This window comes from Schistocerca nitens, chromosome 8 (assembly GCF_023898315.1).
Source record: "Schistocerca nitens isolate TAMUIC-IGC-003100 chromosome 8, iqSchNite1.1, whole genome shotgun sequence".
Taxonomy (NCBI): Eukaryota; Metazoa; Arthropoda; class Insecta; order Orthoptera; family Acrididae; genus Schistocerca; species Schistocerca nitens.
In genome coordinates this window covers 596,539,349-596,683,527 of record NC_064621.1, presented here as the reverse complement: position 1 = coordinate 596,683,527, position 144,179 = coordinate 596,539,349, and the positions used below count along the sequence as shown (strand labels likewise).

The window sequence follows — 144,179 nt, the reverse complement described above, 5'->3', positions numbered from 1 at the left end:
GAGATCTGAATGTTTTCCAGAGTAGGACTTCAACTTTCTCCCCTTGTAGTGTGGAACTGAGCATAGACTATTATTGAGTTACTGTTCTTTGTATCACCTGTGTTAATTTGTCAAACATCTTGTTGACCTGTGAACTATTTTCAGCTGGTGACTGTCTCATGTACTGTGATCGCGAAAGAGACTTAGTTTTCACATATCTTTGACGACTATTTAGTTTGAGGATTTTGCTACCACTCTCATAACGCCCTCAACGTAACTTTACTACATTTGATAAGAGTATTTCCTGACTGTATTTCAACTGAGTATTATAGGACCACTTTCCATTTATTTGAGATATCATTTCTTGAATAAACAACATTCAGCATAATTCTCTGTCGTCTACATCAGTTACAGACGTTAGAATAGGGCACTTTTTGCTAACTTATTAATTTACTTTTATTTTATATTTCTGTGTATTTTATTAATTCGCAATTCTAGCCAATGCATCGACAATCTGAATGCAGGATCACAGCTACAGGTTATTATTTGCATCCAGTTAGCTATGGGACATGAAAGCAGACGTGTGTGGCTCGACGTTAAAGACTACAACGAGCTATTCTTTGTGAACAGAGCCGCGCATAGCCCAATCACCTGTAGTACGAGTAACCACAAGTAGAGACGCATCTGGTTTGCTGTTATGTGCTGCTGTTAGGAACAGCAACTACTCGGCAGTAATCTTTAGGTACCGTCGCAACCCTTGTTTTTGCTTTATTTGCAGAATTATGCAATAACCACAGTAACGTCTATAAGCTTTGTCTCAGTCTTTATCTAGTTAAATATTCCAAATGAGGGCAAAGGCCAGCCGGAGTGGCCGTGCGGTTCTAGGCGCTACAGTCTGGAGCCGAGCGACCGCTACGGTCGCAGGTTCGAATCCTGCCTCGGGCATGGATGTGTGTGGTGTCCTTAGGTTAGTTAGGTTTAATTAGTTCTAAGTTCTAGGCGACTGATGACCTCAGAAGTTAAGTCGCATAGTGCTCAGAGCCATTTGAACCATTTTTTGAGGGCAAAGTAAATCATAGTAACCTGGCATTGAAAGTTTGTGTTTCTTATGTAAAATATTCACCTACCTCTAACCTAACCATAGGAGTCCAAAATTTTTCCAGTGAAAAGTGCATTTCTGGATGGCTTGCAAAAAGAACTGTCTACAGCTACCATTACTCCTTCATTTAAATAAAGAGAAACTCTCAGACATAATTTTATTTAGAGGAACAAGGAATAGGGAAGTGAGAGGATGGCAAATACAGTGACGTGCGTGGACGTTCCCACAGTTCTTACTAAAAATCCTTTAGTTTTCTCATTACCATCCAGTTGCTCCACAAGCCAGTTGTGGCGTTTGGTAGTTTTTGTTTTAAGCTTTACAAGCAAATCTTTACGAAGAATACTTTTACATACCTTTCTGCGGGTGAAATCTACCTTGCCTTCTTTGCAGCGGGGCCCCCGATTTCACCTCACTGCTGTTTTATTTCTAGCCTGAAGTGGTGCATCCAGTCTCCACCAAGTAAAAGTCGACGCAAAAACGTTGTTGGATTATTTTCTCATGATTAATGTTTCATATAAAATCTAATTTTCTCTTCCTTCTTATATGCCTATGATAGCTAGTTCAATTGTATATTTTCACATTGTTAACTTCTGTTGGTGTGATTTTCCAGTTATCTTCACGTGGATCATTTTAAAATAAGTACAATTATCTCAGAACAAAAATAGTCCCGGCTGCTAAAATATTTAATGTCAATGAAGCGTTTCAACCTTTTGGGGCATTATCAGATTGTATAAGTGACCTATCAGTCCTAAAACCACGTATAGTGTAAAATAAACACCAAGGTAACCGGATACATAATCCATCCGCCATGAAACATCTAAACGAAGAAGTGAATCATCTTTCTATCTTCAGCATTATGCCAGTATTATTTTGCAAATAAGGTATTTGTTTGTTTTTCAGAACTGGACTGCATTTTTTTCTGGTAGCTGTTGTCGTATAGCCTGACCTATTCGACGGATACGTACAGAGATATTGATCGTTTATTGTCTGAATATAAATCCCCGTAAATATCCTATTCCACAAAACTGTGGGTTTCTGAATGTATGTTTTGGACAATGTTTTAATACTTCAGTAATTTTGAAATTCAGTGACGAAGTTTTGTTCAACACTTTTACTACACACTCTGCAAAAGTTTTGTAGGTTTCATATACTGTGCTTCTAAAATATGTCTTTTCAAGCGCATTCCTCCTCAGGACATCAAACAGTTTCTTTTACAGCACTGTGTCATACGCCTTCTCGAGATCTATGAACACTAAATGGCTACTCAAATTCTTTTTTAGTCTCTCTGTCATTAGTTGTCTTAAAGTAAAAATGTAGCAAGATATTCCCTTCCGCAATCCACTTTGATCTTTAGGGACTATCAACATAGCCTCTGTTTCTTCTCATAGGAACGGACCATACAACCTTCAGTATGACAAATTCCATTCCTTGGGCACTATTTATCCCTATTTATCCTCTCTAACTTACTTAAACATTCCCATGAAACACTCAATCTAAGCTAATTCTATTAGTATGTTTCCTGGTCCACGAGCTTTCTCAGTTTCTATTTCTTTCACAGATCTTTCAACTTTTGGTGCGGGTATTGGGTTTACATTTCCCGCTAATAATTCACTCTCGGAATTCGGTTCTGTCTCCTTATACTCGTTTCTCTCTTCAATAAGCAGTGATTTAAAATGATTTTCCCTTCCTCAAAAATCAATAACTGTTATATTTGTACTATCTTTTACAGCTCTTCTTAAACTGTTCACCATCTTCCAGGCTTTTGATACCTTTGAATCGTCCCCATACATCTGTTTACCTTCTCACATCTCTTTTCCCACATCTCATTTTTACTATTAATAATTTTTTTTAGCCTCATTGTTTATTTCCATAAATTTTTCTATCCTCCGGATCTCTCGTCTTCATTTCTCCTGAACCCAATCTGACATTCTCTCAGGTTGCTGTTAGCTACTGTTACAAATTCTTGATGTAATATCATTTCGAAAGATTTACCTCTATTTATCCGTTACTGTAGACGCTTGCCACGGTAACTAAGGAAGGAATATGGGTCACAGAAACAGAGTGTTATATCCTTCTTACTATAAGGTTGAAACGTGTCATCCACGAGTTCCGATTTCTAGCAAGTGAGGTTTCTTTGCGTGACCCATTTTGTGGTACATTTTAATGACAATACGACGTAGTGAATAAATGAGTTTATTATTTGTACTACGAACAGACATAGATGGGCGGTTTCATGAACAATGTGCTCAGTGGAGGATGCGAAAATACGAGATGAGGTAATGGTGCGAGAGAACGGGTGGAAGTGAAGGAGAAGAGTCCGTGCGTGGCTAGAGGGTCGCCGGCTGGCGCTGGGTGTGCGGAGGGCTGAGGACGACGGCGACGGGCCGGCCAGCGAAGTAGGGCGTCGCGGTGCCTCTGACGACGGGGCGCCGCGTCGCGGGGGTCGTGGGCGGCTGACGAGGGGGCTGACGAGCCGGCTGACGAGGGCGCTGGCGCTGAGGCCTCCGCGGGACCTGCAACAAACCGACACGCCGGCTGTGACGCTCCTCTCAGGCTCCCATCTAGGGCAGCAGCTTTCTGCTCAATAATTCAAAAACAGTCTTAATCGCATTTATTAACATTATTATACCGCCAACCGGTTTCAACCCGACATAGTGGTCATCTTCTGGGCGTTTACACCATTGGTCGACTGCTGGTGGTGTCACTCCTGTGTACATAGTTTCCTGTCTTTCACAGTTTCCTGCCGATATGTAGACAGGAGTGACACCACCAGCAGTCGACCAATGGTGTAAACGCCCAGAAGATGACCCCTACGTCGGGTTGAAACCGGTTGGCGGTATAATAATGATTGTACATGCGATTAAGACTGTTTTTGAATTATTGATTCATCATACTAATCGCTGCTTCTCTCCACAACCATGTTGTCCAAAAAGCTTTCTGCTGGTCTGAATGCCGATGCTGCGTGCCTGTAGTAAGTTTCTCATACGTTTTCTGCTATTGTAAATAATTCATCTTTACTGTACTGGGACAGAGATGAATGAGCGCATTGCATGAGCAGTGAATAAGATCTTTGACTGTGTTTAGTTTTATCTGTGGTTGACTTGCTAGTCAGTCACTTGTGCAGTGCATGAGCATTCTTGTATGAGGCATAATAGCAAGCAGTTGAATTTTTAGAGAAGGAGATTTGTTATATGTGAATTTGAAAGAAATTATCTGCAGTACTCTAGTGAGATGAAAACTTGTTTGTGAACATTCATCATTGTTTCTGTTGACGGACAAGACTTTTGGAGGAATTTTCCGAGGTAACCAATGCACACGCAAGAATGATATGTTTGTTTGTCAGGACTATTAATTGAAGGAAATCTTTATCCCTTAGGTAAGTAATAACTTTCATAATTACTGTTTATTTTATGTCTTTGATTTTCATTATGTCATCAAGAATGCAATTGGTTGAAATGTTTGTAAATTTTGTAATGAGAGAATTTCGTAATTATTAGAATCTTCTTATGTTGTACAGCCGGCCGATGTGGCCGAGCGGTTCTAAGCGCTTCAGTCTGGAACCGCGTGATCGCTACGGTCGCAGGTTCGAATCCTGCCTTGGGCGTGGATGTGTGTGGTCTCCTTAGGTTATTTAGGTTTAAGTAGTTCTAAGTTCTAAGGGACTGATGACCTCAGATGTTAAGTCCCGTAGTGCTCAGAGCCATTTGAACCATATGATGTGCAGTCCTTTTTGTCATTAATCAGTCTGATTTTTCAATAACGACTGTCTTTAATGTAAAACCCCTCTCCACAATTCATATTAAAGTTCTGAATATTTCGTCGTGTGTGCATTGCACCTTACGCCACACGAAGTCACAGATTGTTTCTGACAAGCAAGAAGAAAGAAATCAGTATTGAGTAGTTTATTTTACTTTAGCGGCTGCATCTGCTGATTTGTGTTTGCTTTCGAGAACGCCGGCCACTTTTATACCAGGGCAGATCTCACCTTGCATTCTCGAGCAAACAGTGTGTAGACGGGATTGTCAGGTGTCGTACTAGAAAGCAGATTAATTATCAGTGAACACTGACGCTAATTTTCGAACATTTATTTTCTCCTGGGTGGAGCAGCAATTTATTTCTGTGAATATTCCAAGTCAAACACTGCACTTCGTATAGCGCTACGCTCATAATGTACTTCGGTATTCAGTTTTAGTTGTACAGTTTTCACTGAGTATACAATTACATTAATTTTCTTTATTTCAGATTTTGCATTTCGTGAACTTTGCAGTTTTATTTCACGACACTGTTCACATGGCAACACAGGGCCAACCAACAGTCAGTTTTGTTCAGCAACTGAATATTTATCTAAACCATACATTAGATGAGGGCAAAGTTTTTGAAAAGAATATATTCAGTTTTCACACAAACAGACAATTTTTTTCATTTTGTTTTTTATTTTTTTTAGAGAAAGCTTACAGCGTATAACCCCCAACTGAAACACAGAAACGTGCCAGCTGTTGCCCTGAGCCGTGAATGATGCAACAGTGCAACACGGTCGTCTGGAGCCTCCGCCCTGCCTTTCCCGAAGGATTGCATCTCTCCGAGGGATGGTGGCCTCTGCTGCGAAGCCTACGGTTGCAGTGCTCAGTGCTGCTGGTGTGGGAAACCCGGTGGTGGTTTGTGTGGCACATGCTGTGGGCCATACACTGTCAGCCCCCCCTCCCATCCATAGTCCCTAATTTTGTTTTGGGGACTTATTACCTGTTAGCAGCTGTGAACGAAAATTGCAACACTACACTGAGGTGAAAAAGAGTTATGGGGTAGTGATACGCACATATACATATGGCAGTAGTATCATGTACACAAGATATGAAAGGGCAGAGCGTCGGTTGACCTGTCATTCGTACTCAGGTGACTCATGTAAAAGGTTTACGACGTGACTGTAACTGCACGACGGGAATTAAGAGCCTCTGAATGCGGAATGGTAGTTGTAGGTAGACACATGGGACATTCCATTTCGTAATTCGTTAGGGAATTCAGTATTCCGAGATCAACAGTGTCGAGAGTGTGTCAATAAAACCTGAAAGCATTACCTCCCACCACGGACAACGAATTTGCTGACGGCCTTCGCTCAACGACTGAGAGCAACGGCGTTCGCAGTGCTAATAGACAAGCAACGTCCTAACAGACAAGCAACACTGCGTGAAATAACCGCAGAAACTGATGTGGAACGTACGACTAACGTGTCGGTAAGGGCAGTATGGCAAAATATGGCTTTAATGGGCTACGGCTGAAGACGACCGACGCTAACAGTACGACATCGCCTGCAGCACCTCTCCTGGGCTCGTGACTATATCGGTTCGACCCTAGACGACTGGAAAACCATGCCTTGGGCAGATTAGTCCCGATTTCAGTTGGTAATAGCTGGTATTAGCGTTCGAGTATGGCGCAGATCCCACAAAGCCATGGACCCAAGTTGTCAGCCAGGCACTGTGAAAGCTGGGGTGGCTCCGTAATGGTGTGGACTGTGTTCACCCGACAATAGACTGGATCCTCTGTTCCAACCGAACCGCTAATTGACTGGAATTTGTTATGTTCGACTACCTGGAGATCATTTGCAGCCATTCACTGACCTCGTGTTACCACGACAAGCCATGAAAGCGGGCCACAGTTGTTCATGGTTAGTTTGAAGGACATTTTGGACAACTGGAGCGAATGATTTAGCCACACAGATCACCCGACCTAAATCCCATGAACCACTGATAGGGCACAATCGGGAGGACAGTCAGCGCACAACATCCTTGCCTGGCAACAGTTTCTCAATTACACGACCTTAGGGGCGGCAGAGTTCAGTATTTCTGCAGGGGTCTTCCAACGTCTTGTTGACTCCATGCTGATCTAGTAGCTGCATTACGCCGGGAAAAGGGTCGTTTGACATGATATTGGAAGCTATCCGATGACCTTTGTCACCCCGGTGTGTATAGGATCATACGTGCATGAATGTGCACTAATGTTTATTTATTTATTTATTTATTTATTTATGCATTTATTTTACCTGGCAAGATTAGGGCCTTCAGGCCCTCTCTTACACCTAACCAGGCATACTCAGATTCAACAAATTTCAGTTTCTACAGAACATTAAGGACATATTACATGTTATACAGTATTAATGTTAAGCAATGAAAGTAATTACAAACTGACAGAAAATGGCGTATATTTTCGGTTGTTTGAAGAATACTTTCTCGATTATACTATTTTGGGCAACGGCCTTGCCGCAGTGGATACACCGGTTCCCGTCAGATCACCGAAATTAAGCGCTGTCGGGCGTGGCCGGCACTTGGATGGGTGACCATCTGGGCCGCCATGAGCTGTTGCCATTCTTTGGGGTGCACTCGTGATGCCAACTGAGGAGCTACTCGACCGAATAGTAGCGGCTCCGGTCAAAGAAAACCATCATAACGACTGGGAGAGCAGTGTGCTGACCACACGCCCTTCCTATCCGCATCCTTTTCTGAGGATGACACGGCGGTCGGATGGTCCCGATAGGCCACTTCTGGCCTGAAGATTTCCATCTTTTATACTATTTTAACCAACCACATTTTACATGTTGCAAGTGGGCACAGAAATTCTGTTTACATATTCTGTTTTTGTTATTATTATGATCTTGTGTCACAGAACTGTCGACAGAGAGTACTTTAAAGTGTGAAAAACTTCTCCTAAAAATCGTTTGTCGGTACACTATGTGATCAAAAGTATCCGGACACTACCAAAACATAAGTTTTTCATATTAGATGCATTGTGCTGCCACCTACTGTCAGGTACTCAATATCAGCGACCTCAGTAATCGTTATACATCGTGAGAAAGCAGAATGTGGCGCTCCGCGGAACTCACGGACTTCGAACGTGGTCAGGTGATTGGATGCCACTTGTGTCACACGTATGTACGCGAGATTTCCACACTCCTAAACATCCCTAGGTCCACTGTTTCCGATGTGATAGTGAAGTAGAAACGTGAAGGGACACGTAGAGCACGAAAGCGTACAGGCCGACCTCGTCTGTTGACTGACAGAGACCGACGACAGTTGAAGAGGGCCGTAATGTGTAATAGGCAGACATCTATCCAGACCATCACACAGGGATTCCAGACTGCATCAGGATCCACTGCAAGTACTATGACAGTTGGGCGGGAGGTGAGAAAACTTGGATTTCATGGTCGAGCGTCTGCTCATAACCCACACATCACACCGGTAAATGCCAAAAGACGCCTCGCTTGGTGTAAGGAGCGTAAACATTTTATTATTGAACAATGGAAAAACATTGTGTGGAGTGACGAATCACGGTACAATATGTGGCTATCCGATGGCAGGGTGTGGGTATGGCGAATGCCCGGTGAACGTCATCTGCCAGCGTGTGTAGTGCCAACAGTAAAATTCGGAGGCGGTGGTGTTATAGTGTGGTCGTGTTTTTTATGGAGGGGGCTTGCACACCTTGTTGTTTTGCGTATCACTATCACTGCACAGGCCTACAATGGTGTTTTAAGCACCTTCTTGCTTTCCACTGTTGAAGAGCAATTCGGGGATGGTGATTGCATCTTTCAACATGATCGAGCACCTGTTCATAAAGCACGGCTTGTGGCGGAGTGGTTACACGACAATAACATCCCTGTAATGGAATGGCCTGCTATAAGTCCTGACCTCAATCCTATAGAACACCTTTGGGATGTTTTGGAAGGCCGACTTCATGCCAGGCTTCACCGACCGACATCGATACCTCTCCTCAGTGCAGCACTCCGTGAAGAATGGGCTGCCATTCCCCAAGAAACCTTCCAGCACCTGATTGAACGTATTCCTGCGAGAGTCTAAGCTGTCATCAAGGCTAGGGGTGGGCCAACACCATGTAGAATTCCAGCTTTACCGATGGAGGGCTCCACGAACTTGTAAGTCATTTTCAGCCAGGTGTCTGGAAATTTTTGATCACATAGTGTATATCTTCACACCAAACGACGTAACCTGGTAAGTGAAACAGTCGGACGACTAGAATACGGAGACCCCTAAAATCTGACAGCCGTTCGTGTGAATTAAGGTTAGTGATAATATAGGTCAGTTAGTGCTCTTTCTGCAGTCCTGTATCACGTTACTTTCATTGATTTTTAGTTCAAGCACAGTGTCTCTTTACATTATATCGACTACCATATTACATCTCATTTCTGTTAAGTTTTATGCGTATATTAGGTTTCCAGTTTCCACCATTAAGTACAGTGCAGATTATATTTTCCCATCTGCTGTGCGGAAACATTTTACTGAAACAGACACATGGTGTGTCGCTAAATTGTATTATATTCAGAGTTTACCATGTACTGCATTTTAGTTTTTAACGTGAGCTATCATACTTCATAATCAACTTCGGAACATTCTGCACAAGTTAATGCTTGCAACAACGGGTAACCGTCAGTTCAGCTTTCTGGTTATATTGCCCTTCCCAGTTAGTGAAACAAGAAGTAAAAGCACTATGCTAGCGTGGTCAGTTTCACTGTACATGCTGTATAATTAGGCAGTGATCCAAAAATTTCGTTCCATTTTGATTATGGTGGCACTTATTGTAAACACTGGTTTTTTATTGCTATTTGAGTGGAACTAACAAGAGTAAACTGTCATAGTTTCAGTGTCTTGAGTAATGGTGATTACGTTGCTTGGATAGCTGTTCAAAAATCGAGGCACGTAGCATTTGTTACTGATTAAATTAGTGAAATATTTTTTTATTAAACGTTACCTTCACGTACTAAATGTAAGCGAAGTAATACATTTAAAAATGTGGTTCCCGGGTTCGATTCCCGGCGGGGTCAGGAATTTTCTCTGCCTCGTGATGGCTGGGTGTTGTGTGCTGTCCTTAGGTTAGTTAGGTTTAAGTAGTTCTAAGTTCTAGGGGACTTATGACCACAGCAGTTGAGTCCCATAGTGCTCAGAGCCATTTGAACCATTTAAAAATGTGAGTGTATACTACTGAATAGGGATCCCGTATTTTATCAGCTATATGGGCCTTGCCTAACCTTAAACTGTCCCTTAGGAAATCTGTAACATGAATACCCATATTCCATAATTCAACTTATGGTCTGTGGTGGTGATTACTTTGTGTACCACTCTCTCTCCAGCCCTATTCCATACACAACTGGTGCACGACTGTTGAGCTAAATCGTCTCTGTTTCTAACTTCACGACCTTTTCGCGAGACATGTACAGGAGGAAACAAGATGCTGTTTCATTCTTCTAGGAACATAAACTCTCGGAATTTTGACAGCGAAAAATACCGTGATGCATGTATGCTCTCGAAATTCTAACAGTAACATAATGACTACGAGACAATCACGAAGCTTACTGATCCTCTTTGGATCTATAGAAATTCTATCAGGTAGGACAAACTGAGAAGCAATAGTCAAATACACTACTCAAAAGAATTATGGAAACATTGGTTTGGGGGGTCTGCCATACTCCACTCAGCAATAATTGAGGACTTTTTATGTTATCAGAAAATATCCTTATTTTTTACATATTAAGTAGTCCGCCCCCGGAAGATAAGTGGTCAGCGCGACAGAATATCAATTCTAAGGGCCCTAGTTCGATTCCTGGCTGGATCGGAGATTTTCTCCGCTCAGGGGCTGGGTGTTGTGTTGTCCTAATCATCATCATTTCATCCCCATCGACGCGCAAGTCACCGAAGTGGCGTCAAATCGAAAGACTTGCACCCGGCGAACGGTCTATCCGACGGGAGGCCCGAGTCACACGACATTTTTACAAATTAAGTACACAACAAAACATTATTACATTCTCGATACTTGCATTCGGGAGGACGACGGTTCGATCCCGCGTCCGGCCATCTTGATTTAGGTTTTCCATGATTTCCCTAAACCGCTTCACGCAAATGCCGGGATGGTTTCTCGTGGTCGTGCGGTAGCGTTCTCGCTTCCCACGCCCGGGTTCCCGGGTTCGATTCCCGGCGGGGTCAGGGATTTTCTCTGCCTCGTGATGGCTGGGTGTTGTGTGCTGTCCTTAGGTTAGTTAGGTTTAATTAGTTCTAAGTTCTAGGGGACTGATGACCATGGATGTTAAGTCCCATAGTGCTCAGAGCCATTTGAACCATTTGAACCGGGATGGTTCCTCTGGCAGGGCATGGCCGACTTCCTTCCCCATCCATCCCTAATCCAATGAGACTGATGACCTCGCTGTTTGGTCTCTTCTCCCAAATCACTCCATTCTCGACAGCTGCGTAAAACAACTTAAATGTCCGACAGGTGTCGAAAACAAAGTGAAAGCAATCATTCATTCCGTCATCCTGGGTGCTTTTCATTGGACTTTGCGAGCTTCAACAACGTGTATGCCCTCAATGAGCGTTTATCGCTGAGTGACACCTACGTGGCATACTCCGTATAAGTCTGCGGAAGTCACCCTGTGGTATCCATGAGAGTTCTTGTAGAGTCTGTATTGCAGCAGGACGACCACGAACAAGTCTGTCAAGCATGTCCCACATGTGCACCTTGGTAGGTCGAGACTCACCGCCGGTCATTCCACTATTTCAGTCTCTTATGTTATGCAATACATCCATGCTGACGCCCACCACATCGTCCTGGTTGGTATTACAAGGAGTTCAGTAACATCAACGCTGCAGACACCACATGGTCTAACCGGATCTGTTCCATGTATTGCCTGGAGATAAGGCGATCATGGACAACGACAAGGTCCATATTGTTGTCAACACTGAAGGTTCCAAACGGTTCAAATGGCTCTGAGCACTTTGGGACTTAACATCTGAGGTCATCAGTCCCCTAGAACTTAGAACTACTTAAACCTAACTAACGTAAGGACATCACACACATCCATGCCCGAGGCAGGATTCGAACCTGCGACAGTAGCGGTCGTGCGGTTCCAGACTAGAGCGCGTAGAACCGCTCGGCCACCCCGGCCGGCACTGAAGGTTCCCCACAGCATCACAGAACCTTGGAATTCTGCTGATTTCCTGAAAAACACCTGACAGGGAGCGCTCACAACGAGTCTCCGCACACTAAGACGCTCATCACCTGGCATCGGAGGTATCTGGATTCGACTGTGAATAACACGTTTCGCCAGTGACGAGGTTGCCAGTTGACAAAGGAACAGCAGAACTGAAAGCGAGATACAAGATGTGTCAACCGGGGTACTCGGAACATAACATCTGGGCCATATAGTCCTTACTCGTAACCTTGCAGTGCTCTGGCGCCGCAACGCAACGATGGCCGGATATCGGTCTTCACGTGGGGTTGTAATGCGTCAGCGACCTTGTCCAGCTCACCTTTTGCAATGACCTGTGTCTTTCTAACGTATCCACAAACTATGGATGAACATGGAGAGGCATTGGCGTCTGCACCAACATGACCGGAAGTCTATACTTTTTGGATCAAACATGCCGCCCTTGCAACTTGCGCTGCATTAATATTTCTCATTGCACGTGTTCGGTTGATTACAACGTCCACAAATGCCAACTGCCAACTGTGTGCCTCACTAGAAAACACTGGGATACTGATAATCACTTCCTTGTGAAGGGTCGCCTGACACTGTAATGCATAACATAGGCAGTAAGTGGAGAAAGATTTTCTTACCTACATTGAAATCGAAGATCTCAACCCACCAATAAGACCACATGTACCGCCTGTATCAAAATAGATTTAACATAATGGACGTTGATATATTTGTTTCCCGAATTCTTCTCAAGGATGTATTAGTTAAACGAGCGCCTTTTAAGCTATCCCCTTCGTGGATGGACAGTACTTCCTAAGGTTTCTTCCAGTGAAGCCTCAGCCTGGCATCTACCTTCCGTACGATTAGTCTGGTGTGGCCGTTCAACTATCAAGCACTCTGTCCTCATACTCCTAAACATTTAGTGGATGTGACGTTTACAGTGTTAATTCGGAAATCGTTTAATGAAACAATAACGGGTCTTTCCACCTATTTATGCGTGACACTTTACTTTTATTTATGCTGAAGCTCATCTGCTACTCCCTGTACCAAGCGTCGATCCACTGAAGATTTCCCTTTGTTTCGCTACTATTTTCTAGCATTGCGAATTCTCTAGCTACAGTATGATCTGCGAACAGCCTCCTGCAGCTTCCGGCGTTATCTAATACGTCATTAAACCGTTAATTTATCGTTAATACACTGAGGCACCAAAGAAACTGGTATAGGCATGCGTATTCAAATACAGAGATATGTAAACAGACAGAATACTGCGCTGTTGTCGGCAACGTCTATGTAAGACAACAAGTGTCTGGCGCACCTGTTAGACCAGTTACTGCTGCTACAGTAGCAGGTTATCAAGAGTTAAGTGAGTTTGAACGTGGTGTTATACTCGGCTCACAAGCAATGGGACACAACATCTCCGAGGTAGCGGTGAAGTGGGGATTTTCCCATACGACCATTTCACGAATATACCGTGAATATCAGGAATCCGGTAAAACATCAAATCTCCGACATCACTGCGGCTGGAAAAAGATCCTGAAGAACGGGACCAAGGACGACTGAAGAGAATCGTTCAACGTAACGAAACGTCATCGATTTGGGCTTTTGGAGCCGAAGGTCTATTGATGTACTCTTGAGGACTGCAAGACACAAGGCTTTACGCCTCGCCTGGGCCCGTCAACACCGACATTGGACTGTTGATGACTGGAAACATGTTGCCTGGTCGAACGATTCTCATTTCAAGTTGTATCGAGTGGATGGACGTGTACGGGTATGGAGACAACCTCATGAACCCATCGACTCTGCATGTCCGCAGGGGACTGTTCAAGATGAGGGAGGCTTTGTAATGGTGGGGGCGTGTGCAGTTGGAATGATATGGGACCCCTGATACGTCTAGATACGACTTGGTCAGGTGACACTTACGTAAGCATCCTGTCTGATCACCTGCATCCATTCATGTACATTGTGCATTCCAACGGACTTGGGCAATTCCAGCAGGACAATACGACACCCCATACGTCCAGAATTGCTACAGAGTGGCTCCAGGAACACTATTCTGACTTTAAAAACTTCCGCTGGCCACCAAACTCCCCAGACATGAACATTATTGAGCATATTTTGACTAAAGTTCAGTCTTGATCACGTCATGTATTTTTTAATGATACAGGTAACCGGTTTCGGTTCTTTCTACAAAACCATCATCAGACCTGTGGATAAATTTTAAGAAATACTAGATACCAATCTTTAAATAAGATTAAAGTGTCTAATAATGTCAAAATTTAACAAGATAAAATAAAATAAATTATACCTATGGCTCCTTAGGATGGTAGGCGGAGCTCTCCTCGCTGCTACGCAGTCAACTGATGGTTATGAGTGCTGAGCATGAGCTTAAATATGCAGAGGCTCCGCCTACTTCCTGTCACACTACTTCACAACTGCCAATCAGCGTTCATAATATGACGCCATCGTCAAAGTATAAAAGTAGGAAATACACTAATAACATAAAATTGATTCATTTAAATGTCTGATTAACAGATAGTTAGTATGTCTACAGCTTATTTATATTTTGGATAAAAACAGTGAACTACGATTTGTAACAGTTGTGCCCTCTATGGGCAACCTTAATACTATTACAGTGCCACTTACATCAAAGATGTGAAAGTCCTTGGCGTTGTGGTATATATCGATTATACCGAGTCGCCTACATCACAATTGCATCTTTGTTGGATGCTGCAGAATCGTCTTATTTTAACTGTAGTTTTTATAGCAATATTCTTTATAGCAGTAGGGTAGCAGCCAAGAGTACGTTCCACATTATGTATATCTGAATAACTGATAAGACTACTGATTACAATTTTTTTTTTGTTGTGCGGCATATTTTACTACATTGCTTTTGCCATGGGTATAACTAGTCTTATATTTTTAAAAAACAAAAGAGTAGATGCTTTTATTATAAAATTTCGTCAAAAAGGTCGTAATAATATTTTTCGCGAAAATCTAATTGTTCATTGAGAAGCATTGATGATTTGGTTTTCAAATGAGCATATATCTCGATTTCTTCTAGGATATTCATAAGCAAGCCTTTATTTGCATAATGAAGAACTTGTAAATTCTGTTGTACTGTCCCCTCAGCATGATTATTGAATGCTATATGATGACCAAATACGGACTTTGTTCGTGAGGTACCCGATGTATGTTCTTTGTACCTTACTGCAAAATTTCGACCTGTTTGGCCGATATATATTTTCTCACAGTCTCTACATTGGATCTTGTACACTCCTGATCTGGTAGATTTTCCATTATCTTTACTTACGGTATGTCTTAATTTTTGTTGTAAAGTATTGTCAGTTGTAAATGCTATTGTTATTCCAGAATTTTTTAATAAATTAGTAATTCTATCTGATATGTTTCCCATATATGTCATCTTCATATATTTTGGATTACCTATTAGTGGAGTACTTTGTGATTGTTGTACTTTATTAAAAATGATATCTACCTGTCGTGTGTCGAAAGAGTTGGTTTTTGCAATTTGTTTTAAGATGGCCATTTCCTTTTTGATCTCATTAGCTTCTAGCGGTAATTTTAGTATTCGGTGTATCATAGACTTAAAAAATGCTTTTTTGTACTTGTCAGGATGACATGATGTGGCATTAATAATAACATCAGTGGTTGTAGGTTTCCTGTATATGGTGAATAAATGTTTCCCATTGTTATTAGTTATAGTGAGATCTAGGTAGTTAATAGATTTTCGATTTTCATGCTCAACTGTAAATTGTAACTTCGGATGTATAGAGTTTAATTTTATAGCAAGTTTCTCAATTTCATCTTTTGAACCATTATAAAGCAATAATGTATCGTCTACATATCGCTTGTAATATATGATTTTATTTGCGATATCAGGGTTATTTTTCAGGAATTGCATCTCAATGTGGTTCACGAAAATGTCTGCAACTGTCCCAGCTAAAGAATTTCCCATTGCTAAGCCATCTTTCTGACAATAGATTTTAGTATTAAAAGAGAAATAATTGTAATCTAAAGTGCATTCAAGCAGTTCTATAAATTCGATTATTTCGTCTTTAGTCATATTTTTGTATTGTATTAAGTTATCCCTAATTATATTAATCGTCTCATTAATGGGTATATTTGTATATAAATTTTTAATATCTAATGAGGCGAAACTTGCATTAGTTGGAATGTCTATATTGTGGATTTGTTGTGCTAGTTCATAACTGTTTTTGATACTGATATTGCTGTCATATGTATAGAATGCTTTCAAAATTTTATTAAGTTTCATGTTTAGTTTATATGAAGGACTACCTTTGTAGTTGACAATAGGTCGTATAGATTTCTCTTTTTTATGCAGTTTAATTTAGGTATTTGGGGAATCATATTTTTCATCATATTCTTTTCTTCAGGGGTCAAGAGGTGATTATTTTCATCGACTAATTTCTTGATCTTTAACTGGAACTTTGGAGTGGGGTCTTTAGTTACTTCAACGATCCCATATTCATTAAAACAATCTCATTTTTTAATGAAAATGGGATCGTTGAAGTAACTAAAGACCCCACTCCAAAGTTCCAGTTAAAGATCAAGAAATTAGTCGATGAAAATAAACACCTCTTGACCCCTGAAGAAAAGAATGTGATGAAAAATATGAATCCCCAAATACCTAAATTAAACTGCATAAAAAAGAGAAATCTATACGACCTATTGTCAACTACAAAAGTAGTCCTTCATATAAACTAAACATGAAACTTAATAAAATTTTGAAAGCATTCTATACATATGACAGCAATTTCAGTATCAAAAACAGTTATGAACTAGCACAACAAATCCACAATATAGACATTCCAACTAATGCAAGTTTCGCCTCATTAGATATTAAAAATTTATATACAAATATACCCATTAATGAGACGATTAATATAATTAGGGATAACTTAATACAATACAAAAATATGACTAAAGACGAAATAATCGAATTTATAGAACTGCTTGAATGCACTTTAGATTACAATTATTTCTGTTTTAATACTAAAATCTATTGTCAGAAAGATGGCTTAGCAATGGGAAATTCTTTAGCTGGGACAGTTGCAGACATTTTCGTGAACCACATTGAGACGCAATTCCTGAAAAATAACCCTGATATCGCAAATAAAATCATATATTACAAGCGATATGTAGACGATACATTATTGCTTTATAATGGTTCAAAAGATGAAATTGAGAAACTTGCTATAAAATTAAACTCTATACATCCGAAGTTACAATTTACAGTTGAGCATGAAAATCGAAAATCTGTTAACTACCTAGATCTCACTATAACTAATAACAATGGGAAACATTTATTCACCATATACAGGAAACCTACAACCACTGATGTTATTATTAATGCCACATCATGTCATCCTGACAAGTATAAAAAAGCATTTTTTAAGTCTATGATACACCGAATACTAAAATTACCGCTAGAAGCTAATGAGATCAAAAAGGAAATGGCCATCTTAAAACAAATTGCAAAAACCAACTCTTTCGACACACGACAGGTAGATATCATTTTTAATAAAGTACAACAATCACATAGTACTCCACTAATAGGTAATCCAAAATATATGAAGATGACATATATGGGAAACATATCAGATAGAATTACTAATTTATTAAAAAATTCTGGAATAACAATAGCATTTACAACTGACAATACTTTACAACAAAAATTAAGACATACCGTAAGTAAAGATAATGGAAAATCTACCAGATCAGGAGTGTACAAGATCCAATGTAGAGACTGTGAGAAAATATATATCGGCCAAACAGGTCGAAATTTTGCAGTAAGGTACAAAGAACATACATCGGGTACCTCACGAACAAAGTCCGTATTTGGTCATCATATAGCATTCAATAATCATGCTGAGGGGACAGTACAACAGAATTTACAAGTTCTTCATTATGCAAATAAAGGCTTACTTATGAATATCCTAGAAGAAATCGAGATATATGCTCATTTGAAAACCAAATCATCAATGCTGCTCAATGAACAATTAGATTTTCGCGAAAAATATTATTACGACCTTTTTGACGAAATTTTATAATAAAAGCACCTACTCTTTTGTTTTTTAAAAATATAAGACTAGTTATACCCATGGCAAAAGCAATGTAGTAAAATATGCCGCACAACAAAAAAAAATTGTAATCAGTAGTCTCATCAGTTATTCAGATATACATAATGTGGAACGTACTCTTGGCTGCTACCCTACTGCTATAAAGAATATTGCTATAAAAACTACAGTTAAAATAAGACGATTCTGCAGCATCCAACAAAGATGCAATTGTAATGTAGGCGACTCGGTATAATCGATATATACCACAACGCCAAGGACTTTCACATCTTTGATGTAAGTGGCACTGTAATAGTATTAAGGTTGCCCATAGAGGGCACAACTGTTACAAATCGCAGTTCACTGTTTTTATCCAAAATATAAATAAGCTGTAGACATACTAACTATCTGTTAATCAGACATTTAAATGAATCAATTTTATGTTATTAGTGTATTTCCTACTTTTATACTTTGACGATGGCGTCATATTATGAACGCTGATTGGCAGTTGTGAAGTAGTGTGACAGGAAGTAGGCGGAGCCTCTGCATATTTAAGCTCATGCTCAGCACTCATAACCATCAGTTGACTGCGCAGCAGCGAGGAGAGCTCCGCCTACCATCCTAAGGAGCCATAGGTATAATTTATTTTATTTTATCTTGTTAAATTTTGACATTATTAGACACTTTAATCTTATTTAAAGATTGGTATCTAGTATTTCTTAAAATTTATCCACAAGTCTGATGAAGGTTTTGTAGAAAGAACCGAAACCGGTTACCTGTATCATTAAAAAATACATGACGTGATCAAGACTGAACTTTAGTCAAAATATAACAATTAATTGATCACTGCTTTCCAAAAATGTCTACCAAATATTATTGAGCATATCTGGGATGCCTTCGAACGTGCAGTTCAGAAGAGATATCCACCCACTTGAACTCTTACAGACTTAGGGACAGCCCTGCAGAATTAATGGTGTCAGTTCCCTCCAGCATACTTCAGACATTAATCGAGTCCATACCACGTCATGTTGCGGTACTGCTGCGTGCTCACAGAGGCCCTACACGATATTGGGCGGGTGTGCCACTTTCTTTGGCTCTTCGGCGTATAATGCTCACTAATCCTTCTTTAGAGAAATACTTAGGTTTCCAAATTTTGTACACGACAGTAATACGTAAACAGTTTCCTCTCATATGTCGTTATAGAAGCATCACTGCGTTATGTCCGACGAATCCACAACATGTCGGAAGGCAAAATTAATTTCAATAAAGGCTTTTAATTTTTACAATGCTAATATTATTCTACGATTGCTCTCTGTACTGCTCTGTCCTACAGAGTCTGTTGAATGTGGAATTCGAACTTTTCACTGAAGTGAAACTGCAATGCTTGAACTTAAATGAATACGTTATAGCGCACAGGAAGCCTTTTAATAGACGTTTTATATTCTTCTTTTTATGATATCAGAAACAGCGGATGGTTCGCGAGAGGCAGACAGGAATTTCACGTGCCGCACGAGGCAACTGAGATGACGCATTCGTCGCCAGAGAGGCTTCACAACAAGCCGCTGCCCAGTGCTGCAGCCACCGAATCTTCTAACTGTGTGGACAGTCGATTCAATCCTTAGGCCTCTTTCACATTCAGCACTCTCTGATAGAACTAACTTCGTAAGCGAAAAAATCTAAGGAACTTGCAGTAGAAATAAAGCCAGCTAAACGCTTTGCTCGAATAAGTTCAAGATGTTCAAATGTGTGTGAATTCCTAAGAGACCAAAGTGCTGAGGTCAATGGCCCCTAGACTTACACACTACTTAAACTAACTTATGCTAAGAACAACACACACAGCCATGCCCGAGGGAGAAGCCGAACCTCCGGCGGGAGGGGCTGCGCAGTCCGTGACATGGCGCCTCAAACCGCGGGGCCACTCAGCGCGGCTTCGATTAAGCACTATGGCTGGTGTAATTGGCCCTTCCGACACTCGCAACTTCGAACTCTGACCCATCACTGAACTACCGAATTTCATTTATGACTGGTCTCTTCGAATTAGCCAATAGAAGCTCTTTTGACGGCTTGGAGCTACACGATAAAATCCGAACTTACAAGATTAGCTCTCGTAAACGAGCAAATAATTTCGTGAAAATTACGAGGGCTGTTCAATAAGTATGCAACACCTTTTTTTCCTCAGCCCATTTCGGTTGAAAAGGTGCGGAATTTGTTGTGCGACGTCGTGCAATATTTCCGATTCATCTCCTATAGTTCCATGGCGGCGCTAAAAGTAGCCTTCAAAATGACGTCTGTAACAGAGGTGCTTTCCAAGCAGAGAGCTGCCATTGCGTTTCTTTTGGCGGGAAACCAGAGCCTCGCAGATATTCATAGTCTCTTACAGAAAAGAGCACAGGTAGTCCCAGTTTTCAAGAAGGATCGTCGAACAGATGCGCAAAACTATAGGCCTATATCTCTGACATCGATCTGTTGTAGAATTTTAGAACATGTTTTATGCTCGCGTATCATGTCATTTCTGGAAACCTAGAATCTACTCTGCAGGAATCAACATGGATTCCGGAAACAACGATCGTGTGAGACCCAACTCGCTTTATTTGTTCATGAGACCCAGAAAATATTAGATACAGGCTCTCAGGTAGATGCCATTTTCCTTGACTTCCGGAAGGCGTTCGATACAGTTCCGCGCTGTCGCCTGATAAGCAAAGTAAGAGCCTACGTAATATCAGACCAGCTGTGTGGCCGGATAGAAGAGTTTTTAGCAAACAGAACACAGCATGTTGTTCTCAGTGGATAGGCGTCTACAGACGTTAAAGTAACCTCTGGGATACCACTGGGGAGTGTTATGGGACCATTGCTTTTCACAATATATATAAATGACCTAGTAGATAGTGTCGGAAGTTCCATGCGGCTTTTCGCGGATGATGCTGTAGTATACAGAGAAGTTGCAGCATTAGAAAATTGTAGCGAAATGCAGGAAGATCTGCAGCGGATAGGCACTTGGTGCAGGGAGTGGCAACTGACCCTTAACATAGACAAATGTAATGTATTGCGAATACATAGAAAGAAGGATTCTTTATTGTATGATTATATGATAGCGGAACAAACACTGGTAGCAGTTACTTCTGTAAAATATCTGGGAGTATGCGTACGGAACGATTTGAAGTGGAATGATCATATAAAATTAATTGTTGGTAAGGCGGGTGCCGGGTTGAGATTCATTGGGAGAGTCCTTAGAAAATTTAGTCCATCAACAAAGGAGGTGGCTTACAAAACACCCGTTCGACCTATACTTGAGTATTGCTCATCAGTGTGGGATCGGTACCAGGTCGGGTTGACAGAGGAGATAGAGAAGATCCAAAGAAGAGCGGCGCGTTTCGTCACGGGGTTATTTGGTAACCGTGACAGCGTTACGGAGATGTTTAGCAAACTCAAGTGGCAGACTATGCAAGAGAGGCGCTCTGCATCGCGGTGTAGCTTGCTGTCCAGGTTTCGAGAGGGTGCGTTTCTGGATGGGGTATCGAATATATTGCTTCCCCCTACTTATAGCTCCCGAGGAGATCACGAATGTAAAATTAGAGAGATTCGAGCGCGCACGGAGGCTTTCCGGCAGTCGTTCTTCCCGCGAACCATACGCGACTGGAACAGGAAAGGGAGGTAATGACAGTGGCAGGTAAAGTGCGCTCCGCCACACATCGTTGGGTGGGTTGTGGAGTATAAATGTAGACGTAGATGTAAATATAGACTTTCTACGCAGATCTGGCAGTGAACAAAAGCACGGAGAGTCGTTGGGCGAGCCTCTGTCATCGTCGCAACAAGGCCGCACGGACCTGTCGGCCGGCCACAAACAGCTGTGACTCCTGGAATGCTGGAACGTGCAGACGCTCACATTGCTACACGACTGCATATCTCTGTCGGCAGTGCTCACACACTCGCCCGCCAGTTGGGGTACTCAGAGATGTATGCCCGCTGGGTTCCTGGCGACCTAACTGAAGACCATACAGGGCAACGAAGAACCACCTGTGCGGAACTGCTCGCGCGTTACCAGGGTGATGGTCGTAAATCGTCACAGGCACCGAAGTCGAGCAGTACAGTAGCACCATGGAGCATTTGGGCTCCCCCAGTAGCCGGCTGGAGTGGCCGAGCGGTTCTAGGCGCTACAGTCTGGAACCGCGCAGGTTCGAATCCTGCCTCGGGCATGGATGTGTGTCATGTCCTTTGGTTAGTTAGGTTTCAGTAGTTCTAAGTTCTAGGGGACTGATGAACACAGCACTTAAGTCCCGTAGTGCTCAGAGCCATTTGAACCTCTCCCAGTAGGGTGGTGTAAGGCAGTCGCACTGAACGGAGATTATGTTGGGAAGTAGAGTTCTGTAGCCAAAAGAGTGGGTAATAATATGGTGGATTGGAATGCTGAATAAACCAACTTGCTCTCAGAACAAAATGCATTGCGTTACTTTTGAACGCCCTTCTTACTCTCTGTGAAGATTTCCTGGAGAGGAAAGGGCGCTGCATTCATATAATGCAATTTGTCATATGGCTAGAAATTTCGCAAGTTTCTGGAAGACAACGAGAATGACTTTAAATTACACTCCTCGAAATGGAAAAAAGAACACATTGACACCGGTGTGTCAGACCCACCATACTTGCTCCGGACACTGCGAGAGGCCTGTACAAGCAATGATCACACGCACGGCACAGCGGACACACCAGGAACCGCGGTGTTGGCCGTCGAATGGCGCTAGCTGCGCAGCATTTGTGCACCGCCGCCGTCAGTGTCAGCCAGTTTGCCGTGGCATACGGAGCTCCATCGCAGTCTTTAACACTGGTAGCATGCAGCGACAGCGTGGACGTGAACCGTATGTGCAGTTGACGGACTTTGAGCGAGGGCGTATAGTGGGCATGCGGGAGGCCGGGTGGACGTACCGCCGAATTGCTCAACACGTGGGGCGTGAGGTCTCCACAGTACATCGATGTTGTCGCCAGTGGTCGGCGGAAGGTGCACGTGCCCGTCGACCTGGGACCGGACCGCAGCGACGCACGGATGCACGCCAAGACCGTAGGATGCTACGCAGTGCCGTAGGGGACCGCACCGCCACTTCCCAGCAAATTAGGGACACTGTTGCTCCTGGGGTATCGGCGAGGACCATTCGCAACCGTCTCCATGAAGCTGCGCTACGGTCCCGCACACCGTTAGGCCGTCTTCCGCTCACGCCCCAACATCGTGCAGCCCGCCTCCAGTGGTGTCGCGACAGGCGTGAATGGAGGGACGAATGGAGACGTGTCGTCTTCAGCGATGAGAGTCGCTTCTGCCTTGGTGCCAATGATGGTCGTATGCGTGTTTGGCGCCGTGCAGGTGAGCGCCACAATCAGGACCGCATACGACCGAGGCACACAGGGCCAACACCCGGCATCATGGTGTGGGGAGCGATCTCCTACACTGGCCGTACACCACTGGTGATCGTCGAGGGGACACTGAATAGTGCACGGTACATCCAAACCGTCATCGAACCCATCGTTCTACCATTCCTAGACCGGCAAGGGAACTTGCTGTTCCAACAGGACAATGCACGTCCGCATGTATCCCGTGCCACCCAACGTGCTCTAGAAGGTGTAAGTCAACTACCCTGTCCAGCAAGATCTCCGGATCTGTCCCCCATTGAGCATGTTTGGGACTGGATGAAGCGTCGTCTCACACGGTCTGCACGTCCAGCACGAACCTGGTCCAACTGAGGCGCCAGGTGGAAATGGCATGGCAAGCCGTTCCACAGGACTACATCCAGCATCTCTACGATCGTCTCCATGGGAGAATAGCAGCCTGCATTGCTGCGAAAGGTGGATATACACTGTACTAGTGCCGACATTGTGCATGCTCTGTTGCCTGTGTCTATGTGCCTGTGGTTCTGTCAGTGTGATCATGTGATGTATCTGACCCCAGGAATGTGTCAATAAAGTTTCCCCTTCCTGGGACAATGAATTCACGGTGTTCTTATTTCAATTTCCAGGAGTGTACTTCTTAGAACTGTACATTTGCTATGTTTAGTCAAAGTATCTCTCTATGGAACCACAAAGATCGATATGTTCGCTAAGTGAATCCACTCCTGTCTAGAAGGCATGCACGTGTGTGGGTGTGTATCGCAAACGGCGATTAGGAGCAGGTAGTTACAATATCTAATTTAGCTCAGTGTAGAAATCTTACTAGATTTTCAACGTATCAGTGTGTGGTCCCGAAAGCACTTTTAACAGCAGCAGTATTACACCTTGCTTCACTAAAAATGTTGAGTGCAACATAGACAATGTATCAAATAGTGCAGTTGAAGACGTACGTTCATGGCTTGCAGGAAGTAAATTGATGCTAAATCACAGCGAGACTCAGTTTCTAACAAGCAATTCAACGAAAACTGATTTATGATTAAACAGAATGAGCATATGATTAGTGAGTCTGAACAATACGTATTCCTAGGTGATCATATACATGGTAGATTGTCATGGAATGCCCATGTACAGGATATTGTTCAAAAACTGACTGCTGATTTACTTATCATTAGAACAATATCTGCAACACGAAAATTAGTCTACTTTGCTTTTTAATTTACTTTACTTTTCTTTCGCTTGAGACAGATAACATTATATTCTGGGGTAATTATTCTCAGACTATTTTTGGACCAGAAACAGCCAGTTACAGCAATATTTGGTGTGTTCGCTATCCTCTTGTCGATCACTTGTTCACGAGTCTTGAAATTCGTACATTGGCCTCTCAATAAATATTTTCTTTGATATAGTTTGTTGTTAACAATATTGGCTTATTCCCAACAATAGTCGCTCTCACTCAGTAATACTAAACTGAAATCTAATGAGCATTTGGATCGCATCTCCTTGACTCTTGTGCAGTATTCTGCTGCATCCGTTTACAATAAGCTGTCGCAAAATTCAAGTCTAAACTGAAAAATTTTCTCATGGGTCACCTGTTCCATTCTGTCGGTAAATTCAAACTAAGCAAATTCTAAAATTATATTATTGATTACGCTAATCAGCAGCTTGTCGTCTACACAGAAACGGTATAAATTTTATTCGTTATTACCTTCTCTACTGTTAATCTCATGTACTGAGAGTCGCTCCATGATTATGAAGATGTGCTCCTGAATTAGGTCCTACGGAGCTAGACGTGTTAAATGTTGTTGTTGTTGTGGTCTTCAGTCCTGAGACTGGTTTGATGCAGCTCTCCATGATACTCTATCCTGTGTAAGCTTCTTCATCTCCCAGTACCTACTGTAACCTACATCCTTCTGAATCTGCTTAGTGTATTCATCTCTTGGTCTCCCTCTACGATTTTTACCCTCCACGCTGCCCTCCAATACTAAATTGGTGATCCCTTGATGCCTTAGAATATGTCCTACCAACCGACCCCTTCTTCTAGTCAAATTGTGCCACAAACTCCTCTTCTCCCCAATTCTATTCAGTACCTCCTCATTAGTTATGTGATCTACCCATCTAATCTTCAGCATTCTAATGTAGCGCCACATTTCGAAAGCTTCTATTCTCTTTTTGTCCAAGCTATTTGTCGTCCATGTTTCACTTCCATACATGGCTACACTCCATACATATACTTTCAGAAACGACTTCCTGACGCTTAAATCTATAATCTGTGTTAACGAATTTCTCTTCTTCAGAAACGCTTTCCTTCCCATTGCCAGCCTACATTTTATATCCTCTCTACTTCGACCATCATCTGTTATTTTGCTCCCCATATAGCAAAACTCCTTTACTACTTTAAGCGTCTCATTTCCTAATCTAATTCCCTCAGCATCACCCGACTTAACTCGACTACATTCCATTATCCTCGTTTTGCTTTTGTGATGCTGATCTTATATCCTCCTTTCAAGACACTGTCCATTCCGTTCAACTGCTCTTCCAAGGTCTTTGCTGTCTCTGACAGAATTACAATGTCATCGGCGAACCTCAAAATTTTTATTTCTTCTCCATGGATTTTAATACCTACTCCGAATTTTTCTTTTGTTTCCTTTACTGCTTGCTCAAATACAGATCGAATAACATCGGGGAGAGGCTACAACCCTGTCTCACTCCCTTCCCAACCACTGTTTCCCTTTCATATCCCTCGACTCTTATAACTGCCATCCGGTTTCTGTACAAATTGTAAATAGCCTTTCGCTCCCTGTATTTTACCCCTGCCACCTTCAGAATTTGAAAGAGAGTATTCCAGTCAACATTGTCAAAAGCTTTCTCTAAGTCTACAAATGCTAGAAACGTAGGTTTGCCTTTTCTTAATCTATTTTCTGAGATAAGTCGTAGGGGCAATATTGCCTCACGTGTTATAACATTTCTACGGAATCCAAATTGATCTTCCCCGAGGTCGGCTTCTACCAGTTTTTCCATTCGTCTGTAAAGAATTCGTGTTAGTATTTTGCAGCCGTGGCTTATTAAACTGATAGTTCGGTAAGTTTCACATCTGTGAACACCTGCTTTCTTTGGGTTTGAAATAAAATTAAAAAAAAATTAAAATAAAAAAGAAATAAAATAAAAACAAATAAAACCTGGGAAGATATGCTGAAGGCAGACTAAGTCGAGGAGGCGCTTTGGAGTAGCTCACGTTTGCGCAGTTGCCGCTTTTTCTTCCCAGAATTTTCCACGTAACAATCATTCGCGCTCTGGGAGGTCAGGATTTTTACAAAAACGCGCTTACTAAGGAGGGGGGCGCGCCTCAGATAGTCTTCCGCCTTAGGACACGCGGAGTCAGACGTGGGACGTGACAGAGCAGCAGGCGACGGTTGGTGGTGACGTCACACATGGGAGGAAGCACACCCAAAGCTCTGATTACGCTCAAGGACGCTGCTGGGCGCACGCGAGGCCGTCTTCTGTTTGTCACTGTTTGTACACAATACGACAGCCAGCACAATCTGCTGCACCCAACGAATCGCCCATCAGTCACGCTTTGCGCCCACATGGGCTTGAAACCGTTGTCGACGTTTCCTCTATATGTTGAAACGTCTCTGTGAAGTCGTTTCATAAGACGCTTGTCGAATTCGGTACAACTTATTCACTTTACTATCTGATTTTAGTTCAATTCATGAAATCTTCCAGAAAGACTGAGCACTCAAGTAAGGCCTGTTGAATATTATATGTGTGTTTTGATGTTGGGTTTCGGTTTTGTTTTGTGGGAAACGCTGAGTTGGTCATCGTCTGCTGGGAGCAGACGATGTTGCTTCTCGTTCAAAGGAGAGCACAAGATGACCAACTAAGGTTTCCAATACCTGAACAGAGAGGTTTACCCATTTTAGTCGAAGGCTGTTTTTGTGTGTGAGGTTGGTGACGGAGGGCTATCCCTCTGGTAGCTTCCGCTGCACGGGGAGCTAGGTAACCTCGAAAGAGAAAGCGGCGCTCTTCGGTGAACGCTTGGTGAGTACGGATCGTAGATCTTAAAGGGAGTTTCAGGTGATAGGAAGCAGGTTGAGTTAGGACTTCGTTATGTTTAACTGTTGAAATACTTAAGAACTTCAGCTTAACTGAAGCGTGTGAAGCCAGTTACTTTTCCGAATGTGCCATAATTATTTTGCTTTAAACAGGCGATTTTTGGGTGTTTGAGTTAAAAGTGTGGAAGCTACTTTGTTCATTTTGAACAACGATTAGGTAGAATTTCAAACGCTACATCTGATTAGGAAAAGCTGTTTAGGATCACTTCAACCGTACGTGAGTGTAATACTATGTCGAAGCTAGTATGATTTTTAATGATTTTTAATCTTATATTTTGTGGAAGTTCCTTTTGCCTTTGTGTGTCGATTTTGTACCACGTGTTTGGTAATCAATGACCCTTCTGGTCCACCACGGCACCGCAAAAGGCCTTATTTTAACAGTTTGCTTGTTTAATGAGCTATAATTTCTGCAAGAATATCTGTTCTTTCGTGCGCTTTCTACAAAGCAGCACAACAGCTTGATTCCGAATCCACCACGTGCTCTAGTTCGGCCGTTTGCAAGCAGCAGATGCAGTTAGTATGTTAAATAATTATGGCACAACCTCGTGCATTGGTTAAACCTCTGTCCAGAATAGTACATGCGTAGAATCGTAATGCGAATCTCACTGAGATAGTTTTGTGGTATGAATGCAAAGGAGATGATAGTATCATTGTCTCCCACCCCCGTTTCCTGCGTTTCTTCTTGCTGTAGATAAATTGTGCTCTGTTACATTCTCACGTAATTCTTACTTAAATATTTCTGGTCAGGCATCAGTTATGTGTAGTTAGGATGTGTAACCAGATACTTAGATACAATAAATAATCTATATAAGATAAATTCTTTGGTGTCGATCTTACCCCCTTACTCCGATTTCCAATCCTGAATGAATCAAGTTGCTTCATGCATGACATGGAGTGCTATTTATCTGGCTACTTAAAGAAATTTTCATACTTGTAATTAAATTATTAAAGTAATTAAACTAATAATTTTCCAGCTCCGTTTTTCTCTAAATGTTTAGGAAGGGCTTGGGCTGGTGGCGACACTGAATTTCTGAATTTTTATCATTATTTGTGTGAGAGAAGCAACTAGAAATGAGAGATAATGTATATGGCTCGATGAGAAACGTCCTAAAGATAGTAATACGTTACAACGTGCACTAATATTTCTGGAATTACAGTCAGAAACGGATGGAGTGGACGATTGTGTAGGCCTGAGTGCCAGCAAGTGACCTAGACTGCACATAACTCCAGTACAAGTAGTTGCTGCCGGATCATCTCCTGTGAAACCAGAAACGTCCTATTGGAAGCTCCGTGAGGTTATTCTGAGATAATGCTGTGGCATTTAGAGAATTAGCAACGCTCAAGAAATGTAGCGATATGCAGGAAGACCTGTAGAGGATTGGTGCTTTATGCAGGGATTGATAGTTCAAGCTCAACATAAACAAATGTAACGTACTGTGCATAAATAAGGGAAAAATGTGTCATTGTTTGACTGCAGAATTTAAGAACAATCACTGGGATTCACGCTACTTAAATATGTAGGAATAGGAAAGATAGCTATCAGACTGTGATTCACTGGTAGAGTCTTCAGGGAGCGTATATAATTCAGTGGCAATCGTCGACCTAAATTTAAATAAATGACCTTGTAATCAAATACAGGTTGAAAAGTATTTAAACCGACAAACTCTGGGAGGTTGTAGGGGACATCAAAACAAATATTTTTCCATAATGTCATTTTTTCCTGTGAGGAGTATTTAAACCGGTAGAGGAAGATTTCTCTGGCAGCAAATTAATTAAACCAACAAACACTTTTCCATTTTTTTATGATTAAGAGACAAAACATTAACACAACCAAATTTCAGTTACATTAGATTTTCAAAAATGCCTCCATTGACACGTAAACAAAGGTTACACGGTCGGATCATGTTCTGTCTGACACGGGCAAAAACCCCAGGAGTATCCTGAATTGTTCCTGCTGCTGCTACTATCTCGGCAACCAGATCCTCTTCTGATGCAACAGGAGTTGCGTAAACAAGGTTGTGTATCTCTCCCCACACAAAAAAGTCCAGAAGGGACATATCGAGTGATCGAGCAGGCCATGGTACAGGACCACCTCTGCAAATCCAAGTTTCTGGGAACCGTCGGTCCAGGAATCGACGCACACGACGACTGAAATGTGCCGGCACATCGTCATGTTGGAACCACATGCGTTGTCTTGTAGGGAGCGGGACGTCTTCCAGCAATTCTGGCAATGCTCTGGCGAGAAAATTGTAATAGTGCCTGCCATTTAATGGCCTAGGTAGCAGATACGGCCCAATTAAACAGTCCCCAACAACGCCGACCCACACATTAACGAAGAACCGCACTTGATGAGCGCTAGTAACTGTGGCATGGGCGTTATCCTGACTCCAAACACGCGAATTGTGCATGTTGAAGACTCCATCACGACCGAACGTTGCTTCATCGGTAAACAACACAGAGGATGGAAATGTAGGATGCATTTCACACTGTTCCAGGTACCACTGCGAAAACTGTGCTCTGGGTGGATAACCAACTGGTTCCAGGTTGTGGACACGCTGTAAGTGAAATGGAAGTAACAATTGGTCTCGAAGGTCTGTTCTTACATTCGTCTGATTTTTCCACATGATGGCGACATACCATCTGACTTTCGGAAAAGCATCATCCACACAATTCCGAAGACGGCAAGAGCTGACAAGTGCGATAATTATCGCACAATCAGCTGAACAGCTCATGCATCGAAGCTGCTTACAAGAATAATATACAGAAGAATGGAAAAGAAAATTGAGAATGCGCTAGGTGACGATCAGTTTGGCTTTAGGAAAAGTAGTAATGGAAGCAAGGCTAAAGAAAAATCAAGACACTTTCACAGGATTTGTCGACCTGGAAAAAGCGTTCGACAATATAAAATGGCGCAAGGGCGCAAGCTGTTCGAGATTCTGAAAAAAGTAGGGGTAAGCTATAGGGAGAGACGCGTCATATACAATATGTACAACAACCAAGAGGGAATAATAAGAGTGGGCGATCAAGAACGAAGTGCTCGTATTAAGAAGGGTGTAAGACAAGGCTGTAGTCTTTCGCCCCTACTCTTGAATCTGTACATCGAGGAAGCAATGATGGAAATAAAAGAAAGGTTCAGGGGTGGAATTAAAATACAAGGTGAAAGGATATCAATGATACGATTCGCTGATGACATTGCTATCCTGAGTGAAAGTGAAGAAGAATTAAATGATCTGCTGAACGGAATCAACAGTCTAATGAGTACACAGTATGGTTTGAGAGTAAATCGGAGAAAGACGAAGGCAATGAGAAGTAGTAGAAATGAGAACAGCGAGAAACTTAACATCAGGATTGATGGTCACAAAGTCAATGAAGTTAAGGAATTCTGCTACCTAGGCAGTAAAATAACCAATGACGGACGGAGCAAGGAGGACATCAAAAGCAGACTCGCTATGGCAAAAAAGGCATTTCTGGCCAAGAGAAGTCTACTAATATCAAATACCGGCCTTAATTTGAGGAAGAAATTTCTGAGGATGTACGTCTGGAGTACAGCATTGTATGGTAGTGAAACATGGACTGTGGGAAAACCGGAACAGAAGAGAATCGAAGCATTTGAGATGTGGTGCTATAGACGAATGTTGAAAATTAGGTGGACTGATAAGGTAAGGAATGAGGAGGTTCTACGCAAAACCGGAGAGGAAAGGAATATGTGGAAAACACTGATAAGGAGAAGGGACAGGATGATAGGACATCTGCTAAGACATGAGGGAATGACTTCCATGGTACTAGAGGGAGCTGTAGAGGGCAAAAACTGTAGAGAAAGACAGAGACTGGAATACGTCAAGCAAATAATCGAGGACGTAGGTTGCAAGTGCTACTCTGAGATGAAGAGGTTAGCACAGGAAAGGAATTCGTGGCGGGCCGCATCAAACCAGTCAGTAGACTGATGAAAAAAAAAAAAAAAAAAAAAAACGCGCAGTTGCACGTGTGGTGATTGAAGGATCCCGCTCCACATGCTGCAAGACAGCTTCCTCAAATTGCAGCATTCTTACCGTGCGACGGCGTCTCTGTCCAGGTAATCTCCTAAATGACCCGGTCTCGCGCAGACGTTGGTACACAGCAACAAAGGGTCGTATGATGCGGGATACGGCGATTAGGATATTTTGTTGATAAACCCGCTGTGCAGCTCGTCCGTTGTGGTGCGCTACGTAGTACGCACCAACCATATCAGTGTACTCCTTCCAGGTGTATCGCTCCATTAGTGAACAGAGACAATGCACAGCAGACAATGGACAGCAGCTGCCTACACAAGTGAAGAGCGTAATACGCCATGTAACTGTGGTGTCACCGCTAGACACCACACTTGCTAGGTGGTAACTTAAATCGGCCGCGGTCCTGTAGTACATGTCGGACCCGCGTGTCGCCACTGTGTAATCGCAAACGTAGCGCCACCACAGGGCAGGTCACAAGACACGGACGTGACCTCGCCCCAGTTGTACGGACGACATAGCTTGCGACAAGACGTATCACGTCTTCCTCTCATTTGCCGAGAGACAGATTAAATAGCCTTCAGCTAGTCCATCGCTACTACCTAGCAAGGCGCCCTTAGTATCAGTGCTAATTGCTTACTACTACTATGCAAGAGATGTATTTCAACAAGAACAAGACTACATTAAAGTTAAGTATATTAAAATCTCTCTTCTTTTCTTTATAGTTTTCATCCAGTCTCCTGTTTCAGAATTTACGCCCGTCTGCGTTAGTTTCGCGTGCACCTAGCCACTCATTGTGTCGAGACCTTAGGGAATCGACACAACAGTAACAACTGAAGAGCGTAATACGGCCTCCACCGGTTTAAATAATCCTCATAGGAAAAAATGAAATTAGGGAAAAATATTTGTTTTGATGTCCCCTACAACCTCCCAGAGTTTGTCGGTTTAAATACATTTCACCCTGTATAATAATACTGTACCAACAGATGTTGTTTTGATATTGTTTTATTGGGCAACCAGTGTTGACGTTCGAATCACATTATCTTACGATTGTCGTGTGAATGACACCAAGTACCACTCGTGCATGTATACTGAGGTGACAAAAGACAAGGTATAGCGATATGTAGATATACAGATGGCGGTTGTATCGCGTACACTAGATATAAAAGGACAGAGCATTGGCGGAGCTGTCGTTTTTACTCAGATGATTCATGTGAAGAAGTTTCCGACTGTATTATTGCCGCACGACGGGAACTATCAAACTTTGAACGCGGAATGGTAGTTGGAGCTAGACGCATCGGACATCCCATTTCGAAAATCGTTAGCAAATTCAATATTCTGTGTGAAGAGCGTGCTGAGGATGCCACATTTCGAGCATTATCTCTCACCACAGACAACACAGAGGCCGACGGCTTTCACTTAACGATCGAGACCAGTGACGTGTGCATGGAAATAAGCGTCAAACGAAAAAACTACAAACAACGAAACTTTTATAAGCTTGAAGGGGAAAACCAGATGGCGCTATGGTTGGCACTCTAGATGGCGCTGCCATAGGTCAAACGGATATCAACTGCGTTTTTTAAAATAGGAACCCCCATTTTTATTACATATTGATGTAGTATGTAAAGAAATATGAATTTTAGTTGGACCACTTTTCTCGCTTTGTGATAGATGGCGCTGTAATAGTCACAAACATATGGCTCACAATTTTAGACGAACAGTTGGTAACAGGTAGGTTTTTCAAATTAAAATACAGAACGTAGGTACGTTTGAACATTTTATTTCGGTTGTTCCAATGTGATACATGTACCTTTGTGAACTTATCATTTCTGAGAACGCATGCTGTTACAGCGTGACTACCTGTAAATACCGCATTAATGCAATAAATGGTCAAAATAATGCCCGTCAACCTCAATGCATTTGGCGATACGTGTAACGACATTCCTCTCGACAGCGAGTAGTTCGCCTTCCGTAATGTTCGCACATGCATTGACGATGAGCTGACGCATGTTGTCAGGCGTTGTCGGTGGATCACGATAGCAAATATCCTTCAACTTTCCCCACAGAAAGAAATCCGGGGAAGTCAGATCCGGTGAACGTGCGGGCCATGGTATGGTGCTTCGAAGACATGAAATATGCTGTTCAATACCGCTTCAACCGCAAGCGAGCTATGTTCCAGACATCCATCATGTTGGAAGTACGTCGCCATTCTGTCATGCAGTGAAACATCTTGTAGTAACATCGGCAGAACATTACGTAGGAAATCGGCATACATTGCACCATTTAGATTGCCATCAATAAAATGGGGGCCAATTATCCTTCCTCCCATAATGCCGCACCATACATTAACCCGCTAAGGTCGCTGACGTTCCACTTGTCGCAGCCATCGTGGATTTTCAGTTACCCAATAGTGCATATTATGCCGGTTTACGTTACCGCTGTTGGTGAATGACGCTTCGTCGCTAAATAGAACGCGAACAAAAAATCTGTCATCGTCCCGTAATTTCTATTGTGCCCAGTGGCAGATCTGTACACGACGTTCAAAGTCGTCGCAATGAAATTCCTGGTGCATAGAAATATGGTACGGGTGCAATCGATGTTGATGTAGCATTCTCAACATCGACATTTTTGAGATTCCCGATTCTCGCGCAATTTTTCTGCTACTGGTGTGCGGATTAGCCGCGACAGGAGCTAAAACACCTACTTGGCCATCATCATTTGTTGCAGGTCGTGGTTGACGTTTCACATGTGGCTGAACACTTGCTGTTTCCTTAAATAATGTAACTATCCGGCGAACGGTCCGGACACTTGGATGATGTCGTCCGGGATACCGAGCAGCATACATAGCACACGCCCGTTCGGCATTTTGATCACAATAGCCATACATCAACACCATATCGACCTTTTCCGCAATTGGTAAACGGTCCATTTTATGACGGGTAATGTATCACGAAGCAAATACCGTCCGCACTGGCGGAATGTTACGTTATACCACGTACTTATACGTTTGTGACTATTACAATGCCATCTATCACAAAGCGAAAAAAGTGGTCTAACTAAAACATTCATATTTCTTTACGTACTACACGAATATGTAATAAAAACTGGGGGTTCCTATTTAAAAAAACGCAGTTGATATCCGTTTGACCTATGGCAGCGCGATGTAGCAGGCCAACCATAGCGCCATCTGGTTTCCCCCTTCAAGCTAGACAAGTTTCGTGTTTTGTAGTTTTTTCGTTTGACGCTTATTTCGTGAGATATTTGGCCCAGTCACGATGGACCACCCAAATAGATGTTACCGACCGCAGCGTCGTATTCTGCCTGTTTACATATTACTGTTATTTCAATACGCATGCGTATAACAGTTTCTTTGCCCCTTCAGAGTTAATAAAATATGTTTTATTAAAGTTCTTTAATCAGTATTTAAAACAAATAAAAAATTCATTTTTACATTATTTTACCCGACTACGGGGTAAACCTCGTGTGAGGCGGAGGGGGACCCAGACAATCCCACCAAGGGGGAACGGGTCCAAATTAAAAAAAAAAGGAAAACCCACGCTGTATATCTAGCTACCTCCTGTAAGACCAGGAGGCAAAAAAAAAAAAAAAGGAAGGCTCGGTACGGTTGGGTGTGCCTGAGCCCGGTGGCGGCAGCGGCGCCCCGTCACAAGGACGGTCGGCCACGTGCGACCCGCCGGCCCTGAGGCGACTCGAGGCGAGACGCCAGTCAGCACGGCGCGCCGCTGCGGGCCGCTATCGCCGGACAAGCTGCTGCGTGCCTCGCCTCGCTATCTCTGGCCTGGCGGCCGCCGTCGCTCGTTATGAACCACACTAAATCGTACTTTAGAGCGAGAAACAACCACGTCGCCACTATGCCACTATCACTGCACTCCTTTCCTGTTGCGTTCGTTAATACCGGGTGCTCCAAAAACATACAGAGAATTCAGCTGTTTATTATAGACAAACCAGGTATGATAGAAACACATTGCACGTGACACTGGATAGAGGAAGATCCAAAGTTTCGACACAGCTGTGTGTAGCAACATGGCGACTACACCACGACAGAAATATTTTTTTTTTTTTTTTTTTTGCATTTTGCATGAAGTCAATCCATTGTTCGAGTGCAACGCCGTCGATTCAGCAAGAAGCCGCCGTTCACAAGTACACTACTGGCCATTAAATTTGCTACACCACGAATGTGACGTGCTACAAACGCGAAACTTAATCGACAGGAAGAAGATGCTGTGATGTGCAAATAATTAGCTTTTCAGAGCATTCACACAAGGTTGGCGCCGGTGGCGACACCTACAACGTGCTGACATCAGGAAAGTTTCCAATCGACTTCTCGTACACAAACAGCAGTTGACCGGAGTTGCCTGGAGAAACGTTGTTATCATGCCTCATGTAACGAGGAGAAATGCCTACCATCACGTTTCCAACTTTGATAAAGGTCGGATTGCGCGCGGGATTAGCCGAGCGGTCTCGGCGCTGCACTCATGTACTGTGCGTCTGGTCCCGGCGGAGGTTCGAGTCCTCCCTCGGGCATGTGTGTGTGTGTGTGTGTGTGTGTGTGTGTGTGTTCGTACTTTAGATTAAGGAGTGTGTAAGCTTAGGGACTGATGACCTTACCAGTTAAGTCCCATAAGATTTCACACACATTCGAACATTTTTTTGAAATGTCGGATTGTAGCCTATCGCGACATTCCTGCTCGCGTTGGTCGAGATCCAATGACTGTTAGCAGAATATGCAATCGGTGGATTCAGGAGGGTAACACGGAACGCCGTGCTGGATCCTAACCGCCTCGTATCACTAGCAATCGAGATGACAGGCATCTTATCCGCATGGCTGTAACGGATCATGCAGCCACGTCTCGATCCCTGAGCCAACAGATGTGGACGTTTGCAAGACAACAACCATCTGCACGAACAGTTCGACGACGTTTGCAACAGCATGCACTATCACCTCGGAGACCGTGGCTGCGGTTACCCTTGACGCTGCATCACAGGCAGGAGTGCCTGCCATGGTGTACTCAACGACGAACCTGGGTGCACGAATGGCAAAACGTCATGTTTTCGGATGAATCCACGTTCTGTTTACAGCATCATGTTTCTAGCATCCGTGTTTGGCGACATCGCGGTGAATGCACATTGGAAGCGTGTATTCGTCATCGCCATACTGGCGTATCACCCGGCGTGATGGTATGGGGTGCCATTGGTTACACGTCTCGGTCACCTCTTGTTCGCATTGACGGCACTTGAACAGTGGACGTTACATTTCAGATGTGTTACGACCCGTGGCCCTACCCTTCGATCGATCCCTGCGAAACTCTACATTTCAGCAGGATAAGGCACGACCGGATGTTGCAGGTGCTGTATGGTCCTTTCTGGATACAGAAAATGTTCGACTGCAGTCCTGGCCAGCACATTCTCCAGATCTCTCACCAATTGAAAACGTCTGGTCAATAGTGGCCGAGCAACTGGCTCGTCACAATACGCCAGTTACTACTCTTGATGAACTGTGGTATCGTGTTGAAGTTGCATGGGCAGCTGTACCTGTACACGCCATCCAAGCTCTGTTTGACCCAGTGCCCTTGCGTATCAAAGCCGTTATTACGGCCAGGGGTGGTTGTTCTGGGTACTGATTTCTCAGGAAGTATGCACCCAAATTGCGTGAAAATGTAATCACATGTCAGTGCTAGTATAATATATTTGTCCAATGAATACCCGTTTATCATCTGCATTTCTTCTTGGCGTAGCAATTTTAATGGCCAGTAGTGTAGATTTAATGACTGGCATACAAGATTCTTCAATGTTGGTTGCATATGGAAAGGGAAATGCGCTGGTCGGCCACGCACGTCTGATGAAAATGTCGACTGTGTCCGAGACGGGTTCACTTTTTTTGAACAACTCATATTTTCTGACGAATCGATGTTTCATCTGTCGGGTAAAATAAACCGACATAATGTAAAAGTATGGGAGTCACAAAACACTTGCGTCATCATCGAAGATGAAAGAGAGTCGCTGAAACTGAATGTGTTTTGTCCCTTTTCTCTTCACAAAATTACGGATCTTCCTTTTTTGCAGAGGACACTTTGACAGGAATTTCATACCTGAACATACGGCAAAACTGGCTGTTTCCCCAACTTCACGAATATTCCAATGATTTCATGTTTCTGCATGACAGCGTCCCGCCTCAATTTTACTGTGAGGTGTGGCGATATCTTAAAAACACCATCCCACAACGTCGGAGTTGAAAAGGTGGACAAAAAGATCTCGTTCACTGCCTGAGGCCTCCTAGGTCAGCAGACCTCACACCTAGCGAATTTTTGTTTCTATGAGGATACACGAAAGACAGTCTTTGTCCCACCTATGACAGCTACTCTTCAAGAGCTGAGAAATCTAACTGTTGAAGCTGTCGATTCAATAAACAGGGACCTGTTGACTCCCTTGTGGAGCAACGCATGGCACTGTTCATTGTATGGTATAGTGCCCGTGCGAAAATAAAACTTTGAACCTTCCTCTATCCTGTGAACCACGCATTGTTTTTCTGTCTCTCGTTGCTTGTCTGTAATAAAAAAAATCTGTCCTATCTATTTCAAGCACGCTGCATAGTGCAGGAAGAAACCTCCGTATGGGCTCGAACATTAACTTCAGTCTTTTCGCGAGGTATACGTAGGAAGGACGAACGTCTTGGTTGACTCTTGTTGTAATGCAACACCTCATAATTTGACCAGTAAACCACACCATGGTGCTCGGCGTCTCTGTTTTAGTGTCTGCCACTGGAGTTGGTTGACCGTAAGTGTAACGCTGTCGCACTTATTATACGATCCCGTGACGGAGCGCGTTGCTCTTCTTTGGATCTCCTCTGTTTCCTCTATTAGTCCTGCCTGAACAACTGTCTCAGAGTGAAGAGCAAAACTCAAATATCGATCGAACGAGGGTTTTGTAACCTATCCCCTTCCTGGGTGTACTACATTTACTACAGGAAGCCTTTATACATATTTTTCTCTCTCTTATTTTGTTTTATTCATTACATTTAGAATAAAGTCAATAAATTCAAATATTTCAGGAATGTAATTATTTCAACGTATCTTCATAAAACTGTATTTTTGCTGCAAGAGTGCCAGTTTTCGACTGTCGACACAACAATCGCGTGGTTGTGCGGTGAGAAGGACCGCTAATTGTTGACTTGTGGCGTGGCTCCTGTGTTTGTTTCGTGCATACAGAGAAGGATAAAACATTTAAATTAATTCGTGACACGTATCACGTGAACTGAAAAAACACTCTGATTAATATTGGGCAAACAGTGCCCTCTGCTCTATGGATGGATGAACGAAGATAGTTTTCGCGTGTCTATTGGATGCAAATAGGTGGTTTGTTGGTGAAACTATGCGGCATCAAGTTTACACATTTCGATGACTGAATAAACTTCGAACTGCGTCGTGTCGTCCGTGAACTGAAACTGTTTCGTGGGAGCCACGGATTTAGGGCACTATATAGAAGAAAATACTCCGTAAATACGTTAGTGCCTCGTGTTTCGGACTCTCCACGCTCTGCAACTGCAATCCCACGACCTCAAGCTCACGAAATGTGCGAAAGTACAAGAACTTATGATTACCCCCAACAGATGAATTACGGATCTGGAGACATTATTTTCAAAGCAGAATCTCCAAATCGTGCTTCATCGTCACCTTAATATCACAAGGTGAGGCGTAGACGACGCGGAAACTTTAGATAAAACTGAGAAATCATATCAATCTCTCAGTTTCAAAAGTAATGCAGTATCTCTTTTCTCTTAAAAACAAAATGTGTTAGTTGTAATAACGTTATTTGCTGATTTAGGGCAGCATTTTTACAGTCAACAGTAGTAACATGTATACAACATATGTTTGCTCCATATCCCTCCCCACAAGTTTAATGCTGTTTAGTAAAATACGCGGACTGATCAGCAAAGACTAAGTGATTTTTTTTCCTGTATCTACCTTGAGAATTTCCTGTCCGTACCACGAATATCTGAAAAGAGCTGGGTTTTATGTATGCCAATCCTGAGTACTATTCCGGCTGACAGACAGACAGAGACAGACGGACAAAAAGTCTCCACGAAAACAGCACTAACCGTTTTGACAGATTTCTAAATAAATCGATTTTTTATTGGTGTATTATATACACTAAATGTCACTGAACCGTTACTTATTTTGCTGATGAAAGACAACATTGTATTCACCATCCTTTGAACCGTAAGATTACGTAGCTTTCCGGTCTGTCGTTTTTTATGATTACTATGAGGATTCTTGACTGTGAACTTCAGCTTAGCGTCATTCCACAAACGATTAACTTCTTGCTCGCAAGTGTTGATACAAATTCATGGGGAACACAGTAACATCCGTTGCAGAATAACACGACTGACTCACCGATTGAAACTCACTCGTCACTCATCTCGACCGGCGCGGTACGGAACTCCCCTCTGAAATCTGACACTTCTGCGCCACTTGTTTGAAACTGGGAAATTCGGACATGCATTCGTGTAAAGCGCTCAATTCGGTTTGGAGAGGCCACAAAGACTGGTGAGCACTTTAATTTGGTCTATGCTCGGGATTAATTTTATAAAACAAAATGTTATCCGTTATAATAACATAAATTCTCTGGATTAAAAAGTTGACATGAGATATACACTCCTGGAAATTGAAATAAGAACACCGTGAATTCATTGTCCCAGGAAGGGGAAACTTTATTGACACATTCCTGGGGTCAGATACATCACATGATCACACTGACAGAACCACAGGCACATAGACACAGGCAACAGAGCATGCACAATGTCGGCACTAGTACAGTGTATATCCACCTTTCGCAGCAATGCAGGCTGCTATTCTCCCATGGAGACGATCGTAGAGATGCTGGATGTAGTCCTGTGGAACGGCTTGCCATGCCATTTCCACCTGGCGCCTCAGTTGGACCAGCGTTCGTGCTGGACGTGCAGACCGCGTGAGACGACGCTTCATCCAGTCCCAAACATGCTCAATGGGGGACAGATCCGGAGATCTTGCTGGCCAGGGTAGTTGACTTACACCTTCTAGAGCACGTTGGGTGGCACGGGATACATGCGGACGTGCATTGTCCTGTTGGAACAGCAAGTTCCCTTGCCAGTCTAGGAATGGTAGAACGATGGGTTCGATGACGGTTTGGATGTACCGTGCACTATTCAGTGTCCCCTCGACGATCACCAGTGGTGTACGGCCAGTGTAGGAGATCGCTCCCCACACCATGATGCCGGGTGTTGGCCCTGTGTGCCTCGGTCGTATGCAGTCCTGATTGTGGCGCTCACCTGCACGGCGCCAAACACGCATACGACCATCATTGGCACCAAGGCAGAAGCGACTCTCATCGCTGAAGACGACACGTCTCCATTCGTCCCTCCATTCACGCCTGTCGCGACACCACTGGAGGCGGGCTGCACGATGTTGGGGCGTGAGCGGAAGACGGCCTAACGGTGTGCGGGACCGTAGCCCAGCTTCATGGAGACGGTTGCGAATGGTCCTCCCCGATACCCCAGGAGCAACAGTGTCCCTAATTTGCTGGGAAGTGGCGGTGCGGTCCCCTACGGCACTGCGTAGGATCCTACGGTCTTGGCGTGCATCCGTGCGTCGCTGCGGTCCGGTCCCAGGTCGACGGGCACGTGCACCTTCCGCCGACCACTGGCGACAACATCGATGTACTGTGGAGATCTCACGCCCCACGTGTTGAGCAATTCGGCGGTACGTCCACCCGGCCTCCCGCATGCCCACTATACGCCCTCGCTCAAAGTCCGTCAACTGCACATACGGTTCACGTCCACGCTGTCGCGGTATGCTACCAGTGTTAAAGACTGCGATGGAGCTCCGTATGCCACGGCAAACTGGCTGACACTGACGGCCGCGGTGCACAAATGCTGCGCAGCTAGCGCCATTCGACGGCCAACACCGCGGTTCCTGGTGTGTCCGCTGTGCCGTGCGTGTGATCATTGCGTGTACAGCCCTCTCGCAGTGTCCGGAGCAAGTATGGTGGGTCTGACACACCGGTGTCAATGTGTTCTTTTTTCCATTTCCAGGAGTGTACATTGCCCCCTCCTCTCCCCCTTTAAATGGATATTTTTTCGGACCCTCTCCCAATTTTAATCTCACGTAATTAATCGACGTCCCCTAAGACGATTGTGACTGTTTTGTCTGCAACAAAAAAAAACAGGTGAAAGGAACGTACATTCCGAGCAATTTCTATCATGTACACTCTCTGAGTAAAAGTATCCGGACATCTGTTAGCGGACGTCCTGCAGGGGTCCATTGCGTTCAGGTCTGGACTGCGGCCCTGCCAGTCCATTTCATGAGTGTTACTATCTACGAGTCACTGCCTCGCAGATGGTGCTTTCTCACATTGTGCATTGTCAAGGCCGGCCGGTGTGGCCGAGCGGTTCTAGGCGCTACAGTCTGGAACCGCGCGATCGCTACAGTCGCAGGTTCTAATCCTGCCTCCGACATGGATGTGTGTGATGTCCTTAGGTTAGTTAGGTTTAAGTAGTTCTAAGTTCTAGGGGATTGATGACCTCAGATGTTAAGTCCCATAGTGCTCAGAGCCATTTGAACCATTATTTTTGCATTGTCACGCTGATACAATTGTTGTCTCCAAACTATTCCTCTACTGCACGCAATACACAATGCTGCAAAATGTGTTCATATCCTTCCACATTTGGCTCTTTCTTAAGTGCTATAAGAGAATCACACAGCCCAACCTCGAAAAACACTCCCGTGCCGTAACACCATCTGAACCCTACTTCACTGTTGGCACTACACATACTGCCAGGTAAGGTTCTCGAGGCGTTCGCCGAACCCAAACCCCTCCATTGGATTTCCACAGGGTATAGCGTGATTCATCCTTCCATATCACTCGTTCCCAGTCGTCCACTGTCCAGTGGCATAACAGGAATCGCAACCGCCCTTTGCACCCTGTCCCTCACTAAGTGAGATGTCCCTGGCGTTCGTTTAGCTGTTGTTGTTCCTTCGCGCAACCGCTTCACAATCGCATCACCGACAGTCGACTTTGGCAGCTGTAGAATGGTTGAAATGTCTCCGATATGTTTCTTACTCAAGTCACATCCAGTGACTAGCATTAGAAGTCACTGAGTTCTGCTCACCGAACCATACTGTTCTGCCGCTTCTGTGCTGACAACGCAATACTCCCTGCCTTCTTTAAACCTACTGGTCCGCGCCTTGTCACTTCTTGTGGTAAATTATGCATTACACAGTGGTATCCCGACCCTTTTAATCATAGGGTAGTTGATGTACGAGATGGTTACAATTAAAATTTCGCTTCTTCAGCCATTGTAGGTGCAAAACTATTTACTGAGTGGGTACTCACCCTTATAGGAATGACGTATGCTGCAGTATTTGCGCTGTTGGTAGTGTTAGCGTCATGGCGTGCCGTTTGGTGCTGCTGTCGGTACGGCGCGTAGCGTTGGAACGTAAGCATCAGCGTGCGTTACAGTTGCAGGCACGAGGTGAACGGGGCTATTCTCGCAAAGCTGTTTTAACAAAACAACAATAATAGCGCTGTTGCTCTTCGCGGATGTGGGCGGATTGAAGGAATACGGTGGGGGTCGTCTTTGTGCGCTGGGGTTCAAGAACAACATTCGGAAGTTCGAATTACCTGTCAATTTGGGAATTACCCCTGGGAGAGGCCGACGCCCAATTACACCACGAATAGTACAAGAACTTACTGTTGCCATGACTGAGAATGCTAGACGTAATGTGCGACCTTCAAGCTGGGCACGAGCTGTATGACGACAACCGAACATTGCATGCTGTGGCGAAATAAATAAAAAAAGTTAAATTTATTTGATTTTTTGAAAAGATAAAAAGTTATGGATATGGCACTTTAAAATTTTTGAAAGGCTTTTTTACGGACTTTAGTGACCGGCTTGAATGCGGACAAATTCAGTGCTGCGCGAAATTTTTGCCTGTAATATAATTTACAGTTCTGATTAATAATAATTTTGAATTCTAAGTCATTGTTGATTTATTCAGAGTTCTCATCTTAGACTTGGAATTAGTCCTCCTGCCACAATATTAATTCATTAGTCGCCATCGATGTTCTTCTCTTTGTTGACCGTGTGTATCTTCCGAGTCGGCATCGGTTCACTTCACGAAGACGGTGGAAACCAAGGAATACAATGCTACGTCGCTTTAAATAATTCTCGTAAAACTTAGATACTTCTCACTATTTTTTATTCACAAAACAATAAGACTTGCTCTGATCGTCGCACAAACCATAAATACTAACAAGATGACTGCACACACCAAAAATTACGTCTGTCCCCTACAAGGTAACAATCGAAAGTGTATCTTAACTCCTTCTTGGAGTATGAAACAAAAGAGAATCCAATATGAACATTACAGAGATTATATTCTACATCCCTCTCAATGTAATCTTTGGCGCAGCCTTTAAGGTATTGGTCCGCAGCTCGTGGTCGTGCGGTAGCGTTCTCGCTGCCCATGCGCGGGTTCCAGGGTTCGATTCCCGGCGGGGTCAGGGATTTTCTCTGCCTCGTGATGATTGGGTGTTATGTGATGTCCTTAGGTTAGTTAGATTTAAGTAGTTCCAAGTTCTAGGGGACTGATGACCATAGATGTTAAGTCCCATAGTGCTCAGAGCCATTTGAACCATTTGAACCTTTAAGGTATTATATGTCTCTGCGTCGGAATGTGTCACTACAATGCCCAACGTTAGAAAAATGAAATGGTATCTGCAGTGCAGTTCCATGCCGTCGTGCATGCAGGTGATTGTCACACTGAGCAACGTTTGTCACCTAAAATGTAAACATGGCACGCAGTTAACAAATGACATCCTCTCGTGTGGAAATTAAGATATGTTTCCTGCAATGATTTATTCCTAATTTCTCTTCCACGTGTCCTTATAAATGTTTCCTTACAGTTTCATTGTCCTACCATCATTCGTTTTTGATTGGGGCCCTCACAAGTAGCGGAAATTTAATTATAACCACCCTGTTTTTAGACCAACTGTGTACTAATCAATTTAAACCAAATTTAGTTAGCTAGAAACTTTCAAAGTTTTAAGGGCGGATACATTAAAAACTAAAGTCCCGTGCCGCTTTTTGTGTCTATATGTGAAGGCTAAACTCACGAACAACTGTAGGCACACTGCGGAACAGAATTAAAGGACCACTTTTTCGAAACCGCATAATTGCCCCCCCTCCCCCCACAAGTTTGAAGTTTCACTTACAGGTGTCCACAGCCTTCTTCTACAATAGTGCGACGTCAATCTCGCGACGCTTCAAACAGCTGTGTGTCGACACGTACGAAAATATGGCCAATGCTCAGAAGTTCGTGTCAGCTGTAAGGTGGGTTAGTAGTGTCACATTGGCACCAAACTGCACCATAATTCCGCACAACTTCACCGTAGTCGTGTCACACAATAAGAAGGTCGTCACAACCCCACTTACCCGCATTTAACTTATGCTTTTGTCGTCTCTGCGACATCTAGAGTTGAAATCACGCTGTTTTTTCATAGTTGACCGAGGACAACATTTCACGGCACATCACCGCACAGAATCTACGCGAAAAGGCCTCAGGGATGGCATAAAGGGCACCAATAAAACCGCCCCTTTCCCTGGAGCGTTGATTCCCGTACATATCGTGTTCGGAAACCACAATTCGCATTGCAATACGCAACAGATAAGTGTTGTTGACATCCTTTGGCACTGTTGACACCCTCGGACGTTTCAACACTTTTCTAAGAGCATTGTGCTGCTGCATCCCCACTGAACGTTATCGCACTCCTTTAAAGTGCAGCGCGACCGCAATTTTTGCTTTGGTCAGTAGGGACCATTCAATACCGTTCGATGACATTTGGACGTGATCCGAAGCAGTAAAGGGTACTTTTGCTTTATCAACCCACCTGTGATGTGATCACGCTGGCCGAGCGGTTCTGGGCGTTACAGTCTGGAACCGCGCGACCGCTACGGTCGCAGGTTCGAATCCTGCCTCGGGCATGGATGTGTGTGTTGTCCTTAGGTTAGTTAGGTTTAAGTACTTCTAAGTTCTAGGGGACTTATGACCTCAGCGGTTGAGTCCCATAGTGATCACGCGGGAGTGCAACATTAACATGTGTGAATAAAACGCCAAAGGGTCCCTCCAAGACCCCTTCCCCCCAGTTCGGCAACGCCCTCAGTGCCACCCATACGACTTTATTGAGCACGTGACGAATGTACCTGTCAGGATCTTAGACACCATATCAGTCTGGCGGCCGCTTTAGCTCCTCAGTGCTCAATGAAGTTAAGTGGGTGGCACCGAGGATGTTGCCGAATTGTTGGGGGGGGGGGGGGGGGGGGAGGGAGGCAGGCAGTCCCAGAGGGAGGCTTTGCCGTTTTACTCTCGCACATGTTAACGTTGCACTCCCGCGTGTTGACGCCACAAGAGGGCAGAAAACAAAAGAGTTGAAAAAGCATACATAACCTTAACTGCTTCGGATGACATTCAGATTCCGTCGAATGGTTTTGGACCGTCCCTAATGGTTCAAATGGCTCTGAGCACTATGGGACTTAACTTCTGAGGTCATCAGTCTCCTATAACTTGGAACTACTTACACCTAACAAACCTAAGGACATCATTCACATCCATGTCCGAGGCAGGATTCGAACCTGCTACCGTAGCGGTCGCGCGGTTCCAGACTGTAGCGCCTAGAACCGCTCGGCCACCCCGGCCGGCCTTCCCTAATGGATCTAAGCTGTACACGAGAGCAAAAATTACGGTCGTGCTCCAATCCAAAGGGAAACAATCACGTTCAATGGAATGCAGTCCTACAATGTCTTTAGAAAAGAGCTGAAACGTCCGAGGATGTCAACAGTGTCAAAAGATGTCAAGAACACCTTTCTGTTGCTCATTGCTCTGCGAATTGTCGTCTTCGACCGCGAAACGTGTTGAAATCAAAGCCCCAGGAGAAAGCTGTGGCTACACTGACGTGCTTTATGCCACCCCTGAGGCCTTTTCGCATAGATTCAGAGTTGCTGTGTATGTTTTCCTCGGCCACCCATATGAAAACCGCATGGTTTAAAAACTGGGTGTCGCGGCTGTGACCTCCTTCGCGGAGACGTCAAAAGAAGACGTGAGATACGGGCAAGAGTGGTAGTGACGACCTTCAAATCTTATAATGCGTCCACGATGACGTTGTGCAGAGTTGTGAAATATGGTGCCACAACATCACTAACCCACCTTACAACTCACATGAACTTTTGAGCTGCGGCCGTTTTTCGCATGTGTTGACACCTTGCTGTTTGATGAGTCGCCGAGTTAGCGGGTGACGTCACAGGGCGCCATGCTTTTGTAGTTGTATAGAAGAAGGTTGCAGGTCGTTTGGAGCCAAATTTCAAACATACGCGTCGCAATGGGAGAACATTACTGGGTTTCGAAAAGGTAATGCTTTAATTTTGTTGGGCTGCGTATTTTGATATGGTTTTCACCATTAGATAGGCTCATTCACAAGTTCGTGCCGTGCGCTGCTTAAATCGTTTAAGTTATCCTAGAACAATCGACCGACCCCGGTTTCGTATGGCTAGTATTAAGTTTTCTACGGCCGAACGATCTGTCTGGCGTAGTGATAATCGATTATATACAAAAACCTACCTCCTGAATTATTCTATCTGTTAGTGAAAACCGTATGAAAATCGCTATAGTAGTTCCTTAGAATAGTCTCCGCACACTGACAGAATTATAATTCATTATTAACGTTATTTTTGTTTCTTGTGAAGAAAGAAGATGCTGTCAGAATATTGAAACAAAAGGAAGTATAAATTAATAACTGGTCTTGTTAATTTATCGATGGTTATAAATACGAATTGTGAAAATTTAAGAGTAATTTGGGATCTCGGCTGTCGCCTGGATGAAATGAGTGTGTTCCAGGCCGTAAATGACTCTTCAGCTTAAAATTTAATCTCCGTGAAACATTTTATGGAAATACTGTTTCGGATGAACTCGGAGATCACCACCATTGTAAAACACGAGTTCGTGATCCACGGACCACTAAAGCAAGAGCAGCAACCACAAAACTCACTGTTCAACACAGAAAAAGTGAGTGGTATCGTATTAAGCTGCCTCAAGTGCCTTATCAGTTCAACGCGCTTCTTATCGCGAAGAAGAAAGGGAGATTCATGTTACGTTCATTCAAATCTGTGCTGTATCCATTAATAATTTTATCAAGACATCAGCTGGACTGGTACTCATGTTACAAACTTTCAGGGATTGCGTAGAAGGATAAATGTATCATTTTAAGTTGAAGGAGCCTGGTCCGGAATCGACCGGGTCGAAAATTATAAGCGAAAAACGTTCTGGTAGTCCTTACAGTGGAATACACGTACCGATACTGTTCTTGCTCAGATTGTAGGGTAGACAACTATCAGGTGTTGTAATATAGATCAAAACAAGAAAAAAAATATGTAGTAAACATGGGCTCTAAAATGTATATACCTTAGTAGCTACGAGCACTTGTTCATCTTCGATAACGTGAAACACATCTCTTCTACTGCGTGTTCTGTGATTTACGTATTTTGGGAGGGGGTAATATGAACCAAAACAAGAAAAAATTGTCCACTAAATATGGGCTCTAACATGCATACCTTAAGAGCTATGGGCATTTGTTCAGTAGAAGAGATGTGTTTCAAATTAGCGAAGACGAACAAGTGCTCATAGGTCTTGAGGTATCCATTTTGGAGGCAGTGTTTAATGAATATTTTTCTCTTGTTTTGGTCCGTACCACCATCTCTGAAAGTTGCCTACCGTGCACCCTTACCAACAACGGTAGTGGTACATATACTCCACTGTCAGAGGTATCAAAACGATTTTCGGTTACAACTTTCGAGTAGGTCGTTTTCGGGGTTCCTCGGCTCAGAGGGATGAATTTACTCTTCTCCGTCGTCCATGAAAGTTTATAACATCATCATGTAATCACCCTGTATAAGAACTTTCAAGTACAATGATTCTGGAGAACTGAATTGCGCCATCTTGTCTAACCATCCGTAAAAATTCAAATGGCAATTTCTGATCAGAGAAGCATAGTAAATTATAACGTAGTAAGTTTTAATAAGTAGAATATAACTGTCATTATTTTTCTAGGAGTTCGGAGCATACGTACGAACACACACAAACACACACACATTTACACACATACACACACATACACACACACACGTACATACATACATGCACTTTGTCAGATACACTGGGCAACTTTGACCCAGAAATTTAAAATAGTTCTGATTGCCTCCTTTCCGGTAAACATTTTCTGGAGGTTTCCCTTGGTTGTAAGGCAAATGCCGGAACTGGTAATCCATTGCATTTTGTTCACAATTGGAAATCGGCGTGGTAACTTTCTTAAAACAAGCGCGAATGGAATGTACCTCAAACAGCCAGCCTTACTCATCCACAAAAATATTCATGCATGGCCTCTACTATAGTTAAGCGAAAAGCAAATCCCGTGAGACCATAAATAATAAAATAGGTATAATGAATGTTACTGTACTATAAAGCAATCGTTTACGAACAGAATGAGAATAAGCATTTCGTGCACAACGAAAGTTTAAGGAATATATTGAACCATTGTTGCTTATTGTAATATCACAATAAATGTCAAATTTACGTGCAGTCGTGCTAAGGAAACAAACACACACACACACACTCACACACACACACACACCCCTTGGTGCTGTTTCATTAGAGGTAACCCACGTGCACATGCAACGAGCCAGACACAGAATTTCAGCTGCTGTTTTCAAATTGCTAGTCCGATAAGAAGCTGTAATTTAAATTTAGATAAGCAATATTAATTTAAAATAACAAGCTGAACAGGATTCACTAAGTGAACTGTAAAAATATGTTTTACTTATTGTGCTCCACAAATTACATGGACTTAAAGAATGACATCTTATAAATACCACCACAATTGCTATTAAAATAATAGTTTATCAGGCAATCGGTTCCTCTCCTGTGCCAACCTCTTCACATCAGAGTAGCATTTAAACCGGCTTCTGCCACTTTTGAGTTCATCAGCATACCTTATCTTGGTGAGATGAGGACATCATGAAACGTAAACCACAGACCAATCGTGCAGAAATCTGCTCCGTATTCTAAAGCGTTCGGTATTTGTTGCATGCCGAAATTCCGAACACGTTAGAGCGCTAGTCTCTCTGAATGAGGCCACTTCGGCTGCATAGATGTCGTGGGTAAAAAGTAGATGGTCTCTTTAAGGTGACCATGTTAAGTGTGTGTAGAATGTAGTGTTGTGTTGAGGGAGCATTTATTAAGTGGGTGGATCACCAACAATGGTGTTACAATTCTTCACTGGACGACACACACACGAGTTTTAGGATATAATCAAAGGTACGTAACGCAAGACCGGGTGATTTGAAACTTCACGCTGCCATATTTCAACCGCTTTACCAGCGTAACACCATAGACGAAACTTTCTTTCAACGGTAGCACTTCAATCGACTACCTCCAGGCTAGGCACTCCTCATTGCATTTGAGTACGTTATCTCTTAGGCCATGGATGCGGGTTGAAATTCAATATTTATTTTCTTTGCCTGGAGAGTTCTGTTTAATTTATGAGAATATATTGCTCAAAACAGTTTCGCTGTACCCTCATGCCCAGCACAGATTTCTTTTTATTGAATGTTCTTTGCCGTCAGATTTTCGAAATAATGATCCTAAAGTGTTTCTCTGTGGCATGCAATTTCTGCTCCAGACCACATTACATTCTGACCTGAAATGTTACAAAAAGAAATAAGCAAAAAGCTTTTAGCATCATCAAGCAATCACTTGCTTGGTGCGAGGAAAAAAGCAGTTGGCGCCAGGAAACAGAATCATCCACAAGCTTTAAAGCGTGTTATTTAGCGCACGCTCTGCGAGTACTGCGGCCCCTGTCGCACTACGACCACCCGCGATTTTGTGCTGTGCCGTTCTACACGTCAAGAAGAAACAAGGAAGCGACGGAGCGTTACAAATCCGGTGACACAGCCAGTCTAGAGTTGTGTTCCAAGGCAGCAGCGCGCCGCTACCTCTGTCAGTATGGTGGCCCAGCCAGTAATGTGATGTGAGATGAAAAATACTGACGCTTGTGGAGTCACCCTATCGCTGAAGAATGCGACCCTGCTGTTCTATAGTTACTCAGTGATCTGTTTGACGATCGTCCTTTGAGGAGCCAAAACATTATGACCGCCACGCCTTTAATAGCGTGCTGGTCAACGTTTGGAAGCAGTTCAGCAACGGGTCTGCGCACCGTGGATTCGACAGGTCGTTGGTAAGTCACCAGAGGCATGTCGCACCAGATGCCTACGCACAGGTCACGCAATTTCCGTAATTTACGGGCCTGTGGTGTCTTGACGCAGTGCTGGCGCCCAGTGGCATCCCAGATGTACTACATCAGGTTCAGATCAGGCGTATTTGTGGCCACGACATCAAAGTGACGTGACTATCGAGCTCCTCAACTGACTGCAGCTCGAGTCTGGACTTTCGGAATGGACTGTCATCGTTCTGGAAGATACGTTTGCCCTCGCGGAAGACATCGAGCATCGAGCAGCCAGTTGTTGTCATGGTGCCTTCCCTTACTATCGCAGGTCCCATGGAAAACCAAGTGAATTTCCCCTATAGCAATAATAATGCCTCCAGAGGCTTGCGTACTTGGCGCGATGATTCGAGGAGACGTCCGCCACGATGATGGCGTATCTGGACACAATCGTTGACCTAGTGTAACAAGAATCGCGAGTCATTCGACGAGGTGACTCGTCTCCATTGATCCATGGTCCAATTTCGTTGATCCAGTTTCCACTGCAATGGTAGCTGGCGATGCCGTTAGGTAAACATGGGTTCATATTGGAGGAGTGGGGGCCATCTACATCGGGGTCCCATTTTCACCAGTGTGAGCTGAACAGATTGATTACTGAAGTCACATGAGGGGGGGGGGGCAAAAATACAGCTTTTAATATCAAGTTGTTGGAAGTTCAGAGTCAGAGGGATGGCTTGGGACGCTGTCTATCAGTACAGCTGCAAGGGATGGTAGGGTTTTGGACTGCGAATATTTTTTTAAAAGCAGGAATAAATGCATCGAAAACTATTCTTTAAAGAAATTATGATTCATCCAAGCCCTTTTCTTACCTGTATAATAAGCAGTGAGTTCTGACAAGTTTATGTTTTTCAAAGCTCTTTGTTTCTTAGATTTGCCGATTACAAACATAAATTTATGGCCACCACTTGCTTTGTTACATGCTGCAGTGGCTGAACTGTCCTTTGCTAGTGTCGTGCCACTGGCTGTTTCATTCTTTAAGGAAAGATTTTTTGTGGGAGCATTTTATAGTTTAACCCAGTCTCGTCAATTTTGTACTCGTATAACAGAGCAGCTACCAGTTTATTTTCTGACTCTTTTTTTCCAAATTTTTCAGCAGTCTTCCTAGCTGCATCATTATCAGCAGAAAGTTTTTCACCTGAAGCAGGAACTTTCCTAACGCCATGACGATTTTTCCAGTGGTGAAGCCAACATTCACCTGCTCGTAATTCGTGACAGGAGTAAAACTGACCGACAGCGCTGGTACGCTGTTAGGCGCGGGGCGCACACGGGTCGTCGGACGCCTAATCGGACATTTCCAAGAGTCGGTTAATCGGCGGTCGGATGGTTCAAGTTCTACTGTATTTTATTTATTGAGTGAAACTGTCGAACCTCGGTATCCCGTAAACAACATCGTGTTGTCGGATACAGCACTTGCAACTCCGAGCGCTATTTTTTTTTCCAACCTCCGATCAGTCGCGAAATGGAAACCACAGTGAAAAATTTTAAAAAAAAATATTTTATTTGCAACAGTTAGCTACATCTTGCAACTATTTCTCTACATAGTCACCTCTCCGACTTGGACATTGTGGTAGCGTGGTACCAACTTTCAAGTATCCTCGTCGTAGACTTTCGAGAATTCCGTACGCTGAACTGCAGCTCGTTGTCTGTATGTAAATACTGTTCTCATAGCCAGCTGTTCATATGGATAAAGAGATGAAGGTAAGAGGGAGTCAAGTCTGGGTTGCATGGTGGATAATCACAAACTACCCATCGAAAACGCTGCACCATCATCTTCGTTGCCCCTGCAGTGTGCAGCCGAGAATTTTCGCGAAGAAGGAAATGCGTGACAGTTGCGTTACGAGTCCCAAGCTCCCAGCAGGCACCTCAAACTTGCGGGAGACACCGTTTTCTAAGCATTTTTAAGTTCTCTTTGTGCGCTCGGAACTAAAAAGTGCGATGTGACGCGATAAACATGCAAGTTTTTACCACTTTTACCACTTGACCACCACGCCCAACCTGATAACGGTGTACAATACACTCTCTGCTACGCACCGTACAGTGGGTAGTGACCGAGCAAAGTGGCGCAGTGGTTAGCACACTGGACGCGCATTCGGTAGGACGACACTTCAAACCCGCTTCCGGCCATCCTGATTTAGGTTTTTCGTGATTTCCCAAAATCGCTTCAGGCAAATGCCGGGATGATTCCTTTGACAAGACACGGCCGACTTCCTTCCCTAGTCGGATGGGACCGATGACCTTGCTGTTAGTTCCCTTCCCCCAAATCAACCGACCAACCAACAGTGAGTAATGGAATATAGGTGTACGTGAATATCCAATAACAAGCTAGCATTAGTGAAAAGGGTGAGAAGCTGTGAGCAATTGTCTGTCGCGCGACAGCAGCAGCAGGTGGTGGTGCAGTGCATGCTGTTAGGCTGTGCAGGACCTTGCCCCCAGCGGCACGGCACGGCCGTCTGCCACCGCCAAGCGCCCGCCCCCGCCGCCTCCGCCGCCCCCGCCGCCCCCGCCGCCTCAGCCGCCTCAGCCGCCTCCGGCGCCGCCAGCGTAGCCGCGCCCTGACCTTGCGCACCACGTTCTCCAGCTGCTCGCCACCGCCGCCTCTGGAACACGTGCACTCCACTTCACCACTAGGCGGCGCAGGCTTCGCCGGCTGCCACGTACCGCACCACGCCTCCGGCCTGCGCACACGTCACACACTTAGGAACAGGCGTGTCCACAACGGGGGACATCTGGTACTGCAACCCACCCGTGGCCTCAGGCCCAACACTAGCTGAGTCTGACGAAATGGCGAATTAAAACAGCTGAGGCTTTGTTAAAGTAATCATTTGTATGTATAAAACGATCTCAGATTTCTTGTTGCGTCAAATCTAGTAAAAGCTCAAGGTTTCGACGATTACCACTACCTCCTGTACACGGCAGATATGCCCCAAACCCCCCCCCCTCCCCTCCGGTACACCTCTTGCGATATGCCGATGACACCGCATTCCTCGCCCTCGCTCCTACCCTCCAACGGTCACAACGCCTTCTCCAGAATCACCTTGACCTTTTTGCCGCATGGTGTAACCAGTGGCTCCTGAAAATCAATCCTTCCGAGACCCAGGCAATCATCGTAGGTCGTACCACTCGCTCCTTCCGGCTCCTGGATATCTCCCTTACCGTCTGCGCCCGTCCTGTCCGCCTCATCCCCACCCTCACCTACCTTGGCCTCACCTTTGACCGTCCCCTCACCTGGATCCCTCATCTCCACTCCATCCAATCCAAAGCCCACAACCACCTCCAACTCCTCAAACTCCTCTCTGGCCGGACATTGGGGTTGCACCCCTCAACCATCCCCCACACCTACAAATCCTTAATCCGTCCCATCCTCTGTTATGCCAGTCCCGCATGGATATCGCCCCCCCCCCCCAAATTCTATAAGCCCCTCCAGATCCTTGAGCGTCATGCACTCCGCCTCGCCTTCCGTATACACCTCTCGTCCCCCACGCGGATCCTCTATGACCTCGTTCCTTTCCCCCATCTGCTCCTATTCCTCGAACATATCCGCATACTCTACACCTCCCGCCGCCTTGATCCCCCTCATCCCCTGGTTGCTCCTCTCCTCTCCCATCCCCACCCCCTGCTACGGCTTCACTGTTGTGTCCCCCCTACCCTCCATCTCCACACCCTTCATTTCCTTTCCCAAGGTGGCTTCCATCAACTCCCCCTCCCGGATGATGCCTTCTCTCCCTCTATTTATCCCTCCTATCAACTCTGATCCTCACCCCCCTCCTTTCCTCCATCCTTTTCTTGGGCTCCCTCTCCCCCCCTTTCCATCCTATTTTTTCCCCACCTACCCTCTCTCTGCCTCCCTTCTCACCCCCGAGTCCTTTTGCATTTCCCTCTTCTGCCTTTTCCCATTCCCTCTCGCGTCTGCCCTGCCCCTCTCCCCCTTATGAGTCCTCTCCCTCCTTTGGTTCCCCCCTTTCGTTTTTCCTCTCCTCCATTCTTGTTTTCCCCCTCATCTGTCCAGGTCCACCTCCCACCCCCCCCCCCATCTGCCCTAGGCTATGGTGTGTCCTCTTTGTGCCGATATTTTAAAGCAATGTTTACTGTTAGTGTTCAGTGTTGTGTGTCTTTTCCGAAGTGTTGCGAACGGCCATCATACTGTCACTGGGTGTGATTTTATATCTCTTGCGAACAGAAACCAGACTGTCGCCATATCTTTTAATTGTCTGTCTACTATGTTACCTGTCTGCATCCTGTGTACTTTAAATCGCTTTGCCAACCCTTTGCTTTATGTTTTAATTTTCCCCAATTTTCCGCCGATTTTCAATTTAAGCCCCCGTTTTATCGCCTGCTTTTATTATTTCTTAACTTCTCCTTACTTTTTAAAAAGTCTGCAGGCTGCAGAGCAGCGTAATAAGCTGCTGCCAGCCCTCCCCCCTTCGGGGGGAATCGAAATACAATAAAGAAGAAAAAAAACGATTACCACCAACGGCTTCGACAGAAGCAATTCTCAAGCCGTTTGTTTTGACGCGCGCAGGTTTTACATACAGCGCTGGTCCGGACACGCCTCAGCCTCTGCTATTGTCGGGATGTATCGACCATGAAGTAAACCGCGGCTGCCAGAAGCATTCTGAGATGGAGGAAGCTTAAAAGCTGCAAATTGTTTCACGACCGCCACATACCCAAAATCAGCAATAATAAGGCTACATAATAGGCACGTTAGTTAGAGACGGTGTAAGATGTAGATGTACCTTTATCTATAAAATTAATAACTTCAAAACGCCTTAAGCGATCGTAGCAAAATGTCCACTGATAGTGTTTGAACAGGATCATCGAAATTCAGTAGCATTTTCTTTTATTAAAACTGTACAGTCTGAGTAATGAGTCGGATCATAATTCTGACGATTAGAAAAACTCATTTAAAAACGGAACAGTTCGAAAGACAATAAGAACAGCGTTAGTACGAGACAATAATTCCGAATAGCTGTAGATGTATAATTCTTAATTGTGGCCAAGCTGGATAAGTTTGTGAACCGTAACTGTGTGGAACAATTATTTGTTTTTTTTTTTTTCTAATACCAGTCACACTTTCTTTTAATGAACAAAACTTTCTCAAAACGCGTTGCAGAATGTTAAATTAAATATGATATACATGAATATGACCGGTAGCGAAAAAATACAAATAATAAATGTATAATTCTTTGTTAGTGAATGCAGACTAAAGTTAATTTTGACCAGTTCATCATTGTTGTTGTTGTGGTCTTCAGTCAAAAGACTGGTTAGATGCAGCTTTCCACGCTACTCTATCCTGTGCAAGCCTCTTCATCTCAGAATAACTACTGCAACCTACATCCTTCTGAATCTGCTTAGTATATTCATCTCTTGGTCTCCCTCTACGACTTTTACCTTACACACTGCCCTCCAATACTAAACTGGTCATCCCTTGATGCCTCAGCGTGTGTCCTAGCAACCAATCCCTTCTTCTAGTCAAGTTGTGCCACAAATTCCTCTTCTCCCCAATTCTATTCAGTACCTCCTCATTAGTTACATGATCTACCCATCTAATCTTCAGCATTCTTCTGTAGCACCACATTTCGAAAGCTTCTATTCTCTTCTTGTCTACACTGTTTATCGTCCATGTTTCACTTCACACATGGCTACACTCCATACCAATACCTTCACAAAAGACTTCCTGACACTTAAGTCTGTACTCGATGTTAACAAATTTCTCTTCTTCAGAAGCACCTTCCTTGCCATAGCCAGTCTACATTTTACATCCTCTCTACTTCGACCATCATCACTTATATTGCTCCCCAAATACCAAAACTCATTTACTACTTTAAGTGTCTCATATCGGAATCTAATTCCCTGAGCATCACCTGATGTAATTCGACTACATTCCATTATCCTCATTTCGTTTTTGTTGATGTTGATCTGACATCGTCCTTTCAAGACACTGTCCACTCCGTTCAACTTCTATTCCAGGTCCTTTGCTGTCTCTGACAGAATTACAATTTCATCGGCAAAACTCCAAGTTTTTATTTCTTCTCCATGGATTTTAATTCCTACCCCAAATTTTTTTTGTTTCCTTTACTGCTCGCTCAATATACAGATTGAATACCATCGGGGAGAGGCTACAACCCTGTCTCACTCCTTTCCCAACCACTGCTTCCCTTTCATGCCCCTCGGCTCTGATAACTGGCATCTGGTTACTGCACAAATTGTAAATAGCCTTTCGCTCCCTGTATTTTACCCCTGCCACCTTCAGAATTTGAAGGAGAGTATTCCAGTCAACTGTGTCAAATGCTTTTCCTATGTCTACAAATGCTAGAAACGTAGGTTTGCCTTTCCTTAATCTTTCTTCTAAGATAAGTCGTAAGGTCAGTATTGCCTCACGTGTTCCAACATTTCTATGGAATCCAAACTGATATTCCCCGAGAGCAGCTTCTACCAGTTTTTCCATTCGTCTGTAAAGAATTCGTGGTAGTATTTTGCAAACGGGACTTATTAAACTGATAGCTCGGTAATTTTCACACCTGTCAACACCTGCTTTCTTTGGGATTGTAATTATTATATTCTTCTTGCAGTCTGAAGGTATTTTGCCTGTCTCATGCATCTTGCTTACCAGATGGAAGAGCTTTGTCGTGGCTGGCTCTCCAAAGGCTATCAGTAGTTCTAATCGAATGTTGTCTACTCCCGGAGCCTTTTTTCATCTTCATCTACGTCCTCTTCCATTTCCATAATACTGCTCTCAAGTACATCGCCCTTGTATAGACCCTCTATATACTCCTTCCATCTTTCTGCTTTCCCTTCTTTGCTTAAGACTGGTTTCCCATCTGAGCTCTTGATATTCATACAGGTGTTTCTATTTTCTCCAAGGGTCTCTTCAATTTTCCTGCAGGCAGTGATATATGATTGTCAGTCTTACATTTGTCCTCTAGCTATCCCTGCTTAGCTATTTTGCACTTTCTGTCGATCTCATTTTTAAGACGTATGTATTCCCCTTCACCTGCTTCATTTACTGCATTTTTATATTTTCTCCTTTCATCAGTTAAATTCAATACCTCTTCTGTTACCGAGGGATTTCTACTAGCCTTCGTCTTTTTACCTACTTGATCCTCTGCTGCTTTCACTATTTCATCTCTCAAAGCTAACCATTCTTCTTCTACTGTATTTCTTTCCCCCATTCTTGTCAACCGTTCATTAATGCTCTCTCTGAAACTCTCTACATCCTCTAGTTCTTTCAGTTTATCCAGGTCCCATCTCCTTAAATTACTACCTTTTTGCAGTTTCTTCAGTTTTAGTCTACAGTTCAAAACCAGCAAATTGTGGCCAGAGTCCACATCTACCGCTGGAAATGTCTTACAATTTAAAACCTGGTTCCTAAATGCCTGTCTTACCATTATGTAATCTGTCTGAAACCTTCTGGTGTCTCCAGGCGTCTTCCATGTATACAATCTTCTTTCATGATTCTTAAACCAAGTGTTAGCAGTGTTTAGGTTATGCTCTGTGAAAAATTATACCGGCGGCTTCCTCTTTCATTCTTTACCCCTATGCCATATTCACCTACTAATTTGCATCTCTTCCTTTTCCTACAGTCGAATTCCAGTGACCCATGACTATTAAATTATCGTCTCCCTTACCTTTTTTTATCGCAGCATACGTTTCTTCAACTTCTTTATTAAGAGGAGACGGATACTGGCAGAAGTAAAGCTGGGAGTACCGGCCATGATTCGTGCTTCGGTAGCTCAGATGGTAGAGCACTTGCCCGCGAAAGGCAAAGGTCCCGAGTTCGAGTCTCGGTCGGGCACACAGTTTTAGTCTGCCAGGAAGTTTCATATCAGCGCACACTCCGCTGCAGAGTGAAAATCTCATTCTGGAAACTTCTTTATTATCTGTCGAGCTAGTGGGCATATAAACTTGTACTACTGTGGTAGGCGTGGGCTTCGTGTCTATCTTGGCTACAATAATGCGTTCACTATGTTGTTCGTAGTAGCTTATGCATCATTATGATATAACAATAAATCACAAATAAAATACCCAGCGTAAACCAATCTCACTACCTAAATGATGGTGAAATTTTAGTCCTGTTTGATGTTTAACACTTGTGATAGCGATAAATTTAATATACACTACTGGCCATTAAAATTGCCACACCACGAAGATGACGTGCTACAGACGCGAAATTTAACCGATAGGGAGAAGATGCTGTGATATGCAAATGATTAGCTTTTCAGAGCATTCACACAATGTTGGCGCCGGTGGCGACACCTACAACGTGCAGCCATGAGGAAAGTTTCCAACCGATTTCTGATACACAAACAGCAGTTCACCGGCGTTGCCTGGTGAAACGTCGTTGTGACGCCTCGTGTAAGGAGAAGAAATGCGTACCATCACGTTTCCGACTTAGATAAAGGTCGGGTTGTAGCGTATCGCGATTTCGGTTTATCGTATCGTGACATTGCTGCTCGCGTTGGTCAAGATCCAATGACTGTTAGCAGAATATGGAATCGGTGGGTTCAGGAAGGTAATATGGAACCCCGTGCTGGATCCCAACGGCCTCGTATCACTAGCAATCGAGATGACAGGCATCTTATTCGCATGGCTGTAACGGATCGTGCAGCCACGTCTCGAACCTTGAGTGAACAGATGGGGACGTTTGCAAGACAACAACCATCTGCACGAACAGTTCGACGACGTTTGCAGCAGCATGGACTATCAGCTCGGAGACCATGGCTTCGGTTACCCTTGACGCTGCATCAGAGACAGGAGCGCCTGCGATGGTGTACTCAACGACGAACCTGTGTGCACGAATGGCAAAACATCATTTTTTCGGATGAATCCAGGTTCTGTTTACAGCATCATGATGTTCGCATCCGTGTTTGGCGACATCGCGGTGAACGCACATTGGAAGCGTGTATTCGTCATCGCTATACTGGCGTATCACCCGGCGTGATGGTATGGGGTGCCATTCGTTACACGTCCCCGTCACCTCTTGTTCGCATTGACGCCACTTTGAACAATGGACGTTACATTTCAGATGTGTTACGACCCATGGCTCTACCGTTCATTCGATCCACGCGAAACCCTACATTTCAGCAGGATAATGCACGACCGCATGTTGCAGGTCCTGTACGGGCCTTTCTGGATACAGAAAATGTTCGACTGCTGCCCTGGCCCACACATTCTCCAGATCTCTCACCAATTGAAAACGTCTGGTCAATGGTGGCCGAGCAACTGGCTCGTCACAATACGCCAGTCACTACTCTTGATGGACTGTGGTATCGTGTTGAAGCCCCATGGGCAGCTGTACCTGTAAACGCTCTCCAAGATCTTTTTGACTCAATGCCCAGGCGTATCAAGGCCGTTATTACGTCCAGAGGTGGTTGTTCTGGGTACTGATTTCTCAGGATCTACGCACCCAAATTGCGTGAAAATGTAATCACATGTAAGTTCTAGTATAATATATTTGTCCAATGAATACTCGTTTATCATCTGCATTTCTTCTTGGTGTAGCAATTTTAATGGCCAGTAGTATAGTTTATACTCGTTGAAAAGTCCGAGATGATGGACAAGAGACGTTTTGCTAGATTTGTCTATACAAAACAATGAAATTAACGTATCACATCTACATCTACATCTACATCTACATACATACTCCGCAATCCACCAAACGGTGCATGGCGGAGGGTATCTCGTACCACAACTAGCATCTTCTCTCCCTGTTCCACTCCCAAACAGAACGAGGGATAAATGACTGCCTATATGCCTCTGTACGATCCCTAATCTCTCTTATCTTATCTTTGTGGTCTTTCCGCGAAATGTAAGTTGTCGGCAGTAAAATTGTACTGTAGTCAGCCTCAACTGCTGGTTCTCTAAATTTCCTCAGTAGCGATTCACGAAAAGAACGACACCTTTCCTCTAGAGACTCCCACCCGAGTTCCTGAAGCATTTCCGTAACACTCGCGTGATGATCAGTCCTACCAGTGACAAATCTAGCAGCCCGCCTCTGAACTGCTTCCATGTCCTCCCTCAATCCGACCTGATAGGGATCCCAAACGCTCGAGCAGTGCTCAAGAATAGGTCGTATTAGTGTTTTATAAGCGGTCTCCTTTACAGATGAACCACATCTTCCCAAAATTCTACCAATGAACCGAAGACGACTATCCGCTTTCCCCACAACTGCCATTATATGCTTGTCCCACTTCATATCGCTCTGCAATGTTACGCCTAAATATTTAATCGACGTGACTGTGTCAAGCGCTACACTACTAATGGAGTATTCAAACACTACAGGATTCTTTTTCCTATTCATCTGCATTAATTTACATTTATCTATATTTAGAGTTAGCTGCCATTGTTTGCACCAATCACAAATCCTGTCCAAGTCATCTTGTATCCTCCTACAGTCACTCAACGACGACACCTTCCCGTACACCACGGCATCATCAGCAAACAGCCGCACATTGCTATCCACCCTATCCAAAAGATCATTTATGTAGCCAGAACACAACAGCGGACCTACCACACTTCCCTGGGGCACTCCAGATGATTTCCTCACCTCAGATGAACACTCACCATCGAGGACAACGTACTGGGTTCAAAGTCAGATGTATCAGAGCGAAAGCGCAAGTTACGAGATGGGTTTAGATGTTTAGAGTTAGCAATTAATCTGTGCTAAAAATGCGCCGGAGGTTCGAGTCCTCCCTCGGGCTTGGGTGTGTGTGGTGTTTTTAGCATAAGTTTGTTTAAGTAGCGTGTAAGTCTAGGGGCCGATGACCTCAGCAGTTCGGTCCGTTAGGAATTCACAGACATAGACACATTTGTCAAGAGAATTTAACATCTTGAACTAACGCTATGAAAAACTAAAGTGGAACCTTCACCTACTAACATCAAAAGAAAGTCGACAACGGACTGAAACTGCTAACTCACAGAACATGGGGATTAAATCTAACAACCATCTTCCATACATATAAAACCTTTATCCGTACCGCCCCAGCTATTCGAATATAATAAGGACTTTCGTTCCTCTCAGGTTTCATCGCTCCTTCAAAATCCTTGAGGGACATGCACTTCTCCTCGCTTTCTGTGCCCGACTACATTCTTCTAGCTGTATCTTCATCAATTCAAAGTTCCCACACCTGGAACACCCCACCTCACCTACTTCTCTCGCAAGTTTGAGTCCCGAGACCGTAAGATCTCCCGCGTCGTCAAGATCACTGACCTGCTGCTGTATCTTTATCAACACGTCACACCTTCTCTCAATCTGCATGTCCTTTCCATGGGTAATTTCAGTCACCTTCCTCTACTATCTCTAAAATTTTTCCTTCCTTCAAACCATATCATACCCAATCTATCTCGTCCAAAATGAAAGCTCCAACCCACCATTCCCTTTTCCAGCTGTCATCCTACTCATTCCGTAATACCTACATCCTAACTATCAGCTCCTATACACAGCCATCGCACAACCTTTTCCAGCCAGCTGCGCGGAGTGGCCGCGTGGTCTCAGGCGCCATGTCAGAGATTGCGCGGCCCCTCCCGCCGGAGTTTCGAGTCCTCTCTCGGGAATTGATGTGTGTGTTGCTCTTAGCATAAGTTAGTTTAAGTAGTGTGTGAGTCTAGGAACTGATGATCTTAGTCCCTTAGGAATTCACACACATTTGAACATTTTCCCATACAACTTCCTTTCCAATACTTCCCACATTCCATTCCCTAATCACTTTTATCAGAGTCCCCCCATCATGTAATCCTCATAATAAAGACAGTGTACATATATAACCACAATCTTATTAAAACATAATCATATATTTTAACTTCTTTAATTATTGTGTATTACCATCTTGCTGAGGTTGAAAGCTCATTTTGACTACTCGGAGTTCGCGAACTAAATTTGGTTGTTGAACTGTGTATCGACTCGTGCTACACCTTGTGTTTAGATTGCATTGGTTTTCCTTTTCTTCCCCTGACATGTTTGTTTGATATGTTGTCTGTCATTAAGTGGCTGCTTGGTTGTCTTTTCCCTCTGCTATCGAGATCTGCGTTTTTTCTTCCGGGAAACTGCTATGGAGGAAGTGAGATCTTTGACCGGTTGTAACCTCGTGTGGTGGCGCGGAAGTAGGGGCGTTGCGCGCAGAGAGCGTGGTGGAGACGGGAGGGCAGTGTGGCTCTCCAGCGCGAAGCAGGCGTGGTCGGTTGTACCGAGTCGCCACGTGATGTATGTCGGTTGTGTGTAACGAGCGGGTCGAGTTGACGGAAGAGCTCCCCGCGTGTTGGTTGTATACAGAATCGCCCCACGAGTAGTTGCTGTTCGTTTCGCCTTGGTGGGACGTTAACAAGCTTCTTCAGATCCTCCGTTTCAACACTGGAGTTTTAAAGGAGACACCAAACATGAAGGAGCGCTCACTACTTGACAACGGTGCAGAGAAGACGTGAACTGCGGTGACAGCGCGTGTTGTCGCGTGACCGTGGCGTGTTCGGTACGCTGGCGACGCGTGCGGGGTCGGATGTGTGGATCCTTGCCATCGGAGGTCGTGTACTGCCTGTTCGAGCATAATTGCACGTTAAGTTCGTGGAAGGTTTAATCATTAAGTAATAATTTTGTGTAACCAGCGTCTCTTCTGCCTTGTGACCTCCAGCGGCCGGGTTTCCTTTCCCTGTCACTGGTGTAATTGAAGACAGTGATCTTTCCTCCTCCTCTCGTTACTGTCCGATGAGAGTGTAGTTTTGGCAGTTTAATTGTTTCGCTATTCTGTCGTGGGTTATCAGTAAATGCATGCTTCTTGTTGGTTGATCATGTGGTCGCTCATTCAGGACTGTTTGGTGTAATGTTTCCTTGCACGAGGTTAACTCTAATTCTGTCAGCAAGTTAAGCCATCTTATAACAAGTTTTCGCTGGCTAAAAGTCGGTGCAGTGACCAGCCTGAAGGTGGCAATTGTGTTTACGGGCGTATTTAAATTGGTCAGTATTCTAAAATGGCTCTGAGCACTATGGGACTCAACTGCTGAGGTCATTAGTCCCCTAGAACTTAGAACTAGTTAAACCTAACTAACCTAAGGACATCACAAACATCCATGCCCGTGGCAGGATTCGAACCTGCGACCGTAGCGGTCCTGCGGGTCCAGACTGCAGCGCCTTTAACCGCACGGCCACTTCGGCCGGCCGGTCAGTATTCTGTCTAGCCTGAGCATCCCTCAGTGGGTGATTTGTGGCCGCCTTACACGGGTCCGTCATATCTGTTATGTTCTAATGATATTCCAGAACACTTTTGTTTAAATATTTTTAAATTCCTCCAAGTTTGTAAATTCCTTTTATTGCCATTAATCGTGTGTTTGCTGATACCTGTTTAGTTTTTAATGGCGGTGTTGGTAGCTTCACTACCTCACCGTACCTTATTAACAAAGTTCTGTATTTACTTTAGTAGCCTGTTTACTAATGTTCTTTAAATTTTTTTAAATTGTTGTATTGCTTAAAATTACTTTGATTGGCGTTAGCGGCGTGTTCCAAAAGGTAGTTTATTGCCGTACTGCTAGCTTCTGTGTGTCTTTTTTTTTTAAATTGTTGTATTGCTATAAATTAATTGATTGCCGTTAGCGGCGTGTTTAAAAGGCTGTTTATTGCCGTACTGCTAGTTTCTGTAAGATATGAATAAAACATTTGTGAAAATCTCAACTCGACAGTAAACTACTAGAAATTTGGCCCCGTTTCCCAACTTGTGGTGTGGCTTGTAGTAACCGTAACCACTGTGTGTGTGTCATCTGTCTTCTGTAAAACACAACGTATTTCTTTTTTCTATTTATCCTACCACACTGAAGCGCCAAAGAAACTGGTATACGCATGCGTATTCAAATACAGAGATATGTAAACGGGCAGAACACGGCGGTGCCGTCGGCAACGCCAATGTAAGACAATAAGTGTCTGAACGCAGTTGTTGATCGGTTACTACTGCTACAATGGCAGGTTATCAAGATTTAAGTGAGTCTGAACGTGGTGTTATAGTCGGCGCACGAGGTAGCGACGAAGTGGGGGTTTTCTCGTATGACCATTTGACGAGTGTACCGTGAATATTAGGACTCGGGTAAAACATCAAATCTCCGACATCATTGCGGGCGGAAAAAAATCCTGCAAGAACCGGACCAACGACAACTGAATAGGATCGTTTAACGTGATAAAAGTGCAACCCTTCAGCAAATTGCTTGCAGATGTCAATTGTGGGCCATCAACAAGTGTCAGCGTGCGAACCATTCAACGAAACATCATCGATATGGGCTTTCGGAGACGGAGGTCCACTGGACTCGCATTCGGGAGGACGACGGTTCAATCCCGCGTCCGGCCATCCTGATTTAGGTTTTCCGTGATTTCACTAAATCGCTCAAGGCAAATGCCGGCATCGGTCCTTTGAAAGGGCACGGCCGACATCCTTACCTAATGCGATGAGACCGATGACCTCGCAGTTTGGTCTCTTCCCCCACTCGTGTACCCTTGATGACTGCACGACACACAGCTTTACGCCTCGCCTGGGCCCGTCAACACCGACATTGGACTGTTGATGCCTGGAAACATGTTGCCTGGTCGGACGAGTCTCGTTTCAAATTGTATCGAGCGGATGAACGTGTACGGGTGTGGGAACAACCTCGTGAATCGATGGAGCCTGCATGTCAACAGGGGACTGTTGAGGCTGGTGAAGGCTCTAATTGTGTGGGGCGTGTGCCGCAAGGCGCCTGATACGTCTAGGTACGACGCTGACAGGTGACACGCACGGGACGCTGGCGACTCGGCCGCAAGGCAGTGGTTACGCACCCGTGCAGGAGCTGCAGGCTGAACAACTCGTCGTCGTCGTCGTCGTCGACGACGCAGGCGCCGCCGTCGCCGCCACCGTCGCTGTGTACCGGCGGCGGCTGCACCACGTCGTCGAACTTGCAGTAGCGCAGCAGCGTGCTGAGCGAGCAGCCCAGGCGGCAGCAGTCGTCGGCCACGCCGCCGTGCCGCGCCACACCGCCGGGGGCGCCTGTCCACCACAGCCGCACTGTCACCCTTGTTTTGATTTTTTTCCCAAATACACTCCAAGAGAAAAAAAGACACACCAAGAAAGAATTATCCGAATGGGACGGAAATCAGTAGACGTAATGTACATGTTCAGACAAAAAAATGGTTACAATTTCACAATAGGGAGAAAGAGCTTCACAAATTGAGCAAGTCAATAACATCGTGGTCCACCCCTGGCCCTTAAGCTAGCAGCATGAACACAAATAGCACACTACTGGCCATTAAAATTGCTACACCACGAAGATAACGTGCTACAGACGCGAAATGTAACTGACAGGAAGAAGATGCTGTGATGTGCAAATGATTAGTTTTCCAGAGCATTCACACAAGGTTGGCGCCGGTGGCGACACTTACAACGTGCTGACATGAGCAAAGTTTCCAACCGATTTCTCATACACAAACAGCAGTTGACTGGCGTTGCGCGTTGAAACGCTGTTGTGACGCCTCGTGTAAGGAGGAGAAATGCGTACCATCACGTTTCCGACTTTGATAAAGATCAGATTGTAGCCTATCGCGATTTCGGTTTATCGTATCGCGACATTGCTGCTCCCGTTGGTCGACATCCAATGACTGCTGGCAGAATATGGAATCGGTGGGTTCAGGAGGGTAATGCGGAACGCCGTGCTGGATCCCAACGGCCTCGTATCACTAGCAGTCGAGATGACAGGCATCTTCGCATGGCTGCAACGGATCGTGCAGCCACGTCTCGATCCCTGAGTCAACAGATGGGGACGTTTGCAAGACAACAACCATCTGCACGAACAGTTCGACGACGTTTGTAGCAGCATGGACTAGCAGCTCGGAGGCCGTGGCTGCGGTTACCCTTGACGCTGCATCACAAACAGGAGCGCCTGCGATGGTGTACTCGACTACGAACCTGGGTGCACGGATGGGAAAACGTAATTTTTTCGGATGAATGCTGGTTCTGTTTACAGCATCGTGATGGTCGCATCCTTGTTTGGCGACATGGCGGTGAACGCACATTGGAAACGTGTATTCGTCACCGCCATACTGGCGTATCACCCGGCGTGGTGGTATGGGGTGCCATTGGTTACACGTCTCGGTCACCTCTTGTTCGCATTAACGGCGCTTTGAACAGTGGACGCTACATTTCAGATGTGTTGCGACCCGTGGCTCTACCCTTCATTCGATCCCTGCTTAACCCTACATTTCAGCAGGATAATGCACGACCGCATGTTGCAGGTCCTGTACGGACCTTTCTGGATACAGAAAATGTTCGACTGCTGCCCTGGCCAGCACATTCTCCAGATCTCTCACCAATTAAAAACGTCTGGTCAATGGTGGCCGAGCAACTGGCTCGTCACAATACGCCAGTCACTACTCTTGATGAACTGTGGTATCGTGTTGAAGCTGAATGGCCGGCTGTACCTGTACGCGCCATCCAAGCTCTGTTTGACCCAGTGCCCTTGCGTATCAAGGCCGTTATTACGGCCAGAGGTGGTTGTTCTGGGTACTGATTTCTCAGGAAGTATGCACCCAAATTGCGTGAAAATGTAATCACATGTCAGTGCTAGTATAATATATTTATCCAATGAATACCCGTTTATCATCTGCATTTTCTCTTGGTGTAGCAATTTTAATGGCCATGTGCAGGCGGGCATTACCGTGCTGAAAAATAAATCCTCCTGGTTGTCAGGACACACGGTGGGCGATGATCATGTGACAAAATTATGGTGACGTACAACCTCTTTACGGTGAGGATGATATCATGGGGACCCCTGATAACTCTGGGTACGGATGTCGATGTGGACGAATTGGTAAGGATATTATCTAGAAAGAATGTGAGATGTCTGTGTGGAAAGGAACTGATGGTGGAATGTTGATGTCTGGAGATGAGTGGAGTTACAATCTGGGCAAGTAAAATCTGGGTTAGAAACTTCATTTGCAGTGGGTTGAGTAGATTGCAGTTGGAAGGAAGGCTACATGTCATGCTGAATTTATTGTCTGGCAGGGGAAGGCGACTGAAATGACGCTGGGAAAAGACGTCGATTGCTTGGAGTTGGAGGGAAGCTAATGCGGCTTGATGAGGGAAGCTAATGTGACTTGATAAGGCACAGCTGTAGACCATATTGCACTCCTATCACACTGTTTTCAGTTATTAATATTTGACAGTGAAATGGACAGATTAAAGTAAGGTTGATAAACGGTCGAAATCGTAGCGGGCTTCGTTATGAGAGTAGGTGGCGGTTAGACTGAAGTGGAATACAGTCTGCGCAACTGGGGAGATTTAGCGAGACAGCAGTTCGAAAGAAGGACTGTGGTAGAAAGTATGACTATATCTTCAGCTGTGGGAAGTAGGACGGAGGAGTTGGGCGGGGTGGATTAGGGATGATTTGGCCTTATACTTGAGGGGGTATGTGGGATGGCGTTCATTGCGTGTGTTAAAAGGCTGGAGGACTTTGCAGCCAGGACAGTTGTTGTGAAGGTGATGAGATTTGCAGTTGAATAGGTGGGTGGTTTATTATGTTTATTTGTGCGGCTATCATTGTACCACAGATAGCAGAGGCAACGGGTGGCTTGGGATTGGGCTTAAATGGTTCGACTCCCTTGTGATTAAGTAGCAGAGGTGCTGGTCACGAACACTGGGGTAGAACATCTTATAAAGCTATGTATATATCAATGGCATCAAGGATGAGGTTTCAGCAATTTTACCTTTTGGTGATCTGAATTCGCTTCGCAGATAATTTGCTCAGCTATTGAAGGCAAACTTTAGGTGTGCTGCACGTGCGCTGTACGTATTTTGCTAAAACCAACAGCTAGACCTTATTTCTGTAGGGCTCGTCCTATACTGGTCGCAGCGCCAGACTTTTTCAAGAAGGGGTTCCATCTCTTGCAAGACTCCAGTATCTTCATCTATGGGATCACGCTCATCTTTTTCTAGAGAAAATTTCAAATAATACCCAGTCCCTCGCAGACTCGATGCCACGGTGTGAGAAACACACAGCAAAACTCGCTAGTGGTCAATATTTTTCTAAGATGGATCTGTCCAAAGCGTACTTTTATTTACATATTTACATTTAGATGTCCACCACAAGAAGTTAATGGCAGTCAACACATCATTTGGTCTCTATCGCTGTATTTATTAGACTGTCACTCGGCGTTGGAAGTGATCTGACGATTTTTCAGCTATACATAAAACTGTTCTCGTATATACCCTGCTGTGGGACTGATGACCTTGTAGTTTAGTCCCTTTATCCCTCAAACCAACCACCCAACCAATATACCCTGCTGTGCAGAGAGTACTTAGATGTTAAAATAGGTAGCGGCACCTCTAGAAACATAATTCGTTATCCTCGCCATTTATTTCAAACCCTATCAGTCAGTGACTTCCCCTGCAATCATCAAAAGTGTGAGTTCATTAAACCACATATCGAATACTTTGGTCACACGGTTAGCAAAAGAGGTCTTCATCCTTCCAATAAACATGTCAGAGCCGTTACCCAGCTACCACAGCCTAAAACGTTTAAGTCCCTTTTGAAGTAGAGTACTACCCACAATTCATCATAAAAGGCTCACACACATATTCAGAGTGGCGCACGAGAAACCGGACCTGACTACTAGATTGCTCACTGTCGCCCGCCAGTTGTCGTCATCTCAGTGGAAATGAAGCCATGAGCGGAAGAACGGGCCAATCCTCAAATGAAAAAGCTTAGAAATAAATGTTGCCAACTGTTGTTGGGCACGGGAACTTCAAAATTGACGTTGGTCTCAATCCCAAAATATCCTAATGCGATATTTAGAATATCATTTGAGGGATAGCCCGTTTTTCGGCGCATGTCTTCAAATAAACATTTGCACTAGTTTGTTAGTTATTCCCTTATTATCTAATTATTATTTATCTGTCTGTGTTGTGTCTGCTCGTGGCGGGCAACAATTCGTGGGTATTGGGCGACCTGTTTGTACTCGGGACTGGTTTTTCGTGCACCGAACTGTATTCCACCCACGAACGACCGACGAAAGAAGCGTAGAAGATTTGCTTGTGACGCAGTTCTTGTATTTCCACTTTTAATCCTTCAAGATCTCGCACTTGTTTGTCAAGGTGAATTCGCAACGCAACTAATAACGATTAAGAATTCTTATGACCTGACATAGAGGTTAGACAGAAAAGGGATTTGTTTCCACAAGACGGAAGAAATCTTGATACATGTTGTTGTTGTTGTGGTCTTCAGTTCTGAGACTGGTTTGATGCAGCTCTCCGTGCTACTCTATCCTGTGCAAGCTTCTTCATCTCCCAGTACCTACTGCAACCTACATCCTTCTGAATCTGCTTAGTGTATTCATCTCTTGGTCTCCCTCTACGATTTTTACCCTCCACGCTGCCCTCCAATGCTAAATTTGTGATCCCTTGATGCCTCAAAACATGTCCTACCAACCGATCCCTTCTTCTAGTCAAGTTGTGCCACAAACTTCTCTTCTCCCCAATCCTATTCAATACCTGCTCATTAGTTACGTGATCTACCCACCTTATCTTCAGCATTCTTCTGTAGCACCACATTTCGAAAGCTTCTATTCTCTTCTTGTCCAAACTGGTTATCGTCAATGTTTCACTTCCATACATGGCTACACTCCATACAAATACTTTCAGAAACGACTTCCTGACACTTAAATCTATACTCGATGGTAACAAATTTCTCTTCTTCAGAAACGATTTCCTTGCCATTGCCAGTCTACATTTTATATCCTCTCTACTTCGACCATCATCAGTTATTTTACTCCCTAAATAGCAAAACTCCTTTACTACTTTAAGTGTCTCATTTCCTAATCTAATCCCCTAAGCATCACCCGATTTAATTTGACAACATTCCATTATCCTCGTTTTGCTTTTGTTGATGTTCATGTTATATCCTCCTTTCAAGACACTGTCCATTCCGTTCAACTGCTCTTCCAAGTCCTTTGCTGTCCCTGACAGAATTACAATGTCATCGGCGAACCTCAAAGTTTTTAATTCTTCTCCATGAATTTTAATACCTACTCCGAATTTTTCTTTTGTTTCCTTCACTGCTTGATCAATATACAGATTGAATAACATCGGGGAGAGATTACAACCCTGTCTCACTCCTTTCCCAACCACTGCTTCCCTTTCATGCCCTTCGACTCTTATAACTGCCATCTGGTTTCTGTACAAATTGTAAATAGCCTTTCGCTCCCTGTATTTTACCCCTGCCACCTTCAGAATTTGAAAGAGAGTATTCCAGTTAACGTTGTCAAAAGCTTTCTCTAAGTCTACAAATGCTAGAAACGTAGGTTTGCCTTTTCTTAATCTTTCTTCTAAGATAAGTCGTAAGGTTAGTATTGCCTCACGTGTTCCAACATTTCTACGGAATCCAAACTGATCTTCCCCGAGGTCCGCTTCTACCAGTTTTTCCATTCGTCTGTAAAGAATTCGCGTTAGTATTTTGCAGCTGTGACTTATTAAACTGATAGTTCGGTAATTTTCACATCTGTCAACACCCGCTTTCTTTGGTATTGGAATTATTATATTCTTCTTGAAGTCTGTGGGTATTTCGCCTGTCTCATACATCTTGCTCACCAGATGGTAGAGTTTTGTCATGACTGGCTCTCCCAAGGCCATCAGTAGTTCTAATGGAATGTTGTCTACTCCCGGGGCCTTGTTTCGACTCAGGTCTTTCAGTGCTCTGTCAAACTCTTCACGCAGTATCTTATCTCCCATTTCATCTTCATCTACATCCTCTTCCATTTCCATAATATTGTCCTCAAGTACATCGCCCTTGTATAAACCCACTATATACTCCTTCCACCTTTCTGCCTTCCCTTCTTTGCTTAGAACTAGGTTGCCATCTGAGCTCTTGATATTCATACAAGTGGTTCTCTTCTCTCCAAAGGTCTCTTTAATTTTCCTGTAGGCAGTATCTATCTTACCCCTAGTGAGACAAGCCTCTACATCCTTACATTTGTCCTCTAGCCATCCCTATTTAGCCATTTTCCACTTTCTGTCGATCTGATTTTTGAGACGTTTGTATTCCCTTTTGCCTGCTTCATTTACTGCATTTTTATATTTTCTCCTTTCATCAATTAAATTCAATATTTCTTCTGTTACCCAAGGATTTCTATTAGCCCTCGTCTTTTTACCTACTTGATCCTCTGCTGCCTTCACTACTTCATCCCTCATAGCTACCCATTCTTCTTCTACTGTATTTCTTTCCCCCATTCCTGTCAGTTGTTCCCTTATGATCTCCTGAAACTCTCTACAACCTCTGGTTCTTGCAGTTTCTTCAGTTTCAATCTGCAGTTCATAACCAATAGATTGTGGTCAGAATCCACATATGCCCCTGGAAATGTCTTACAATTAAAAACCTGGTTCCTAAATCTCTGTCTTACCATTATATAATCTATCTGATACCTATTAGTATCTCCAGGATTCTTCCAGGTATACAACCTTCTTTTATGATTCTTGAACCAAGTGTTAGCTATGATCATACAGTAAAGCTGCAGGTCCTCGGGAAAAATTACGGCTGTAGTTTCCCCTTGCTTTCAGCCGTTCGCAGTACCAGCACAGCAAGGCCGTTTTGGTTAATGTTACAAGGCCAGATCAGTCAGTCATCCAGACTGTTGCCCCTGCAACTACTGAAAAGGCTGCTGCCGCTCTTCAGGAACCACATGTTTGTCTGGCCTCTCAACAGATACCCCTCCGTTGTGGTTGCACATACGGTACGGCCATCTGTATCGCTGAGGCACGCAAGCCTCCCCACCAACGCAAGGTCCTTGATACATGAAGAACGCAAAACTTTTCTTTTCCATTTTTCCAGACTTGGATGATTTTTTTGCTCCGAACATTGACATTTTTAAACGTCGTCCAAAGTTTCCAGTCGTTCGAGAAAGCAAACATATTGCACAGGTAGCAATGAACCAGCCAGACTTACCAAGGACATTTGTTGTGTAAATGTCTGACAGTAAATGCAGACATGGAAGCCGTAGTTGCTGCGTGCGGGCCTCCGCAGCAGGCGCGAGGTTGACGTGTACGGCGAGAAACGTGTGAACGCAAACACCGTGCAACAATCGTCGGATGGGTCCAGGCCGGAGGGCATTCCCTGGCTGATCCCGTCATTCTTGAAGGCACAGTGGTTCAATACAAGTATGGATCTACCCTTGGGGGCCAGCCGGAGTGGCCGAGCGGTTCTAGCCGCTACGGTCTGGAACCGCGCGACCGCTACGGTCGCAGGTTCGAATCCTGCCTCGGGCATGGATGTGTGTGCTGTCCTTAGGCTAGTTAGGTTGAAGTACCGGGTGATCAAAAAGTCAGTAAAAAATTTGAAAACTTAATAAACCACAGAATAATGTAGATAGATAGGTAAAAATTGACACACATGCTTGGAATGACATGGGCTTTTATTAGAACAAAAAAAAAAAGTATTGCTAGACGCGTGAAAGATCTCTTGCGCGCGTCTTTTGGTTATGATCGTGTGCTCAGTCGCCACTTTCGTCATGCTTGGCCTCCCAGGTCCCCTGACTCAGTCCGTGCGATTATTGGCTTTGGGGTTACCTGAAGTCGCAATTGTATCGTGATCGACCAACATCTCTAGGGATGCTGAAAGACAACATCCGGCACCAATGCCTCACCATAACTCCGGACATGCTTCATAGTGCTGTTCACAACACTATTCCCCGACTACAGCTATTGTTGAGGAATGATGGAGGAGATATTGAGCATATCCTGTAAAGAACATCATCTTTGCTTTGTCTTACTTTGTTATGCTAATTATTGCTATTATGATCAGATGAAGCGCCATCTGTCGGACATTTTTTGAACGTTTGTATTTTTTTGGTTCTAATAAAACCCCATGCCATTCCAAGCATGTGTGTCAATTTGTACCTCTCTATCTACATTATTCCGCAATTTATTCAGTTTTCAAATTTATACTGACTTTTTGATCACCCAGTACTTCTACGTTCTAGGAGACTGATGACCTTAGAAGTCCCATAGTGCTCAGAGCCATTTGAACCATTACCATTGGGGAATATGTCCACCCCTACTGGCAGTTCGTTTTTCCTCGGAACTATGGCATCTGCTAGCAGGAGAGTGCAGCGTGTCACACAGCTCGCAGTGTACGTGCGTGGTTCGAAGAGTGCAAGCAGGAGTTGATCGTACTTTCTGGCCACTAAGCTCCTCGGATTTAAACTCAATCGAAAATCTGAGGGACCACCTCGATCAGGCTGTTCGCACCATGGAGCATCGACTGAGAAACCTGGCGCATCTGGCCACGACACTGAAGTCGGCATGGCTCTACATCTCTGTCGGTGCTTTTCAGAACTTCAGTGAGTCTCTTCAGGAACGTCTCGCAGCGGCGAGCGCTGCGAAAGTTGGTTATTCAGGCTTTCGGCAGGCGGCGGCATTAAAGTCATCTGGCAGTGTGTCAGTGCCTTTCGTGAACCTCACGTTTCGTAATTAGCCATCTCTCTAATTAAATATAAAATCCAATAGACACTTATTACTCAAAATTAATTAATCCTGTACAGATCTACCGCTTAAGGAATTTCCTTTACTTACGATACATTATAATCTCACAGCTTCTCCTTTGATTATGAATTAATTATTGAACACTACGCCAGCGATGCAGTTTCTTGACACTGTTTATCTGTTTCGCTCCGTTATAAAATAACTATTTATTTCTTATTTACTTTCTTTACTCAAGTGTTTCGATATGAAACATTTCTTTAGATAGTAATCATCTGTAAGGATAATGTTTCTTTCTTTAGTTATAGGGCCGGCCAGAGTGGCCGAGCGGTTCTAGGCGCTACAGTCTGGAACTGCGCGATCGCTACGGTCGCAAGTTCGAATCCTGCCTCGGGCATGGACGTGTGTGATGTCCTTAGGTTAGTTACGTTTAGGTAATTCTAAGTTCTAGGGGACAGATGACCTCAGAAGTTAAGTCCCATAGTGCTCAGAGCAATTTAAACCATTTTTAGTCATTCTACAGTGGTAAACCAATAACATCTTTGTATTAAAATTTCTTTTACGAACTTATAATAATTTCGTCTCTTTAAATTAATTTCATTGTTATTTTCCTTTTGGAACTCAAGTTATTTTAAGAGAATAGTTTTGATAATTTTCAAATAATATTCGGGAACTCTCCTTTTTAATTGACGTTTCGAAAGTTTGTCTTGAGTTTCCCTAATACATCAAAAATCGACGGCTGTGGACGTGTGGCAGCAATAGTCTGTCTCCCAGTACAGGGATTTAAGATTCATAAAGATTTATAAAAGCATAAAAATCTACGTGCCACCACCACTTTGGCTCTGGAGTAATACAGCTTAAACAAAAATTGTCTCTTCAGGTTTTGGCGAAACGCGTCCCCCCTATCGTTTCCTGATTTTATGGACGCTCACCACTAAAAACATTAAAGTAATGATAACACTGTGACGCGCCTGCGTAAGTGGTTCCAGTGGGTAACGACCTAACGTTACGGTAAAGATCTTGAGAGGTTACCGATGATCCACACTGTACGACCAACACGTAGTTTCGTTCCGAAATTTCCTAGTGCCTGTTTAACAAAAACATTGTAAATTGAGTTACTATAGCTCAATGCAACCACGCATTTATTCTCTACAACAATGGCGCTACGCACTGTCCTCTTAGTGTACAGAAATCCTCCAAATAACACAGCCAACAGTAGATTCTCTCAGAGTACGCTAACCACAGATACAAAATTTCAGCAGTACTCAGTTACCTCTGTGTTTGCTAAACAGGAAGACTAGCTAGAAAGTAAGGAACAATCTAGATCAGCATTTGACCTTAAATACAATAATGTACCAATAAATGTTTGGCTCTGAGCACTATGGGACTCAACTGCTGTGGTCATAAGTCCCCTAGAACTTAGAACTACTTAAACCTAACTAACCTAAGGACATCACACAACACCCAGCCATCACGAGGCAGAGAAAATCCCTGACCCCGCCGGGAATCGAACCCGGGAACCCGCGCGTGGGAAGCGAGAACGCTACCGCACGACCACGAGATGCGGGCAATAAATGTTTGATATCAGTGAAATCCTCACTACAAAATATTTCTGTTATCCAACAAACTAATTAAATCCATTTTTTACCATTACGTAGTCAGATCTTCCCAACTAGCCATCCAATTATTCTCAGTGGGCATCACTGGACAGTATTTCAATGTTGGGGACTCGCAAAGTTAAACCGATCAACTATATCGAGCCAGTATTAAGTACTGAGACTATACCACCACGGCAAGTTCCACCACTGCGCTGCGAATATCCGTACTATACTTTATTGTAACCATCATCACGTCGCCTATGCTGAGAACGCCCCAGTGTGAACGACAACTCTCCGCAATGAACTTTATTTTCCCGCTCGACTCCTCCATGATAAATGACCCTAAGACTCAGTTTAAACCATTTTGAATCACACAAATAAACGTACCGCTACGCCATTACTTTTAACAATTAAGTCATTATTTCAGATGGCTGTCTATGGATGCCACTGTTGTTGGATCTTTGCCGCTCGAGCTGCTGCTGCCGTCTACCGCCGATGTGAGAAAGATTTTTGCCGCCCGAATAATGAATACAGTTCATCGCTTCTTCACAGGTACTCTACAACATTTTTGAGCAAATAATGTAAGTAACACAAGAATTAACAATGAATATTCAACCCATATCATCGTAAATTCAGCTCCTGCACCAGCAAGTTAAGACGACAAAACTCCCGTGACGATAAATAAGATAGAACATTTTCCTTTGACAAGTCACGCTATAGCGACAGAACACGAATGGTCTCAGTTAGTACTGTCACCTTTATCGGTGCAGCCAGCGTAGTCAGCTATAGTTAGAAGCCAACAATGTGTTAGCGGGTCTACCTAGTCGTAACTAAATGCAGGTGTAACAACGGAGTTAGAGATCACAGAAATGTTACCAGTAACTGAATCTGAAACAGTGCAGCTTATCGCTGTGTTGAACGAAGATACTCTGCGCATACAGTATTGAAAGCTATGGTTGGTGGCGGCCGGAAACAAGCGAATATTGATCTGAAGTAATAATAATAGTAGTAATAATTTCGTATGGCTCAATGACCGAATGCAAGTCGTTCGGTTGTATGATACTACTTCCGTACAAAATCTTTTGACTTTTACAGCTTCTCTCTTCAGCCATCGCGTCGTAACTCGTCTTAGAGCAAACAATTAATAGTTCAACTTTAGCTTCCGTGGTCTTAACTGAACGTTCGCTCTAATGACGAACTGCGAGTTGCAGTATATTTTTAGGTAGGAACTGTTTTAAGATACATTTTTTTAGTATGTACATATTTTTCTGCCACACTGCGATCAGCTTTGTATTAGCGTACCACTTTCTCTTCTTGTATTACTTGATAGATATAAAAATGTCCTGTAACATAGGTCAAAACTAGTAGTCCAGATACAAGTAAAAGGTAGCTAGAAGGTGCCTGTGTTTCTTCACTTCATCTTTCAATTTATGTTCAAAATAGTCGAACCAAATTTCTTTTGAACGCTGCTGACTTGTAATTGTTTCTTAACACCTTATTTCAGCACCGCTTTCCATGCCTGACAAGGTAATTTTGGTTTCTGTCCTTACTCCTGGAGAGAATATTTGATGAACGACTGAATACACCCCCTTACAGCTAAGATTGTAGAAGTAACAACTTAAATTTAATTTTGTTCACTGCCAGGTCTACCTAGATATTACGCAAGCACCTACGAATATCTGTGATGCTCTGGTTTTCCACTGAAAGATACTCAATGACAGCTCTCTCCTTTGGACCCACCTCCATTACAGACTCCATTCTCATGGGTACGCACAGCGCCGCCACCTATCGGAACTTCATGAAACTATGGGAGATGTAATGGGAATATTCCATGATGTCCCACAAACAATTCCACATATTTACAACCGAAACTGGACGAGAAAAATAGTGTATTGCATTACTTATTGATGGCAGTATCTCACCCATGGCAAATAAATGGCCACTTTTACAACTAGGCACTGGTGTGTCACAGGGCCCTGTAGTTAATACTGAGCACAGTCTTCTGACTTCTTGCAAGATGGATTCGGTGAGGAAAATACCTGAACTGATACTTTTTTTCCTGCTGAGCTCAGGGAAAGCCAAGCTGTTGAGCTTTGTCCACTATGCTTTTTCGCCACTGGGTGAAAGTGAGTTGCATTCACGTGACGCCAAGCCCCGGAGGTATGAGGGACTTTTTCCAGCAACTTGATAGAAAGGAGGTTACTGAGCACTCTTAGAAATACTGTTGAGAATAGGTGCTGAGGAGCCATTTTTCTGAAAGCTAAACTTGGAAAGACACCACATTGGTGGGCTAGAAAAATCAGTCATCAGTCCCCTAGAACTTAGAACTGCTTAAACTTAACTAACCCAAGGACATCACACACATCCATGCCCGAGGCAGGATTCGAACCTGCGACCGTAGCGGTCTCGCGGTTCCAGACTGAAGCGCCTAGAGCCGCTCGGCCAAACCGGCCGGCAAAAATCAGTTACTGAGGTTTGTAGACTCTCGTACATACTACTCCAGCCCGATATGTTGGTATTCCACCAGTTCGTCTCGATGAAGGGAGTGGACACGTGTAACAACACGACACATGATGTTCATGTTCTACGTGGGCCAAGTCGGTAGTTTGGCCCAAATATGATAGAGATGTTATTAATGCAGCGGAACGTTGTCTCCATGCGGGCATACAGGCCCGTCGAGTAAGGTGGCGTAAGGCCGTCGCATTGAACGGAGGTTATGTTGACAAGTAGGGTTCCGTAGCCTAGAAGAATCGTGAATAGCATGTTGCATTGGGATCCTGAATAGAACCACCCTGCTTTCTGGAACAAAAGTGTTGTTTTACTACTTGGGCGCCCCTTGTAGGAAAGGCGATTAACAAGTAACGAAATGTTTTAGGGAATACCGAATTGGTACTTCGAGTTCCGCTGAATTCTTGTTACTCACAAGGGAACCTCCCCATCGCACCCCCCTCAGATTTAGTTATAAGTTGGCACAGTGGATAGGCCTTGAAAAACTGAACACAGATCAATCGAGAAAACAGGAAGACGTTGTGTGGAATTATGAAAAAAATAAGCAAAATATAAAAACTGAGTAGTCCATGAGCAAGATAGGCAACATCAAGGATGGTGTGAGCTTAGGACCGCCGTGGTCCCCAGGTTAGCGTGAGCAGCTGCTGGAGGAGAGGTCCTTGGTTCAAGGCTTCCCTCGAGTGAAAACTTTTATTTTTTATACAGCCTATACAGGACAGAAGGATCAGGCATTGTACAATTTTAGTGTGGGAGTAGACGTGATTACCATTCCTCCAGGTTGTACACCTCTTGTGCAACCGTTAGATGTGTGTGGTTTTCGGCAAGTGAAATACTTTCTGAAAAGATACTACGATTTTGCGAAGCTGCACAGGTACACAGAACAGTATTGTTTACGTGATCGTGTGTCAATTATCAAAGTTCAGGCACTCACACATAATCAACTTCGCTCTCCAATATTCCAGGTCATGTTCAGATTTGCTTGGCCATACGCTTATGCAGGATTTGACGGTCTACACACGGAAAAATTTGAAAACGTTAAAAACATATGTTTTGACAGAGCACAGGGAAAACTGTGCGACTGTGAAACTGTTGCATTCATTTGTTGCAGTTTATGTGACAAACTCTTATGTTTTCATCATTTTTTTGGAAGTGGTTATCACATCCACAAGAAAACCTAAATCGGGCAAAGTAGTAGAATCTTTTTACCCATTCGCCAAGTGTACAAGTTAGGTGGGTCGACAACATATTCCTGTCATGTGGCGCACATGCCGTCACCAGTGTCGTATAGAATATATCAGACGTGTTTTCCTGTGGAGGAATCGGTTGACCTATGACCTTGCGATCAGATGTTTTCGGTTACCATTGGAGAGGCACGTCCTTTCGTCTACTAATCGCACGGTTTTGCGGTGCGGTCGCAAAACATAGACACTAAACTTATTACAGTGAACAGAGACGTCAATGAACGAACGGACATATCATAACTTTGCGAAAATAAAGAAAGTAAACTCTTCACTCGAGGGAAGACTTGAACCAAGGACCTCGCGATCGGCAGCTGCTCACGCTAACCACGGGACCACGGCGCTTCTAACCTCAGAGTGTCCTTGATGTTGCCTATCTTGCGCATGGACTACTCAGTTTGTATATTTTGCTTATTTATTTCATAGTTCCACACAATTCTTCCTGTTTTCTCGATTGATCTGTGTTCAGTTTTTCAAGGCCTATCCACTGTGCCAACTTACAACTAAATCTGAGGGGGGTGCGTTGGGGAGGTTCCCTTGTCAGTAATCAATAAAAGCGACTTGTAACAGTCTAATTGCAATTTCCATCGCCTGAGCTACTCCCGTCAGCCACAGCGTCGCTATGTCTCGGTGGTGTGTACTCACGCTGGTGCGGCGGGGGCGGGTCGTTGAAGCCGCCGCGGTCCCTGCAGAGCAGGCTCAGCGTCTCGGCCAGCTCTCGGCCGCAGACGCGCAGCCTCTGCTCGGCCGCCGCCCGGGGGCAGAGGAGGGCACTGGCGCAGGCCACGCACAACACGGCCAGCAGCGTGCGCATGCGGAGTCGTCAGCTGCAGCAGGGCGGGCGAGGGCTCCGGGGTCCTGAGCTTACTGAAAATTGCAAAAAAAAGGTCAGTATTGCTTCATAGCAGAATGTGCTGAGTAATTCAGACACTGTTGAAAACAGGAAAAAAATTTGGTGACTAGGCATAAATCTCGATGTAAGTCCCACAAGATTCAATTTTGGGTCTACTCATACGTGTGAATGCCCTTCCATTTAACATTCATCAAGCGGAACTGGTACATTTATTATCCCATACGGAATAAATTCCATTACAGAGGAAGCAACGGAAAACGTTGCTAATGGCATTTTACAAGAAATTATTACACTGAAGTGACAGAAGTCATGGGATAACTCCTAATATCTTGTCGGGCCTTCTTTTTCCCCGCGTAGTGCAGCAACTCGACACGGCACTGACCAACAAGTCATTCGAAGTCCCCTCCAGAAATATTGAGCCATGCTGCCTCTATATACACTACTGGCCATTAAAATTGCTACACCAAGAAGAAATGCAGATGATAAACAGGTATTCATTGGACAAATATACTACAACTGACATGTGATTACATTTTCACGCTATTTGGGTGCATAGATCCTGAGAAATCAGTACCCAGAACAACCACCTCTGGCCATAATAATGGCCTTGATACGCCTGGGCATTGAGTCAAACAGAGCTTGGATGGCGTGTACAGGTACAGCTGCCCCTGGGGCTTCAACACGATACCACAATTCATCAAGAGTAGTGACTGGCGTATTGTGACGAGCCAGTTGCTCGGCCACCATTGACCAGGCGTTTTCAGTTGGTGAGAGATCTGGAGAATGTGCTGGCCAGGGCAGCATTCGAACATTTTCTGTATCCAGAAAGGCCCGTACAGGACCTGCAACATGCGGTCGTGCATTATCCTGCTGAAATGTAGGGTTTCGCAGGGATCGAATGAATGGTATAGCCACGGGTCGTAACACATCTGAAATGTAACATCCTCTGTTCAAGATGCCGTCAATGCGAACAAGAGGTGACCGAGACGTGTAACCAATGGCACCCCATACCATCACGCCGGGTGATACGCCGGTATGGCGATGACGAATACACGCTTCCAATGTGCGTTCACCGCGATTTCGCCAAACACGGATACGACCATCATGATACTGTAAACAGAAACTGGATTCATCCGAAAAAATGACGTTTTGCCATTCGTGCATCCAGGTTCGTCGTTGAGTACACCATCGCAGGCGCTCCTGTCTCTGATGCAGCGTCAAGGGTAACCGCTGCCACGGTCTCCCAGTTGATAGTGCATGCTGCTGCAAACGTCGTCGAGCTGTTCTTGCAGATGGTTGTCTTGCAAACGTCCCCATCTGTTGACTCAGGGATCGAGACGCGGCTGCACGATCTGTTACAGCCATGCGGATAAGATGCCTGTCATCTCGACTGCTAGTGATAGGAGGCCGTTGGGATCCAGCACGGCGTTCCGTATTACCCTCCTGAACCCACCGATTCCATATTCTGCTAACAGTCATTGGATCTCGACCACCGCGAGCAGCAGTGTCGCGATACGATAAACCGAAATCGCGATAGGCTACAATCTGACCTTTATCAAAGTCGGAAACGTGATGGTACGCATTTCTCCTCCTTACACGAGGCATCACAACAACGTTTCACCAGGCAACGCCGGTCAACTGCTGTTTGTGTATGAGAAATCGGTTGGAAACTTCCCTCATGTCAGCACGTTGTAGGTGTCGCCACCGGCGCCATCCTTGTGTGAATGCTCTGAAAAGCTAATCATTTGCATATCACAGCATTTTCTTCCTGTCGGTTAAATTTCGCGTCTGTAGTACGTCATCTTCGTGGTGTAGGAATTTTAATGGCCAGTAGTGTACTTTTGCTCTTCGTATAACTGGTGTTACTGGAACAACTGAATCAACTTCCTAATATATTTTGCAATTTTCCAATCAACAGTGTCTTATAGAGTAATTATCTGCAGTAAATCATCACCTAGGAAGAAAGTACTGATTGCACCAACGCGAGCGGTGAGAATAATACACGGTGTTCAGCTATGGTTACTGTTCAGTGAGTTAGGCATTTTAATTGCACCATCACAATACGTATCTTCGCTAATGAAATTCGTCATAAATAGACCATCACAATTTGAGAAGAATGGTGATGTCCATACCCACAACACTAGAGGAATTAATTATGTTTATTACCCATTACTGAAACTGTCAGTGGCTTAGAAATGAGTTCACTAGCCATTAAATTTTTTTTGATCATTTGCCCAATAGCGTAAAATGTCTGACAGGTAGCAAGACAAGTATTAAATCAAACCAAAAATTATTTCTCCTGCACTATTCTTAGTCAATGGATGAATTTTTACTTAAAAAACTGGTAGTATGGAAAAAAGGAAACAGACAAGTTTTTAAGTGTAGTTGCATGAGTAGTACCAAAAATAACATGTTCCATAAGGTTAACACGAGTTACGTATTCATATCGTGTAAACTGACTCGTTCCAAATCATTTCGATGAAGGAATTTTGCAAATGATGTAGGAAACATGTAAATAACTAATTAATTGGTCACAGTAGCGATTCAGTATAGAAGATTACCGGTTTCTGCCGTTGTTGGCCATCAGATTCGGTACAAAAAAAGAAATTGCGCAATAATGACAAATACACTGCCTGAGAAGAAATTAAGCACCCAGAAGGGGAGGAGCAAACTAAATGCAACTAAACGGTTTCAGAGGGTTTGTGGTACTATTGCAGGGATTTTAAAAATCGAGTCAGATTTACAAAGAACTTGGTCTTATGAGCTCATCTGTCAGTACGAGGTTGCATCCCCTCTGTCAAGGATAGATGCACTGATACAATTAGTAAGAATGTCCAGAAATCGTTATATGCTTTCCGGGGGCAAGTTTGTGTACGAGTGTTGCAACTGGTCCTTGACGTTCTGGATAGTGGCAGTGGGACAGTGTTGACGTCTGAGTTGGCCTCACACATCTTCTGTTGGGGACAGATGGGAGTACCTCGGCATCAAGCACGCACTTTAAAGGGACACATGTCATTTTCGGACGAGCATTACACTGTTGAAAAATGGCACCACGTGTCGCATGAGACGTAACACAAGAGGACGCAGGATGCCGCTGACGAACCACTGTGCCGTCAGAGCGCTGCCTGTCGCTACTAACCGTGACCTGCAGTCATGCCCGATGGCTCCCCACACCCTGATGCCAGGAGTAACGCCGCTGGGCCTCTCCAAGTCACTGGAAGAAGGGGGCCTCTACAGGCCGCCGCCATATTCGCAGACGGTGGCCATCCGGGGTACTGCAAAACCGTGGTTCATCGCTGAACACAATGCGACTCCGTTTATCAGAAGTCCATTTTCCGGTCGCGACACAACACCAAACTCAGCTGTTACTTTTGTGGTGCCAGCATCTGCGTACGTTCCCTTGTCTGGCTGCCGCTAATAAGGAAGACGGAAAGAAGATTGGGGTTTAACGTCCCGTCGACATAGAAGCCAGTTGAGGCGGAGCTATCAGTGGAATGTGGTGCAGGACGACATAGAATATTGCAGGGAGTCCATTACTCGGTCTCTTGTGGCAGCGCGTGTGAACAGGCTACGATCCACAGGGATCCTTCCTTGTGGTGCTCGGCACGGTTGACTAGAACCTTGACGAGTATGCGATGCACAACAACGGACCACCACCACATCCAACTGCCCCACAAATCAGGACAGTGCACAATTCGACCATCCAGTCAAACGGATCCCTACCGTGAGCCCCCTTTCAAATTTTGTCATGTGCCGATAATGCTATCTCACGTGACTACTCGGAATCTCCGTAAGGTTCACAGTGACCACTCGACATCTGATGCTGTTCACGCCCTCTACATACCTTACCATACCTGGTACAACACCAAACACTACCAAAGCTGATGCACGCTACTGGTCATTCTACATGTAACAGAGAAGTGCAACTCTCATCGTTTACGTAGCCGCCGTTTATGTATACGCGTACAGAGCTACACTGCATCCGACCGACTCTTCTGGGTACTTCATTTTCTTTGTCTTAGGAACCCCTGTCCGAGAACGTATCGTTTCTGTTCTAAGACACTTTCAGTTCACTTTTGCTTGAGGAACAGAATCAGGCGTGACGCAGTACAATTATTAGGTAACAATTTGAAAGGAAACATAACGAAAAATCAATTCATCGCTTAAGCATATTTTTGTGCATTAACACTTAGGCATTACATGCTTACATTATTTTAAACAAAATGGAACCCGGCATACTGTATTGAAACGTCCCCTTTGAACAATTTACATAAGACTGTGCTTAACCTGACACAAAATATTTTTAGCACAACGCAATCTGACTTTCAAAAATCCCTACAAAAGAATGGCCCTGACTAACATTAACCTATACCTTTCACAAATCACTTACCTCACCAAAAATCTTCGTTACTCGAACTACTGCAAAACAGCGAGCGCCACTACTGCCAGCTAAATAAAAGATTCAAACTACGGAAGGCACTAACTACTGATAGGCATAGTTAGGAAATGAAAGATTTTAGTAGAGAACAAACAATGTATTTACCTTAATAGTGTTGAAAAATCATAATATACATAACAGATCATGACATCCAGTCTTACAAATTTCCAAACTCCGCCATCTCTCTCCCCACATCCACCACTGCTGGCGGCTCACCTCCAACTGCGCAACGCTACGCGCTGTTCGCATCCAGCTGCCCAACACTACAATGGCAGACAACAATGCAAACTGGCCACAGACTGCACACAGCACAGCCAGTGATTTTCATACAGAGCGCTACGTAACGTTGCCAATAAGAAACATAAACAGCCTACTTACAGTATGTACAGAAGAGTAATGATACATTCCAAAGGGCGGCTCGATGTGGCGACCACCAACGTTATTGCAGGCATTTTACCTACAAAGCAAGTTCTGGTGAAGCCTCTTCATGCCACCTGATGCCTCTTTAGTTTCTAGTGCAGCGGCCAGATCTCGTGCCAGCAGATCTTTCTCTGCCTCTACAGTAGTTCTTTCTTTCTTTCTTTCGCTTACGCCATAGTCTCGCAGCGATCGCAGGGTCGGCGTGGTTACAACGGATTTGGCAGTGTTAGTGTTAGGGATGGCCGGATGCCCTTCCTGCTGCCACCCTGTAACCCCCAGGAAGGAATCAGCGCACCCCAACTGTCTGCGACTAGTGTAAATCGTGAAATAGTGTGGACGTGTTTCAAATGTCTGCGACGCGTGTAACTGAGGCGGACCGTTGGGACCAGCCCGGTATTCACCTAGCAGGATGTGGAAAACCGCCTAAAAACCACATCCAGGCTGGCCGGCACACCGGCCCTCGTCGTTAATCCGCCGGGCGTATTCGATCCGGGGCTGGCGCGCCTACCCGAGTCCAGGAAGCAGCGCGTTAGCGCGCTCGACTACCCCGGCGGGTCTCTGTCTCTACAGCAGTCTAGTAAATTAAACTTTGCATGCGATCCCACAAGACGTAGCCCACGTCATCCTGTCTACGCTATTGCATACCAGGACAAGCAACTCTGTGAGACTTTTCTCCTTCCCACGGCAGTCGTGAGCGCTTTACACATTTGAACTGAAACCGTCAACGTTTCCGGGCACGGGTTCTTGTCCAAAATATTATGTACTCAATTCCCTCTACAAGCCCTACATGTTTGTAACGAGAATTTCCTAGCACCTCACGATCCCCCTCCCCATTTTCCAGCTACATTCCAACATGATGCTTATTAAGATGTTGAAGATATTCACTCTGGTACTTTAATGTTCAGACAGCCATGCACAGCAACAAAGCTGACTCGTTATATACGCAGGCAGTATGCAGCTTTTAGTCGCCACAGAACTAGGAGGGTGATGTGCCGATCCCATCGCCAAAGCCAGCTTTTACCCACGGGAAAGATCCCCGATACGGTATTCAATTTGATACTAGGCAGAGGGGAGCTGCCGACGTCCTGGAAGGACTGGAACGAAGAAAAATCCCCGCTCTTACTCGGGAGTGAATCCGAGCCCCCAAGGCCGGAATCTAGCGCTCTGTCCGCTATATCACCAACACTACTTGTAAAAAGCTAGCAATAACAAAAACAAGTTTTATGTAAAAGAGAAATGTGTTCACATTTAGTAAAAGTTTTGAATTTAGGAAGTCTTTTCTGAAAGCATTTATTTGAAGCGTAGCCTTACACAGAAGTAAAACGTGGACAATAAATGGTACAGACAAGGAGAGATAATTACGCCAAGGTAACTAGTAATTTTCATAAAAAGCCTACTTAAGATTCAGTTTCTTTTTAGAAAACTTATTTATGGCTCAATCTTCCAAAGTCATTTTGTCAAATTCGGTAACCTTGTTTCAAGTGACATAATAGGTCAGTGAAAGTAAGGAATGAAAAGAGCTACTCTAAATCCATCCAGCGGGTGGCCACAGGTATGTTCGAACGATGCGTTTGTCTGGTAGAAATTCGTGGTACTTGATTTCAGTTTCCAAAAAAGTCACATGTATTTTTTTATTTCTATGAAAATCTTAGTAAATTCATCTACTAATTTTATCTTTACTTGGGAAAACTCTCCATAGGTAGTTAAGGGGAGTTAGAACGGAAGTTGTTTTTCAAATCTTCCGATTTTTATCTCATTATAACATTTGCAAGTTTCTAAATAAAATGATGTATACACTCCTGGAAATTGAAATAAGAACACCGTGAATTCATTGTCCCAGGAAGGGGAAACTTTATTGATACATTCCTGGGGTCAGATACATCACATGATCACACTGACAGAACCACAGGCACATAGACACAGGCAACAGAGCATGCACAATGTCGGCACTAGTACAGTGTATATCCACCTTTCGCAGCAATGCAGGCTGCTATTCTCCCATGGAGACGATCGTAGAGATGCTGGATGTAGTCCTGTGAAACGGCTTGCCATGCCATTTCCACCTGGCGCCTCAGTTGGACCAGCGTTCGTGCTGGACGTGCAGACCGCGTGAGACGACGCTCCATCCAGTCCCAAACATGCTCAATGGGGGACAGATCCGGAGATCTTGCTGGCCAGGGTAGTTAACTTACACCTTCTAGAGCACGTTGGGTGGCACGGGATACATGCGGACGTGCATTGTCCTGTTGGAACAGCAAGTTCCCTTGCCGGTCTAGGAATGGTAGAACGATGGGTTCGATGACGGTTTGGATGTACCGTGCACTATTCAGTGTCCCCTCGACGATCACCAGTGGTGTACGGCCAGTGTAGGAGATCGCTCCCCACACCATGATGCCGGGTGTTGGCCCTGTGTGCCTCGGTCGTATGCAGTCCTGATTGTGGCGCTCACCTGCACGGCGCCAAACACGCATACGACCATCATTGGCACCAAGGCAGAAGCGACTCTCATCGCTGAAGACGACACGTCTCCATTCGTCCCTCCATTCACGCCTGTCGCGATACCACTGGAGGCGGGCTGCACGATGTTGGGGCGTGAGCGGAAGACGGCCTAACGGTGTGCGGGACCGTAGCCCAGCTTCATGGAGACGGTTGCGAATGGTCCTCGCCGATACCCCAGGAGCAACAGTGTCCCTAATTTGCTGGGAAGTGGCGGTGCGGTCCCCTACGGCACTGCGTAGGATCCTACGGTCTTGGCGTGCATCCGTGCGTCGCTGCGGTCCGGTCCCAGGTCGACGGGCACGTGCACCTTCCGCCGACCACTGGCGACAACATCGATGTACTGTGGAGACCTCACGCCCCACGTGTTGAGCAATTCGGCGGTACGTCCACCCGGCCTCCCGCATGCCCACTATATGCCCTCGCTCAAAGTCCGTCAACTGCACATACGGTTCACGTCCACGCTGTCGCGGCATGCTACCAGTGTTAAAGACTGCGATGGAGCTCCGTATGCCACGGCAAACTGGCTGACACTGACGGCGGCGGTGCACAAATGCTGCGCAGCTAGCGCCATTCGACGGCCAACACCGCGGTTCCTGGTGTGTCCACTGTGCCGTGCGTGTGATCATTGCTTGTACAGCCCTCTCGCAGTGTCCGGAGCAAGTATGGTGGGTGTGACACACCGGTGTCAATGTGTTCTTTTTTCCATTTCCAGGAGTGTATATCACTTATAAACTCACAGGGGAAACATTTTATTTTATTTTTGAAAATATAATCTACACTAATTGAACCATGAACCATGAACCATGAACCATGAACCATGGACCTTGCCGTTGGTGGGGAGGCTTGCGTGCCTCAGCGATACAGATAGCCGTACCGTAGGTGCAACCACAATGGAGGAACATCTGTTGAGAGGCCAGACAAACGTGTGGTTCCTGAAGAGGGGCAGCAGCCTTTTCAGTAGTTGCAAAAGAAACAGTCTGGATGATTGACTGATCTAGCCTTGTAACACTAACCAAAACGGCCTTGCTGTGCTGGCGCTGCGAACGTCTGAAAGCAAGGGGAAACTACGGCAGTAATTTTTCCCGAGGGCATGGAGCTTTACTGTATGGTTAAATGATGATGGCGTCCTCTTGGGTAAAATATTCCGAAGTTAAAATAGTCCCCCATTCGGATCTCCGGGCGGGGACTACTCAAGAGGATGTCGTTCTCAGGAGAAAGAAAACTGGCGTTCTACGGATCGGAGCGTGGAATGTCAGATCCCTTAATCGGGCAGGTAGGTTAGAAAATTTAAAAAGGGAAATGGATAGGTTAAAGTTAGATATAGTGGGAATTAGTGAAGTTCGGTGGAAGGGGGAACAAGACTTCTGGTCAGGTGACTACAGGGTTATAAACACAAAATCAAATAGGGGTAATGCAGGAGTAGGTTTAAAAATGAATAGGAAAATAGGAATGCGGGTAAGATACTACAAACAGCATAGTGAACGCATTATTGTGGCCAAGATAGACACGAAGCCCACGCCTACTACAGTAGTACTAGTTTATATGCCAACTAGCTCTGCAGATGACGAAGAAATTGAACAAATGTATGATGAAATAAAAGAAATTATTCATATTGTGAAGGGAGACGAAAATTTAGTAGTCATGGGTGACTGGAATTCGGCAGTAGGAAAAGGGAGAGAAGAAACATAGTAGGTGAATAAGGATTGGGAGTAAGAAATGAAAGAGGAAGCTGCCTGGTAGAATTTTGCACAGAGCACAACTTAATTATAGCTAACACTTGGTTCAAGAATCATAAAAGAAGGTTGTATACATGGATGAAGCCTGGAGATACTGACAGGTTTCAGATACATTATATAATGGTAAGACAGAGATTTAGGCACCAGGTTTTAAACTGTAAGACATTTCCAGGGGCAGATGTGGATTCTGACCACAATATATTGGTTATGACATGTAGATTAAAAATGAAGAAACTGCAAAAAGGTGGGAATTTAAGGAGATGGGACCTGTATAAACTGACTAAACCAGAGATTGTACAGAGTTTGAGGGAGAGCATAAGGGAACAATTGACAGGAATGGGGGAAAGAAATACAGTAGAAGAAGAATGGGTAACTTTGAGCGATGAAGTAGTGAAGGCAGCAGAGGATCAAGTAGGTAAAAAGACGAGGGCTGGTAGAAACCCTTGGGTAACAGAAGAAATATTGAATTTAATTGATGAAAGGAGAAAATATAAAAATGCAGTAAATGAAGCAGACAAAAAGGAATACAAACGTCTCAAAAATGAGATCGACATGAAGTGCAAAATGGCTAAGCAGGGATGGCTAGAGGATAAATGTAAGGATGTAGAGGCTTATCTCACTAGGGGTAAGATAGATACAGCCTACAGGAAAATTGAAGAGACCTTCAGACAAAAGAGAACCACTTGCATGAATATCAAAAGCGCAGATGGAAACCCAGTTCTAAGCAAAGAAGGGAAAGCAGAAAGGTGGAAGGAGTATATAGAGGGTTTATACAAGGGCGACGTACTTGTGGACAATATTATGGAAATGAAAGAGTATGTAGATGAAGACGAAATGGGAGATACAATACTGCGTGAAGAGTTTGACAGAGCACTGAAAGACCTGAGTAGTAACATGGCCCCGGGAGTAGACACCATTCCATTAGAACTACTGACAGCCTTGGGAGTGCCAGTCCTGACAAAACTCTACCATCTGGTGAGCAAGATGTATGAGACAGGCGAAATACCCTCAGACTTCAAGAAGAATATAAAAATTCCAATCCCAAAGAAAGCAGGTGTTGACAGATGTGAAAATTACCGAACTATCAGTTTAATAAGTCACGGCTGCCAAATACTAACGCGGATTCTTTACAGAAGAATGGAAAAACTGGTAGAAGCCGACCTCGGGGAAGATCAGTTTGGATTCCATAGAAATGTTGGAACACGTGAGGCAATACTGACCCTACGACATATCTTAGAAGCTAGATTAAGGAAAGGCAAACGTACGTTTTTAGCATTTGTAGACTTAGAGAAAGTTTTCGACAATGTTGACTGGAAGACTCTCTTTCAAATTCTGAAGGTAGCAGGGGTAAAAATCAGGGAGCGAAAGGCTATTTACAATTTGTACAGGAACCAGATGGCAGTTATAAGAGTCGAGGGACATGAAAGGGAAGCAGTGGTTGGGAAGGGAGTGAGACAGGGTTGTACTCTCTCCCCGATGTTATTCAATCTGTATATTGAGCAAGCAGTGAAGGAAACAAAAGAAAAATTCGGAGTAGGTATTAAAATCCATGGAGAAGAAATAAAAACTTTGAGGTTCGCCGATGACATTGTAATTCTGTCAGAGACAGCAAAGGACTTGGAAGAGCAGTCGAATGGAATGGATAGTGTCTTGAAAGGAGGGTATAAGATGAACATCAACAAAAGCAAAACGAGGATAATGGAATGTAGTCGAATTAAGTCGGGTGATGCCCAGGGGAATCAGATTAGGACACTTAAAGTAGTAAAAGAGTTTTGCTATTTGGAGAGAAAAATAACTGATGATGATCGAAGTAGAGAGGATATAAAGTGTAGACTGGCAATGGCAAGGAAAGCGTTTCTGAAGAAGAGAAATTTGTTAACATCGAGGATAGATTTAAGCGTCAGGAAGTCGTTTCTGAAAGTATTTGTATGGAGTGTAGCCATGTATGGAAGTGAAACATGGACGATAACTAGTTTGGACAAGAAGAGAATAGAAGCTTTCGAAATGTGGTGCTACAGAAGAATGCTGAAGATTAGATGGGTAGATCACATAACTAATGAGGAGGTATTGAATAGGATTGGGGAGAAGAGAAGTTTGTGGCACAACTTGACTAGAAGAAGGGATCGGTTGGTAGGACATGTTCTGAGGCATCAAGGGATCACCAATTTACTATTGGAGGGCACCGTGGAGGGTAAAAATTGTAGAGGGAGACCAATAGATGAATACACTAAGCACATTCAGAAGGATGTAGGTTGCAGTAGGTACTGGGAGATGAAGAAGCTCGCACAGGATAGAGTAGCATGGAGAGCTGCATCAAACCAGTCTCAGGACTGAAGACCACAACAACAACAACAACTTCAATATTTAATAAAATCGGTAATTTTTTATGTACTAGGTTCAGGATTGCTGTGTTATAAAGGTTAAATTACGTGTTTGTATTGGTAGCACTGTCAAAAGTGGCGAATAAATTGGCAAATCTCTCAAAAAGTGAAGTATGGCGCCAAAACCTTTTTAAGAAACGTGGGTTTCATGGTTATAGATTTTCGAATAAAGGGAAACATTATGTTCCACACGTGGCGTGTGAAGTTACAGACAATGAAATACAGGCAAACTCGTTAGTATCTAGAGAAACACCTATTAGTGCTTCGAAGATTAAAATAAAACGTTGTGATACAAAGTTTTCTCAAAACGAAAGTGATGTAAATGGTAGGTTAGGTTATATTCTGATAGATTTACATATCCTAACAAGGGTGTTAGGTGAATGTGCGTGTTGTGAAATATGTGGAGGGCCAGTTAGTTTATATGAAGACAGTGAGGTATCAAATGGACTAACCAGGAAACTTATTATTAATTGTGCCAGTTGTAAATATATTCATTCATTTTGGAGTTCTTATTAGTCTCAAGATAATTATTTTGATGTAAGACTTAGTTTTATGGATTGAGAGCTATTGGCAAAGGACACACTGCAGCAGAAATAATGTGTGCCATGATGAATCTGCCATGCCCACCGTGTAAAATCGATAAGTATGCAGGATTAATTGGAGCTGCTGTGGAATCTGCTGCATGTGAGTCAATGAAGGGGTGCTGCAAACGAAGCGGTTGAAATAAATGATGGTATGACTGACATACCAGTAGCTTTTGATGGAACTTGCAGAAGTGCAGCTACAGTTCTAAGAATTCTGTTGCTACGGTGACCAGTGTAGATATTGAAAAAGTAATAGATTTTCAGATTTTAACCAAACATTGTTAGTAAGTGTAAATGAGGGAATGAAGAAGGGCATATCTGTGACAGAAATTATGAAGGGACAAGAGGTGTTATGGAGGCTTCTGCAGCTATTGAAATGTTTAGTCGATCTGTGAACGACAGGGGAGTGTGTTACACTAAGTTCTCAGGTGATAGAGACTCAGAAACATAACAGTGTAGTAGCCGCTCAGCCTTATGGTGAGAAGATGATCACAAAACTGGAATGTGCTGGTCATGTCCAGAAGAGGATGGACACCAGGTTGAGGAAGTTGAAGCGAAGTTTGAGAGACAAGAAACTTTCAGATGGTAAAACCATAAGAGGCAGGTTGACAGACAAAATTATTGATGAACTACAGCAATATTATGGGATGGCCATTAGGAATAATAGTGAGGATTTGTTGAAAATGAAGTAGGCAGTATGGGCTGCCTTCTCCCACAGACTGACAACTGATGAAAAACCAGTGCACCACCTTTGTCCTCCTGTACCTGATTCATGGTGCAATTACCGCAATGCCCAGTACTCAAACAGTTCATACAGCCATAAACATTGCATCCCAGCAGCAGTCATGAATATCATAAAACCTATTTACAGAGACCTGACAAATCCTGAATTACTGAAGTGTCTGCATGGCCAGACTCAAAATTCTATTTACAGAGACCTGCCAAATCCTGAATTACTGAAGAGGTGTCTGTATGGTCAGACTAAAAATCCCAGTGAGTCGTTCAATAATCTTATGTGGACTCGCTTGCCAAAAAATGTTTTTCTTGGAATGAAGACACTAAAGTGGGGGTCAGTCATGTTGTTATGGCTTTTAATGGTGGCAACATTGGTAAGCTGAAAGTGCTACAGCATATGGGAATTAAGCCTGGAGTAAACTGCATCAGAGACCTTGAACAAATGGACAAGGTTCGCATTGCTAAAGAAGAGTATGCAGCACAGTTGGCCAATAAAGAGTCCAGAAAGAAGAAAAGAAAGAAAAATCTTGGAAAACGATCAAGAGGATCAGGGAGTAATAATGTACATATGCTGAGCCTACTGAAGTAAAAGAAGAACATAATGTTATGTATAATTAAAATTATTTAGGGTAACATACAAAAAAGTACACAAAATTTTAACAGTGTGATTAAACAATTGTATTTGCGGAAGCAGTGCCTGAAATGCAGTTATTGTAGTTCAGTAGACTCAGAACGTACAGTTTAATGTCCCGTAAAAGTTTCATGTCAATGGCTACAGTGGTTCCTGGAATACAGGGAAGCCAAGTCACTAAATTTAACATCGTCAGGATAGGGGCTTCCAACTCCCCTAAGTCATTCTCCTAAAGATCATTTACCTAATTATGTGTTACCTGTCATCTTACTAGAAAGAGAAAAAACAGTTAAAAAGTTGAATAATCCATACATACAGCCATAATATTGCAGAGAGTTTTAGATGGCAAAGTATTTGTGTATGTCGTGTGCAATACTTTTTTACAGGTAGTGCAACCAATATCTCAAGAAATGTTCATATTGGCAGACTGGTTATTGTTTACATAATGCACACATACACGTACACATACAGGCATTTTCGGCTGACATCAGGTCCATGATGATACTTCTGCCACTGTGTTTTCTCATCTGCTTGTCTGAAAAACTGAACCACCGTTCTTCTACATGCGAACGAAAGGTTGAGGTTAGGAAAATGAAAGATGGTTATAATGTTATTGATCAGAGATCTTGAGCATAGATTTTACTGTAAGATAAACTATATTCTGACTTTATACTGTAGGTTGACAGAAGTGTTCAGTATTATTTTAATCTTTTACAGATCCCTACAACTTTGCGTTCTCTAAATAATCCTTATCTGTGTAGTATAAATAATTTTAGATGTTTACTGCAACAGACTTTTTAATTCCGTGGGTTTCAATTGTCTCTTTAATTTCCTTGGCCAATTTATCCTATAGTTATATGCACTGGTTGAAAATAGTGTTTCTTATTTTTTATCACGTTTCATCGGGAAATGTAAGTTACACCTGGCTTTTATTGCATGAAAATGTACGCTACTTTGTGTTTACAAAATAATGATGTGTAACTTAACGTGCATAAGAAATTGGTAGTTGAACTCAAATGGCGCAGTTAGAATCGCCAGCTGTTTCAACAGATCATTACAGAAACTCCAGTTTCTATTTTTGATTATTATTCTTATGCACCTGTTCTGTATCTTTCAAACTGTGTCCATTTTCCGTGTATTGGAACCCCAAAAATGGATCCAAAGCTAGGGGCTGAATACACATAGCGTCAAGGCACAGTGTATCACAGACAGATTACAGGACTCTTGCTGCTTGTATTCTCCCTGCAAGTATGCCTTATCTTTGTGTGTTCATTCCACTTCACATGACAGTCGATTCCATAATTGTATGTTTTATGTTTGTTATACAGTCTATGGAATTACCATCTGAATTTAATGATACAGAATTAATTTCCTTCTTTCATTTCTTATATCTTGGAGTACAGAGCTGAAACCGAAATCCAAAGACCATGATTTACTCATATCTGGTCGCATACATAAAGAGACATAACGATGAGTGCTATAGTTGATGTTGCAGCATCAAACTGGCACGACTGTAAGCGTGAATCTATATTCGCTACACGATAAATAAAAAAGAGTACTTTGAGCTTCCTTTATGTTTACAAAATGATACATATTTATAATTTTCACATCATCTTGTTTCAGCTAAAGACAGAATGCATGCAACTTTCATTTTTCCGAGCGTGCTCTCCTTAGACAATTTGATCACTGATTTCCGGAACATAAGTGAGGTCATTAACCACTAGGTTTAATGAAAGCGGCTGATTTTCGAGAGTTATGGCACAAGTCAATTAAAAGAAGGGATATTTTGACAATTCATACTTTACAGCATCAAGGAATAATTTAAAATGGTAATGGAGGAAAGTGTATTGGGTAAAGATATTGCAGAGAGACCAAGGCTTGAATACAGTAAGGAAGTTCAAATAGATGCAGAATGCAGTAGCATGACTTGAACGAAGTAGAATTGCTTGGAGAGCTGAATCACACTAGTTTTACGGCAGAGGATTACAACAAGAACAATACATATCTGGAAACTGCAGCAAAACCAACGGTGGTAAAGGTGAAATTTCATAGTTGACGTTTCAGTTGCATAAGTGAATATATGATCCTTTTCCAGACATGGACAGCTTTATAATGTTACGATATATCATAGCATCTTTGACACTCATGTACTTGTAAACACTTTGTATCTATCAAAACATGTGATGCATGTTAGAAATGTATTCTGTGACAAATCTGAAGTGCTCGGTGATACAAATTTACATGCGCAATGATAATAATGTGGTGAAAATGTATGCTGCGACAAATATAAAGTGCTCAATGATACAAATTTCTGTTGCAACGATAAGAATGTGGTGAAAACTACGAACATCATTTCTTAGACGAAAACTATGAAAACAAATACTCCAGGCTGACATTTCACGTAAGTCACATCCCAATGCAAATCTGTAACGCAACCATCTGTGTGGCGCGCTTATAGTTATGTATTATTTATATTTTAGGACAAGTAATCAATAAAAACGCACCACGTGTTCTAATGAAAGCATGAAAGGCGTCTGACGATGAATTGTAATCATTCGAAACCGGTAATGGTACCCTTTGAATAAAGGACCTTAACATAAATGTGTGGCTGGTTGCTGTCTCAACACATCAACATTTGTTTTCAAATAACAGCCACGGTCTCCAACCGTACCATCATATGACAAAATTTCATAGTGGAACGGTATTTCAACAACTAAACAAAAGAATGCGGGAAGGATTTTTGAAAACAATAGCTGCACCAACACTAATACGTATGCAAGGTTCAGTTATAGGTCGCAAAAGCACCGATAACAGAGCCGCAATCGAATTAATCTTACAGTGGTGAAGTGATGTACATGGTCAGACATATTGGTCAACGAATAAAATTCTAGGCAAAAAATTAAATTCTCAAAAGAAGAAACTCGAGTATGTTAATTACAGAAATGAGAAGTGACACATTTATACTCAGATTTGCAAGTATAACAAGTAGGACAGAAAACCTTGGCCAGAGCAAGCAAGTGATGAATGCCACAGAAGAAAATTGTGAGGACTGTATGGAAGATATGTGTAAACGACCTTCCGCCTGATATACAGTAAGCAGAAATAGTTCTTCTTGAGGATGACACTAGTATTGTAATCAATCCAAGCAAAAATACAGCAACAGAAGAAATAGTAAACAATATTCTTAGAAGAGCCATTGACTGCTCTCTCTGTAAATGGTCTCACGCACAGTTTAACAAAGACACATCAGCTCTGCCTATATAGAGTTAATACACTAGTGATCAGTGTAACACATTTTGAGGAAATAACTTCAGAAATTTTTGGTGTCCATTTGATGAACATTTAAACTGGAGAAAGCACATTTTGGAACTCCTAAAACAACTTACTATAGCCACACGTGCACTTAGAATCTTTGCAAATCTTCATAGAGATAATCAGTAAGTCGACATACTTTTGCGTTTTTTGATTCGATAGTGTCATATGAAACAATGTTCTTGCGTAACTCATATTTAAGAAATAAAGCCTTCATTGCTCAGAAATGTGCGGTAAGAATAGTATGTGGTGCTCACCTACGATCATCTGCCTTATGGTTAAGGAGTTGACCATTTTGGTCACTACTTCTCAGAATATTCATTCCCTCATGAAGTTCGTCACAAGTAATCTACTGCAGTCCAAAAGGAACAATGATGTACATAATTACAAAGATAAAATGACATTCATTACTTCACTTTAAGTTTGTCTTTACCTCAGAAATGGGTGCACAGTGTTACAAATAAAATGTTTGATCACTTATCCAGTGATATAAAAATCTGAAAGACAGCAAAGTAAAATTTGACAACGAACTGAATGAGTATCTGCTTGATTACTTATCCGATTCCGTAGAAGAATTTCTGTTGTTGTAATGTGTAAAAGGTGGTGAGTAGGAATTACCAACCCATATCTGGATGTTAAAAAAACTTATAAATGTTCAGCATGGAGCTCTATTTTCAAATTAGTTTGTGATGTGAATGTAGAATGACTCATTGACATCATCACCACTTATCGTATAAATGATCCATGGAAGATGAAACTAACTGCTACTATACATTCGTGACAAAAATCGTGACACGTCAGGATAGATATTTTTGTGGTTACTTTTCTATAATAATTTCCAAAAAAATGTGAGAAATGTGACATTGTCGCTAATGTTACCTGCTTCGCCGTTAACACAAAACAGTGATAGAGAAGCATAGTGCTGCAGAGAAGACCGAAAGTTAGCTCTGGGCCTGCCGAGAGCTTCTTGACCAACATAATACTGTTACACTGGTCTTCAATCTTCATTCAAATTGCATACGCCATACATGAACATATTAGGGCCACCAAATCTGTGAAGGACGTCTACCGTTACGGTCTTCATAAATTATTCTCTAAAAGATACGTGTGGAGGAAGCAAGTGGATTCGCTGTGTCTAGAGTCAAGGCTTTCACTTCAGCGCCACACCGCGGCTGCTAAGGAAAATATGATCGTACGGATTATCCATCCAGATTCTTGACAGGCAGCACGTAGCTGCAGGAAGTGTCACCTGCAGACACAAAGGTATGTTGTAGTGTACTACAAAATACCAAGACAAAGTTTTGAGGCCCGTTTTCCACAAAAGAAACATGCAAAATATGTCATAACGTACGTTCGGGGATGCTTCATTTTTTTAGTTAAGAATAGAGGATGGACTGGAATTTCTAGGGGATGTCTGGTACATAAGTATGTTCACAGGCAGTCTTACAACAATGTTAGGAACTCTGTTCCATACCTTCTACAGAATATGCTTTCTGACAACAAGAAGTATCTTGCGGTTGATGAGTTCTTCACGTGCCTACGCTAACAAGTAGGTGGGTAGGGAGGGCCCATGGCATTGCCTGAAAATTTGTCGGTCATCTGTAGGGATACTTAAAAATAGTTTGTGCAGTATACGTTCTAAATGCAGGGAAGCTTGGCTAGGTACCATGGAAGCCTGTAAAAACGGTTCAACCTCACTTGTGGATGTATGAAAGATTAATCATCCTATGAGATCATACGAGTGTAGAAACAAGAGAACATTTTTAATATTGTTTTCATGAATCGAGGATGTTATGAACAGTTCCTGTAGCAGATATCTTAAGTGCCACCGTACAGTATTCTTCCAATAATTAATACAAAACTGAACCTTTACGAATATTTAGTTGCATGACATGTTGCTTCTTCTGCTTTGCCAGAATGTGTCCACTACCACAGCCTGTTAATGAATCAACTGACAGTTTTAACTGAAATCTTATAGTTTTTGACAGATGATGTTGTTATCTATGAGTACGTGTTACGCGAAAACAGATTTCGGGAAAATATGAACCTCGTACTAAGACTGGCAGTTATTAATGTAAATAAATGTAAAGATTTGGTTTTTGAGAAACACGAAACTGTATCAGGTAGCAAATACACACTTAGGCAGGTTAAAACCGGCGGAAGTAAATGTGTGAGGGTGAATCGTGAGTTGTGCTTGGATAAGTCAATCTGTAGGGAGAAATAATGTGTCGGAAAGTTTCAAATCAGTACACTTTCCGATGTAGAGTGACAATTAGTTCTGGAAACAATCCCCAAGCTGTCTCTAAGCCGTGTCTTCTGTCTTTCAGGAGTGCCGGTCACGCAAGGTATAGGAGAACTTGTCTGAAGTTTGGAAGGTAGAAGAGGAGAGGTGCTGGCGGAAGTAAATCCGTGAGGGCGGGTCGTGTTATAGAGTCCTGGTCTGGTATACAGTTTTAATTTGCCAGAGAATTTCTAATCAACGCACTCTCCATTTTAGAGTGAAAATTCATACTGAATACACGACGAAACAGGCACAATATTATTTGCAATAATGACATGTAAGCACGCGAGAGCGAGAAGCGTGGAGTGGAAGTGAAACGATCACACAGTCACATATGTAGGTAAAGCAAATGGCAGATTACGATTTATTGGTACCGCAGTTCGTAAGAGATTAAATAGAAACACAGGAGAAACAGAAGCAACAATTTAGCAAATACGAAGACGTACAGTGCTTTTGGACCCTCGTTATGTCTGGCAGGAGGATCAAGGTGTAAGGTGGTTATGTCATTTGGTTTTTGTATGTCATCGACGTGCACGTCAGAGACAGAGCAAGTTACGTTACTGTTAAACAATCTTTGGTCTTTTCCTGGCACAGTCTTTGCCTCTGCGCTGTCTGATACATTCTTAGTTAAATGTGGTAGGTGATAGATGTATTTAATAGTGCTGTGTGGACTTGGAGAATGGACAGCAATGCTGAATATATGATGTATAAAATGAAAGCTGAAAGGAATATAGATTTTGAATAATGTGCTTGTTTTTGTAGAGATGAAGCTTGAGATAAGATTGCAGCACAGCGCACCTAATTTATCGGAATGATTATTGTCAGATAGCTAACTTGCTCAGAGCTGAGAGAGAGAGAGCAGCCCGCTTCCCTGAGTCATGCATTAACACACTAACTGATTTTTATAGAAATTCTCTGTTAACGTTGTACCCTCTTTGAATAATTGTTGACTTTGTTAAGTACAGTACTGTTCAGACGCATGTTATGTGTGAGGATCACGGAAAGTTTTACTTTTTTTTAATATATACTCTATTCTAAAATTATTGCCTTGGAACATCATTGCAAAGGAATAGTTACTCTCCCCACCCCACGGTTTATCATCACGCATTCCCACATGCAACAATCTGAATATGTATTTAGAAACAGAAATCTAGCTTACCCACTGTCTGCCCGCTGTTTTCTGATGTGATTTCTCGAAATCTGCAACACTGTTATGAAGACGCGAGGTAAGTGTAAATCTTGATGAGGGCCACATAATTGTTTTACATCCGTTGCGCATTTAATTTAAAGACAAGCTGCATTCACATCAGTTACAGTTCAGTTCAAAATAGGTTCTGTTTAATCAAAGGGTGTAAAAAATGGTTCAAATGGCTCTGAACACTATGGGACTTAACATCTGAGGTCATCACTCCCCTAGAACTTAGAACTACTTAAACCTAACTAACCTAAGGACATCACACACATCCGTGCCCGAGGAAGGATTCGAACCTGCGACCGTAGCGGGCGCGCAGTTCCGGACTGTAGCGCCTAGAACCGCTCGGCCACTCCGGCCGGCAAAGGGTGTCACACGAGTCTAAGTTGGATAACTATTTATGAATACATAGTTTTTGGTAAAACGTATATTTTGTAGAGTGGGAGATAATGATGGGTTAAATTCCATACAGAAAAAGATATAGTGGTGATGTTACAAAGGGAATTAAGCATGACCTGGCAGACAGCTGAGAAAAAAAATGGTCTAATATCTCGCAGAAATCTGTTTAGAGAATTGCACGGGCGTGTTTTCTGACCAAGATCTACAGATACTGTTGAGCCAGACGTTGCCTCTGTGTAGATAAACTTACAGTATTACCAGCTAGCGCAATGAACACACTATTCTTCATAAAGCCCGCCAGTGACTGGAAGTGTCAGAAAGCTTAATTTGTGGTTCGGCAGAAAGTATCAATCACTTTGGTGACTTGGAGATAACAGTTGCAAACATGAAAAGAAGTCGGTGGTAAACCTGAGCTCGTGAATGGTAATGGTGACGCTCGTAAGGAGCCGTGTTATAACTCACCTGCACAATCGACGGACGCGTGAAGCTCGCTGCCACAGGGTGTGTACTAGGCTGCAGTCGGCGCTCCTCTAGCGGCGCGCGCCTTCCCCTAGCCGGCCGCCATTCACCCTGCTCTTCACCTTACTCACCCCCACCCCTCCCTCTCTCTTCTGCTCTCCTCGCCAACATTCTAAAGACCACTACCACGAGTCGATGACACCCACAGTACGTCGCCGCAACAATGCACACTCCTCCACCCGAGTGCAGAACGTCTCACCTTTTGAAATAACACTTGTTCTTCTACATCATCAGATATGAACACACATTGTCAACGTTTCTTCATTGACTAGACATGTGATTGAGGAAAGTGAACTAAATATGCATGTTAGGCCGCTATAAGCCCTTGACTAAACTGCTGCTCGGTCATAAATTTGCATCCCGCGAAACGTTTCTAGCAGATGAAGTCGAACCCTCTTGTGATCTAGTGAATAAATAGAAACAAATGTGGAAAAAATACGTTCAAATGCTTTGTGAAATGAATCTTCTAAAAGTAAGAAATAAAATAGATTAGAGAAACATTTGCGCGCCTTTGAATGATGCTTGAAATGATATACAGCAAGTCATGTGCCGATTAAGAATTTGAAGTTCAACGTTTAGCTTCCTCCTCCTCCGTAGGCAAATGGTCAACGCGACAGCCCCTCATACGGGAGACCTGGGTTCGCATTCCCGGTCCTACCAGGGATTTTTCCTCGGTGGGAGGTGCACTCAGCCTCGTGATGTCAACTCAGCAGCTGGTCTGCTTGATACCCCCTTCGCTCACTTCCCTCTCTTCTTTTGGGTATGAAATTTCGGACAAAACTTTTGCCTCAAATCACTAATTAAGTTTTCCTTAATCACTCACAATACTTTCAAGCAATTAAGTTCTTTTTTGCAAAACTAAGCCTCACGCTGGTCAATTTGATAACCCATTTGTCCATTACCAACTGTTCGTTTGGCTATGACACTTCACCCAAAAATGCATTTTGTTATCTCTAGGGAGTCTCGTTTTGCCGGCCCGAGTGGCCGAGAGGTTCTAGGCGCTTCAGTCTGGAACCGTGCGACCGATACGGTCGCAGGTTCGACTCCTGCCTCGGGCATGGATGTGTGTGATGTCCTTAGGTTAGTTAGGTTTAAGTATTTCTAAGTTCTAGGGGACTGATGACCTCAGATGTTAAGTCCCATAGTGCTCAGAGCCATTTGAAACATTTTTAGTCTCGTTTTCGCTTCGCTCAAACATTTGACCAAAATGAGATTTTCACTCTGCAGCGGAGTGTGGGCTGATATGAAACTTCCTGGCAGATTAAAACTGTGTGCCCGACCGAGACTTGAACTCGGGACCTTTGCCTTTCGCGGGCAAGTGCTCTACCATCTGAGCTACCGAAGCACGGCTCACGCCCGGCCCTCACAGCTTTACTTCTGCCAGTATCTCGTCTCCTACCTTCCAAACTTTACAGAAGCTCTCCTGCGAACCTTGCAGAACTAGCACTCCTGAAAGAAATGATACTGCGGAGACATGGCTTAGCCACAGCCTGGGGGATGCTTCCCGCTGCAGAGTGAAAATCTCATTCTGGAAACATCCCCCAGGCTGTGGCTAAGCCATGTCTCCGCAGTATCCTTTCTTTCAGGAGTGCTAGTTCTGCAAGGTTCGCAGGAGAGCTTCTGTAAAGTTTGGAAGGTAGGAGACGAGATACTGGCAGAAGTAAAGCTGTGAGGGCTGGGCGTGAGTCGTGATTCGGTAGCTCAGATGGTAGAGCACTTGCCCGCGAAAGGCAAAGGTCCCGAGTTCGAGTCTCGGTCGGGCACACAGTTTTAATCTGCCAGGAAGTTTCATTTGACCAAAACATGCGAATAGATGATCAGACCAGCTTTGTGACTGAATTAAGGACTTCCTAGCAAGCAGAACTCGCCAAGTCGTTCTTGCCCTGAGGGAAAAAGTTCTTCAAATGTGACAATAATTTCCACGTACGTTAAGGGTGTGCTAAGAGCGCTGCTGATCGCAACAAATAAAAATCACCGAGACCTCCCATTCTTTGTCCTTTATCACTTTCGTTGTTTTCTTGTCGTGTTTGTGGACTGTACATGCAGCTACTGTAAGTTATGTAATGTAACCAATTGTGTATCATGACCTGACATTGCATTTTCCACATGGTAGATATGTTTAACATAGATCTGTTGTATGAATACTCTATCTCTTAGTGTACTACTATCTTGAGCTACTCGAATGGGTACATATATAACTGATATATGTAGCTAACAACATCTCTAGATCACCAAAAAAAAAAAAAAAAAATGGTTCAAATGGCTCTGAGCGCTATGGGACTCAACAGCTGTGGTCATCAGTCCCCTAGAACTTAGAACTACTTAAACCTAACTAACCTAAGGACATCACACAACACCCAGTCATCACGAGGCAGAGAAAATCCCTGACCCCGCCGGGAATCGAACCCGGGAACCCGAGCGTGGGAAGCGAGAACGCTACCGCACGACCACGAGCTGCGGACTCTAGATCACATGTCTTGTTAGATTCCTTTAAGAATGTTCTCATTAACCATCGCCAAAAATCAATTATTCCTTGTTTCTAACAGACAGACGGCACAACAAGGCATCAAGATTTTTCATCAACCTTACTCAGTTATCCCAATGGTTTGTGTACTGTAACGCTCACAAATGTTACATTGTCCGATTTCCTTCCGTGCTTCTCTATTCTGCTTTTACTTATTATATATTTTTGAATTTACATTTACGTTTAGGGTTTCGTACCTCAGTGAATAAAAACGATACCCTCGCAATAAAACTTTGTTGTCCGTCTCTCTGTTTCTTTAGACGCCTTTTTCTCAGGGACAAGTAGAGTAGAGGTATCAAGCTGAACTCTATGACAAAGCAGAGGACCCGTACGGAACTTTCTCACTTTTATAGTTTTAAATGATGACAATATTTGGACCAAATGTAGCCATTGGCATAAGGGTAGTTGTGGGAATGAAGAGAAAACATCTTTAAAATGAATCGAACGACGTGAAATAATAATCATGAATTTATGATACATTCTCGTATATGCAACTTTCAATTCCTTATACTATATTATTACTTTTAATGAGCGAAATTAGTTCTTGGACCTCACCTGGATGCTCCTGCAGTTCATTAATAACATGTTATTATTTTCTCTTTCTGGTCTGCAAGAACGAAAGTTCTCTTAGATTAACATGACATATATCTACGATTACGGGGGGTAATTCATCATAGACAGTTTTTTTTTTTTTTTTTTTTACGACGTTTATGTCACACGTACTTGCTACGCGGGTAGCCGCATCCTTCGTGTATTGCACGCCTGAGTTACTAACGGGGACCGACAGCTCTACACCCGATTAGCATCCGTGATGGACGCAGAACCGCCTGAGCTTCTGGTTTAGGCATTCCAATCGTCTCCAAACCACTACACCGCAATCGATTCAAGATAAAATGCTGCAAATAGTGAGGCGTGCTATCACAACGTGTGGGACCCTAGCTGTCTTCATCAATTCAGCTGTGAGTTGCTTTATATGTGTATCAGATAGTTGTATACTTAAAATTTAGTTGTAGTCATTAACTAGCGGGAGAACATGCGAGAAATGAGACAAAATCTTAGTTGTCGGATAATTAGGTAAGGAACATCTCTTGAAAACCCACTGCAAAGGCCAGTTTAGGGCATAATCTACCGCTATCCTCCAGCCTCTTACGTATCAGCCTCGTAGAGCCACTGAAGTTAAGCTCATCGGACAAAAAATTAGCCACCACTAGAGAAATCATTCAATGCCGTGTAATTCGACGCCTGGACTCGATAACCGTCTGGATTCGGTTATGAAGTGCGTCCACTAGGTTGTGCAGGCATGCAATTGTTGGCCTTTTACCCGCTGTTCCGACATGTCCCACAGATGTCAGGCGATTTTGCAGGCCAATCAAGTCGTAATAGGGTGGGCAATGTTCAGGAAATTAGTCACATATTCTTCCAGCGCGATGAAGTTGGCTGCTGTCATTTTTATGTGCCTATGTGAGCAATGGCCTCTTCTGAGGTGACGAACTCTAGACGTTGATTGCGTGCACTCTCAGACGCAGTGTTCTCTCGGTAACTGGTTGTAGTGAACCTTAATTCTCTGCCTGTCTGGCCCCATGAAGGATGCACTCCGCGGGAAGCAGCACTTGGAGGATGGGGGGGAGGGGAGCGGGGGTGAGGGGGGGGGTATTGGTGCAGTAAGACGTTGGTTCCGACGACGACCGGTAAGGCGGCGTAGGACTGTCGTATTGAACGGAGATCTTATTGAAAAATAGGGTTCTGTAGCCAAAAGAGTGGGGAATAAATGTGTTGCATTACTTACTGAACTACCCTCCTGAAATTTGTGCGGACTGGTTCAGATACACATTTTTTCTATGCCAGTAAATGAAGTAAACATAGGACTTTCCGTTCGCTCTAATCTGTACGTTCAGAAAAGGCCACTCATCTCCCGATCGCTCCCTTTTTGTGTCAAATGGCTCGACGAACACCTCACTTACTTGGGAGCAACCAGATCACCTGACTATTCTACTCAGCATAGCTGGGCCACCATCTCGCGAAACGTGCGCGCTTCAGACCTAGTTACGTGCAGTCTCCTTGAGTTGTGGACGGCCTCTGATAGGATATAGATCACGATGACCTCCCACTGTTTTGGGTGGCTCATGGAATTCAAGCTTTACCTTGTCACTGCGTTCGCCGAGGTGAAGGGAATGATTCACAATATTCGGTAGGTGTGTCCGCTTCGACTGCTCGTTAGTGTATGTTGGCATGGAAGCAGCTGCAAGGGGCTGTGAAATTGCCAGCATCGTTTCAATTCTACGCAGTGTATGACACTTGTGCATTAGCCCCAGTCAACAAGAGAGGAGGCCAGCAGATAAAACATCATTCAATATGAAACGTGAAATGAAGTTTGGAGTCTCAGTGAGTAATGGAGGAGTGAAGAGAGGTTAATTTCCGTTCCTTTGTGCTTTTATGAGGACTGCTTTGACAGGTAGAATGCTTTCACGGTAGGAGGCGTACAGGGTGGGTGTAGAATGAGCTGCGTGGGACGTTCGCCACGTGGTGTAAGGCGAGCTGGCTTCTGGTTACCTGCAGGCGCCACATAATACGTGATGGCCCGTGGCAGGCGCCGCCACACACAGCACGACATGGGCCTTTCCCTACTCTGCCGCGCTCTGAACACTAGCCTCCCACTGTCACCCATCTTTTTTTCTCGACCATTCCACGACGAAACAGTAAAAACAGCAGTATTATTATCATAATATTAGAACCCTTCGCCTCCAACTCCTTAACAGCGCTCTCAGGATGAATCCTATCCAGTAAAAAATATGAAATTTGGTACAGAGATGAGTGAAACATTTTCTGGAGGTTCAAACAGCGTAACAACCTTGAGAGGGGTGCGGGTCACGGTGGGAAACTCGCCCCTCCCCATTTGAAGCGCCGGCCGGAGTGGCCGAGCGGTTCTAGGCGCTACAGTCTGGAACCGCGCGACCGCTACGGTCGCAGGTTCGGATCCTGCCTCGGGCATGGATGTGTGTGGTCCTTAGGTGAGTTAGGTTTAAGTAGTTCTAACAAGGGAACCTTCCCATCGCACCCTCCTCAGATTTAGTCATAAGTTGGCACAATGGATAGGCCTTGAAACACTGAACACAGATCAATCAAGAGAAAAGGAAGAAGTTGTATGGAACTATGAAAAAAATAAGCAAAATATACAAACTGAGTAGTCCACGTGCAAGATAGGCAACATAAAGGACAGTGTGAGCTCACGAGCGCCGTAGTCCCCTGGTTAGCGTAAGCAGCTGCGGAACGAGAGGTCCTTGCTTCAAGTCTTCCCTCGAGTGAAAAGTTTAATTTTTTATTTTCAGACAATTATCAAAGTTCAGGCACTCACACGTAATCAACTTCGCTCTCCAAAATTCCAGGGCATGTTCATATTTGCTTGGACATATGCAGGATTTGACGGTCTACTCACGGAAAAATTTGAAAACGTTAAAAACATATGTTTTGACAGAGCACAGGGAAAACTGTGCGACTGTGAAACTGTTGCATTCATTTGTTGCAGTTTATGTGACAAACTCTTATGTTTTCATCACTTTTTTGGGAGTGATTATCACATCCACAAGAAAACCCAAATCGGGCAAGGTAGAAGAATGTTTTTACACATTCGCCAAGTGTACAAGTTAGGTGGGTCGACAACATATTCCTGTCATGTGACGCACATGCCGTCACCAGTGTCGTATAGAATATATCAGACGTGTTTTCCTGTGGAGGAATCGGTTGACCTATGACCTTGCGATCAAATGTTTTCGGTTCCCAATGGAGAGGCACGTCCTTTCGTCTACTAATCGCACGGTTTTGCGGTGCGGTTGCAAAACGTAAACACTAAACTTATTACAGTGAACAGAGACGTCAATGAACGAACGGACAGATCATAACTTTGCGAAAATAAAGAAAGTAAACTTTTCACTCGACGGAATACCTGAACCAAGGACCTCTTGTTCTGCAGCTGCTCGCGCTGACCACGGTACCACGGCGCTCCTAACCTCAGAGCCTCCTTGATGTTGCCTATCTTGCGCATGGACTACTCTGTTTGTATATTTTGCTTATTTTTTTCATAGTTCCACACAATTTCTTCCTGTTTTCTCGATTGATCTGTGTTCAGTTTTTCAAGGCCTATCCACTGTGCCAACTTATAACTAAATCTGAGGGGGGGGGGGTGCGATGGGGAGGTTCCCTTGTAAGTTCTAGGGGACTGATGACCACAGCCGTTAAGTCCCATAGTGCTCAGAGCCATTTGAGCCATTTCTGAACCCATTTCAAGCCTCAGAAGGAAGAGGGGCTGGGTGGCGGTGCCAGATACAGTTTCCCCTCCTCCATCCCCCCCCCCCCCCAAAAAAAAATACCCACTTAGAGATGTACATGAGCGAGAGTCAGAGTCAGAAAAAAAAAACTACGTTGCACGTCAGAAAATATACGATTAGTACTTGGATCGATACAAACATTTGCTTATGACTGAACCAAACTATCGTATCCTTAAACCTTCATCTGTCAGACAATGTTAAATGTACAATGTTAAATACCTTATAATTAATGCCTTATAATTCCAGCTACACTCTGTTTTGTCCTAAAATCCGCCTCTGTCCCTTCGCCATTTTCCAGTCCACGCCTCTTATCTTTCCACAACGTAAAGTGCTAATGGGGAACAAGTTCCTTCATAGTACAAAACCGATCCCGGATACCATTTTCGTGTAAACATCTGAACAGTGTCTGAGTGATACTGACGGTGCCGACAGGCCGGTGTAGAGGAACTACAAAACGGCCGCCTAGCGCGCCGGAGGTTGACGGCGGGGAGGCAAGCTTAATGAAAAAATCCTCGTTGTGTCGTAAGGCTTACTCTTTTATTCTCCGCTATCCTCCATTCTAAGGCCACACACATTCGCAGATGGGCTGGTGGTGCAAAAGCAGTGTCTTCGCGCTGCCTCGTAGGCATGAACCACGTGCGGCCCATTCAACAGTGACGCACGGTGGCCATCGAAACCCGGACAGTCCCTACTGAAAACTTGCCTCAGATCAACAATGACATAGTCGAGGCTCACTGATCTAATCTTCCTTAAGTTCTATCAAGACAAGACTGGAAAAATTGATCTTACGGATACCATGAAAGAAAATGTTTCCCGCACTGTCTGAAGAGAAACTACTTTCGGATATTGTTTGTAACATTTATTGGAGTCGAAAAAAGTAAACAAAGTAAATGCTTTCTTATTATTGAAAGAAACCAGGTTCTTCTTTTTTCACTAAGATGCAATGTACAGTGTTTGTAAAATAATAATAATAGTAATAATAATAATAATAACAATAGTAATAATAAGAGGACTGTCTATGGCCGACTATATTGCAATCTACAGTAAACTGGAAGTCTTGAAACAAAGTAGAACTAATGTCTTGCCGGCTATTGCTGTCATCTTCAAAATTAAAAGAACTAAATTGCTTTCAGCCGGCCGGGGTGGCCGAGCGGTTCTAGGCGCTACACTCTGGAACCGCGCGACCGCTATGGTCGCAGGTTCGAATCCTGCCTCGGGCATGGATGTGTGTGGTGTCCTTGGGTTAGTTAGGTTTAAGTAGTTCTAAGTTCTAGGGGACTGACGACCACAGATGTTAAGTCCCATAGTGCTCAGAGCCATTTGAACCATTAGCCAGCCATTTGAACCATTTTTTAAATTGCTTTCAGAAAGCAGGACCTATAAAATTAGGCCCATATTTACGACTTAATATTGATGAATTGCTTGTGTTTGTGAAATACCTTAACGCTGACTAGATACACGCATTTCCACACTATACGAAAGATGTATATCTAATTCGCATTACACGAAATGAGTGAATAGATTCACTCGCTGCCCCCACTCCTTCCCTCCACACACACACACACACACACACACACACACACACACACACAATTAAAATAATTGTGACACCAATGGGCGCTTCGTATACAATATCATAACATTTTCACGGAAAATTTAACTTCATTTTGGCAAACAAAGTGACAAACTCAAAATTGTATTTATTTTTCGTCTGTCGAAATGGCGTGTTCATTTATAATCTCCACGCACTGGACAGAGAAAATGAAATAGTAATAATGTTCGATTATTAACTTTGAAATTACGAGTGTGGAAAGAAAACATAAGCTGAAGATAAGTCACCCCCAATAAAGAACTTACTGGTGGCTGCAGACGAAAATCTTCGAAGTCGAGATGGAGCGTACACTTGAGGTGCGCGGTGATTGGCCTAGCGTCGCCTTCGTCCTGTTGAGCTGTTGACCGATGTCTGGTAGGGCTGCTGGTACACCACGAGGTGAGGCGATGGCCGCCGAGGGGCACAACTGACGGCGTCTGCGGTTCAAATCCCGGCTTCGTCACGTGTACGTTACATCTGCACGCCCGTGCTCTTCTGCCACAGAAAAAAATGCGAGTCAGATAGTTCACACTTTTTGCAACGGCTGAGCAACAACCTTACAGTATATTCTATCGTTTTTGTTAGCATGAGTATTGCTGTTGGAGCAGAGGAGACAGGAGTGACGCCGGCCGGTGTGGCCGAGCGGTTCTAGGCGCTTCAGTTTGGGACTGCGCGACCGCTGCGGTCGCAGGTTCGAATCCTGCCTCGGGCATGGATGTGTGTGGTACCCTTAGGTTTGTTAGGTTTAAGTAGTTCTAAGTTCTAAGGGACTGGTGACCTCCGATGTTAAGTCCCATAGTGCTCAGAGCCATTTGAACAAAAGTGACACAGCTTATTTATTTGTAAGGTTCCATGGGACCATGGCAGCCAAAGCTGACGAATCAGTAGCTACGTAGGTCACAGAATACTGATTAGAAAATTTATAAAGACGAGAACTAAAGATCTAATAAAATACTAAAAAACTGTGCGAGTGTTTAACAATAAATAACACATTACACATAAATGTTCTTAAATACTGTGTGGAACAGTCTACAGAATAGAAGGAATGTACCACAAGGAGAACTTTGGATATGAATACTTGGGATTTATCGTTCAATTTTTTCAGGTCTGCTGGAAGTGTATTGAAAATGAAGTGCGCTGAGCACTGCACAGCTTTCTGTACTAAGCTTAAGGAAATGTTATCCAAGAGTGTTTCGTTTTACACTCTTGTGTTAATGGAATGAATTTTGCAGTTTCTTCTGACTGAGCCGCCGGGTGGGATTAGCCGAGCGGTCTAAGGCGCTGTAGTCATGGACTGTGCGGCTGGTCCCGGCAGAGGTTCGAGTCCTCCCTCAGCCATGGTTGTGTGTGTTTGCACTTAGGATAATTTAGGTTAAGCAGTGTGTAAGCTTAGGGACTGATGACTTTAGCAGTTAAGTCCGACAAGATTTCTCTCTCTCTCTCTCTCTCTCTCTCTCTCTCTCTCACACACACACACACACACACTGACTGAGCCAGTATTGTCAACAACAAATTCCATGTCGCAATATACGTACAGGGATGGCAGAATTAGAATTCCCACACACTTGAAGAACGATCTGCACAAAGTTAGCAAACTGAAGCCGCTGATCAATCACACCGCTCGTCTCTGGACTAAGGGTATACCTGGTAAGTACAAAGAGCTGCCATAAAATATAACAGTATACGATTTAATAGAGTGAAAATAATCAAAGTTTCAGTGTCAGCGTTATTCTTAAGAGAGATTGGAGATCATTCTTATACCGAAGATGGCAGCATTCGGTTTCTCTACGAGTAGGCCCCACTTCTGGATACTTCAAAGAAAGCGTTCAATGTAGCCTCAGTCCTAAGAATTACAATGGTCTACTTCACTGACTGACCACCTCAGGACAGTAAAATTTCGCTCTTACACGATTTCCGTATCAGAAACTGTATGTATTTCGTTTTGTTCCAGTTAAGCAGTAATCTGTCTCTGGAAGTCAGGTGCTAATGTTACCAGCTACTCTCTTACCTACATCATTTATAGCACGTTCCACGTCTTTCACAATAGCTTTTGTGTTGTCTGCAAAGGGACCTATTCTATCACTGATATACACTGATGTAAGAAAATCGCAAGACCAAAAATAAGTTGTGCGACATAAACGTAAATTTGTAGGCATGTTTCTACTCCTGAAAGACGACGTCTGTTCAAATTTCGCGCCAGTCGCGTAGCGCCAGTACGAAGATGCAAATCAGGTTTGATTTAAATACATACTGTAACGGTCGTGATCATTAGTTAGCTTTGAGATTGAACGTCCTGAGTTGATGTTAGTCAAGAATGCCTTTAAGCCTACAAAGACGCCATTATCGGTACTTCGTTGACTTTGAACTAGGTCGTGTAATGGGGCTACGAGAAGCTGGATGTTCCTTCCGCGCTATTGCAGAAAGACTTGGCAGGAATGTAGCTAGTGTATATGACTGCGGGCAGTAGTGGTCATGGGAATGTGTGGTCGCAAGAAGACCGGCCACGTGGCACTGCGGACTGGAAAGACCAACGTGTTCGGCGTATGGCTCTGGCGCATCGTACTGCATGTGCAGCAGCAATCTGAGCAGCAGTTGGCACCACAGTGGCACAACGAACTGTTACTAATCGGTTAGTGCGAGGACAGCACCTAGCCCGCCTCGGTGCCAGTGGTTAGAAGGAGACCAGTTGGAGGCCTACGTCCAACCTGCCTGCATGCTGGACACAGTGGACCTACACCTGGAGTTACTGCCTGGGATTCGATTTCGGATGACAGCAGGAGCACTGCAGTGGTTATCCCACGCACCCTGACTGCAAACCTGTACGTCAGCCCGCTGATTCCACCTGCTGAGCTGCCATTCATAACCAGCATTCCTGGGGGTATTTTCTAACAGAATAACGCTCGTCCACAACTCAACATGCCCTACAGAGGTCCAGGTGTTGCTTTAGCCCGCCCGCTCAAAAGATCTGTCTCCAGTCGAACACATGTGGGACATCATCGGACGACAACTCCAGCGTGCATGAGCAGCATTAAGCGGCCCTTTACTGACCGACCAAGTGCAAAATGCACGGAACTCCGTCTCGCAAACTGACGTTCGGAGTCCATACAAAACAATGCATGCCCGTCTGCATACTTGAATTCAACATTCAGTGATTTACACTGGTTACTAATGTACCAGCACGTGACATTTACAATGGCTTATTTCGCGCTTACGTCAATCTGAGGTCTTGCAATTTTATTCCTTCAAATATGTTATCTAGACAAATTTCATTACTGTAAATTAATTATTTTTTGATGTTGCGGTTTTTTTTCCGTCAGTGTATATCAAGAACGGCAAAGGATACCGAACAGAACCCGTAGCACCCGCACTTTACATGACTCCTGCCAGACTTAAATCTAAATAGAATGATATTAATATCTTCAGCTGCTAACGGGCATTGATATATATCAACGAGAACAGGTGAAAATTTTGTGCCCCGACCGGGCCTCGAACCCGGGATCTCCTGCTTATATGGCAGACGCTCTATCCATCTCAGCCATCGAGGGCACAGAGGCTTACGCGACTGCAGGGAGTATCTCGCGCACGCCTCCCGCGAGACCCACATTCTCACCTTGTATGTCCACACACTACATTCGTAGTGTCCCACCCCAACACACTCATTACTCTTGGAAGACATCCTTACCAAGTCCCGTCAGAGCTCGGGGAATATGTGTGCATCTGCACAGAAGAAGAAGGTCATGGCCGGTATTTCCAGAACTATATACTTATATGGATGTCCGGAAGAACAGACACCATATACATATAAGTATATAGTTCTGGCCATACCGGCGATGACTTTCTTCTTCTCTGCGGATGCACACATATTGCCCGAATTCTGACGGGACTTGGTAAGAATGTCTTCCATGAGTAATGACTGTGTTGGGATGGAACACTACGAATGTAGTGTGTGGACATGTCAGGTACTTTCCAGATATAAAATGAACCAGTGTTGAATGCGCCCATAATCCCATAATGTTTCAACTTATGCAGAGGTATTACATGGTCCACACAATCGAGTCCTGTTAAATCGAAGAAAATATCTTTTGTCCGCAACCTATCATTCAGCCATGCCTGTGCTTTACACACAAAGTAATAAATTTAATTTTCTGGGACTACTCTCCTGAAGTAATCGGTGCAAGTACAATTTAAAGACTACTGAAATCGCTAAAATTCAACAAAGCACGACGTCTCAACTGAATGCCGGCGAGTTTGTGTACGGAATTTGCTTCTATTGTTACAGTAAATCTCAGGTAGCTATTCTCAGCGATTGACAGAAACTATGGGTCAAATAGAAAGAGAGCAGAATTATCATCCAGAATAACGCTGTCTATAACTTACTTCTAGAGCGTAATTTGGGATTCCGCGCAATTACATAATTACAAAAAAGGGCATTCTTCACGCAGCCAACAAAATTAAAAAATTCACAATCTCCGAAGACCCAACCAACAGAGATATCCAAATACATTTTATGTTTCTAAACCTTTCAGAACGATTCGTTTCATAAACCTAAACAATTCTTTGCATAGAGAATACATTCACACATGATATTTAAACAGGTTAGTGACTAAACCGAGGGCATGAAAGGCGTATTTCTCTAAATTGAGATCTACACATAAGTAATTTTGTGTGCGCTCCAAGGAAATAAGATTCTTTTCATGTTATATATAATTAAATTAGTGGATAATTTTTAGTCTCAATACAATCGTAAGTAACGTGATCGTCAACGATACAATTTCATTCGATAAATATGTAGCAATATCGAGATAGATATAGACAAGATATCCATCTAATGCAAGCATTTACAACTAGCACTTCAGGCAAAGAAAATTTCAAATTGTGCTCTTCAGTAGGTATAAATCTATCTATCTATCTGCAGTTCTGTTTGATTACACGAATTATAATTAACAAATGAAGTCAGTTACGTAATACATTTAGCAATGCTTGGGGAAATGAAATGGAACGATTTCATTGATTAACTCACGGTAAATCAAAGGGAAGATTTCTGTTTCTTCGTAGGTGATTGGCAAACACCACTTTAATTACTAAAGAGACTCCTTATAACATAAATTTAACAATTACACTAGATTATTAATAAAATGCGTGGTATATATATCAGATTATACACAGGACATAGACTTTATAGTAAAGGCGGTAATACGAAACGCCACAAGCTTGAATAATTATTTGGTAAGTTAGCAGATTTGCTGAATAATCTAACCTGCCGATACTGAGAAAGATGCAGAACCGATTGCCCGAACTTCCTTAGAAAACACCAAGAACTGACTTTCACTGTGGAATATAGAAATATTCTTCAAGCTCTTATGTATCATATCCATTGGGACCGTGAAGACAAAAATGCATGGTAAATTGAGCTAAATTCTTATACCGAACTAGATATTTATTACTATTTAATGTTGGTTTTAAGCTCAGATTTACCATATATCTGAGTTTCTCTTTGAAAAAGTTCTGAAAATATAATTATATGGTGAATGATCGAGTGTCTTTGACACATGTGCCTCAAGGAATGAAATTAACTTAAAATGAAGTGATAAGCATCCTCTGCTTTGCTCTTTATATCTATTTCTAGAGCAACTTCAGATTAGATGTAAATATAAAATACCATATTGGCATCGGGGATACGTGATGACTTCATTTAGCTGTCGTGGCAAGATCTCTTCCACCAGGAGATAAGACAGAACAGAAGAAAGCAGAAGCGTTAGATATGAAGCAGTCGAGTAAGCTGTCAAAAATCGCCATTTATCCATGCAAGCAAAGAAATCAGAAATGCATATGGCGGCCACAAACAGCAATGCATGAACTATATAGGTTACGTACACTGAAGAGCCAAAGAAACTGGTACACCTGTCTAATATCGTGTAGCCCCCCCCCCCCCTCCTCCCCTGCGAGAGCACGCAGAAATGGTGCCACAACACGACGTGGCATGGTCTCGACTAATGTCTGAAGTAGTGCTGGAGGCAATTGACACCACCAGTCCCGCAGGGTTCTCCGTAAGGGTACGAGGAGGTGGAGATCTCTTCTGAACAGCACGTTGCAAGACATCCCAGATATGCTCAATAATGTTCATGTCTGAAGAGTTTGGTGGCCAGCGTAAGTGTTTAAACTCAGAGGAGTGTTCCTGGAGCCACTCTGTAGCAATTCTGGACGTGTGGGGTGTAGCATTGTCCTGCTGGAGTTGCTCAAGTCCGTCGGAATGCACAATGGACATGAATGGATGCAGGTGATCAGACAAGATGCTTACGTACGCGTCAACTGTCAGAGTCAAAACAAGACGTATCAAGGCTCCCATATCACTCCAACAGCACGCGCCCCATACCACTACAGAGCCTAAACCAACTTGAACAGTCTCTGCTGATGGCAGAGACCATGGATTCCTGAAGTTTTCTCCGTACCCGTACACGCCCATCCGCTCGATAGAATTTCAACCGAGACTCGTCTGATCAGACAACATGTGTGTAGTCATCAACAGCCCCGTGTCGGTGTTGACAGGCCCAGGCGAGGCTTTGTGTCGTGCAGTCATCAAGGGTACACGAGCGGGCCTTCGGCTCCGAAAGCCCATATCGATGATATGAATTGCTGATAGCCCAGAATTGAAATCTGCAGCAATTTGTGAAAGGGCTGCACTTTTATCACGCTGAACGATTCCCTTCAGCCGTCGTTGGTCCTGTTCTGCAGGATGTTTTTCCGGCCGCAGCGATATCGGCGATTTGTTGCTTTACCGGATTCCTGATATTCACAATACACTCCTGAAATGGCCGTACGGGAAAATTCCCACTTCATCGCTACCTCGGAGATGCTGTGTCCCATCGCTCGTGTGCCGGCTATAGCACCAAGTTCAAACTTACTTAAATCTTGATAACCTGCCATTGTAGCAGCAGTAACCGATCTAACAACTGCAGCAGACGCTTATTGTCTTATATAGGCGTTGTCGACTGCAGCGCCGTGTTCGGTCCGTTTACACATCTCTGTATTTGAATACGCATGCTATAACGATATGTTTACGTAATGTGTATACATAAACATACAGTTATAAATGTCCCCGTTCGTAGTCGCTAATTATAACAATATGCTACTTTTGTGCTGTAACATATAGCTATAATCAGCGGTGGAAACATATTTGCGAACGCCGACCGTGTGCGGCTGTTTCTTGTTGGATCGTCTGATCAGTCGGAAGTTGCATTGCAGAGGAGAGTAAATGCCTATTTAAAATATAATTATTTTGGATAGCTCAACATGAATTTCCTAAGGGACCGTAGTTTATCATGCATTTACCAGTAGAATATGGCGCGGAGAAAATATTTCGCCGCATGCAACTTCCGTCCGAACTCGACGAAAGAATTCGTGACTGTGAACTCTCTATTTGGCAGAAACATATAGAAAATTAAATAATTTCATGAAGAAGTGAGACATAGATTCTATAGTAAATGAATAGTCCATACACCAGTTCCATTTAACTCTGTATTTATGGCAATTAATAGACGAACTTACACTGCAATGAAGGATTTAACATGGATGCCGTTTTGACTGGCACTTCTCGTAATAAAAACAATTCCTTTGACGTTTTCACATACACGTCGCACAATAAATCTACTGCTAGGCACTTTTAGTATTACACATTTACTTTACACTAGAACAATATTATTTTTAACAATAATAATACGGCGGCAAGACATGCGCGTCCGACACAAGTTACAGGAGACAAGAGAAGAATGAGTAACGGTTCATCGAGAATATCTCGTATCTCAAAAAAAAAAAAAAAAAAAAAAAAAAAAAAAAAAAAAAATGTGTAAAAGTGTTCTTCTACTGTCCGTTTTTCGCGCCGCGGTTTTCAAGGTCAATAACTCACTGCATCTCTGACGGCGCTTCGACAATAAACAAGTTACGTCACAGGTCGTTCACCTTTTACATTCTCGCAACATTATTTGCTAACTGTAGCTGTTGCCGAGCGACTGCTCGATTAATGAATGAATTAAAATGATAAGGCAATCACATAATGTTACAATGCCTATACCAGTTTCTTTGGCGCTTCAGTGTATATTCGCCGTGAGGTAGTTGCATGCTATAGGTATCAGTGTGCTTCACATGTTTCTGAGGCTCTGAAGACACTTCAGCACAGCTGTTGGTCCGGCGAACCCGAAGGCCAAGACGTTTGTGTGGCATCCTCGTTCTCTAGCGGTCACCAATGTGGTCGGTTTTATGGGGACGCCTGCTGTTGGCCGTATATTGGTCACGGTTCATTGCCAAGTAGAACAGGTTTCTCCATTGTCTCTGCACAGTACAGTTACCCTGTGACCGACCTGGCTACTGGGATATGACTATCACTGTGTCAGTGATCAGTAGAGCGTTACAATACTACTCTCTGCCCATATCATCTGTGCAGTGATGAGCACGGCGCTGTCGAACATTAATTTCGCTGCTCTGCCGAGCTTTGCATCTGGGCGGTGTAGAGGGCGGTGACGCCGTCGGCTTTGGCCGACTTGCTACAGGTGGCGTGGGTGGGAGACTGATGTGATGCTGCTGACTCCGATGTCTCGGCGATGCGGCCACAGGATATGATTGGGTTCCTTTTGTGGCAGTTACATGTAGTTGCATTTCAAGCCAGTTGTTGTTCTAAGTAACCCTGTTGACTGAGAAATTACAGACGCCCGCCGTTTTAACAAATGAAGGGCGTGGCGCACGGTTTCTGACACAAGCCAGGGCTATTCCATTTCAGATCGGACAAGAAACGAGAAAATTGATCTGAATTTTTTAAGATGATTAGTAATTTTTAAGTGTATCAATTACTCTAAAGGTAAACAGCTTTCGTGAAGTGAGTTCTTAAATTTTTACTAGCTTCCGAGTTGAAATTCGGTACAGTTTGCCTTATTTTGCGAACGTCAAACTTGTCTGCCGGATTTCAGTGAACTACGGTTCATTTTGAAGCTGAACATCTGTTGCCGAAGAAGGTACACAGCTACAACTTTCTGTTTTTTTGGATAATCAGTCTTCTTACTGGTTTGATGCGACCAACTACGAATTCCCCTTCTATGCCAACCTCTTCACCTCAGAGTATCACTTGCAACCTATGTCCTCAATTATTTGCTGGATGTATTCCAGTCTCTTTCTTCCTCTACAGTTTTTGCCCTCTACAGCTCCCTCTCGTACCATGGAAGTCATTCCCTCATATCTTAACAATGTCCTATCATCTTGTCCCTTCTCCTTATCAGTGTTTTCCACATGTTGATTTCCCCGATTCTTCGCAGAACCTCCTCATTCCTTACCTTACCAGTCCACCTAATTTTCAACATTCGTCTGTAGCACCACATCTCAAATGCTTCGATTCTCTTCTGTTCCGGTTTTCCCACGGTCCATGTTTCACTACCATGAAATGCTGTGCTCCAAACCTACATTCTCAGAAATTTCTTCCTCAAATTAAGGTCTATGTTTGATACTAATAGACTTCTCTTGCCCAGGAATGTCCTTTTTGCCATTTTCCTCCTTGCTCCGCCCGTCGTTAGTTATTTTACTGCCTCGGTAACAGAGTTCCTTAACTTCATCTATGTCGTGACCATCAGTGCTGATGTTAAGATTCTCGCTGTTCTCATTTCTGCTACTTCTCATTACTTTCGTCTTTCTTCGATTTACTCTCATTCCATATTCTGTACTCATTAGGTTCTTCATTCCATTCAGCAGATCATGTAATTTTTCTCCACTTTCACTGAGCATAGGATTGTCATCAGCGAATCGTATCATTGATATGCTTTCACCTTGAATTTTAATTCCACTCCCGAACCTTTCTTTTATTTCCTTCATTCCTCCTTCGATGTGCAATTTGAACAGTAGGGGCGAAAGACTACATCCCTGTCTTACACCCTTTCTAATCCGAGCACTTCGTTCTTGGTCGTCCGCTCTTATTATTCCCTCTTGGCTGTAATACACATTGTATATTGCCCGTCTCTCCCCATAGTTCACAATTTTTCTCAGAATTTCGAACATCTTGCACCATTTTACATTGTCGAACGCTTTTTCCAGGTCGACGAATCCTATGAAAGTGTCTTGATTTTTCTTTAGTCTTGCTTCCATTATCAACCGTAATGTCAGAATTGCCTCTCTCGTGCCTTTACCTTTTCTAAAGCCAAACTGATCGTCATCTAGCACAATAATGAATACAATTTTTAAACACTTTTTAGCCATGTAATAAGCGTAAGCATAAATTTTGTAAAACTTAAAATTATATAGGCATGAACCTGTTTTTTTTTTTATTACCCTTTGATTTCAGTTTCAATTATTATGGAACTTCTTGTCTGAAAGGTTGAAAAATAATAATTACATAATAAATATTGGAACTCACGCTGTACTTAGGTTGCAATGGTGTGCCGTAAAACATAAAACAGTGGGCGACTCACAACGACCTTGTCATCATTCGTGGGTGTTGCTTCTGTTCTGTTTACTTATTTTTTCTGCTGGTCTTCATTGAAGATACCCCAAAAAAGAATACTAATACTGTTTTTAAATCAAATGCTGACCAATATAGTATATTTTTATTCCATTTAAAATTGTGGTTTTCAGAATAAAAATACGAAAGATTATGAAAATTACATTAAATTTAAATTCTAAAAATACCAGATGAATACCACCTCAAACTAAATAATACCACTGCCATTTTTAATTTTATTTGAAAGTTCTACTTTCAATTAGAGGCTGAGCTACGGGGCGCAGAATCGTGTGATTTTGCTAAAGTATGGTAACCGGAAGCACTTGTTTATCACAGCTACGAGTTTGCAAAAGATATTAACTGAACGTCTATTTTAGATGACAGAAGACTGAACTCCCACAAAAGATGCAAGGTTTCCTGCCATCCAAAACAAAATGTGACATCCCGAAGACATCACTCGCGAGAAAGTAGCGACTGGAGCTTCCTGCTAGCAGTGGGCAACATTTTCAGACTCTGCAATTCGCAATTTGAGGTCCCACGGCCCGACCGCGCTCACAGGAGCAGCAGGAGGTAGCTGGAGTGTTAGTTCCAGGCGGGCAGAACCCGTGGGCCTAGTTGCTGCCGATCACTGGTAATGTAAGATGATGCCGTGGTGCGGAGTCAGCAGCCGAAAATCTATTTCAAGGCCACAAAAGAAATAAAATCCACACCATTACTGTTACAAGTTAGGCAAGAACACCAACTGAAAGATACAAACAGGACGAGAAAGTACGTCTAAACGCCCAATTGGTAGACGGAATAGTACATAAAATATTGTACATGTAATATTTGGCAGTACATGTTGACTTAAGAAACTAATAACTTTTAAACGTCTTAAGCGATTTTAAAGAACCAAGTGATCACAAACAGCACTTGAACAGCACTATCTAAATGTTTAAGAAATTTTATTAATGCAATACATTTTGAATTGTGAGCTACAATGTTAATTCCGAGAAGTAAAGAGCAACTTCAAAGCAAAATAAATCACAAATCAGTAAATGCAGTGATAGCATGTGACAATAGACTACAGAAGCTATCTATAATCACGTAAATTTCACAATGTTTAGAAACATTTAATAGCAAATGAGGATAAATTATATTCGCATTCAATGACGCCTGTAGGCTGAGGATGACACGGCGGCCGGTCGGTATCGTTGGGCCTTCGTGGCCTGTTCAGGCGGAGTTTAGTCTTAACTATCTCACTGATCAATAAGTAAATAACAAGGAAAGTAAGGACCTCAGCTAAAATCTAAAGACACCGGCGGAAAGCTAGTGAAATTGTGGTCCTAATTCACATGTAATATATGTAGTAGCAACAAGTTAAATGTACAACTGAGAATTTTGCGAAGATATATCTCATCTACATAACAGCGATGGCTGTCTCGTCTGAGGGCAGTTCTCTTTGAAATTTGTCCAATGATAGACGCAGGGTCGAATGAGCGGCGTTAGGGGATTCAAATTAATCGGGAGTCAGTTTTGTGGAATTACAAAATTTTGTATAGTAGTACTGCAGACCTATAAAAGTTCAGATAGTTAGTCCTGGGCACTAACATTGAGCAGCTACACATCTGCACTTGGAAATATTTTGGTAGCTATCCTTTTCAACTTTAAGAAGAGCTGCATTTGTAAAAAATTTTATCAGTTAACTTCAAGAACGCTAATATTCAACAGTAACGTGGTGTGCTGCACTTAACACTTTCGTAATTGTGAAGGACTATTTGCCATTTTGTTGATTTTCATAACCTTAAAGGTTTAGTTAACATTTATATTTCTAAAGCAAGACGTTAGAAAGCAAAACGCAGAGACTAAGAAGGTAACTGCGAAGAAACCATGAATAACAGAAGAGATACTTCAGTTGATCGACGAAAGAAGGAAGTAAAAAATGTTCGGAAATACAGAAATGCAAGTTACTTAGGGGCGAAATAAATAGAAAGTGCAAGGAAGCTAAGGCGAAATGGCTACATGAAAAATCTGATGAAATCGAAAAAGAAATGATTGTCAGAAGGCCTGACTGAGTATAACAAAAACGTCAAATGTTCTTCGGTGAAATTAAAAGCAAGGGCGGGAGCAATAAGAGAGCCATGGGAATTCCACTGTTAAGTGCAGATGAGAGAGCGTATAGTTGGAAAGAGTACATTGAAGGTCTTTATGAGGGGGAAGGACTTGTCTGATAATGTGACAGAAGAAAAAACAGTAGTACAGAGGGAAGAGATAGGGGATACAGTTTTAGAATTAGATTTTGAAAGAGCTTTGGAAGACTTAAGATCAAATAAGGCAGAAAGGATAGATAACATTCCATAGAAATTTATAAAATCATTGGACTAAATGACAACAAAACGTATATCCACTATGATATGTAGAATTTATGGGACTGGTGATATCCCATCAGACTATCGGAAAAACATCATCCACGTAATTTCGAAGGCTGCAACAGTTGATATGTGCGAGAATTATCGCACCATCAGTTTCATACGCCTTGCATCCATGTTTCTGACAACAATAACACACAGAAGAACGGGAAAGAAAATTGAGGATCTAGTATATGACGATCAGTTTGGCTTTAGGAAAACTAAAGTCACCAGAGAGACAGTCCTTACGTTGTGGTTTGTTACCGAAGCAAGACTGAAGAAAAATCAAGACATGTGCGCTGATTGTTCGAACTGGAAACAATGTTCGCCTATGTAAATTGGTGGAACGTGTTCGAAGTTCTGAGAAAAATAGGGGTAAGTTATAGAGCAAGACAGGTGATACACAACAAGTACAAGAACATCATGACTGTCCAATGTCGGTGTTGAAAGGCCCAGGCGAGGCGTAAAGCTTTGTGTCGTGCAGTTATCAAGGGTACACGAGTGGGCCTTCGCCTCCGAAAGCCCATAACGATGATATCGCTGATGGCCCAGCATTGAAATCTGCAGCAATTTGCGGAAGGGTTGCACTGCTGTCACGTTGAATGATTCTCTTCAGTCGTCGTTTGTCTCGTTCTTGCAGGATATTTTTCTGGCCACAGCGATATCGGAAATTTGATGTTTTGTCGGATTCCTGATATTCACGGTCCACTCGTGAAATGGCCGTACGGGAAAATCCCCACGTCATTGCTACCTCGGACATGTTGTCTCCCATCGCTCGAGCACCGACCACAACGCCACGTTCAAACTCACTTACATCTTGATAACCTGCCATTGTACCAGCAGTAACCGATCTAGCAACTGCTCCAGACACTTGTCGTCTTATATAGCCGTTGCGACCAAACGCCGTATTCTGCCTGTTTACATATTTCTGTATTTGAATACGCATGCCTATGCTAGTTTCTTTGGCACTTCAGTGCATTTTCTTTATGGAGAGTCGCTAGAAACCTGCTGGAGACGGGATAAGGAATGCGGTGTTCGTTTCCAATCTAGTGGTCGTCGTTTGACAACAGTTGGATTGGTATGAGGCGCTGTTCAGTGGTATAGAGTAATGACAATTTTAACATTGTGTCGCGGATGAAAGCGAGGCTGGGGACCATGATTCAGGCGGTATGTATGTAGCAGCGCTGTAAATTAATCCGGATCCACTAAAAACGGTTCCGAGGAAGTCAGCAGGGCAGCGGTAGACTGTGCAATTTGTCACATGGACAACACGTTGCCGAGAGTACATGGTTTGAGGCCGTGGATACATGAACGACAAGGAACATTTCAAGCCTAACGTCATAGAGTTCAGCGCTGCATATTTTGCATTGTTTTCATTTTTAGCTTACCAGGACTGTCAGCATAGATATATCAGCTATTTTTGTCATCTTTTATTCTAATAACAAATCCATAAATCTGTCGTGTCTGTCTGTTTGTCTCTTTCAACACGTTTCTCCAAAATTGCTAGACGAATTTTCATGGTGTTCTCGCAGGCAACCTGAGCATAGCTTGGGACACTGTGTATGCTTTCGTTCATCAAAATCGGGCCACGAAAAAAAATTTCGATTTAAAGTTTTACGAAAGCCGTCTTGTCCGTCTGTTTGAACAAGCTAATCCACAAAACTACTAGACGAATTTTCGCGGAGTTTTCGGAGGTAACTTGAGTACGCTTTGGAGTACACTGCGATTGCGTTTAATCAAAATCGGATCATGGAGAAAAAGGTGACGTAATTTAAAATTTTATCTAAAACTGTCCTATCTGTCACTTTGTCTGTCTGAACACACTAATCTCTTTGATGGGGTTTTCACGGGTAATTGAGCATAGCCTGAGGCATCGTATAGGCTTTATTTAATCAAAATCGGATCACGAAAATTTTTTTATCTATACTAATTTTATAAATCCAGCACACTAAAGAACAAACAGAAACGGTGAAAGACTGATCTATATGTGTAAAATGTTTCAGCTAAAACTCATGTCTACACATTTCCGCAAACTACCAAGAAAAGCCAATGCTTGGAGGCATCCAAATCCAAACCTAGGAAAATTTCAACCGGATCACGTAGCCACATCTAAAACGTATATCATGGAAATTATGAATGTCAAAATAGTCAGAAATGGGGAATTCAATTTAGATCACTATCTCTCTAAGATTAAAATAAAATTTCTCCCATCTAAAACAGAAAAGGCGACCAAGAAAGTGATCAGATACAACACCACTACAGCTAATATTACAAAAGAAAATAGAAAAAAAATTTAGAGAAGAAATTGATACAAGTAAAGAAGGTGGTTGGCGTGAACTCCAGATGCAAATAACTCAAGCAGCAGAGAAAACTTTAGGATTGGCCAAGAAAAGAAGAAGACATGGTGGAATGAGAAGTGAAGAAGCACTCATACAAAGAGCTCAAAAATGGAGAAGTTCAAAAAAAGAGGAAGATATTGAGCAATTCAGACAACAAAAGAAAAGATACATCAAAAATAACCCCGAGAATCAAAAGAAACTTTGAAAATTCTCAGCTTGTTGAAATAGAAGAAAATTTCACCAAAAATAATACTAGAAATTTTTACCAAACTTTTAAACATATACTTAAGGGATGTCAGGCACCAAGTATTTGTTTCAAAGATGAAAATGGCAAACTGGGATTAAATAACAAAGAACATTGTGAAATTTCAGCAAAATTTTTTGAAAAGCTGTTAAACTGTCCAGTTCCAACAGATAAATTAGAATTTCCAGTGACACGTCAAAATCTAGAGGAAGATTTCCCACCAACAGAGTCAGAAATTCATAAAGCCATCAAAACACTCAAAAACAATAAAGCAAGTCGTGAAGACTCCATTACAGCAGAATTATTGAAGTGGTCAGAACCAAAAATCATAAAGGATCTACAGCTGCTTTTTAAGAACATTTGGCAAACTGAAAAGATTCCAGTTGAATGGAAAACAACATTAATCCACTCACTAAATAAAAAGCTAGATAAAATGTCAATAATTACATAGGAGTGTCACTTCTCCCAGTGGCATATTATCGAAAATTCTCCTGAACAGAGTGGTAGATACTTTAGACAAACAATTGGGAGAATATCATGGTGGTTTTCGAAAGGGAAGATCCTGTGCAGAACAAATTTTTAACTTGAAGTCAATAATTCGCCGTAGAATGTTAACCAGCAAACCAATAATAATGCCATTTATTGATTTCAAGAAAGCATTTGATTTTGTAGACAGAGAAACAATAGATAAGGTCATTAGAGAATTTGGTGTTAAATCAAATTTAGCAAATATAATTCGTGAAACACTAACTATCTAAAGTCAAATTTATGGGAGAAGTATCTCAGTTATTTGAAATAAAAACTGGTGTTGGACAAGATGATGGTTTACCACTTTTACTGTTTAATTGTGTTCCAGAAAAAATTGTAAGGATCTGGAATTCGGAGCTAAAAAATCACAAAATTGAACCAATAACCCTGGGAAGGAAAACAAATGGAATTAAGGTAAACTGCTTGGCTTTTGCGGATGATTTTGCAATACCTTCAGAAAACCTCACAGAAGCAGTTCTTCAATTAAAGCTTCTGGAAAAAATAGCAAACAGAACTGGTATCAAAATTTCAGCTGAAAAAACAAAACTCATGACAAATATAAAAAATGCGCAAAAATTCATAAAACACAAATAGGTAAAATAGAGCGAGTAAACAAATTTGAATATTACAGTGAAATGAATATCCTTAGCTGCATACAGGCGTTGATATAAGTAAACGGGGACAGTTGAAAATGTGTGATCCAACTGGGACTCGAACCCAGAATCTTCTGCTTACATGGCAAACGCTCTATCCATCTTTTTTTTGTTAATCTCATTTTGTTCGTTGTATCTGCTCGGGGCGGACGTCGCAAGACACCCGTTTCAGTTCGTCGTTGATCCATTAACTCAGTTTTCTTTATTACATAGGGCAGCTAACCCTCTGACCGAACAGGCTGAGTTACCGTGCTGGCAGACCCACATTCACAACTTATTGTCCCGCACCATATTCATAGTGCCCCTACCCATTATACTCATTACTCGCGGCTTTACTGCCGATTCCCATAAGAGTTCGGGCACTGTTTGTGTATCCGCACAGAAGAAGATGGTCAAATGGCCGGTGAGCGTTAACTATATATATGTATGAAGATGGTCTCTGTTCTTTCGGACGACTAAGAACAGATACCATCTTCATATATAAATTTAAATATCTTGGAGAAACTATACAACAAAATGGAGTAGAAAAATCTGCAATAGATGTAAGAATTAACAAAATGGAAAGAGCATATAGTTTGACCAAAAATATTTACAACAAGAAATGTATATCTATAAAAACAAAACTAAAACACTACACCACAGTGATACGACCAGAATGTTTGTATGGATCTGAATGCCTAACGATGAACTACAAGATGGATAAACTAGAGGTTCAAAATGGTTCAAATGGTTCTGAGCACTATGGGACTTAACAGCTGTGGTCATCAGTCCCCTAGAACTTAGAACTACTTAAACCTAACTACCCTAAGGACATCACACACATCCATGCCCGAGGCCAGGATTCGTACCTGCGACCGTAGCAGTCGAGCGGTTCCGGACTGCGCGCCTAGAACCGCGAGACCACCGCGGCCGGCAAACTAGATGTATTGGAAAAAAGGATTATTAGAAAAATAATGGGTGCAATAAAAACTGCAGATGGTTGGAAAATAAGAAGTAATGAGGAGATCTACAAAAATATAGAGAGAATATCTTAAGTATTGGCCAAACGAAGATTAACCTTTTTCGGACACCTCTACCGAATCGATGGAAATAGACTAACAAAACAAATACTCCTGTATTTCTGAAAGAAGAAATCGACAATAACATGGATTACAGAAGCAAGGAAAGATCTAGAAAGAAACAACATCAAAGAATCAGAAATAACAGAAAGAAACCGTTTCAAAAATAAAATACTAAATTTGGAAGGTTTACAAAGCAGAAGAAATAAAAATTCGGAAACAACATGAACAGAAGAAAGGATGAGACTTCATGGTGAGATAATGAAGGAATACTGGAAAAACAACAACATAGGAAGAAAAGGAACTGAAGTTGTTAATGTGATCCTAGTTGGTCAATATGATTGTAAAAGAAAAAAAATTATAAATGAGAAAGTAACTCTGCTACATTTTCACGACTAACCAGCTGAATCGATTTCGATCAAACTGCTGTTGAGATAGCTTGAACCCCGAAGAACACAGGCACCTTTAGAAAAATACTTACTGATTTAATGAATGTTACGCGAATAGGGAAAACGTCTACTCTTCGAAAAAGCTATTTATTCTTTGACTTTTCATCTGTATCATGTTTGTGAAAATGATTTTGTTGGTTGATACGTGCTACGTGACACGATTCGACGTAATGAATACAATGTTTATATAATCTTCATTGTGTTTCATCCATACTTCCACACTTTTGTTGTATAATGTACACTTAGTGTAATGTACAGCTACTTCAATAGGACGATGCATAGACGCGAGTTCCTGACCATGCCACTCTGTATCCACTGCTTGGGAGCGACGCTGTGCGTGCCAACACATCGTGCATTGGGATAGCTCGGGAAGGGCAAGAGCGGGGCGCACATCACGAGCTGTGCGTATCCGAAGAGACAGACGTGTGAGGGCAGCTGACGTTGTTGTACGTACAGTAGCCTACTCACCATCACTCATCATAAGAACACTACAGCAGCAGCGGGTAGCAGCTAGTACACTACTGGTCATTAAAATTGCTACACCAAGAAGAAATGCAGATGATAAACGGGTATTCATTGCACAAATATATTATACTAGAACTGACATGTGATTACATTTCACGCAATTTGGTTGCATAGATACTGAGAAATCAGTACCCAGAACAACCACCTCTGGTCGTAATAACGGCATTGATACGCCTGGGCATTGAGTCAAACAGAGCTCGGATGGCGTGTACAGGTACAGCTGCCCATGCAACTTCAACACGATACCACAGTTCATCAAGAGTAGTGACTGGCGTATTGTGACGAGTCAGTTGCTCGGGCACCATTGACCAGAGGTTTTCAATTGGTGAGAGATCTGGAGAACGTGCTGGCCAGGACAGCATTCGAACATTTTCTGTATCCAGAAAGGCCCGTACAGGACCTGCAACATGCAGTCGTGCATTATCCTGCTGAAATGTAGGGTTTCGTAGGGATCGAATGAAGGGCAGCGCCACGGGTCGTAACACATTTGAAATGCAACGTCCACTGTTCAAAGTGCCGTCAATGCGAACAAGAGATGACCGAGGCGTGTAACCTATGGCACCCTATACCATGACGCCGGGTGATACGCCAGTATGGCGATGACGAATACAGGCTTCCAATGTGCGTTCACCGCGATGTCAGAACATGGATTCATCCGGAAAAATGATGTTTTGGCATTCGTGCACCCAGGTTCGCCGCTGAGTACACCATCGCAGGCGCTCCTGTCTGTGATGCAGCGTCAAGGGTAACCACAGCCACGGTCTCCGTGCTGATAGTCTATGCTGCTACAAACGTCGTCGAACTGTTCGTGCAGATGGTTATTGTCTTGCAAACGTCCCCATCTGTTGACTCAGGGATCGAGACGTGGCTGCACGATCCGTTACAGCCATGCGGATAAGATGCCTGTCATCTCGACTGCTAGTGATACGAGGCCGTTGGTATCCAGCACGGCGTTCCGTATTACCCTCCTGAACCCACCGATTCCATATTGTGCTAACAGTCATTGGATCTCGACCAACGCGAGCAGCAATGTCGCGATACGATAAACCGGAATCGCGATAGGCTAGAGTCCGACCTCTATCAAAGTCGGAAACGTGATGGTACGCATTTCTCCTCCTTACACGAGGCATCACAACAACGTTTCACCATGCAACGCCGGTCAACTGCTGTTTGTGTATGAGAAATGGGTTGGAAACTTTCCTCATGTCAGCACGTTGTAGGTGTCGCCACCGGCGCCAACCTTGTGTGAATGCTCTGAAAAGCTAATCATTTGCATATCACATCATCTTCTTCCCGACGGTTAAATTTCGCGTCTGTAGTACGTCATCTTCGTGGTGTAGCAATTTTAATGGCCAGTAGTGTATTTAATAAATCTGTTGTGAATCACGATCAACCCAGTTCTTCCAGTCCTCTTCTGCCCAATATCAGTATCATATTCCAATATGTATTCGATATATCTTATAATACTCTCTGTTTATATCAGAACAATGGCATTTCAATATAATACAGAGCGTCTGTCCTGAGAGTCATCACGCGCATTTTCTCTGGCATTTAGGCAGATATTTGCAGTTTCGTTTTTGTAATTGTAGTTTGAATCAGCCCAAACAAATCCTGCTCTTCATGCTTTGCGGGCGACGTCCAGTGTCTACAGAAGCCGTCAGTTTGTGTCCCATTTCGAACAAACCGCTTTATAAAGTAGCATTTCAGATGCCAATTCGATAGGGCGATCCCAGATTAGTCTAGTGCGATATTCGTTTTATCAACAGAGACAGGGAAGCGCCAAGAACAGGCAGCATTCCAGCAGCGACGACACAGCCCTGGTCTATGCTGACTGTTGCCACCGTGCAGCAGCGCTGCTCAGCCGCTGCTGGAGTACTTACTGGCTATGCTTCTGGTTTTCCTGTCCCTGCTGATAAAACGAATATCGTACTAGACCAGGGCTTCACAACATACGTGTTCGCGGAGCAAGCTGTGAGCAGCAAGGCGCGAGCACGGAGCAGCGCGAGCACGCTACCCCCACTACCGGACCAGAGCGGAGAGTGGGGAAAGTCACGTGGGGCACACAACAGCTGCCACCAGTCAATGTAAATCCGCGGCCACCTGCAGGGATATCACTCACGAATTATTACTGCGACAAATGAAACAAATAAAGGAGAACGTACACATGCCACATAATTTTATTAGCTTAGTGTATGCCTCTACATTCGCATTAATTTGTGAACTGTTACACAATAAAAGGTGTCACTGAAGTGTGGGATTCTCGGTTATCTTGTACTTTTTGCCCTTTACAATTGCATCTATGTTCGGATTAATTGTTCTTGTGCATTTTAGGCGCAGCGTGCAGTTTAAATTTCGATTAGACAATGCGTTTCTCAGGCGAGTCTTGTTACATTTCATTGCAGTGAACAGTTGTTCACAAACACACGTGGAACCGAACATTGATATTATTGTAGCCGCCAGTTTGTGCAAACGAGGAAATCTATCCTGAGGGAAGTGTCTGTAGAATTCCAAAATGTTTTTCTTGTTCTGAAATTTGTCTCTGAATTGGTTCAAATGGCTTTGAGCACTATGGGACTCAACTGCTGTGGTCATAAGTCCCCTAGAACTTAGAACTACTTAAACCTAACTAACCTAAGGACAGCACACAACACCCAGCCATCACGAGGCAGAGAAAATCCCTGACCCCGCCGGGAATCGAACCCGGGAACCCGGGCGTGGGAAGCGAGAACGCTACCGCACGGCCACGAGATGCGGGCATCTCTGAATTCTCTGTCACTCTGCAGGTCAATAATTTCTTGCTGCAGCTCAGGACGAATCTCTTAAATATTCGCTGAATATGGAGAGAACAGATCAAAATCACTGTCTAGTGCTGTCAGATCTTGAAAGCGCCGATCAACTATGTGAATAACGTTCAGTCTTTGTGAACATCTTGCATGGATGATAATTTAGGAAAATGAGCTAGGTTTCCTGTTTCCAGCTGACTCACCCAAAGTGTCAATTTCATTTTAAAAGCTCGTATTCGATCTATGAAATGAGTAATTAGCAGATCTTTACCTTGTAGTAAAATGTTCAAATCATTCAGATGGCTAGTTAAATCTGCTAAGAACGCGAGATCACATTCAAACGTGCGCGCGCATTTCCCCTCCCTCCCCTCCCTCCCTACTCCGCGACCTTACACCTGCTCGCGAGCATGTGCCTGAGCAGACGCGAGTACTCGCGCTCAAAACCGGCCAGTTGTTAAGCCCTGTACTAGACTAATCTGGGATCTTCCTATCGAATGAGCACTGAAAATTCAACTTTAAAAGTCGTTTTGTTTGTAATGAGAAACAAACCGACGCTTTCCGTCTACATTAGGCGTGGAACAAAATACGTTATTAGCATTATTTGTTTGAGGTGACAAAAGGTGCAGATTGCAAAAACTAAATTGCAATATCCACCGCAATACCATATAAAATGTGCCTGACGACTATTAGGCGGGACACGTGGTAACGAGTAGATTTATACCACAAGATTTTATTTTCTCATTGTAAAATTATATAAACATGTGTGTCAGTGTACTATCTGGGCCTAAACTCGAAATCAGTGACGGATAAATAAGTCGTGATTTAAGTTTGGTGTGCTTTTGTTGTAGAATATCAAGTGAGCGATGCTAAGGCTGTTCAGATGGCCACCTGTCGCTTGCTTCTCGTGACCCACAGTTTAGCTGCTGTACTGTCTCTGCTTCGATGGCGACAGGATGGGTCATTCCATCCACTCGTTTATACTGATATGCTTTTTCTCCAGAATTTAAAGGGATATGACCAAGCTGATGAAAGTTGACTGCCAAGATCTTCAGAGTGCGTTAACCTTGTTATAAGTCATGTCTGGACTAGCTGCGATATGCAAAAAGGCAACTACGACAGTGGCAAAAAACTGCAGGGAACTCCGCACAGATGTGAACGGAACAAATGGCAGCACGGCTTCCAACCGAAGACATGGCTCGGTGAGAGTTAAATCGGGGGTACAGGCGTCTAATGACAACGTTGCCCATATAGTAAATGTTGTAATACATGTCAACAGTTACAAACCAGATGGGAAAAATTGTGTATTCTAATCTATTGCAAATTATACTTTTAAAATGATTTATCGAGTATTCGTAGATTTCTCAGCCCATGCTTTTGAAATTACATAGATATCAAACTCTCATAAACTAAGTGATTTGTAAAAGAAATCTGGATCGCTGCACTGGAATGTACACGATATGTATGGAAATCTGAGTATGATTTTATTCATGCTAGTAATTGTCAGCATCTGTAGTATGTATTTCAAAATAAAATTCAGTCGTCAGTTGCAAACGTATTTTTATTTCGATTATAAATAAAGCGAAATAAAACTATATTTCCAGCTGACGACTGAATTTCATTCTGAAATCTGAGTATTTAGGTCAAAAGCTTTAGTACAGCTACCAAAGGCGTTTAGTCTAATTTTAATTGCATCTGTAACAGTTTCTATTTTATAATATTATTAAATACGTTGTTTTTGCCGGATTTTCTCTGCTTCATACACAAAACCTTTAAGATTCTTAATTGTTCTTATCATTCCTTACGCCTTTCTACCGGCATACGCTTCGTGATTAAACCAATAGAAATATGTTAAATGTTTTCCCCCCTTAAATGTATTTTATAAAATTGATGTGTGACATTGACTGCTATGTTTTTCATGTTTGTAGCGTTTCAGTTTGCCTTCACTTCCACAAATAGTTTCGTTTCCAAAACATCTGATTTTAAAAGTGAGAACGTACTTCATAAAATAGACAGTAAGAGGGGACGGGAATTATTATAAGATTGGCTTTCAGTGTTTCTTCGGCTCTGAAGTGATTCATTGCAGCGCTATATTCTAGAACAAATTGTCTAACATGTATTTTAACAATATGATGTGAACAAAACAGCAGAGTCTCACTCCTGCCAAAACAAAATCGTGATTCCAAACAATCGTCCGCTTCAAGCATTCGTTTCGGATAGATCTTCGTCACAAAATCAGAGGATTTATATTCAGTATCACCTTACGATGACACTGAATGGCCGAAATTTTATAGGAACCATAAACGTATCTTTTGTATCCCGCCTGGGAGGCGGCGCGTGGGTAAGGAACAGGAACAGGATAATCTCTCGGTACTGGCGATACTGTTAAAAGCACCTTTAGTAGTGGATAAACATATGCAAACATATTACATAACTTGCAAGGTGGTGCGAAGTTGAAGCCAAGTGTCCTGGCTGTCCACACCTGATGAAATGGGCAGAATGTGTAGCGGAGCTCGTAGAGCTGCACAGCACCAGCTAGAGGGCGCTGCCGTCGGTGTCTCGTGGTAGAGCCAACCTATCAAACTATGTGGCATCGTTACTATCGATACCACAGTATCAACTCAGTCTATCCTGTCTGACTACCTTGTCTGCCTCTCAGTCTCGGACGTTTATTTCCAGCTTTTTTTTCTTTTTTACTCTCCACTTTCAATACAAATGTGTTTCTTGGCATGACGCTCCATGCCTCCACCAGTGCGGCTGACAACTCCTGGATGACTATTGGTGTGTGTGTGGGCCTGCTCCAGTACGTCTCCCAGACCCATTCCACAGCTGCTCGGTGGGATTTAAGTTGGGCGAGGGCCAGGCCAGTCCATTCGCCTAATATCCCCTCGGCCAGTCTATTCACCTCTCGTTCCGAGAACTACTACACCTGCGCTGTACGATGCGGCCGCCCGTTGTCGTCTATAAAAATGAAGTCTGGGCGGAATGCACCACTGAAAAGACACACGCCGGGAAGGAGTGTAGAGTCCCAGTCAGCGCACAGTGTTCGTATGTGTATTCCTTGTTCCGACCTCCAGCCAAATGAGGGTACGTCCAGTACTATCGAATAAGATCGTTTTGGTGGTCCAAGTGATATGGTGTGTGGCGACATAAATGTTTCGTGGGCGTACTGACCTATCAAATCTTTGAACTCGGTACACATTGTGACACTGTGCTCTTTCCCTCCGTGCGTCTTTTCAGGGGTGCAGTCGGCACTGACTTCATTTTTCTGGATGACAATGCGCGACCGCATCGACCAGCGCAGCTGAGGGAGCTCTCGGGACGAGGTGACTAGACTGGCCTGTCGGTTCCCCCGAGCTAAATCCCGTCGAGGATGTGTGTGGGGGGCGAAAGGGGAGGGGGTTTTGGGAAGAGGTATTGCAGCACGTTATAACGGATCTTTTACGTTGGGATGAATTTATTTTATTTTTTGTTAGATGTTTTCGTTAAATAGCTGAATAAATTGTAATTAGGAATAATTTAATTAAGCAGACTAGGAAAGATAAAGTCAAAGAGATGTTCATTGGGCGGACATTGTCGTAATGTAACGTCATTGCGTTGTTCGGTTGTTAAATCAAGTCGTTTGTGTTCCGTTCTGCTGTTCGGTCGTGCGCGTATCTGAAAGGAATTAATTCGGGGACTATAATAAACTTCCACATAATAGTTACGATTCGATGTTCCGACAAAAGGGGTTAACGTCAGTGTTAATTTGAATTGTGGGCGACAGGATTAGTTTTGACAGATACGTGAAAACGGACGTAACGAAAGTTGTTCGCATATCGTCCTTGATCGTGACTTTTTATTTAATTAACAATTGCGGGCTCATTAAAAGCTATTATGATTAGGATCAATCCCTCTTTCCTCCTAGATGGTGATCATTCATTAACATTTACGTTATAAGAAAAAGGATTATTAATAAAAGTGATGTTAAATGACAATTACGTTTTATTCCGTTAGTGTGGAACCGACGTAATGTCTCTGAAATGACATTGATATATAATTTGTCTTAAATACTGAACTGAGATAGGAAGTAAATTGAAATTAGTGAACATTTGATACTGAGACTATAGAAGCAGAAGCGCTTAAAATTTCTCTTCTCTAAAATGGCAAAATGGAAATGGAAAAAAGAACACATTGACACCGGTGTGTCAGACCCACCATACTTGCTCCGGACACTGCGAGAGGGCTGTACAAGCAATGATCACACGCACGGCACAGCGGACACACCAGGACCCGCGGTGTTGGCCGTCGAATGGCGCTAGCTGCGCAGCATTTGTGCACCGCCGCCGTCAGTGTCAGCCAGATTGCCGTGGCATACGGAGCTCCATCGCAGTCTTTAACACTGGTAGCATGCCGCGACAGCATGGACGTGAACCGTATGTGCAGTTGACGGACTTTGAGCGAGGGCGTATAGTGGGCATGCGGGAGGCCGGGTGGACGTACCGCCGAATTGCTCAACACGTGGGGCGTGAGGTCTCCACAGTACATCGATGTTGTCGCCAGTGGTCGGCGGAAGGTGCACGTGCCCGTCGACCTGGGACCGGACCGCAGCGACGCACGGATGCACGCCAAGACCGTAGGATCCTACGCAGTGCCGTAGGGGACCGCACCGCCACTTCCCAGCAAATTAGGGACACTGTTGCTCCTGGGGTATCGGCGAGGACAACTCGCAACCGTCTCCATGAAGCTGGGCTACGGTCCCGCACACCGTTAGGCCGTCTTCCGCTCACGCCCCAACATCGTGCAGCCCACCTCCAGTGGTGTCGCGACAGGCGTGAATGGAGGGACGAATGGAGTGTCGTCTTCAGCGATGAGAGTCGCTTCTGCCTTGGTGCCAATGATGGTCGTATGCGTGTTTGGCGCCGTGCAGGTGAGCGCCACAATCAGGACTGCATACGACCGAGGCACACAGGGCCAACACCCGGCATCATGGTGTGGGGAGCGATCTCCTACACTGGCCGTACACCACAGGTGATCGTCGAGGGGACACTGAATAGTGCACGGTACATCCAAACCGTCATCGAACCCATCGTTCTACCATTCCTAGACCGGCAAGGGAACTTGCTGTTCCAACAGGACAATGCACGTCCGCATGTATCCCGTGCCACCCAACGTGCTCTAGAAGGTGTAAGTCAACTACCCTGGCCAGCAAGATCTCCGGATCTGTCCCCCATTGAGCATGTTTGGGACTGGATGAAGCGTCGTCTCACGCGGTCTGCACGTCCAGCACGAACGCTGGTCCAACTGAGGCGCCAGGTGGAAATGGCATGGCAAGCCGTTCCACAGGACTACATCCAGCATCTCTACGATCGTCTCCATGGGAGAATAGCAGCCTGCATTGCTGCGAAAGGTGGATATACACTGTACTAGTGCCGACATTGTGCATGCTCTGTTGCCTGTGTCTATGTGCCTGTGGTTCTGTCAGTGTGATCATGTGATGTATCTGACCCCAGGAATGTGTCAATAAAGTTTCCCCTTCCTGGGACAATGAATTCACGGTGTTCTTATTTCAATTTCCAGGAGTGTAGGTACGAACTTTAACTCAATAGTCGACATTATGTATTGCAAAGACATTAGCATTTCATACTTATTTTGACGATGCGCTGTTAAGCAAAGGAACGTTGAGTCTCTGTACGAGTGATAAAATTAAATCTAAAAACATAATTAATAACGGCGAACTCCGCTTTAAGAAAGTGCATTGCGTGTCGTCATCGAGCAATAACTGCTCAACCTTGGAGACTTGTGTGGTGAAATTAGAAGTCGGGCATATAAAACAAACTTAAAAATCCATTCAAGCTACAGTGGAATCGGCACAACACGGCGTGGGCAGTTATAACGTCCACGTCTAGGAACGATCATACAGCAATTGTGAGCCGCGCTGATGGAGGAGATGAACGCCCTACGTGAGGAAATTCTTACTAAATTTGTGGGCAGTATGAGAGCACGTTGCATGCATCACCATTCGTGGTGATCACACACACTACTAAGAACCGTGTTTCGCCTTTTGCAGTGCCCAGAAGGCTATCGTAGATAGCTATCACTTCAGTGTAATTATTGTCTTTGAACAAAAGTGTTATTTATGTTCATCTCGTTGCGTATTTCCTTCAGTTACTTTCTGTACTAAGTCGAAACATGGCCACGGGAACGGACGACATTCCTTCACCACTACTGATAGTCTCGAGAGAGCCGTGATGAAACTCTCCCATCTGGTGTGCAAGATGTGTGAGACAGGCCAAATACCACCAGACTTCAAGAAGAATGTAATAATTCCAATCCCGAAGAAAGCAGGTGCTCACAGGTGTGAAAACAGCCGCACTATCAATTTATTATCTCAAGGTTGCAAAATATTAACACGAATTCCTTACAGAAGAATGGAAAAACTGGTAGAAGCCGATCTCGGGGATGATCAAATGGCTCTGAGCACTATGGGACTTAACTGCTGAGGTCATCAGTCCCCTAGAACTTAGAACTACTTAAACCTAACTAACCTAAGGACATCACATACATCCATGCCCGAGGCAGGATTCGAACCTGCGACCGTAGCGGTCGCGCGGTTCCAGACTGTAGCGCCTAGAACCGCTCGACCACTCGTGGATGATCAATTTGGATTCCAAAGAAATGTAGCAACACGTGAGGCAATACTGACTATACGACTGACCTGCCAAATCTTTGAACTCGGTTCCCTCACCGGTCAATGTTACTGTGACACACATTGCTCTTCCCTCACGTGCGTCTTTTCAGGGGTGCAGTCGGCCTTAAACTATCTTAAAAGATAGTTTAAGGAAAGGCAAACCTACGTTTATGGCACTTGTAGACTTGAAAAAGCCTTTTGATAATACTGACTGTAATACTCTCTTCGAAATTCTTTTGGTAGCAGGGGTACAGTACAGTGGGCGAAAGGCTATACGCAATTTGTATAGAAACCAGACAGCAGAGGGGCATGAAAGGGAAGCAGTGGTTAAGAAGGGAGTGAGACACGGTTGTAGCCTATCCCAGATGTTATTCAGTCTGTACATTGACAAGCAGAAAGAAAGCCAAAGAAAATTTTGGAATTGGAATTAAACTACTGGGAGAAGAGATAAAAAAAATCGAGGTTTGCCGATGGAATTGTAATTCGGACAGCATGGAATGGACAGTCTCTTGAAAGGACAGTATAAGATGAGCGTCAACAACAGCAAATGGAGGATAACGGAATGTAGTAGAAGTAAATCAGGTGATGCTGAGGAATTAGATCAGGAAACGAGACACTTAAAGTAGTAGATGAGTTTTGCTATTTGGGCAGTAAAATAACTGATGGTACTAGAAGTGGAGAGGATATAAAATGTAGACTGGCTATGGCAGGAAAAGCATTTCTGAAGAAGACAAATTTGTTAACAATGAGTGTAGACTTAAGTGTCAGGAAGTCTTTTCTGAAGGTATCTGTCTGGAGCGCAGCCATGTATGGAAGTGAAGCATGGACGATAAACGGTTTAGAGAAGAAGAGAACAGAAGCTTTTAAAATGTGGTGCTACAGAAGAAAGCTGAAGATCAGATGGGCAGATCACGTAACTAAAGCGAAGGTACTAAATAGAATTGGGGAGACAAGACATTTGTGGCACAACTCGGCTAATAGGAGGGATAGGACATATTCTGAGACGTCAAGGGATCTCTAAGTTAATATTTGAGGTAACTGTGGCTGGTAAAATGAGATGAATAGAGTAAGCAGATTCAGAAGGATGTAGACTGCAGCAAGCATTCGGAGATGAAGAGGCTTGCCCAGGCTAGAGTAGCATGGAGAGCTGCATCAAACCAGTCTCAGGACGGAAGACCACGACAGTACAACTTCTGTACTGTTCTACTTCAGTTGTTTCTGACTGTCGTCCAAGTTTTATCGAGCTGTGTCACATGTCAGATACATATCATGGGCAATTTATTTTCGTACTTGTGTTTAGCACTCCTTGGTATTTGTCTCTACAGCAAGTTATCTAGCAACATGCTAAAGTAACTTTTAAGAAATGGAATGGTATTCAATTTTTAATGGTATTAAATTGACGTTGAACTGAGAAGTATGGCGTTATTATGGATGTTACAACTGAGATTTAAATTTTTCCCAGAAAAAAAAAAAACAGAAACAAAAACGTGCGAAATGTGAAAGGTACGACCGGCGGGGGACAGCAGATGCGTCGTCTCTGTCAGGTAAACACCGGATAACCGGGCGGTACTTGTGCAGGCATGACCGTGCGTGGACTTACCTTTCACATTTAACACAATTTTGACTTCCTATTCTGTGGAAAATTTTAGTCTGAATCAAACAAACCTCACATTCAATATTTAAGAGCTCCCCTATCTCCGAAAAATCTTAGATTTAAAACAACATATACTTTCACAAGCGAGCGATTTTTCTGACGTCGAAAATGACGCGATCATTGGCTTTCGGTCGAAGGTTGGAAGCATTTCCGAAACGGCTAAGTCTGTAAACTGTTGACGTGCTGCCGTGGTTAAAGCATACCGTAAACGTCAAAATGGCGCTATTCAAAACCGGCGCCGAGGCAACTGCGGAGCACCAGGGGCCACAGGTGACAGGGGGTGAAGGGCGGCTGCGGAGATGTGTTGTGGCTACGGGCGATCAGGCGTGCTGCGACTGTCGAGCAACTGACCGCTCCGGTGAGCCGAGGAGCTGCCGACAGTGTCTCCTCAGCGACTGTCGGTGCGTGTGGGCCTCTGCAGCATTCTCACATCACTATGTCACACTTTCCATACAGTCTTTGCATATCAAAGGTATATTACGAAGAAGTTCAAAGGCAAAAAAAAAGAAAGCACCCACGCTGACTGCTGTTCATCGGCGACGAATGCTGGAATTCTCTCGCCAGTACGGCAACTGAACGTCCACACATTTAATGCTTCATCAGGGAGATAGTCTTTGGTGTGTACAGCGTGAAACGTCTGGAAGCAAATATCCAGGTCGCAGGCGGAAGCATGACGATGTGGGGAATGTTTTCGTGGCATTCCCTGGATCATCCCGTCATTTCTGGAAAGCACAACGGATCAACACAATTATGCATCAATCCATAGAGACTATGCGCAGCAGGACAATGCAACGTGTCACACAGCTCTCAGTGTACGTGCGTAGTTCGGAGGGTTCAAATGGTTCAAACGGCTCTGGGCACTGTGGGACTTAACATCTGAGGTCATCGGTCCCCTAGACTTAGAACTATTTAAACATAACTAACCTAAGGACATCACACACATCGATGCCCGAGACAGGATTCGAACCTGCGACCTTAGCAGTCGCGCGGTTCCGGACTGAGGCGTCTAGAACCGGTCACCGCGGCCGGCTGTTCGGAGGGCACCAGCATCAGTTTATCGTATTCCCCTGCCCACCAAACTCCCCATTATTTAAACCGAATCGAGAGTCTGTGAGACCAGCTCGATCGGGGTGTACGCGCCACGGACGCTCAGCCGAGAAACCTAGCTAGCTGGCCACGCCACTGGAGCCAGCGTGACTCCACGTCCGTGTCAGTACCTTCCGGAACCTCGCTGACACCCTTGCTGCACATCTCGCAGCGGTCCACGGTGCGAAAGGTGGTTATTCGGGGTTCTGACAGGTGGTCACTATAAGGTGATTGGAAAGTGTAGTATGTGGTCTCGCTGCGCGAGTAGGAATTCCGCGACACGCTGCCTGCTGGCTAACGCTGCCCGCTAGGCTGGTGTGGGACGGGAGCCGCGAGCGAGCTACTCACCCGCGCGGCGTGTCCGGCTGGAGCTGCTGGCTGCGCGGCCGCTCGCTGGGAGGCGACTGCCCGCCCGAGGCGGCGGCGGCGGCAGGCAGCCACGCGCCACACCCGCCTGACCTCCGACACGCGGGCCACGGCGGCGCGGCCGCTGCCGGCGCCGCTGCTCGCCTGCGACCTACCCCAGCACCGCGGAAGACCGCCAGGCCCTCGCTACGTCTACTGTCACACCCATCGTCAACACTGCCGTTAGAAAAAACTGAGGGCCAAGGCGCTCGAGTGTGTAGACCACGTTGCTCTCTTAGAACATCTACATGGATGCTCTGCAAATCACATTTAAGTAGCTGGCAGAGGGTTCATCGAACCACCTTCACAATTCTCTATCATTTCAATCTCGTATAGCGCGCGGAAAGAATGAACACCTGTATCTTTCCGTACGAGCTCTGATTTCCCTTATTTTATCGTGGTGATCGTTCCGCCCTATGCAGGTCGCTGTCAGCAAAATATTTTCGCATTCGGAGCAGAAAGTCGGTCATTGGAATTTCGTGAAACGATTCCGTCGTAATGAAAAACGCCTTTCTTCTAATGATTTCCAGCCCAAATCTCGTATCATTTCTCTGACACTCTCTCCCATATTTCGCCATAATAAAAAACGTGCTGCCTTTCTTTGAACTTTTTCGGTGTACTCCGTCAGTCCTGCCTGGTAAGGATTCCACACCGCGCAGCAGTATTCCAAAAGAGGACGGACAAGCGTTTTATAGGCAGTCTCCTTAGTAGATCTGTTACATGTTCTAAGTGTCCTTCCAATAAAACGCAGTCTTTGGCTACCCTTCACCACAACATTTTCTATGTGTTCTTTCCAATTTAAGTTGTTCGTAGGTATTTAGTTGAATTTACGGCTTTTAATTAGACTGATTTATCGTGTAACCGAAGTTTAACCTTTTAGTACTCATGTGGATGGCCTCACACTTTTCGTTATTTAGGGTCAACTGTCACTTTTCGCACCATACAGATATCTTTCCTAAATCGTTTTCCAGTTTGTTTTGGTCTTCTGATGACTTTATTAGTCGATAAACGACAGAGTCATCTGCAAACAACCGAAGACGGCTACTCTGATTGTCTCACAAATCGTTTATATAGATGTTGTTGTAGTTGTGGTCTTCAGTCCCGAGACTGGTTTGATGCAGCTCTCCATGCTACTCTATCCTGTGCAAGTTTCTTCATCTCCCAGCACCTGCTGCAATCTACATCCTTCTGAATCTGCTTAGTGTATTCATCTCTTTGTCTCCCTCTACGATTTTTACCCTCCACCCTGCCCTACAATACTAAATTGGTGATCCCTTGATGCCTCAGAATATGCCCTTCTTCTAGTCAAGTTGTGCCACAAACTTCTCTTCTCCTCAATCATATTCAATACTTCCTCATTAGATATGTGATCTACCCATCTAATCTTCACCATTCTTCTGTAGCACCACATTTCAAAAGCTTCTATTCTCTTCTTGTCCAAACTACTTAAACGTCAATGTTTCACTTCCATACATGGCTACACTCCATACAAATACTTTCACAAACGACTTCCTGACACTTAAATCAATACTAGATGTTAACAAATTTCTCTTCTTCAGAAACGCTTTCCTTGCCATTGACAGTCTACATTTTATATCCTCTCTACTTCGACCATGGTCAGTTATTTTTCTCCCCAAATAGCAAAACTTATTTACTACTTTAAGCGTCTTGTTTACTACTCTAATACCCTGAGCATCACCACATTTAATTCGACTACATTCCATTATCCTCGTTTTGCTTTTGTTGATGTTCATCTTATACCCTCCTTTCAAGACACTATCCATTCCATTCGACTGCTCTTCCAAGTCCATTGCTGTCTCTGACAGAATTACAATGTCATCGGCGAACCTCAAAGTTTTTATTTCTTCTCCATGGATATTAATACCTACTCCGAATTTATTTTTGTTTCCTTTACTGCTTGCTCAATATACAGATTGAATAACATCGACGATAGGTTACAACCCTGTCTCACTCCCTTCCCAACCGCTGCTTCCCTTTCATGCCTCTCGACTCTTATAACGGCCATCTGCTTTCGATCCCTGTATTTTACCCCTGCCACCTTCAGAATTCGAAAGAGAGTATTCCAGTCAACGTTGTCAAAAGCTTTCTCTAAGTCTACAAATGCTAGAAACGTAGGTTTGCCTTTCCTTAATCCATTTTCTAAGATAAGTCATAGGGTCAGTATTGCCTGAATTGTTCCAACATTTCTACAGAATCTAGACTGATCTTCCCCGAGGTCGGCTTCTACCATTTTTTTCCATTCGTGTGTAAAGAATTCGTGTTAGTATTTTGCAGCCGTGGCTTATTAAACTGATAGTTCTGTAATTTTCACATCTGTCAACACCTGCTTTCTTTTGGATTGGAATTATTATATTCTTCTTGAATATATATAGATAAGGAACAGCAAAGGGCCTATAACACTACCTTGGGGAACGCCTGGGATCCCTTCTGTTTTTCTCGATGACTTTCCGTCAATTACTACGAGCGGTGACCTCTCTGACAGGAAATCGCAAATCCAGTCACATAACGAAGACGATATTCCATAAGCACGCAGTTTTACTACGAAAATCTCACGTTTTATGGAACTGATAGCTTTATACGTAGCTGGTCTGAATCATACTTAGCAAACATAAAGCAAAAGGTTATGCTGAATAACTCAGCCAATGTAAAAAGGCAGAAAATTTTAGTGACTGAGGAAGAAAACAAAAGATTACGAAGGGTCCCACAGC

General features: G+C 43.6%; 1 long non-coding RNA gene and 1 pseudogene across 1 annotated transcript; one reads left to right on the top strand and one right to left on the bottom strand.

Moving 5' to 3' along the window:
- The first annotated feature begins 7,316 nt into the window (after positions 1 to 7,316).
- Positions 7,317 to 7,434, top strand: LOC126200123 (5S ribosomal RNA; annotated as a pseudogene).
- A 73,087-nt stretch (positions 7,435 to 80,521) lies between these two features.
- On the bottom strand, positions 80,522 to 141,463 carry LOC126199287 (uncharacterized). Its single transcript, XR_007540144.1, has 3 exons — positions 141,394 to 141,463; positions 110,468 to 110,696; positions 80,522 to 80,651 (listed from the first exon to the last, which is right to left on the bottom strand). It is a non-coding gene; the product is annotated as an uncharacterized LOC126199287 (long non-coding RNA).
- Between the last annotated feature and the right edge of the window lie 2,716 nt (positions 141,464 to 144,179).